The following is a 144,179-nucleotide window of genomic DNA, read 5'->3' on the forward strand; positions in this document are numbered from 1 at the left end:
GTGTGTGTTCTCCTCCCATGCTTGATGTGCTGGTGGAGCATGACATCCAGGCTTACGTGTCTGTAGTGGGGACCTCTCAATCAAGTGTCAGAATTCAGGGATATTTCAAGATTCAGTGGGCTTCCCCAGTGGTGCTCAGTGGTAAAGAATCTGCCTGCAGTACAGGAGCCACGGGAGATGTGGGTTCAATCCCTGGGTCAGGAGGATCTCCTGGAAGAGGGCATGGCATCCCACTCCAGTATTCTTGCCTGGAGAATCCTCATGGACAGAGGAGCCTGGTGGGCTATAGCCCATAGAGTTTCAAAGAGTCAGACACGACCAAATCGACTTAGCATGCACACATGCCCAAGATTCGGTATATTAATAGCTCAGAGAAAAGGTTAAACAAGAGATGTACTAAAATGGATAGATGCTGCTTCAACTCCTCTAATTCTTTTGGAAATTCACTTTACTAATTGAATTTCTTGGAACTGAATAGATCTCTTCTGGTAGCACATTAATGTTCAATATCATTGTGGATGTGTGATGACTTGAGGCACCTCCAGTAAATCGCTCTCAACAGCAAAGAGCTCAAGGATATGAGTTCTGGAGGCAGCTCCGCTTCTGACATCCCCTCTGGGCATTCATTTGATTGAAGCCGTTTTCTTTCCTCTGATGCCTAAAAACAGTTTACCAGGTCTCTCTATTTCCCCTTCTTCCCACTGGTAACCCCTCTCTGACCCTGTTTACGGCAAGGCAGCCCAGAGGGTCAGTTCAGGTGCAGAGCTATTCATTATGTTCCTGCGAGGAAATTCCAGGGTATGAACGAGGTGGTTGAGGTAAATTACAGGCAGAGTATCTCATTACTCAGTTTAACAACTGTTCTGAGCACAAAACATTGTTTCAGGTATTCTCTGTCATCATTCTCATTACTAGTCCCAAAGCCAATTTCTAGACTGTTTTTGTATTACCTAGTCCTGAGTTTTCTCTGAGACCCCGAGATTCCTGGGGACTTGGGACCTTTTGAATTCTGGGTCCCTAGTCTGCCCCTTCAGACTCTTAGTTCACTGGTGGGTAAGAGAGCTGTGAGTTTGGACTTCCCTACTGGCCCAGTGGCTAAGATTCTGCACTCCCAATGCCGGGGGTCTGGGTTCAATCCCTGGTCAGAGAACTAGATCCCACATGCAGCAACTAAGACTCAGCAGTCAAATAAATTTAAAAAACAGAGAGCAAGAACTGTGAGTTAACAGAATGGAAAGAACCCGCCTGCCAAGTAGGAGACGCAGGTTTGATCCCTGGGTCCAGAAGATCCAGAGAGGGAAATGGCAACCCCCTCCAGTATTCTTGTCTTGAGAATTCTATGGACAAAGGAGCCTGGCGGGCTACAGTCCATGGGGTCACCAAAGTGTCGAACACAACTTAGTGACTGAACAGCAACAACAAGAATTGGTTAGTTAGTCAAACTTTTGATGAAACATTCTCTAATTCAGTTTCTCTCTTTCCTGATATTAATCTGATCCCCTTTCACTTTCATCCTGATGAGTTGAATGAGCACTGGAATTGGAACCCAGAAGACTTGGGTGTGAGTCCTAGATTTGCTACTTACTAGTGGTTGTGCCTGGGAAATTTCTTTAATTCTCTGAGCCTCAGTTTTCTCATTGACAACATGGAGAGACTGTTGCCTTTCTTACTTTACAGGGTTGTTGTGAAGATCATAAAGGCCACAGACATGTTTAGCTTCATATTTCACCATAGGAGACTGTGATTCCATGAAAAAGACAACTCTAAATGTGATAGAGATTTGGCTAAGAAATGAAACGTGGCTGAAAGGCGTGTGAATTGACTATGGTCCATCATGCCTAAATCTGAGTGACTTAGAATTAGTAGGGTCAGAAAAACAGTATTTTTATAAAAGCACCACAGGATTTCCAGATCAAACACATTTTGCACAGCATGTGGGGCCTCTTTATACTAAAAAGTTACTCATTATTTAGCTGAAACTCAATTTAACCTGGGTTTCCCTGATAGCTCAGTTGGTAAAGAATCTGCCTGCAATGCAGGAGACCCCAGTTCAATTCCTGGGTCGGGAAGATTCGCTGGAGAAGGGCCTGGGACAAGGGATAGGCTACCCACTCCAGTATTCTTGGGCTTCCCTTGTGGCTCAGCTGGTAAAGAATCTGCCTGGGAATCTTGTATTTTACTTGCTCAAGCTGGTGATCCTACACAGGTATCCTCACGAGTGAGCTGCTTTTGAAACTTCTGACCTGGATCCTGAGTAGGGCCTGATTGAGAGCCATGGAAATGGGGTGACTGACTCTGCGGCAGGACTTCAGATGCCGCGGTGAGGAGATCATGATGTCTTCCTATGAGAATAGAAAGTCCTGCCTCACCACCCGCAGGTGTGACATTTTCTTCTTAGAATTGTATATACTGCAAATGTAAATATCCAAGGGAAAGATAGAGAAGTGTCAGGCAAGTATCCATTATTTACATTTGACTGTACTCAGACAACCTAGAAATAAGTTAAAAATTTTTTTTATTGGAGTGCAATTGCTTTATAATATTGTGTTAATTTCTGCTGTATGACACAGTGGATTAGCTATATGTATACACATATCCCCTCTTCCTTGGATTTCCTTCCCATTTAGGTCACCACAGAGTGCTGAGTAGAGTTCCCTGGGCTATATAGTAGGTTCTCATTAGTGATCTATTTTATACACAGTATCAATAGTGTATATGTGTCAGTCCCAATCTCCCCAACTATCCCATCCTCCTTTTCCCTCCTTGGTGTCTATACATTTGTTTTCTGTGTCTGTTTCTCTAGAAAATAAGTTTTTGAGAGTAAATAAAGAATATGAAGTCTTCCCTGGTGGTTCCGGCAGTCAAGAATCTGCCTGCAATGCAGGACATGCAGGTTTGATCCCCGGGTCAGGGAATGGCAACCCACAGCAGTATTCTTGCCTGGGAAATCCCATGGACAGAGGAGCCAGGTGGGCTACAGTCTGTGGAATCGCAAAGAGTCAGACAGGACTGAGCCACTAACACTTTGACACTTTGAAAGAATTATGAGGCCCTGAATCTCTGTAGAAAGGGGAGAATGGTGGCCTGACTTTTAATCCCAGAGCCAGGATATGGGAAAGACTAAAGACTCACATTGCTGCTCTCCAGGCTTGCCCTGGATCTGTTTGTGTGTCTGTCTGTTTTTCAGGCTGCCCCAAGCAGCCGGCAGGATGTTAGTTCCCTGACAGTGGGAGCTCAGAGTCTTAACCACTGGACTGCCAGGAGAGTCTCCTGCCCTGGATCTGACTTGTTCTCAGTTACAGTGAAGCCCAGGCTGGCAGGTGACCTTTTGACCTCTGTTCAGGTGGAAGAGAAGTGGCAGGAATGGGCTTGGAGGAGTCGTATCTTAAGCACTGTAGTACCAGTGGGAAGTAAATGACACCCCACTCCAGTATTCTTGCCTGGGAAATCCCACTGACAGAGGAACCTGGCAGGCTATAGTCCATGGAGTTGCAAAGAGTTGAACACAACTGAGCAACTGTGTAACAACAAAAATAACAAAAGAGTGGGAAGATTCTCACAGAAGACACAAAAACAGCCAGGGTTTTCTTGTTGCTCTAGTTCAGAGCTGTCCAACAAAGCTTTCTGCAATGACAGAAATGTTCTGCACTGCCCATTACCATAGCCACAAGCCACAGGTTGCTACCGATCACCAAAATGTCACTAGTGTCACTAAAGAACTGGATTTCAAACTTTATTTCATTACCATTAAAATAGTCACAGGTGGCTCAGTTCAGTTCAGTTCAGTCGCTCAGTCGTGTCCAACTCTTTGCGACCCCATGAATCGCAGCACACCAGGCCTCCCTGTCCATCACCAACTCCTGGAGTTCACTCAAACTCATGTCCATCGAGTCAGTGATGCCATCCAGCCATCTCATCCTCTGTCGTCCCCTTCTCTTCCTGCCCCCAATCCCTCCCAGCATCAGAGTCTTTTCCAATGAGTCAACTCTTTGCATGAGGTGGACCAAGTATTGGAGTTTCAGCTTCAGCATCAGTCCTTCCAATGAACACCCAGGACTGATCTCCTTTAGAATGGACTGGTTGGATCTCCTTGCAGTCCAAGGGACTCTCAAGAGTCTTCTCCAACACCACAATTCAAAAGCATCAGTTCTTCAGTGCTCAGCTTTCTTCACAGTCCAACTCTCACATCCATACATGACCACTGGAAAAACCATAGCCTTGACTTGATGGACCTTAGTGGCTACCATATTGGATATGTGGTTTATGGGCCAACATCAGTCTCCACCAGAGTCACTGGCTGGCTGGCAGCTTGTGGGTTGTTGTAGTCACACTTAGTTTGCACAGTTAGAAAAACTAACCTGATTTTAGTTGCTAACATTTAATAATTGGATTATTTCCAATGACAATTTGAATTTCTGGCTTCTTTGGAAAATGTCTGGCAACACTAAACCAACAGTCCTCCAAGGTACCCATTACCTTGACTTTATATGCAGTTGTTTTGCTTTTGATTTATTTTACACCCCGCCTGCTTTCCTCATTTATTTTATCTGCCTGGCTGCCATGGGCATTGATTTGGGGATCCCTGTTTAAGGAGCAACATTTTGGTTTCACCTTTATGAAACAAGTGAATTAAAGACTAACTTTGAGGTGCTTTTTATAAATATCAATTAGAAGCTGCCTCTCTCACACTGACTAAAAAAGGGGACCTATGTACAGGAAAGGAGCAGCAGCAAGCTCTGTCAGAGCAGGATAGAAAGCTGGGTGACTCATGTCCCATGTGGACAACTTCGGAACAGTCCTTTTGCCTCTCAGAAACTCAGTTTCTCCACCTATAAAATGAAGCCAATAATGGTAGCTACCTCTTGGTGTTGTTACGAGGTTGTTCTACAGTGAGGTATATAAAGAACTTTATAGCCATGCTCAATAATAAGCTTAAAATTTAGAAAGTAACATTTTCATTTGTCATAGTTTTTATATTTCAATAACATCAATTTTGAAAGAAACTGGTGAGAACTAAGTGCCTGGAAAAAACTTTCTTCATTAATAAAGGAAGAAATAAAGTGCTGCAACCACATAGAGGAAATTTTTAGAAAAGGTTGTTTTCGTATGTTTCCTGGGTTAAACTCACTGCCATAATCTAATATACCCCACAAAACGTAACTGCATTTTGAGCCTGTCAAGATGAAATTAGCTCATGAACATACTTTTCCTTGCTTAGTGGCATTGCTAATTTTGGGATTTGAAGGAAACCAAAAGTTGAAAAAGAAATAAAATTCAGATGGAATTCAACATCACCAAAAGCCCTTAAACAGGGGGCAATAAATATAAATGTGAGCACAACAAAGCAAATTACAAAGGAAGGAGTAAAAACATTCTTCCTGAAAGATACTATGTGAGGAAAGCAAAATTAAAGACTATGTATCAATGGAGGAGCAAAAAGCAGTGGCAACCACACACTGTTGCAGAAACCCAATGGTAAATAAGAAAAGGACTTTATGTTATAGACTTCTCATCACCAGGAGAAGGGATGGCAGGAAAACTTGTCAAGCTTGAAAAATGCCGAGAGTCTAAACTGGAGTGACTATAATCCTTCTAAGATATTTGGTAATGACAGAATGTTCAGGAAACAAATATTTGAGCATAAACTAAGTGCAGGGAAATGGGAGCAACCAGTCAGGGCTCCGCTCTCAAAGAATTATCATCAAGCTGAGAGAGGTAGGAGTGAAGAGAGGATAATATGTAAAAGATAGATGATGACTGGTGAATTCAGAGAGGCATTGCCTAATCTTCACTTTTTATTCATCCCATTTCTTTCATTTATAAATGGGGTTTGAAAGATGAATAGATAAATAAGAGTTGGTGGACAAGGGGAGAAAGTGATTCCAAGCATAGGAACCAGCATGTTCAAAGGCTCAGAGATGTAAAATAGTGAATAAAAGATGGAGAAAATTTTATCCTCCAGAGTATAGTGCACAGAGAAGATTGGTGGGATGGCTTATACTAGGAGCAGAAGTGTGTGTAAGGATTTTGGGATTTTGGAAAGGAGAGGGTAACATGAGGGGAAAGCTGAGCACGATGTTGAAATTGTATGGTATGTGATTTGTTTTCCTCTATGCTACCCCCACCCAACTGGGTAATTCTAATAGTCTCAAGAGATGCTTGATGTTTGGGAATTATTTGTGGGTACCAGTCTTGGGAAAGAGCTAAGATCATGAGACAAGGGGCAAGAGGACAGACATAAAAACCACCAAGACCACGGCTGATGTTACGTCATTTTTGTACAAATTTTACAAAGAAACCTCTTTGGGACTGGGTGGCGGCTTTGTGCCAAAAAGAGGCATTTGCAGCCGTACAGTAAAGGCACAGCTTTGAGGGCAAAGTACTCTCACCCCACTGGCTGCACACCCTTCTGCAGTGCACAGCCTGAGCAACCCGATGTGGCAAACCCTCAATGGCGAGAAAGTATGCGCGGAGGAGGGTCTGGGGCCATGAGAGGTCACGGAAGTGGCGTTTAGGCCAGCATCACTTATCCCTAAAGGACTCAGAGATTATATCTCATGTGCCTGTGTACAGTGTGTTCAGGGAACTCTGAGCAGATCAGTATTTTTGGAAACTATATTTCTAAGGGAGTGTGTTTGTTTCCTAGGGCTGCTGTGACATATTAGTACAGCCTGGATGGTTTAAAATAGCAAAAATGAATTCTGTCGCTGTTATGGAGGCCAGAAATCCAGAAGTCTGAAATCAAGGTTATCAGCAGGGTCGGTTACTCCTGTGGCTCTAGACGGGGTTTTCATCTTACATCTCTCTCCTGGCTCTGGTGGCCGTGGGCAATCCTTGGCTTCTAGACACCACTGAATCTCTGTCTCTGTCTTCACATCATCTCTTCCTCTTTTATGAGCACACTTATCACGGGATTTAGGGTGGCTCAGTGGTAAAGACGGAGAAGGCAATGGCACCCCACTCCAGTACTCTTGCCTGGAAAATCCCATGGGTGGAGGAGCCTGGTAGGCTGCAGCCCATGGGGTCGCTAAGAGTCGGACATGACTGAGCAACTTCAGTTTCACTTCTCACTTTCATGCATTGTAGAAGGAAATGGCAACCCACTCCAGTGTTCTTGCCTGGAGAGTCCCAGTGATGGTGGAGCCTAGTGGGCTGCCATCTACGGGGTCGCACAGAGTCGTACACAACTGAAGCGACTTAGCAGTGGTAAAGAATCTGCCTGCAATGCAGGAGAAGTGGGTTTCATCCCTGGGTTGGGAAGATCCCCTGGAGAAGGAAATAGCAACCCACTCTGGTATTCTCACCTGGAAAGTCCCATGGACAGAGGAGCCTGGTGGGCTACATTCCATGGGGTCGCAAAGAGTTGGACACGACTGAATGACTGAGCACAGCACAGCAGCACATATTACATTTGCAAAGACCTTATAGCAAGTTAGTCCACCATAAGTCCTGGGTGGACATATCTTTTGGGGGCCACCATTCAGAAGAGATAAGAAAGCCTTCTTCAGCGATCAGTGCAAAGAAATAGAGGAAAACAACAGAATGGGAAAGACTAGGGATCTCTTCAAGAAAATCAGAGATACCAAAGGAACATTTCATGCAAAGATGAGCTTGATAAAGGACAGAAATGGTATGGACCTAACAGAAGCAGAAGATATTAAGAAGAGGTGGCAAGAATACACAGAAGAACTGTACAAAAAAGATCTTCATGACCCAGATAATCATGATGGTGTGATTGCTGACCTAGAGCCAGACATCCTGGAATGTGAAGTCAAGTGGGCCTTGAAAAGCATCACTACGAACAAAGCTAGTGGAGGTGATGGAATTCCAATTGAGCTATTCCAAATCCTGAAAGATGATGCTGTGAAAGTGCTGCACTCAATATGCAAATTTGGAAAACTCAGCAGTGGCCACAGGACTGGAAAAGGTCAGTTTTCATTCCAATCCCAAAGGAAGGCAATGCCAAAGAATGCTCAAACTACCGCACAATTGCACTCATCTCACACGCTAGTAAAGTAATGCTCTAAATTCTCCAAGCCAGTCTTCAGCAATATGTGAACCGTGAACTTCCTGATGTTCAAGCTGGTTTTAGAAAAGGCAGAGGAACCAGAGATCAAGTTGCCAACATCCACTGGATCATGGAAAAAGCAAGAGAGTTCCAGAAAAACATCTATTTCTGCTTTATTGACTATGCCAAAGCCTTTGACTGTGTGGATCACAATCAACTGTGGAAAATTCTGAAAGAGATGGGAATACCAGACCACCTGATCTGCCTCTTGAGAAATTTGTATGCAGGTCAGGAAGCAACAGTTAGAACTGGACCTGGAACAACAGACTGGTTCCAAATAGGAAAAGGAGTTCGTCAAGGCTGTATATTGTCACCCTGCTTATTTAACTTATATGCAGAGTACATCATGAGAAACGCTGGGCTAGAAGAAGCACAAGCTGGAATCAAGATTGCCGGGAGAAATATTAATAACCTCAGATATGCAGATGACACCACCCTTAAGGCAGAAAGTGAAGAGGAACTCAAAAGCCTCTTGATGAAAGTGAAAGAGGAGAGTGGAAAAGTTGGTTTAAAGCTCAACATTCAGAAAACGAAGATCATGGCATCTGGTCCCACCACTTCATGGGAAATAGATGGGAAACAGTGGAAACAGTGTCAGACTTTATTTTTCTGGGCTCCAAAATCACTACAGATGGTGACTGCAGCCATGAAATTAAAAGACGCTTACTCCTTGGAAGGAAAGTTATGACCAACCTAGATAGCATATTCAAAAGCAGAGACATCACTTTGCCAACAAAGGTTCGTCTAGTCAAGGCTATGGTTTTTCCTGTGGTCATGTATGGATGTGAGAGTTGGACTGTGAAGAAGGCTGAGTGCCGAAGAATTGATGCTTTTGAACTGTGGTGTTGGAAAAGACTCTTGAGAGTCCCTTGGACTGCAAGGAGATACAACCAGTCCATTCTGAAGGAGATTGGCACTGGGATTTCTTTGGAGGGAATGATGCTAAAGCTGAAACTCCAGTACTTTGGCCACCTCATGCGAAGAGTTGACTCACTGCATAAGACTCCGATGCTGGGAGGGATTGGGGGCAGGAGGAGAAGGGGACGACAGAGGATGAGATGGCTGGATGGCATCACTGACTCAATGGACATGAGTCTGGGTGAACTCCGGGAGTTGGTGATGGACAGGGAGGCCTGGCGTGCTGCGATTCATGGGGTCGCAAAGAGTCAGACACCACTGAGCGACTGATCTGATCTGATTCAATCCACCACAAGAGGAGTCATGGTATCCATTGGGCCAGCAAGCAAGCAGGAACCTCCAGTCTGATACTGTGTGATCAACATATGGTATTGGCTTATGGTTCACTGATGCTGAACTATTTGTCACTTACTTGGTGTTTATTTCAGCCTAAGCACTCTTTCTTCATTTTATACTGTGTAGATTTGGTCTTATCCTGACAAGGCAATTGCTTTAATCAGAAAAGTTCAGTTTTGGACTTCCCTAGTGGCTCAGTGGTAAAGAATCCATTTGGCAATGAAGGAGAAATGGGTTTGATTCCTGATCCGGGAAGATCCCATATGCTGTGGAGCAACGAAGCCCGTGCGCCACAACTACTGAGCTTGTGCTCTGGAGCCCAGGAGCCACAACTGCTGAGCCTGTGAGCCACAACTGCTCACGCCTGAACACCATAGAGCCCATGCTCTACAACAAGTGAAGCCACCCCAACGAGAAGCCCTTACCCCACAACTAGAGTGTAGCCCCAGCTTGCTGCAACTAGAGAAAAGCCCATGCAGCAATGAAGACCCAGCACAGCCCAAAATAATTACTTTTTTAAGAAAAGCACGGTTTTCATTGGTGCATTTCTTATTGCTGAAAGATGAAAAGTCCCCGAGTTGTCACTTGGTAATCTTGGAGTTTGAGCCTTAAGTTTCCATTTGCCTAGAATTTGTTTCAAATTGTTCCTCTCCTAGAGATCTCATTTCGCCACTTGTAACTCTTTGTGGATTGATTTCCACTGAACTATTAAAACCTTGCCACAGTCGAGGAGTTCTCTTTGGCCTCTGTGTTGCAGAATAACGTACGGTATCTGATGCCTCTTGAATGAGAAAGGTTACAGAAGGATGTACCTTTATGGCTGCAGAATGTTCATAGTCACATACCCCAAGGCCCATGGGTTTTAAAATTAGAATAAAGAAAAGGAAAAGGCTCTTTTTCTTTCTCTTCTTAATTGGAGGAAAAGTGCTTTACAATGTTGTATTGGTTTCTGCCGTACAACAAGGCAAATCCGTCATAATTATACATATGTCACCTCCCTCTTGAGCCTCTCTCCCCTCGCTCCATCTCCATCTCCTGTAGGTCATTGCAGAGGGCCAGGCTGGCCTCCCTGTGCTATACACTAACTTCTCACCGGCTCCCTATTGTATGCATGGTAGTGTATATATGTCAGTGCTGCTTTCTTCATTCATCCCACTGTGTCAAGTCTGTTCTGTATATCTGCATCTCTATTAAGAAAAGGCTATTTTTTTCTGAAATGGGGTTAATTACAAAATAAAATAAATTGCTGTCTCATGGAATTAAAGAATATTGGAGGCAAATGATGCTTGTAGATTAATCTAGCTCACACATTTGACAGAGAAACTGATGCAAGAGAGATGGGCTTGCTGAACATTACACAGCTAGCAAGTGAAAGAGAACTCACTTGCTTTTACTGCTTACATTTGCAACAGTTGTGAAAATTAAATGCATGAGGTGGATGTCCTGATGAAACGAAAACTGGCTTGAAACGAGAATTTCTATTTCACAAGGAAACATCTAAAATAACCCACCTGGTCTCATGTTTCTTCAGTCACTTAATTCCAAAACCTGAGGATAGCCTCTCTCCCTCATTGTATCACCATTTTGCATCTTTCTATTTAAATGCGTCCGTTAAATTAATGAATGCTTTGCCTTTTTGACAACATTATTTTCTTCCCTTCTACCAGTATCTCCCACTATTATCTGTTGAACTCCTTTTTTGGTCCAAGCTTCCTTTAGCACTTTGTTTCTCCTAAATCTATCTAATCTTTCACTATGGAGAAAGTGGGAAAGTCAGAGACAAGGAATAGGGCAGAAACAAGGAGGAAAGCTGGAAAGGAATAAAGGGAGGGAGAGAGAAACTAGATTCTTCCTAACTTTCTACTTCCAAGCATATTAAAAAGCAGAGACATTACTTTGCCAACAAAAGTCCATCTAGTCAAAGCTGTGGTTTTTCCAGTAGTCATGTATGGATGTGAGAGTTGCACTGTGAAGAAGGCTAAGCACCAAAAAACTGATGCTTTAGAATTGTGGTGTTGGAGAAGACTCCTGAGAGTCCCTTGGACACCAAGGAGATCAAACCAGTCAATCCTAAAGGAAATCAATCCTGAATATTCACTGGAAGGACTGATGCTGAAACTGAAGCTCCAATATTTTGGCTACCTGATGTAAAGAGCTGACTCACTAGAAACGACCCTGATGCTGGTAAAGATTGAGGAAAGGAGAAGGGGGCAACAGAGGATGAGATGGTTGGATGGCATCATTGACTCAATAGACATGCATTTGAGCAAGCTCTGGGAGATGGTAAAGGATAGGGAAGCCTGGTGTGCTGCAATGCTTGGGGTTACAAAGAGGGGTTACTGAAAAACAATTTTCTGCTTCTGTTTTCAGATGTCAATATTCTTACAGTATTGTAAATTAAAAAAAAAATAGAAACTAAATATCCACTAACAAGATAGTTGTTAACCAAGTGGTTCACAAATTTTGGCCTGTATTAGAATCTCTTCTGAACACTCTTAAAAATGTGGATATTTGAGCCAAACACTAGACCTTCTGAATCTAAATATGTATAAGTTTGGACACTGGCAGCATGATAATCACCAAACCTCATAGGTGATCTAATGTAAATTGCAATTTATTAATTAGTACATTAAATTACTTCATGATACAGTCATACAAAGGAATATTATGCAGCCACCAAAAAGGACAGTGTAGGTCCATATGAATTGACACTGATAAATGTCTATAGTGAGTGAAAAGATCAGGTTAAAGAATAATAGATTTAAGATGATTTCATTTATTTTTCGGAGAAGGCAATGGCACCCCACTCCAGTACTCTTGCCTGGAAAATCCCATGGACAGAGGAGCCTGGTAGGCTGCAGTCCATGGGGTCGCTAGAGTCGGACACGACTGAGTGACTTCACTTTCACTTTTCACTTTCATGCATTGGAGAAGGAAATGGCAACCCACTCCAGTGTTCTTGCCTGGAGAATCCCAGGGACGGGGGAGCCTGGTGGGCTGCCCTCTATGGGGTCGCATAGAGTTGGACACAACTGAAGTGACTTTGCAGCAGCAGCATTTATTTTTGTAATATATATCATATGTATAATACATGCAATACATAGTATATTAGGTGATATTGTTGTGGCTCAGTGGTAAAGAATCTGCCTGCAATGCAGGAGGTGCGGGTTCAATTGGTGGGCTGGGAAGATCCCCTGGAGAAGGAAATGGCTACCCACTCCAGTATTCTTGCCTGGGAAATCCCGTGGACGGAGAGCCTGGCAGGCTACAGTCCAGGGGGTCACAAAAGAGTCAGTCACGACTTAGTGATTAAAACAACAACAAGAAGCATAATATAAAAAGAAAATACAGATGGATTCTATAGAGGTATTAATACAGTTTTGCTCTTGTTCAATATATCTCTGTTTTCACGTTTTTGTAATGAGTCTATTATGAACCATGTATAATTGGGGGGAAATATTAAAATCAGTAACTGCCTAGAAGCCGTTGTCCTTAAACGACAATGCCAGGGAAGCTTCTTCAGAGGATTAAGTTAGTTAATACCATTTAAATACTTTACTACTGTGAAAAATGTTTTATTCATCTCTTTCCTGACCTTACTCTTTACAAATGTTCTAAATTACAGATAGCGCGTGTTTAACTTATCCTGTAAATTAACCTTTTCAACTAGAACAGGGAAGAATACAAAATTTCCCTCCCACCTTATTCATTGTGGTGAAAGTGAAAACTCTTAATGACGTCAGTTGATCAGCTTCCGTGAGTGAAGAAGCAATAACATGATCATCTTTCAAGGCAGATACATTGGGTCACAGGCACTACTGAAATATTTTACCATGTACTAAGTCCATGGGGCTGCAAAGAGTCAGACAGGACTGAGCGACTGAACTGACCTGAACACTACAGAATCTTGGAATATAAGTGACTATTTAAAAATATTTTTTTTAATTGGAGGATAATTGTTTTACAAGGTTGGGTTGGTTTCTGCCAGGCGACTACTTTATTGACGAGGGAGAAACAGATTCTGTTTTCCTCTTGTTGTTGCTCACTCACCGGGTTGCGTCTAACTCTGCTGCTCCACGGACCCCTCAGGCTCCCCCGTGCATGGAATCTCCCAGGCAAGAATACTGCGGTGTGTTGCCATATCCTTCTCCAGGGGATCTTCATGACCCAGGGATGGAACCCATGTCTCCTGCCTTGCAGGTGGATTCTTTACCACTGAGCCACCAGGGAAGCTCCTCTGTTTCCCTAGGTGAGATTAAATGTCTAACAAATTTTTTAAAATAAATTGATTGTTTCTCATAGTTAGAGGTATAGTGAATCATTTTCGGTCCCTCCCTGAGTAAAAAGTTGTAGGATAAGTCTTCCTTCATGTTTTTATTTGCAAGGCACTGGGTTGGCCGAAATGTTCATTCAGTCCTAAGATGCTATGAGGACCCAAACGAGCTTTTTGGCCAACCCAATAAATAGTTTCCCAGACATTCTGTGGTCACTTTTACCAAGAGAGAAGTACAGACAAGTAGTGCTTATTTATCTTTTTTTGTGCTGTTTCCTCCTGCCTTTTACCCACCTCCCCTACACACACCTTGGCCACATGAGTGTCTGTTCAAGATGGATGTTCATAAATGAGTGATTCTTGTGATTTAGGCATGTCACGTGGTTAGCATTTCTCAAGAAGTCTGTAACTGTAAGTCACTTCAGTTGTGTCCGACTCTGTGCGACCCCATAGATGGCAGCCCACTTGGCTCCCCCATCCCTGGGATTCTCCAGGCAAGAACACCGGAGTGGGTTGCCATTTCCTTCTCCAGTGCATGAAAGTGAAAAGTGAAAGTGAAGTCACTCAGTCGTGTCCGACTCTTAGCGACCTCATGGACTGCAGCCTACCAGGCTCCTCCGTCCATGGGGTTTTCCAGGCAAGAGTACTGGAGTGGGGTGCCATTGCCTTCTCCACAAGAAGTCTGTAAGTGCCTCTTATTGAATTAGTACAGTTCTCAGAGTTAACTTTATGGTACTGCTATTTTTTCTGCTTTGATCTGTTTAAGCACTTTCAGCTCAGAGATATAAAGCCAAAATCAGACTTGAGTGTATCAGTATGGTTATTAATATTAATATTTTCTATAAAATATTAAAGTCAATTGTAGGAATATGCAAATATGGAGGTTTCTTAGAAATTATCTAAGATTCCTATAGTAAATGTTTTATGTATATGATACCTATAACAGTATAATAGATATAGTATGTATGTATATATACATATTAAACAGTTTTATATACCATATGTTTATATATTTATTCCCTCTGTGAATAGTGTTACATTTTTCTTTTATAGAGCATGAAACTTAATAAAATCTAATATTGATTGAGCATTTACTATGTTCTAGGTATATTATTTTATATAACCATCATAACTACCTGTCTAAATAACATTTTCAAGAAGCTAAAAACATGATTATCATTTCAAAATTGTATGAACACATGCTAAAATGTTTATTAACTCATTAGTGAGAGAATCAGCAGGATAAAAAAGCTGTTCAAGAAGTAGGTTTTTATAGGCATTTAAGAGGACATGCCTTAGTGACTAAATGTCAACAAGAGAGAAATGTTAATATAAGATTGATCAGTAGAGCAATTTAAAAAATTACTTTTGGGGCTATCTTTTCTACCCAACAGAAATTACTTGTGGTTCCACTGTAGCTACCTTCAAGTTAGCACTTATCTCCAAAGAGTCTAAGATCTTAATTCATGTACTCATACCAAAACTTCTGTACAAATGTCAAACAAAGGAAAGTTACACCAGATAATAAAATAATCCATGAATCGGCTGATTAAACAGTGTCCCCGTATGACACTGAAAACTCACGCTGGGACTTCCGTAGTGGTAAGGCAGGGGACGTGGGTTTGATCCCTGGTCTGGGAACTAAGATCCCACATGCTGAGGGACAACTAAACCCGTGTTCCTTTGTTGCCTTATAGTCAAGTTTTAGATCATATCTTTTAACACACCATGTCGTGTAAGTGGGGGCCTCCTTGGTGTGACCCAGTGGTGAAGAATCCACCTGCTAATGCAGAAGATGTGGGTTTGATCCCTGAGTCAGGAAGACCACCTGGAGAAGGAAATGGTAACCCACTCCAGTATTCTTCAAAGGAAATCCCATGGACAGAGGAGTCTGGCCAGCTACAGTCTGTGGGGTTGCAAAAGAGCTGGACATGACTTAGCAACTAAAACAACAAAAAAATTGTGTAAGTAATTTTATTATCCTCATTAATTTGGTAGAGATAAATCAGATTCAAATAAGCAAATTCACATATATTTTATAAGGTAATGAAATGATCTGAGTTAGAGCAGATCTATTCCACTCTACATTCCCATCTATAAATAGAAAATAGCTATTATTACCATTAATATCTATAAATAGAGAATAACCAAATCCATAGAGTTTCATATTTATTACCTAGCTTTTGTCTTATTTGAGTGATTTGGCATTGTTGTATCTGTGGTTTTTAAATGACAGACTATGCCAAATTCTTTTGATGGGTAAACAGAATTTTAATATAGAGTTTTATCTATAAAGATTTAACTTTGTATGCCTATTGTAAATTAATTACTAATCACATGACGCTTTCCTCTTTGTCAAAACCCAGAGACACTTAGCCCAGCTGATTATTGTATGTATTGTCAGCAAATGAGGTCAATATGGGTTGCTTGACTCTAATATAAAAAACTCTTCAATAACCATTGTCTGCATTCCTAAACCAATTGGTTAATTCACAAATATGTATAAGTGGTGAGGACAGAGCAAAAACCTACATATTATGTCCTCTAAAGATGCAATCCATCATCACTCTTAGAAAATTAAGTCCAAATACTTGATTTTATCAGATTTTATATATTTGGGACAAGTCATGTAAAAAACTTCAGTAAGGAAGGATGCAGGCCTTTTTGATATGAAAAAGCTCTTTTATTCCCCTTTATAAGTTATCTTGGTTTTTACTCATCCAGCTCTATTTTTTCTATGTATCTTAAAGTCCTCTAAGTTCTACGGATTATTAACTAATTGTAAAATTATTATTAATGTTTTGTATTTGATGTTCTGATTTATCATTTACTGCAAAACTTGTAGGGCTAGTTTTTCACATTCAGTTTTTGTCATTGTCATTAACATCATCATTTTTGTTGAAAATAAAGATAACAAAGAAGGATTAAAGTCCCAGGGCCTGAGTACATGATTTATTATGACAGAAAAGTTTTGGTAGTTCGTTATCTTGAGTCATGAAGCACTGACTCTCAGCCCCCAGAATAATATTTAAATCTCTTAACCCTACTGCTATGCAAAAAAAAAAAAAGTGTATTAGTCTCTCAGTTATGTCTGACTCTTTGTGACCCCATGGACTGTAGCCCAGCAGGCTCCTCTGTCCGTGGATTTCTCTGGGCAAGAACACTGGAGTGGGGTTGCCATTCCCTTCTCCAGGGGAATCTTCCCGACCCAGGGATCAAGCTCAGGTCTCCTGCATTGCAGATGGATTCTTTACAGTCTGAGCCACCAGGGAAGCCCAATATGCAAAAGAGCCAGTGCAAATTAGCTGCTCAGAGCTTTACATATTTCTCCATATGGATTCTTAGACATTTACGAAATATACCCGAGTCAGGTCTGTCCTTGAATACACTTATTTGGCTCTCACCTGATTCTATTTATATCACACAGCTTCCCCAGGTGTTCTCAGAGCTCCAGCTGTATAGGCTCCCTCTTAATACTGGTGTGATCTCTGACCTTAAATGTGATATTGATGAAGACTTTTTAGGGGCTTATGTTTTTCAAAGTCTCGTCCTGTATCTGGTTTAGGATGAAATTTGTTTTTACTGTCTGTCCATATGTAATTCTTTTTCACTCTTATCCTAAAGCAGCCAGAACAGCAAACAGAACTCCCGTTCCTTTAATCTCTCCCACCTACCTTATCCACACAGCATAAACACAGGGTTTTTCTGAAGGATTGGGGTAACACAAAATGGCATGTACAGATCCCGTTCTTTAATTCTGGTTCGTCCTGGTCTTCTTTCTCCTTGGGCTCAGCCACCCAGCATTTTCTGGGCCCCTGTATTTCTCTTCGAATTTTTCACTTCTCCCTATTGTCTACCTATTTTTGGATTCCCTTGCCCTCTCCAAATGATTCTTATTTTGTTATGAAAATAATCTTTCTTTTGTTTTTAATTCTTTGTCTTTCTTTTTTGCCTTCCTGATACCCTTTTCTTCAGCCAGGATAACCTACCAACAGTTTTATATATATACACACACACACACATATATATGTATACATATAGTTACCAGAAATTCAACAATAAATAAATATAAAATTATAAATGAGTTTATAAATAAAAATAATAAATAAAAATAGAATACATGAAAATGAAAATAAAAAGAATGCAGAGAAAGTATGGTTTTCTTTTTTTTTTAATTTTTTAATTGAAGGATAATTGCTTTATAGAATTTTGTGGTTTTCTGTCATATACCAATAAGAATTAGCCATCAGATCAGATCAGATTAGTTGCTCAGTTGTGTCCGACTCTTTTTGACCCCATGAATTGCAGGACACCAGGCCTCCCTGTCCATCACCAACTCCCGGAGTTCACTCAGACTCACGTTCATCGAGTCAGTGATGCCACCCAGCCATCTCACCTTCTGTCGTCCCCTTCTCTTCCTGCCCCCAATCCCTCCCAGCATCAGAGTCTTTTCCAATGAGTCAACTCTTCGCATGAGGTGGCCAAAGTATTGGAGTTTCAGCTTTAGCATCATTCCTTTCAAAGAAATCCCAGGGCTGATCTCCTTCAGAATGGACTGGTAGGATCTCCTTGCAGTCCAAGGGACTCTCAAGAGTCTTCTCCAACACCACAGTTCAAAAGCATCAATTCTTCAGTGCTCAGCCTTCTTCACAGTCCAACTCTCACATCCATACATGACCACAGGAAAAACCATAGCCTTGACCAGACGAACCTTTGTTGACAAAGTAATGTCTCTGCTTTTGAATACGCTATCTAGGTTGGTCATAACTTTCCTTCCAAGGAGTAAGCGTCTTTTAATTTCATGGCTGCAGTCACCATCTGTAGTGATTTTGGAGCCCAGAAAAATAAAGTCTGACACTGTTTCCACTGTTTCCCCATCTATTTCCCACGAAGTGGTGGGACCAGATGCCATGATCTTCGTTTTCTGAATGTTGAGCTTTAACCCAACTTTTTCACTCTCCTCTTTCACTTTCATCAAGAGGCTTTTGAGTTCCTCTTCACTTTCTGCCATAAGGGTGGTGTCATCTGCATACCTGAGGTTATTGAGATTTCTCCCGGCAATCTTGATTCCAGCTTGTGCTTCTTCCAGCCCAGCGTTTCTCATGATGTACTCTGCATAGAAGTTAAATAAGCAGGGTGACAATATACAGCCTTGACGAACTCCTTTTCCTATTTGGAACCAGTCTGTTGTTCCAGGTCCAGTTCCAACTGTTGCTTCCTGACCTGCATACAAATTTCTCAAGAGGCAGATCAGGTGGTCTGGTATTCCCATCTCTTTCAGAATTTTCCACAGTTGATTGTGATCCACACAGTCAAAGACTTTGGCATAGTCAATAAAGCAGAAATAGATGTTTTTCTGGAACTCTCTTGCTTTTTCCATGATCCAGCAGATGTTGGCAATTTGATCTCTGGTTCCTCTGCTTTTTCTAAAACCAGCTTGAACATCAGGAAGTTCACAGTTCACATATTGCTGAAGCCTGGCTTGGAGAATTTTGAGCATTACTTTACTAGCGTGTGAGATGAGTGCAATTGCCACGCCCAAGGCCAGTGGGGGCGACAAGAGGAGTTACCCGGAGCCGTGGCTGAGCGGGTGCAGGAGGGTCTAGAGGAGCTATCCCACGTTGAAGGTCAGGAAGGGCGGCGGTGAGGAGATACCCCTCGTCCAAGGTAAGGAGCAATGGCTGCGCTTTGCTGGAGCAGCTGTGAAGAAATACCCGACGCCCAAGGTAAGAGAAACCCAAGTAAGACGGTAGGTGTTGCACGAGGGCATCAGAGGGCAGACACACTGAAACCATACTCACAGAAAACTAGTCAGTCTAATCACACTAGGACCACAGCCTTGTCTAACTCAGTGAAACTAAGCCATGCCCGTGGGGCAACCCAAGATGGGCGGGTCATTGTGGAGAGATTTGACAGATTGTGGTCCACTGGAGAAGGGAATGGCAAACCACTTCAGTATTCTTGCCTTGAGAACCCCATGAACAGTATGCAAAGGCAAAATGATAGGATACTGAAAGAGAAACTCCCCAGGTCAGTAGGTGCCCAATATGCTACTGGAGATCAGTGGAGAAATAACTCCAGAAAGAATGAAGGGATGGAGCCAAAGCAAAAACAATACCCAGCTGTGGATGTGACTGGTGATAGAAGCAAGGTCCGATGCTGTAAAGAGCAATATTGCATAGGAAGCTGGAATGTCAGGTCCATGAATCAAGGCAAATTGGCAGTGGTCAAACAAGAGATGGCAAGAGTGAATGTCGACATTCTAGGAATCAGCGAACTCAAATGGACTGGAATGGGTGAATTTAACTCAGATGACCATTATATTTACCACTGCGGGCAGGAATCCCTCAGAAGAAATGAAGTGGCCATCATGGTCAACAAAAGAGTCTGAAATGCAGTACTTGGATGCAATCTCAAAAACGACAGAATGATCTCTGTTCGTTTCCAAGGCAAACCATTCAATATCAGAGTAATCCAAGTCTATGTCTCAACCAGTAACGCTGAAGAAGCTGAGTTGAACGGTTCTATGAAGACCTACAAGACCTTTTAGAACTAACACCAAAAAAGATGTCCTTTTCATTATAGGGAACTGAAATGCCAAAGTAGGAAGTCAAGAAACACCTGGAGTAACAGGCAAATTTGGCCTTGGAATACAGAATGAAGCAGGGCAAAGACTAATAGAGTTTTGCCAAGAATTAGCCATAGGTACACCCATAAATAAAAAATACATAAAAATGAAATTAAGAATGCAGAAAAAGTATGATTTTCTTTTATACTTCAACAGCTCCTATTCTTTTTTAAATTTTTATTTGTTTATTTTTATGTTTGGCTGAGCTGGCACTCCGTAGCTGTTTGTAGGATTTCTCTAGTTGTGGTGCCAGGACTTCTCATTGCAGTGGCTTCTCTTGCTGTGGAGTACAGTCTTTAGGGTGTACAGGCTCAGTCGCTGTGATGAGCAGGCCTTAGTTGCTCCTTGGCATGTGGGATCTTCCCAGACCAGGGATCAAACCTGTTCCCCTGTACTGGCAGGTGCCTTCTTAACCGCTCAACCACTAAGGAAGACCAAAGACTCTTATTTTTATATGATTCTCCTTCCCAAAGGCCCCTCATGCCAGATTTTTGGGTGCTTAAGTATGTGTATAACTCTACTTTCCAGAAAACAGAGCTCTGCGTATCTCCCATTTCCCCCTCCAGATCTACTCTGGACTTTTCGTTCACTCATTAGAGCTCTGTAATGGATTCATCCTCAGACTTCCTCACCTCTGGCTTCCGGCTGAAAGATCTAAGTGAGAGAGAGGAGAGAGAGACGGGGCCTTGGCCTGGCTTCCTAAGGTCCCCTGGTGGCTCTCTCCAACCACTCTCTCCTTCCAGTTCACGTAACTGGGCCTTTCCTTCCCCTCTTCAGGCCTATTTTGTGGTCATACTGTGCCTTGTAGTACTACCTCTAGGGGTTTCTAGAGAACCCCCCATCCAGAATGTATAAGCAGTTTCCTTTGAAAACTCCTTAGATATTCAGTTTGAGTGTTGCCTGCTAGAATCCTGAAGATGTAAATGGGAGCACCAAATGCATGAGTTTTAGGAGCTTTGATGTCAGGCTGTATTGACTCATATGAAATTGATCTTAGGCCTTTACAAGCGTAATTTTCAATTGCACTGATATAATTTGTCCACCCAATCCATTATTGTTGGCAGTTAGGTTATTTCCAGTCATCCTACGCTTATGACGTTGCTGCAAATATATATCCTTGTGTTCATTTCTTTGCACATATGTACAAGTAGGATTGGAGGATACTTTTCAAAATTAGTAATTGCTGTACCAAAAACTATATGCATTTAAGACATTAATATAATGCTGACATTTGCCCTGTAGAGGTTTGCACTAGTTTATATTGCCACTTGCTAATATGGTTGATTCTTTCTCAAACTAGTAATTGGAATATGGTATCTCATTGCCATTTTAATTTGCATTTTTTAAATTTTGAGTAAAAGACAACAACTTTCTGGTTATTTAAAACTTTTTTTTTCCCGTGAGAACTTCCTTTCCTTATATCGGTTATTGATATGTAAGTGATTTTTTAATACACTAATTAATACTTTATCACTTTTATGTATTTCAAATATTTATTTTCAGATTGTCCTTGAGTTTTAAAAATTCTTTATTTCATTTATTTCTCTTTGGCTGTGCCAGGTCTTCATTACTGTGAGCAAGGGCTGCTCTCTAGTTGCGGTGTGCAGGCTCCTCCTTGCAGTGGCTTCTCTTGTTGCAGAGCACAGGCTCTAGGGCTCGTGGGCTTCAGTAGCTGCGGCACATGAGCTCAGCAGTTGCAACTCCAGGGCTCCACAGCCCACAGGCTCAATGGTTGTGGTGCACAGGCTCAGTTGCTCCGAGGCATGTGGAATCATCCCAGATTGGGGATCAAACCTGTGTCTCCTGCACTGGCAGGCGAATTCTTTACCACTGAGCCACCAGGAAAGCCCTGTCCTTGATTTTTATCTTTGCTTAAGGGATATTTGAAATTTTGTTTAGTAACACTTCTTAATCATCTCTTTTAATGTCTCAGTTACAAAGACCTTGCTCATTCTATAACAAAGATTCACCTTTCTTTCTTCCAGTATTTTTACCATCTCACTTTTTATATTTTTGTGTTTAAAACTTTAAACTCTCTGGGTATAAAATTAGTGCAGGGTATTTTCTTTCCCTGGTGACTTCTGAAAATTATTGAAGAGGTCAGTGTCCCTATGGAGAAGCCTGGAATCATTCTTTGGACTCTTATTTCTTTCTCTATTTATATTCCAGATGTGTGTATGAACATTCTTTTTAATTAAAAAAAAATCTATTCTGTTCTCATTCACAGTATAATCTTTTATGATATGATCTTGCACACTTCTGTTTTTTTTCCCCCCTTCCTGTTTTTCTTGTGTTTTATACTGGCCCATTCTTGATCAATCCTCTTTTGTCTGGAGTTACTCCAAGTCTGTGGAAGGCATGGCAACCCATTCCAGTAGTCTTTCCTGGAGAATCCCATGGACAGAGGAGCCTGGTGGGTTACAGTCCATACGATTGCAGAGAGCAGGACACGACTGAGGGGACTTAGTAGGCACACACTCTCAGCCTAGTAGGGGTGAGGGTCAAGGAGTGCACCTGAGGAGGAGCTACATGACCAGGTGTTCCCTACAAAAACTTTCATGAGGCATTTTGCCCTGTGGCATGATTCTAACCCAGGTTAGGAGATGTTGCATTGCTTTTTCATGAATTTCTGTATAATCTAAGTTCCTAGTATGCTTACGTGTAGCTTAGCGTTTACCAATCTTCAGATTGCCTTTGACTTTGACTGTGTGGATCATAACAAACTGTGGAAAACTCTTCAAGATATGGGAATACCAGACCACCTGACCTGCCTCCTGAGAAATCTGTATGCAGGTCAAGAAGCAACAGTTAGAACTGGATATGGAACAACAGACTGGTTCCAAATTGGGAAAGGAGTACGTCAAGGTTGTATATTGTCACTCTACTTATTTAACTTATATGTGGACTATATCATGTGAAATGCTGGGCTGGATGAAACACAAGCTGAACTCAAGATTGCCAGGAGAAATATCAACAACCTCAGATATGCAGATAACACCACCCTTATGGCAGAAAGTGAAGAAGAGCTAAAGAGCCTCTGGATGAAAGTGAAAGAGGAGAGTGAGAAAGTTGGCTTAAAACTCAGCATTCAGAAAATGAAGATCATGGCATCCAGTCCCATCAATTAATGGCAAATAGATGGGGAAACAATGGAAACAGTGACAGACTTTATTTTTTGGGGCTCCAAAATCACTGCAGATGGTGACTGCAGCCTTGAAATTAAAAGACACTTGCTCCTTGGAAGAAAAGCTATGACCAACCTAGACAGCATATTAAAAAGCAGAGATATTACAGCCAACAAATGTCCATCTAGTCAAAGCTATGTTTTTTCCAGTAGTCATGTATGGATGTGAAAGTTGGGCTATAAAGAAAGCTGAGCGCCGAAGAATTGATGCTTTTGAACTGTGGTGTTGGAGAAGACTCTTGAGAGTCCCTTGGACTTCAAGATCATACAATTCAATCCTAAAGGAAATCAGAATATTCATTGGAAGGACTGATGCTGAAGCTGAAGCTCCAATAGTTTGGCCACCTGATGTGAAGAGCTGACCCACTGGAAAAGACCCTGATGCTAGGAAAGATTGAAGGCAGGAGGATAAGGGGATGACAGAGGATGAGATGGTTGGATGGCATGACGGACTTGATGGACATGAGTTTGAGTAGGCTCTGGGAGTTGGTGATGGACAGGAAAGCCTGGCGTGCTGTAGTCCATGGGGTTGCAAAGAGTCGGACACGACTGAGTGACTGAACTGAACTGAACTCTTCAGATTATAAAATATTGGCAGCTCAGGATGACAAGTCATCCAAGGTTTTGTCTCCACAGGCCACACCGACAGCCTGCTTCTTAGAGAAATGGTGTGGCTGTACTTTGCTGTTGAACACTTCCCCTGCCATGTTGTGAGAAGAGGTCAGAGAGACTGTGTCTGTGTCCTGGCACCAGCTTGCCTTCCACGGATGCAGTGTTGGTTTTGCCTCTCAGGGCTCCACGCCTCAGACAACTCTGAGCTCTGACACCTCTGTCTCAAACGTTCCGAGCAGGAAGCCTTTGCCAGCATTCTCTCTGATGGGGCATCGTCTTCCCAGACTTTCTTCCTATGGGCTTGTTCAGAGTTTTAGGTGTTTTTCCAGCATCAGTGAAGATTTTTCTTGTACTCCTTGTTATTTTTGGTTGATTTCAGGCTGGAGAGGTGGCAGACTGTTTTCATTTTATTGGTTTACACTGGAAACTTCTTTCTGCCAGCCTGGCCTTTAATAACAAACTTTCTTTCTGCTACATGTATAATATTTTTATTGCTTCAGCCCCTTTTCTCTGTGGCAGTGGAGAAGGGTTGACCAGAATTTTTTTCTCAAAGATAGGAAAAAAGTCAAGGCCATCTTATTTTAATGAAATTTAAATTTCATGGTATTGATATTCCCTCTCCACATACTGCATGGTTCTTGAGACTTGCCGTACACAATAAAGGCTCCTAGGGGATTTTAATGTTATTTTAAATAGGATTGAGTCAGGAATTCAATGAGAGTGTTTAAAATTAAGTGTCTTTATTAACGGCCATGAAATTCATATTGATAAAATTCTTCTACCATTTACAGTTTAAAGATATGTGAGGTGTGGGGATGCCTGGATGTGAAATGTGGAAAGGTACATTTCAGTTCTTTCATGTCATCCTATCAGTTTCACAGTTCTGCATATTATTGTGGTAATGTGGGATTTGGGGTTAAGCCAAAATAGGGAGTTTTTCTTTCCACTGAAACAAGTTATTCTAAAAAAAAACTTATATCAGGACCAGAACCTAAATCAACAATAACTCAGTAATAATGACCGGTTGTTGTGAATATCCATGTGAACAAAAACCCTGCAGATGATGACTTCCCTGGAAGTGCAATGGTTAAGACTTTGCCTTCCAATGCAGGGGGTGCAGGTTTGATCCCTGGTCAGGGAACTAAGATCCCACATGCCTCATGGCTAAAAAACCCAAAACATAAAACAGAAGTTATTTGGCAACAAATTCAATAAAGACTTTAAAAATGGGTCCACATCAAAAATATCTTAAAAAACAAAACAAAACGCTATGGATGCTTATTTGCCTAGGGAAGATCTTACAGTAAAGGACTCTGAACTCACGTAGGTACTTTCCTTGGTACTTTGTCTCTTTTAACCCACTGGAAAGTCTGGAGAGACTATGAGCAATCATTCTCTATCCTCTGGCCTCCTGAAAAGGTTGATGTGTTTAAAGATGTCCAGTCTTGCTGGGGATGTATCTGTGCTCTGGATAATGAGCAAAGGGGTATTATGTTTAGTGCAAGCAATAATGCTTCCACCTAGAAAGGCAAAGTGTTGTTTACAAGTGCTGACCTTCTCCATCTCAGACACCTGAGCTGATTAGCTGGGAAATGCTTCCTCTTCACCTTGTTGCTGCTAAGTTGCTTCAGTCGTGTCTGACTCTGTGCGACCCCATAGATGGCAGCCCACCAGGCTCCCCCGTCCCTGGGATTCTCCAGGCAAGAATACTGGAGTGGGTTGCCATTTCCTTTTCCAATGTATGAAAGTGAAAAGTGAAAGGGAAGTCGCTCAGTCGTGTCCAACTCTTAGTGACCCCATGGACTACAGCCTACCAGGCTCTGCTCTCCATGGGATTTTCCAGGCAAGAGTACTGGAGTGGGGTGCCATCGCCTTCTCCATCCTCTTCACCTTACAGCTTCCTGAAGGAGCAACTCCACTTATTTAAAGATAGATCAATCCTCTTTCTCACTCTCACAATAACCATATCATTCCTGTCTTGTCAGATGAATAATACAAGAAACATAATTGGTCGTGATTATGAATATTGTTGGGCTTCCCAGGTGGCGCTAGTGCTAAAGAACCCACCTACCAATGCAGCAGACAGAAGAGATGTGGGTTCAATCCCTGGGTCAGGAAAATCCCACGGAGGAGGGATGGCAACCCACTCCAGTATTCTTGCCTGGAGAATCCCATGGACAGAGGAGCCTGGTGGGCTGCAGTCCATGGGATTGCAAATAGTCGGACATGACTGAAGCAACTTAGCATGCTCGCATGCATGAACGCATGAATATTGTTACATTACATCTTGAGAGTTGTCTATTGATTTGGAGGCCTGCTTATTTCTGTGTGTCCTGTCTTAAAGCATCTATTTTGGGAGAAGTGACTGTAACGCTCTAACCTGGTCATTCTCTAACATTCATCGTCACATTTAAGGAGATCCATATCTTTATCATATTGAATTTCCCACCCTTTCCATTTTCAAGCCTTATATTTGATCTCCATTTGGGGGGAAGCAAATTAACTTTAAAAAAATCTGATTTCAACATGAATTAAACTTATTTTTATTTATTTGGCTGTGCCACTTCTTAGCTGTAGCATGAGGGATCTTTGACCTTCATTGCAGCACGTGGGCTCCAGTTCCCTGATCAGGGATCCCCTGCATTAGAAGTGCAAAGTCTCAGTCATGGGACCACCAGGGACGTCCCTAAACTGATTTTTAAATTGGCCCCTTATTTTAAGAGATTGGCCTTTTTAAATTGCTTTTCAAGTGCAGTTTCAAGATTGCAGACAAGTTGAGAGGGAGGTACAAAGATTTCTCCATGTACTCTCAGCTTCCACTTATTCATGTCTCCCCAACCTCCTCCATCATCAACATCCTCCACCAGAAGTGGTGCATTTGCTACAATCGATGAACCTCCAATGACACATCATTATCACCCAAAGTCCATCGTTTATATTAGGGTTTACTCTTGGTGTTGTACAGTCTATTGGTTTGAACAAATGTATAATAACATGTGGGCTTCCCAGATGGCCCTAGTGGTAAAGAACCCACTTGCCAATGTAGAGACATAAAGAGACGCAGGTTCAATCTCTGGATTGGGAAGATCCCCTGGAGGAGGGCTTGGCAACCCACTCTAGTATCTTGCCTGGAGAATCCCATGGACAGAGGAGCCTGGCATGCTACAGTCCTTAGGGTTGAAAAGAGTGGGACACGACTGAAGGAACTTAGCAGGCATGCATAATGACATATATTCATCATTACTGGAGAAGGAAATAGCAACCAAGTCCAGTATTCTTGCCTGGGAAATCCCATGGACAGAGGATTTGAGTGGGCTACAGTCCACGGGGTTCCAAAGAGTTGGACACGACTGAGCGAGCATGCACACACACACACTCATTCATCACTGCAGTATAATAGAGTATTTTTCACTGCCCTAAAAACCCTCTGTGCTCTGCCTATTCATTCATTCGCCTCTCTTCAACCCTGGCAAGCACTGGGCTTTTCACTGTCTTCAGAGTTTTGGAATCATACAGTATGTAGCCTTTTCAGATTGACCTCTTTCATCTAGTAATATGCACTTAAGTTTCTTCCGTGCCTTTTCATGGTTTGATAACTCACTTCCTTTTAGCCTAGAATAATATTCCATTGTCTGGATGGATCACAGCTTATGTATCCATTCACCTACTGAAGGACATCTTGGTTGCCTCTAAGTTTTGACAGTTATAAATAGAAAGCTGCTGTAAGTAGCTGTGTGCTGATTTTTGTGTTGACCTAAGTTTTCAGCTTCTTTGGGTAAATATCAAGGAGTGTGATTGCTGTGTCATATGATTAAAGTGTGTTTAGTTTTGCAAGAAACTGCCCAACTGCCTTCCAAAGAGGCTGGACCATTTTGCATTCTTGCCAACAGTGAATTTGAGTTCCAGTTGCTCCATATCTTCATCAGCATCTGGCATTGTCAGTGTTCTGGATTTTGGACATTCTTATAGGTTTGTAGAGTTATGACCAACCTAGATAGCATATTCAGAAGCAGAGACATTACTTTGCCAACAAAAGTCCGTCTAGTCAAGGCTATGGTTTTTCCTGTGGTCATGAACGGATGTGAGAGTTGAACTGTGAAGAAGGCTGAGTGCCGAAGAATTGATGCTTTTGAACTGTGGTGTTGGAGAAGACTCCTGAGCTTGGACTGCAAGGAGATCCTACCAGTCCATTCTGAAGGAGATCAGTCCTGGGATTACTTTGGAAGGAATGATGCTAAGGCTGAAACTCCAGTACTTTGGCCACCTCATGTGAAGTGTTGACTCATTGGAAAAGACCCTGATGCTGGGAGGGATTGGGGGCAGGAGGAGAAGGGGATGACAGAGGATGAGATGGCTGGATGGCATCACTGACTTGATGGACGTGAGTCTGAGTGAACTCCGGGAGTTGGTGATGGACAGGGAGGCCTGGCGTGCTGCGATTCATGGGGTCGAGAAGAGTCGGACATGACTGAGTGACTGAACTGAACTGACTGATAGGTTTGTAGTAGTATCTTGTTGCTTTTTGTTTTTCAATTTGCATTTCCTAATGATACCTGATGTAGAGCATCTTTGCATATCCTTATTTGCTATCTATAATCTTTGGAGAGATGTCCATTAAGGTCTTTGCCCTATTTTTAATTGAGTTGTTTGTTTTCTTAGCATTGAGCTCTATGAGTCCCTTGTATATTCTGTTTTGTTTTCTTGGCTGCACTGTGTCTTGCTGCAGCTCACGGGCTTAGTTGCCCTGAAGCATGTGGGATCTCAGTTCCCTAACTAGGGATCAAACCCGTGTCCTCTGCATTGGAAATTGGATTCTCAGTCAAGGGACCACCAGGTAAGCACCAAGTGTTCCTTGCGTATTTTGTATAATGGTCATTATACATCTGATAGATGTATTTTTGGCAAATATTTCCTCACAGACTGTGGCTTGTTTTCTCATCCTTTTGACATTGTCTTTTGCAGAGAAGATTTTTTTTTAAGTCTAGCTTATTATGTCTTTTATGGGTCATACTTTTGGTGTTGTATCTAAAAAGTCATCACCAAATTCAAGGGATTCTAGTTTTTCTCATATGTTTTCTTCTAGGAGTTTCATAGTTTTGCATATTACATTTAGGTCTCTGGTCCATTTTGAGTTAATTTTTGTGAAGAGTATAAGCTTAATTTTTTTTCATGTGGATGTCTAGTTATTCCAGTATCATTTGTTGGAAAGACTGTCTTTGCTTTATTTTATTGCTTTGCTCCTTTTCAAATTTCAGTTGATTAAATTTATGTGAGCCTACTTGTCTGTTCTTTGGCAATTTCAAACTAGCTTGATTATCACAGCTTTATAATAAGTTTTGAAGTAGGGGAGTATCAGTTCTCTAACTTTGTTCTTCTCCTTCCATATTGTGTTGGCAATTCTGGGTCTTTTGCCTTTTCATTTGAGAGTCAGTTTGTTGCTATCTACAAAATAACCTGCTGGGATTTTAATTGGTGTTACATTGAGTCTGTATGTCAATTTGGGAATAACTGATATCTTCACGATATTGAGTTTTCCAATCCATGAAGAAGAAATATCTCTCCATTTAGCTTTTATATTTCATTCATCAGTGTTTTGTAGTTTTCCTCATATAGACCTTGTACGTTGTTAAATTTTATACCTAAGTATTTAAATTTTTGAGATGCTAATGTAAATGGTATTATGTATTTAATTGCAAATCCCACTTGCTCATTGTTGGTATACAGGAAAGTGATTTTTAAAAAGAATTTATTTTTATTTTTGGTTGTGTGAGTCTTTGTTGCTGTGCATGGACTTTCTCTAGTTGTGGTGAGCAAGGGTTATTCTTCACTGTGGTGCATGGGCTTTTCACTGTGGTGGCTTCTCTTGTAGCAGAGCACAAGGGCACACGGGCTTCGTAGTTGTAGCACACAGGTTCAGTAGTTGTGGCTCATGGGTTTTAGTTGCTCCATGGCAAGTGGAATCTTCCTGGAGCAGGGATCTAACCTGTGTCCTTTTCTTTGGCAGGCAGATCTACCGCCAGGAAAGTCCAGTAATTGGCTTTTTTATATGAACCCTGTACCTCATAAACTTGTTATAATTGCTGATTAGTTTCAAATGTTTGTTTGCTTGCTTTTTGTAGATTCTTTTGGATTTTTTTTACATTGATCATGTCATCTGTAAAAGATGGTTATATTTCTTCCTTCCCAATCTGTATATCGTTTATATCATTTTTTTCCCACCTTGTTGCATTAGTTAGAACTTCCAGTATGATGCTGAAAATGCGTGGTGAGAAGGAACACCCTTGCCTTGCTTCTGATCTTAGTGGGAAGCTTTGAGTTTCTCAACATTAAATGTGATGCTAGATGTAGGGTTTTTTTTTTTTTTTTTTTTGTAGCTAACCTTTATCAAGTTGAGGAAGTTTTCCTCTATTCTTAGTTTACTGAGAGGTGTTTTTTTTTTTTAATTAATTTTTACCATTAGTGGGTGTTAGTGTTGGATTTTGTCAAATGTTTTTTCTGTATCTATTGATATAATCTGTAATTTTGATTTTTTAGCCCATTGATGTGATGGATTACATTAGTTATAAATATTGAACTAGTTTTGCATACCTGGGATAAATCTATCTTGGTCATAGCACATGATTCATTTTAGACATTGTTGGATTTGATTTGGTAATACTTTGTTGAGGATTTTTGCATCTATGGACATGAAAGATATTGGTCTGTAATTTTCTTGTCTTGTAATGTCTTTGGTTTTGGAGTTAGGATAATGCTGGGCACATTGTATGGATTAAGAAGTATTTCCTATGCTTCTACCTCTTGGACGAAAATGTACAAAATTGGTGCAATTTCTCCCTTGGAAGTTTGGCATAATTCACCAGTGAAGCTATCTGGGCCTCATACTTTTTGTTTTGGAAGGTTATTAATTATTGATTTAATTTCTTTAATAGATATAAGCTTATTCAGATGCTCTATTTCTTCTTGTGTGCGTTTTGGTAGCTAGTATCTTTCAAGAACTATATCACTCCACTCTCTTCTTGATTTCTGAGCAGAAATCAAAGATGATTCTTATCTTTGTTCATCTGTAGTTAAGGTACTTTTTCCCTCTGGCTCTTTTAAGATTTTTTTCCTTTGATTTTCTGCAGTTTGAAAATGATATCTCTAGGTTAGTTTCCTTAGGCATTTATCTTGCTTGGTGTTCTCTGAGCTTCCTGGATCTGTGGTTTGATATCTGGCATTAATTTGGGAGAAATTCTCAGACACTATTGTTTCAAATATTTCTTCTTCTTTTCCTGGTTTTCTCATTATGTGTATGTTGTCCCACAGTCCTTGGATATTCTGTTTCGTTTTTTTTTTTTTTTTTCCAGTCTTAGTTTTCTTCACTTTTCAGTTTGGGGGGAAGGGTTTCTATTGATATATTTTCAAGACTATAGATTCTTTCCTCAGCTGTGTCTATTGTAGTAAAAAGACCATGAAAGACTTTCTTCATTTTTCTCAAAGTATTGTCACTAGCATTTCTGCTTACTTCTTAGGATTTGCATTGCCTATTTGTTCGTGCATGTTGTCTACTTTATTCATTAGAGCCCTTAGCCTATTAATTATAGTTGTTTTAAATTCCCTGTCTGATAATTCCAATATCCCGCCATGTCTGATTCTGATGCTTGCTCTGTCTCTTCAAGTTACATTTTTTAACTTTTAATATGCCTAGTGTTTTTTTCTTGATAGTTGGACATGATGTATTACATAAAAGGAACTACTATAAACAGGTCTGTAGTAATGCAGTGGTGTGGGGGAAGGGAAAGTGTTCTGTAGCCCTATGGTTAGGTCTCAGTCTTTTAGGGAGTCTATGGGAAATAGATGGGGAAACAGTGGAAACAGTGTCAGACTTTATTTTTCTGGGCTCCAAAATCACTACAGATGGTGACTGCAGCCATGAAATTAAAAGACGCTTACTCCTTGGAAGGAAAGTTATGACCAACCTAGATAGCATATTCAAAAGCAGAGACATTACTTCACCAACAAAGGTTCGTCTAGTCAAGGCTATGGTTTTTCCTGTGGTCATGTATGGATGTGAGAGTTGAACTGTGAAGAAGGCCGAACACCGAAGAATTGATGCTTTTGAACTGTGGTGTTGGAGAAGACTCTTGAGAGTCCCTTGGACTGCAAGGAGATCCAACCAGTCCATTCTGAAGGAGATCAGCCCTGGGATTTCTTTGGAAGGAATGATTCTAAAGCTGAAACTCCAGTACTTTGGCCACCTCATGTGAAGTGTTGACTCATTGGAAAAGACTCTGATGCTGGGAGGGATTGGGGGCAGGAGGAGAAGGGGACGACAGAGGATGAGATGGCTGGATGGCATCACTGACTCGATGGACGTGAGTCTGAGTGAACTCCGGGAGTTGGTGATGGACAGGGAGGCCTGGGGTGCTGCGATTCATGGGGTCGCGAAGAGTTGGACACGACTGAGCGACTGATCTGATCTGATCTGATGCCTCTGGGCTGTGAACTTCACAAGTGTTTCTCAGCTTTTTTCCTCCCCTTTAGGTGGGACCAGATGACTGGAACTGATTGGAGTCGGACAGTTCCCTTTCCCAGGACAGTTAGGCTCTGATAATGCCTCAATCAGTCAGACTTCGGTTAGCTAGTTTCTCCTAGGGGCATGCCTTGTTAAGAACATAATGCCTTCCTGTAATCATGAGGAGATTTTTTGCTGATATTTATTATGGGAACATGTTTGAGCTCCTGGAGACAACAGTCACAAAAGTGTGGAGTCCTCCATGACTGGTCCCCTAGAGGTTTTAACCCTCAGGTTTGTTCATACTGAGCCTGTGTGTGTGTGTGTGTGTGTGTGTGTGTGTATGTGAGCTAGTCGCTCAGTCCTGTCTGACTCTTTGTGACCCTCTGGATTGTAGCCCACTGTCAGGCTCCTCTGTCCATGGAATTCTCCAGGCAAGAATCCTGGAGTTGGTAGCCGTTCCCTTCTCCAGAGGATCTTCCTGACCCAGGGATTGAACCCAGGTCTCCTGCACTGCAGGCAGATTTCTTTACCATCTGAGACACCAGGGAAGCCCACAGAGCTGCTAGCAATTTGCTATTAATAGTTACCATCAGGTTTTCCTACACCAGCACTGATTCCCTTGATGGTTTCTGCTTATCACTTTCTGCCTCTGGAAGTCCTAACTCCCTGTATTTGCTTGTTTCTCCAAACTTGGGGATAGTAGCTTGTCGTGTATCCTCATCTCTCTTAAGAATCCAAGAAAAGTTGTTTATTTTTTTTCAGTGCGTTCAGTGTTTTGCTCGTTGGTGGGACAGAATAGTGATTTCTAAGCTCTTTAAGTCTAGTCTCCATTTTTTTTCTTCATGTTAGTTTTATGCATTTCCTTTACAGTTTATTCATAAGTATTGTGTGTGTATGTGTGTTAGTTGCTCAGTCATGTTTGACTCTTTGCAACCTCATGGACTGTAGCCCGCCAGGCTCCTCTGTCCATGGATTTCTTCAGGCAAGAATACTGAAGTGGGTTGCCAGTTCCTTTTCCAGGCGATCTTCCTGCCCCAGGGATCAAACCCAGGTATCCTGCATTATAGGTGGATTCTTTACCACCTGAGCCACCAGGGAAGTCCATTTATAAATATTACTTACATGTATTTGCTGCTGTTCTTGAGTTCTTTTTGTTGTTGTGTATTTATTATATAATTTCAAAGGTTGATGTTTGTGCCAGGTAATTTGATTCAATTTTATCTATTTTGGTAATATAATCAGGTACTTTATAGCTTCCATTTGCTATTCATCTTTATATTTTTATTTATTTATTTGGCTGTGCCACATGCCTTGAGAAATCTTTGTTCCTCTACCAGGGATTGAGCCAGGGCCCTGGCAGTGAAAGCACTGAGTCCTAACCACTGGACCACCAGGGAATTAATTCCCTGTCTTTACATTTTAAAAGCATATGTTATACATAGGCTATATATATATACACAATGCATTTGGATATAGAATAATCCATCATATCATCCTGTTACTAAGGCTTTCTCTATGCTCTGAGTGCCGTCATATGTTAGCCCTATGAGGTACCAGCGGAATACACTGCTGCTAAACATAAACAGTGAGGGATGTCCTAGCTGTCTTGAGATGAATAATTCTATTGTATATGTTGTTTTCTCTGCTCTGTCCTCTCCAGGGATTTATTTTGAGTTCTGGTAAATAATTCTGACACGAATTGACTTCCAAATTTATGGGACCATAGTACTCTACGTACTAAAAAGGAAAAGGGTGAAGGACTAGGCATATGATGATTTAAGGAAATGCTTCAGGAAGCAGAGGATAAAGGTAATTAGGAGACTGGTAGAAATCTTTTGACATTTTGAAGGACATCCTAAACAAGCAAAGCTGAGATGACTGGGCAATTGCTTACATATAATGCTTAAAATACTTCTCCATAGGAACTACAGGACTCTGTATAATCAAGCCCAGTTAGAGCTCTAATATTTAGGGATGTATCCCCATGCTGAACTGTGTGTGTATATGTGTGTGTGTGTGTGTGTGTATGTGTGTGTGTGTGTGTGTATATGTGTGTGTGTGTGTGTGTGTGTATATATATATATATATATATATATATATATATATATGTGGCTGTTTATTTTTTCAACTGCATTTTTAAAAAAAATTTTTAACGTTTATTTTTAATTGGAGGATATTGTTTTACAATATTGTGTCAGTTTCTGCGGCACAACAATGGGAATCGGCCATAGTTATACATATGTATCCTCTCCCTCTTGAGCCTCCCTCTACCCCGCAATGTCAGCCCTCTAAGTCACCACAGAGCACCAAGCTGGGCTCTCTGTGCTACACTGTGGCTTTCCTCTAGCTCTCTGTTTTACACATGGTAAGGTATACATGTCAATGCTACTCTCCCCGTTTGTCCCGCCCTCTCCTTCCCCTGCCATGTCCAAAGTCTGTTCTCCAAGTCTGTATTGCTATTCTAGGCCTGCAAATCGGTTTATCAGTACCATTTTTCTAGATTCCATGTATATGCATTAATATATATTTGTTTTTCTCCTTCTGACTTACTTCTTGAGTGGCTCTTTGTTAATCTCTATTAGATCTAATATGTTTTCCAGTTAATGCTTTTTATGGTAATCATTAACCTATCAGATCAGATTAGTCGCTCAGTCATGTCCAACTCTTTTCGACCCCATGAACCGCAGCACGCCAGGCCTCCCTGTCCATCACCAACTCCCGGAGTTCACTCAGACTCATGTCCATCGAGTCAGTGATGCCATCCAGCCATCTCATCCTCTGTTGTCCCCTTCTCCTCCTGCCCCCAATCCCTCCCAGCATCAGAGTCTTTTCCAATGAGTCAACTCTTCACATGAGGTGGCCAAAGTATTGGAGTTTCGGCTTTAGCATCATTCCTTCCAAAGAAATCCTAAGGCTGATCTCCTTCAGAATGGACTGGTTGGATCTCCTTGCAGTCCAAGGGACTCTCAAGAGTCTTCTCCAACACCACAGTTCAAAAGCATCAATTCTTCAGTGCTCAGCCTTCTTCACAGTCCAACTCTCACATCCATACATGACCACAGGAAAAACCAAAGCCTTGACTAGACGAACCTTTGTTGGCAAAGTACTGTCTCTGCTTTTGAACATGCTATCTAGGTTGGTCATAACTTTCCTTCCAAGGAGTAAGCGTCTTTTAATTTCATGGCTGCAGTCACCATCTGCAGTGATTTTGGAGCCCAGAAAAATAAAGTCTGACATTGTTTCCACTGTTTCCCCATCTATTTCCCATGAAGTGGTGGGACTGGATGCCATGATCTTTGTTTTCTGAATGTTGAGCTTTAAGCCAACTTTTTCACTCTCCACTTTCACTTTCATCAAGAGGCTTTTGAGTTCCTCTTCACTTTCTGCCATAAGGGTGGTGTCATCTGCATATCTGAGGTTATTGATATTTCTCCCAGCAATCTTGATTCCAGCTTGTGTTTCTTCCAGTCCAGCGTTTCTCATGATGTACTCTGCATAGAAGTTAAATAAACAGGGTGACAATATACAGCCTTGACGAACTCCTTTTCCTATTTGGAACCAGTCTGTTGTTCCAGGTCCAGTTCTAACTGTTGCTTCCTGACCTGCATACAAATTTCTCAAGAGGCAGATCAGGTGGTCTGGTATTCCCATCTCTTTCAGAATTTTCCACAGTTGATTGTGATCCACACAGTCAAAGGCTTTGGCATAGTCAATAAAGCAGAAATAGATGTTTTTCTGGAACTCTCTTGCTTTTTCCATGATCCAGCGGATGTTGGCAATTTGATCTCTGGTTCCTCTGCCTTTTCTAAAACCAGCTTGAACATCAGGAAGTTCACGGTTCATGTATTGCTGAAGCCTGGCTTGGAGAATTTTGAGCATTACTTTACTACCATGTGAGATGAGTGCAATTGTGCGGTAGTTTGAGCATTCTTTGGCATTTTCTTTCTTTGGGATTGGAATGAAAACTGACCTTTTCCAGTCCTGTGGCCACTGCTAAGTTTTCCAAATTTGCTGGCATATTGAGTGCAGCACTTTCACAGCATCATCTTTCAGGATTTGGAATAGCTCAACTGGAATTCCATCACCTCCACTAGCTTTGTTCGTAGTGATGCTTTCTAAGGCCCACTTGACTTCACATTCCAGGATGTCTGGCTCTAGGTCAGTGATCACACCATCATGATTATCTGGGTCGTGAAGATCTTTTTTGTACAGTTCTTCTGTGTGTTCTTGCCATCTCTTCTTAATATCTTCTGCTTCTGTTAGGTCCATACCATTTCTGTCCTTTATCGAGCTCATCTTTGCATGAAATGTTCCTTTGGTATCTCTGATTTTCTTGAAGAGATCCCTAGTCTTTCCCATTCTGTTGTTTTCCTCTATTTCTTTGCATTGATCGCTGAAGAAGGCTTTCTTATCTCTTCTTGCTATTCTTTGGAACTCTGCATTCAGATGTGAATATCTTTCCTTTTAATTTTTATCACATTCTTTCTATTTTTAGCACTTGATTTTATTATCCAAGTGCACTGGATAATTCTTTCCAATCCAAATCTTTTTGTGACTCGAATGAGTATGATTCTACATTAATCATACTGATGCAATTTGCTTGCAATAGCTCTTTACAAACTAGAACATATCTTCATCCTTATTTTATGAAGAGTTTCAACATCAGAAATTGTTTCATTGTATCCAATGCTTTTCAAGCTTCAGGAGACATTGTACATCAATAAATTTCTGAAAAATTATTCAATCCCCTAGCCCTCAGGAAAAGTGCAAATTAAAACCAAAATGAGACACTCATCACATTCTACCTGAAATGCTAATGTTAATAGGGTTGAATATATTAAGTGTTGGTGAGGTGAGCAACCTGAACTCAAATGCTGCTGATAAGATTGTGAACTGGTGTAATCATCTTGGGAAATTGTCTGCCATTGTCTCTGAAATCTGATCATTCACATATCATAAAATCTAGAATTTTGACTACTAGGTATATAACCAAAATGAAATGCAATAGTATGTATATATGTTAATATATTTTTATTCATAATTGAGTCAAACTGAAAAGCCATGTCCTTTAACAATTAATAGCCTTCCCTGGTAGTTCAGATGTAAAGAATCTGCCTGCAATGCAGGAAACCCGGGTTTTACCCCTGGGTCAGGAAGATCCCCTGGAGAAGGAAATGGCAACCCACTCCAGTATTCTTGCCTGGAGAATTCCATGGACAGAGGAGCCTGGCAGGCTACAGTCCATGGGGTCACAAAGTGACTAACACACAGGTAGGTAAATAAATTGTGCTATATTTATACATTCACCTATTGAAAAAAGACACTGTGTTTTTTTCTCTAACCTGTCAGTAATTTGTTTAATGTTGCCAGGTTGTTGCATTTCGGAGGCATTCCTTATTGGTCATGGTAAGCTAGTATTATTCATACTTTTTAGGATGAATATATTTTGGTTTCTTTCTTCCTTTTAGTAAGCTCTGATGTATCTCAAGTTCTTCCTTTTTCACGTCTTGTTACAATAACTTACATCAAGCATGTGAATATGAACTCAGGGATTTCAGCGTGCTAGGACCTCAGTATTCCAAAATTCCCTTTCCAGACACAGAGACACAAATCCTCTATTGAATTTACCTGAGACCTATTTATCACTTCAACATTTACCCAGTTAAGCTCTGAAACCAGTATTTTTCCCAGAATGATTTAGTCACAGACAGAAAATCCTGTGAGGCATATGTTAAATGTGAAAATAAATGGATAGAAAGTGGTCTATCACTGTCCTTCATTAAAAGCTATTCTATGTCATAATTTCATTTTTTAAAAAGCTTTCGTCTGCCATAGCTATTAAGATTGTTGATATGATAGAACACCTTCATAGCATACATCTTTCACCTATTTATTTTATCCTCTACTTTTCTTGGTCATTCACCTATAAAGATGGCTCTTTTGACAAAAAACCTCTGGAAGAGACAAGGTGAACTAACTTGTACTCTTTGTTATGCTAAACTGAAAAGAATGTACATAACTGTGTAAAAGTTAAGACTGTGTTAATTCATTCATTCACTAATTATCTACTGCCTTGCTTTTGTACTGAGTCCTGGGAAATAACTATAAATCATCAAAATAGAATCGTGTTCAGGAAGTGACTTTTTAAAAAAATCAAGTGACTGAGGGTAGGCTCTTTTGACTCTAATGAGCACATTCTTTTAACTGCATCAAGCAATAGGCTTGTTTTTTCCTTCTTTATATTATGAAGTGAAGTGAAAGTCGCTCAGTCATGTCCGACTCTTTGCAACCCTGTGGACTATACAGGCCATGGAATTCTCCAGGCCAGAATACTGGCGTGGGCAGCTGTTCTCTTCTCCAGGGGATCTTCCCAACCCAGGGATCAAACCCAGATCTCCTGCGCTGCAGGCAGATTCTTTACCAGCTGAGCTACCAGGGAAGGCTTTATATTATGGATATGTATATTAACAAGAAAGGTCTGTCTCAGAGTTACCCAGGACTAACTGCTGTTCAGAATTCTAGGCTGTCCTAGGAATGTGTATATTTGTTCTGTCAGGTAGCCAAGTTTATGGGTCTTCTCTCTAGGGATGAGTTGCCCAGCTGGTGTACACAGCACCAGAGGTGCCTGTGTATCTGGGTTACACGTGTGCCAGGACTCTGATTTTCCTCAGCTTTCAGAGGAAGCCTCAAGCAGGTCCAGAGACAGCCTCTGTGTTTACCCTGGAAGAAGCCAGAATAGTGTCCTCTCCACGTAAGGCGCAGGGCACTGCCTGGTATGTGACTTGCCTACTTTTTCAATCTCCTATCTTTGCTTTTTGTTGTCTGTCATCTGTCTCTACCCTCCAAGTTTTCCAAACAGACTCTAATCCCATTGCCGTTGGTAGGCTTCTTTCTCAGGGGGCAAATCAGTGGCTGCTCAGATTCCCTTTAAGGCAAAACTAGCCATCTGTGGCAGAGAAGGCAATGGCACCCCACTCCAGTACTCTTGCCTGGAAAATCCCATGGGTGGAGGAGCCTGGTAGGCTTCAGTCCATGCGGTCGCTAAGAGTCGGATACGACTGAGCGACTTCACTTTCACTTTTCATGTTCATGCATTGGAGAAGGAAATGGCACCCCACTCCAGTGTTCTTGCCTGGAGCATCCCAGGGATGGGGGAGCCTGGTGGGCTGCCGTCTGTGGGGTCGCAGAGTGGGACACGACTGAAGCGACTTAGCAGCAGCAGTAGCAGCAGCCATCTGTGGACTAAGCCTAGCATGAAACTGAGAAGAAGAATGGATGGAGCCAACAGGATCAATTCGTTTTCTCATTCTGACTTAACAACTGACGACAGGCAAGCACTAAACGATTGGGCCTTAACTTTATGCACCATCTTGTTATGCTCAGACACTCAGTTGTGTCTGACTCTTTGAGAGCCCATGGGTTGTAGCGTCTCAGACTGCTCTGTCCATGGGATTCTCTTGCCAAGAATACTAGAGTGGGTTCCAATCCAATGAATATAGTTCCTGAAACAGATGTCTGAGACAAAATTGGTAGAGAAAGTTTGAAAAAAATGGATTGCATATATTCATATCTAGAAAAATTGAAAATATGCACCAAATCAAACATTTGCCCAGATAGGCAAAGAAATATGTGTGAAAATGCGAGCCAGTGTAGTTTGTGGAAAGGGCACTGAATGAAGCTGTTAACATTCTGGCTCTCTCCTCAGTTCTGTTACCACTGATCACCACGTGACCCAAGGCCAGATATTGTACCTCACTGAGCTTTAGTTTTCCCATGCCCAAATGACATACTAATAATACTTGCCATGCCCACCCCAAAGGGATGTTATGAAAATGAGAGGAGAGTGATTTGAATACTTGAAAATGCTACAGGGCATTCTTATGATGTGGAAAAATGATCTTGGATTCAGGATGAAAAGATTAAGGCAATGTAAGGTGAGTACGAAATTTGGATCAAATGCTGAATTAGGGATTGTTGCCACTATGGTGGTTTTCTTTTTCAAATTTAAGTACAATATAATGTAATAATAAAATTATATACACAACTTTTAAAATTTGGCTTTAAGGGGATTATGTTTGATCTCAAATGTAACATAAAGATAGGGACTAATATTTTTTTCTCAGCAGAACTCTGACTACATTTATAATGGAAATCAGTGGGAAAATGGGCTTTATTTAAGGGAACTTTCTGTAATAATATTTTGGAATATGTACTCCATTTTATAAATCAAGCCAATATCTAACTCATACAATCTACATTCCAATTATGTAAGTAAAAAAATTCAAGTGTCTAAGCACACTTTATCAACCTAACAATTTTCTTGAACTGAATCTTAGATGCTGAGACCAGGTACTTAAACATATAAAATTACTATACTTAATCAGTGATTGTAATATGGGGGTCTGAACCCTAAGCAATCAGAAGTGAGATTCTATGTGCTCTTTCATTCTTTTTCCCCCAATTCACAAGAAAAAAAAACTTACTGATTTTTACTTAACCCAAGGTTATGAGCAAGGCCAAAACACTTAATGGATATTATTTATCCTAGCACAAACCAAGTGAAATGTCACCCATCTCATTAAACAAGTACATTTTCCCTTTTTTCATGGTAATTACAACCTCAGTAACATATTTTTGATTAATATAAATAGAAAACCATTAGTTATAACTTAATTAAGTTGGTTCTCTCCTCAGCTCAGTATCTCAGCTGGTAAAGAATCTGCCTGCAACACAGGAGACCCTGGTTCAATTTCTGGGTCGGGAAGAGCCGCTGCAAAAAGGATAGGCTATCCACTCCAATATTCTTGGGCTTCCCTGGTGGCTCAGCTGGTAAAGAAGCCGCCTGCAATGCAGGAGACCTGGTTTCGATCCCTGGGTTGGGAAGATCTCCTGGAGAAGGGAACAGCTACCCACTCCAGTACTCTGGCCTGGAGAATTCCAAGGACTGTAGAGTCCATAGGGTTGCAAAGAGTCAGACACAACTGAGCGACTTTCATTTCACTTCAGCTCAAAACAGCTAACATGAAATTTACTGGGTCTTGCTACTATGTCTTACCACCTTAAGTTTAAGGTCTCTTTGGTATTATAAAATGAAACTGAGTAGCTCACTCTTCTGCTGTGGGCCTTATGGGGCTCCTGAGAAAGGATCTGGTGATAATCTGGGCTGAAAAGATTTGGTTCTGAGTATTTCATTGCTCTTTGCTTTATAAATAAGCTGAGACCTTGAGGCATACTTCAGACTATTAGAGACTGAGACTTCAAGGCTGACTCAGTAGGTGTTTTTAAACAGGAATAGACCAGCACAACTTGTTACTGTTGGGACAGAGTGATCTAAAGGAAAGACTAAAAAAAAATTTTTTAAACAAATATTCAAATAGTGCTTACTAGGTACCAGGTTCTCTCAAGCTTTTTAAAGCACTGACTCACTCAATTTAATCCTCACGACAATCCTAACAGGTACTATGGTTATTTTCTTTAGCTGATGAGAAAGTGGAAGCACAGGGAGTTTTAAGTAACCTTTGAGGTCACTTGACCAGAATGACTGAGATTCAACCCCAGGCTGCTTGGCAAGAGGCATGGTTACCTCTTTGTGTGGCTGGTGACCAAAGGTGCTAAAGAGCACACCGACTAAACTGGTTTTCTAGTACTTGCTCAAATCCAGGGAAGAGCTAATCAGTTCTAACAAGTACTGCGATGAACCTGGGAGAGATAGCAATGGCAGTCGTCTATGCCAGCCAAGCCCATGTGTACAGAGACTTCAGAGTTCTTAAAATAAGATTAATCATTAATTTCTAAGATGTTAATCTTCTCATTCAGTTTTATAGTAAACTTCCCTTTCAAAAACCCAATCTTCCCTGAGAATTATCCATGGCCAAACCAGCTGGTATTAGTGGTATTAAGCACTGTGAACAGTAGTTGACCTGGTGAAAATAAAGACAGATAAAAGTCAGCAGAGTGAGAGAGGCAAACAAGACAATTTTGCTTTCTCACTAATCATGGATTTCTTTCTCACTTGTATAGGTTATTTTTTTACAAGAGATTTTTATCTATTTTATATATTGCTCCATTTTGTATTTCAGATGTTACAAAATGTTACAAAACTGTTACAAACGTCATTTACTTTTACATTAAATATCAAATTAGCCAGAGAAGTTGAATAACTTGTAAGCACTCCAAAAAGCAAAATGAAGATGAATTTGCTGATTTATCCAGCCGGCCTTCTAAAGAGATGTAAGGAAAGCTCTTAGGTGCCAGAACTCATGTTTAGCTTTTTGCACAGTTATCAGGTTTAATCCCATAACCTGCAAGCTGGTATCACACCCACCATTTGAAGACTGAGAAGAGAGGCTTGGAGAGGGTAGTGGCTTAGCATAAGTTTTACAGTTAATAAAAGGCCTTGGCAGAATTATAAACTCAGGTGTTTCGGGCTCCACAGAGCATAGAGCTATATCAGAGTCGATGGAAGGCATGGGCCTCTTGCTAAGAAGGTACTAAATCTGCTGGCAATCAAGTGGTAATTCAATACCACTGCATCTAGAAATACTGAGCAAGTAATGGCAGCAGGGGGCATCCAGCCACCTCCTACGTGACTAGTCGCAAAAGAAACACCCACAAACACACTTTGGAAAAATCTGATATAGCTAAGGACGAGCTAGTAGGAAAAAAGTAGCTTTTGAACAAAGGGTAGACCACGACCTTGGAGGTGCAGTAAAGCAGTTTGCCCATTGAAGCTGGCTGGTGCTGCAGCATTTAAGGGCATATTGGTTGCACAGAAGTCTTTTCTGTGCCGCCTGTACGGATACAGCTAAAGCAGGGCTACCCAGGGCTCACCTTCAGAGCAGAAGGCAAGTTCTATTATGAGAGATATAAGTAGATCGTTATCACATCCCGACGAGAATATTTCTACAGTTAGTGCGGGATGGGAGGTTTCATTAATCCAGGATCAGAAAACACCTTGTTTCCGGAGAGTATATTTCGGGAGGAACGCACATCACTGAAGCCTCCGCGTTGAGATACAAGCACAGCATCGTTCATTATCGATCCCCAGGGTGGAACGTATCCGAGGCTCAACAGCGGTCCCTCAACCCCCGGGAGCGCGGCGAGCGCCGGGGACCCCGCGCGCGGGCGGGGGCCGCGGTGACGCAGGACGCGGTCTGGGCGCGGGTCCTCGCGCGGGGAGCGGGGGTGGCGGCGTGGGCCAATCAGGAGGCGCGGTGTTTCGGGCGAGGGGAGGGGAAGGGTGGGCGGGGGCCGCCAGGTTTCCTCGCGGCCGGCGCAGCGCCGCCTGCAGTTCCGAGCGAGCGCGCGGAGCCCCCGGGGGTCTCCGGACGCGTCGCGGGGCCCGATTTCCTCCGCGGCTCCCCCCGCCCCCTGGAGTTTGCCTCTTCAGCGACCCGGACGCGGCTCCGACGGCTCCGGCCCCCTCGTCTCTTTGGGCTCCTCGGCCCTGCCTGCAGCGCAAGTCGCCCCGCGGCTCTCCGACTGGTGTCCGCGGGCCGTGCGGGGGCGGCGCCGGCGGGGGCGCTTCACCCCGGGCCGGCGGCGGTAATGCTGCTGCGGTTGCCGCCCTTGCGGCCGGGCGGACAGCGGGCGGAGGCAGGAGCCGGAGTCGGAGCGCGCTCGTCGCTGGCCGGGACGCCGCCCTCGCCTGTGCTCGGCTCCCGCGGCCGCCGGGGGACGCCGGGGCCCCGCGCGGCATGAGGAGGAGGCTGTGCGCCGGCGAGCGCCCAGCTCCTCGGCCCCCAGGGCCCCTGCGGGCCCCCGCGCGTCGCGCGCGCCGGCTGCGGCCCCGGCGCCCACGCTAGCCCCGCGCAGGCACGAGACGCCGCGGCCCCGAGGAGGAGGAGGAGGCGGCGCAGGCCTGCCTGGCGCGGGCGGCCCGGACCCCGAGCGTGGGGGCTTCGCGACCTGGACCCCGGCGGGCGCAGGCAGCCGGAGCCGTGGGGGAGCAGCGCGTGCTGCAGTCGGCCGCCCTCTCCGCAGGGGCGCCGCGGCGCGCAGCCGGCGCCTCTCCCCACCTGCAGCCCCTCCTCCCGCCGCCACCGGGCGCGTAGAACGCCGCTCCTCGCCCTTCCACGGCCTCCTCGGGTCCTTTGGTCCCCGGACCCGGGCCCCGCGTCTGCTCCCTTCCCCCGCCCCGCATCCTCCCGGCCTCTCATTCATTCCGTCCACTCCTTCCTCTCTCCTCCTTCCCGCTTCCCCAGAGCCTCCCCGCGCGGCCCCGCTGCAGTCTCGGGGTGGTGGTGTTTTTTTAGCACATTCATGGAAGTTTAGGGCCTGGACGGTGCCCCCAAGTCCGGCCTGAGAGTGCAGCCCGAGCTGCCGGCCGGTAAGAGGAAGATGCCTGTGCTTAAGCGGATGATGCGGGTCTCCAATCGCTCGCTCCTCGCCTTCATCTTCTTCTTCTCCCTGTCCTCGTCTTGCCTCTACTTCATCTATGTGGCTCCGGGCATCGGTAAGCACCGAGGCACCCTCCCTTCCCACGGTAGCGGTAAAGGAAGTGTAGCATGTTACTTATGGGATTGGGAAGCTGTATGGTAGGACCGGGGCCCGGCAGAAAGCATTTTATTTCAAATGAGACGTGTCACATAACCCGCTTTGGGGCATGGTTTTGGCACGTGAGTTTTGTTAATGAACGTTTAACTAACTTAAAAGACTGCGTTAAATGGACAGAGCAAAATGAGGTATGATGGACCTCATTTTGATGGACCTGAGATACCCCTGGACGCTTTGTTGAGTATTCCTGACACTTTTATCCATTTAATATTGTTTTTAAGCTTAAAATTAGTGCTTAATTGTAATTTTATTCAAATACTCTCAGCTGTGTTAACTGGTTGTAAATACGATGGAGAAACCCACAGTAAGGAATGTGAGTTCAAGAATGTACTGGTGTAGTGTTCCAGGTCACTTTTTTAGAATGGGGTCAATGAACATTTGTGCCTCACTTCAGGAATTTTTAGGCGATGAGCTGTCTATTAAAAACAATGCTCCATTATTTCGTCTGCTTGGGTTGTTTTTCAAGCGTAGGTAGCTTCTGCTACCTGTCAGGATGAATTCTGAAATACAATATTAATTAAAAGAACGATTATGCAAAATAGCTTAAAATGTTAACTATTTAGTTTTTTGTTTGTTTGTTTCTGGTCCAAAACACACTTTTGTATAATCTGCTTGAATTACCTCTTTATTAAATATCCTAGTTTCTCAGCACCTTTGATTGAAAAGGTACCAATGTGGCATTCTCATAAGAAATAGACCATCACCAGACCTCATCAGGACTATTGAATTTCCTAAAAATCACTGTGACATTTCTTGATTAAAATTTCAGGTTCAAGTAAGATGTATAGGCTAAGAATGATACTTGAGAAGGCATAAATTGTTGAAACCTTGATAACCCAAGATAGAAGTTTGAGGTTAAAAGTTTGAAAAAAAAAAGTGAATATTTTAACATAGTATTTTCTTTTAATGCAGTTTTTTTTTTTTTTTTTTTGCTTTAGGCTAAATCAGACACCTCCTGAAGCCTGTAGCAGAAATGACAGTGGTAGCTCAGTGGATTCCAGAGTTGTTAGCCAAAATACTCAGCAGGCTTTTTCTTAAGATCCTCTGCCATTTTGGAAATCTTATCAATTAACTACTCATTCTACAGCAGTTTTTTTTTACTTGTAGCTCTTTAAAGATTGGACATCATTGGGGGATGTTATCTGATATTTCAGCTTTGAGAGATTTTGGAGAAAAAAGGTTTTTTTTGTACTAACAGTTTTGTTACTTTCTTGGTATTTTGAGTAACATTACAATTATGTTACTCAAAAAGCTAACCAAAGGAACGCAGAATTCCATTTTTCACTTCATAATCAGCCAGTTTTGGTTATTGTATTAATGTGTCGTGTATATATTCTTAAAGTTCTGTTGTTGTGAAGTACTTAGACGTTTTCCTTATTTGCGTACTGAGTGTTCACCGTAGAACAGCCGCTGGTAAGTCATGAAAATTTTGGCACTTGTCTTCTAGGCAACTAGATTGGAATTATTCTTGTGGGTCTTCTAATTTATTCTTAAAAAGATTGATTGAAACCAGTAAGAAGAATGAAAACCAAAACTTAATGTTAACGATTTGTTAAACTGACTCTGTTTCTCAAACTAGTATTACTTAGCAGCGGTAAAAAAAAAAAAAAAAAGCCCGCTTATCTTTTAATCATTGAGAAGCAGTTTTCCAAAATTCAAATTTTTGTTTGAAAGCTCGGATTTTGTCATTGGTAACACATACTATCAGTTTTTCTGACAGAGTGTCAAGCTCATTTTGCTTGCTCTTTGGGAAAATGTAGGTCAAATACAGAAATCTAAATCACCATAGTTTTGCAGTCATATCTTTAAAAAAAAAAACAGCAATGTCACATTAAATTTCTTTTTAGTTATTTTTGGCTGTGTTGGATCTTCGTTGCTCTTCTGGCTTTTCTCTAGTTGAGGCGATTGGAGGCTACTTTTCACTGTGGTACACGAGCTTCTCATTGCGGTGGCTTCTCTTGTTTTGGAACATGGGCTCTAGGGTGTGTGGGTTTTGGTAGTTGTGGTTCCTGGGCTCTAGAACACAGGCTCAATAGTTGTGACCCATGGGCTTAGTTGCTCCAAGACGTGGGATCTTATTGAACAAGGGATCAAACCCATGTCTCCTGCGTTGATAAGTGGATTCTTTACCACTGAGCCATCAGGTAGACTCTTCAGTTGTACCTTTGAGTAAAAATGATGTTCCACGAGAAAAATGTGGCTAGTTCAGCTCACAGTGCAATGATCTATTACACGGTTTGATTTTCAAGATAACCACGGTCCTTTGGTATGCTGCTGAAATGCCTTACGCGTGCTTCCCATTTCATCAGAGATTTCTTTTGTTTTTAATTAATTTTTATTAGAGTATAGTTGATTTACAATGTTGTGTTAGTTTCTGCTGTACAGCAAAGTGCATCAGTTACACATACACATATGTCCACTCTTTTTTAGAGTCTTTTCCCATACAGGTCATTACAGAGTATTGAGTCAAGTTCCCTGTGCTTCACAGTAGGTCCTTATTAGTTATCTAGTTGATATTGGGTTGGCCAAAACGGTCGTTGGGGCAAACCTGAAGGAACTTTTTGGCCAACCCAACAGACAGTCGTGTATATATGTCAATCCCCATCTCCCAATTTATCCCTCCCCCTTCCCTCTTGATAACCATAAGTTTGATTTCCCACTTCTGCATCACAGATATCTTATTAATGAGATATACCCCAAACTAAGTAGTTTCTTATAGCTAGTTTACATTAGATGTCCATAGACTCTTTTGGAAATAATTCCCATTGTAGCCTGGGTTAACATCTTGGAGCAGAATTTTCTTATGACTAAAATACATGTTGTATAAGAGAGCATTTTTTAATTGATCTGAAATGTTTCAAATCTCTTTTGTTAAAAAAATCTGTATGAGCTGTATCCACATCAACCTGTTTAGTAGCCATCAGTTGTATTTTCCTCAGTTTTCTGCCCAGAGACTCATTTTTCTTGTGTGCGTTCCCCCAGACAATCCTGTCATTTTACTGACTCTTGTTAGTCTCCATCCCCTGTGTTCCTCCCTCCCTCTCTAGTACCAGATATTAGTGCACGCGTGCTCATTTGCTCAGTTGTGTCCGACCCTTTGCGATTCTGTGGACTGTAGCCCACCAGGCTGTTCTGTCTATAGGATTTCCCAGGCAAGAGTACTGGAGTGGGTTGTCATTTCCTTCTCCAGGGGATCTTCCTGATCCAGGGATCAAACGAGTGTTGCTGCGTTGGCAGCAGATTCTTCACCACTGAGCCACCTGGGAAGCCCCTTCTTCCTTTGTGATTGCAAAATGATGAGCAAAGTTTCCCTCAAAGGTCTTGCCTTGGCTGAATTGAAACTGGAATTCCATTTAGCATGGAAATGTTTCCAATATAACAGAGCATTGTCATTTTCCTGCCATCAGAGGAGTAGGTGAAGTGACTTAGATTCATTCACCTAACATGAATAGAGCACCTTGGATGGGCTAGACTTTGAGGAAGACAGATGACTAAGACAGGCCACCTTCCCTCATGTGATGGGGTGAGTACCCTGCAAGGGCTGCAGCCAGTCCTCAGAAAGCACGCAATGGAGTGTGCAGGCTGGTGAAGGGTTTCCTGAGGAGGTGACAGATGGGATTTATCTGGACTGAGCAGAGGGATTCTAGTCAGAGGGAACAGCAGGAACAAAGGTAGGTTCCAGAAAGTAGGAATATTTCTGTCTGATACCACTTAAGGTGTGGGGTGGTGGATTGGCCAGATCTCCCCTGCTCAGTCTGGTGTTCTGGCTCTTTAGGTCCCTAAACTTCCTGGCTGAGAGTGACTGGCCTCGGTTTGCACAGGTTTATGAAAGCGGTTGAAAGAAAGAAGTTGATGTGCCTTGACTCAGTGGGGCAGTATTGTGGGGAAGATTGTTCAGCTGCCCTGGGAGTGGGGATTTCGCTGTCCATTTGACTCACCAGCCATCCTGACCTTTGCTTGACTTGCTGATAGGCTCTTTCATTCTTTAAGCAGAGGAAGAATCTGGTTGGATCACTTTGGTGTGAATTCCTGTGGGCCCTTCGAGGAATTTCTGGGCTCTGTGCCTCACTTGTGGGGTCTCAAGTGGGTGGATGCCTGGCTGGGACAGGTGGAGTTGTTGATGGGTGGGCCGGGCATGGAGGGTGTGTTGTGGGAGGATGTGGCTTAGTAGGGCCTTGCTCAGAGCCTCCCTGACATTTCTGGCTGGTTTCTGTCACTTTGCTCAGAGAGTAGCTTGTTTGTTGCCCTGTAGGTTTCTCATCACAGCCTTTCACCCTCCTGGGGGTGAGCCTGATTGTGTTTTTTTTTTTTAGCTGTTACACTTAGCTTGGTATTTCACAGTTCCTCTTATTTTCCTCACCAAGTTCTCTGGTCACTGTGACTCCTTTTGAGGATTCTTTTGGTTGGGCCACATGTTGGGCATTTCTTTTTTGTGGGCCTCTCTTACTGGTCAGGCTTCCCAGGCTAATGTTTTTGTCTTGTGAGTAGCAGGAGACATCAGACATTCTGAAACTGGGAATGCTGGAATCCTTTGTTTAGAGCAGTTCTTCTAGCTTGGAGTACAGTTTATACAGGACAGAAGTACCAGGCGGGAAGTTATTTCAGTGGCTAAGGTGATAGAAGACTTGAACCTAATCAAGGCAGACTTGAAAAATGTGGACAATGGAATTGAAGGAAAGGGAGATGCTTTAAGACAATGCTTGTATTGCGGCCTAGACACTTGTATTCTAGTGGGGTCAAGGGGCTGTAGAAAGGCAGGTGCTTTGAAGGGGTCATTTTGCTTTTAGAGAAATTGAGTTGGGATGCTTGTAGGATAGCGAGGAAGAACTTGTCAGCAGGTGGGCAGATGGGAAAAAGGGCTTAGAGCCCACGACAGAGGTCTAACAGGAGAGAGATGTCATCAGTGTATAGGTGAATGATATGTACGTTTTCCCCCTACACACCTGAGTTAATAAAACTAACTCATGCAAGTGACTCACTAAGTTAGTTACTCGTAAATATGGAACAATAGGTGTCAAATGGGAATATGATGGAGGCTCGAGTGTAGTTTGAGGGCTTCTCTCGTGGCTCAGCAGTAAAGAATCTGCCTGCAATGCAGGAGATGCAGGTCATCTGGAGGAGGAAGTGACAACCACTCCTGGAAACTTACATGGACAGAGGAGCCTGGCAGGCTGCAGTCCACAGGGTCTTGAAAGAGTCAGACACCACTGAGTGACTAAACAAGTGTAGTTTGAAGGATTTCCCGTGAGGCTTTGTTACCTTTTTCACTCCCTGGCCCCAAAAGGGGGTTGTGTGATTGACACTGTAAAAGTTCCAGTGGCCACCCAAGGAGAGCTTGTGGAGGCTGAAGACAAGGTAGCCAGGGATGAAATCCATCAGCTTAGGGTGAGTGAAGAAATAGAAACAGGAAAATGAAGGGAGAGAGGTACCATGAAAGTGAAGAGAGTTAGAGGCCTTTGCAAAAATGGATCCGTCAATAAGTAAAAATGATGATCAACAAGATAAGCATTGCAGAGGGCTATAATTCAGTAGGGTAAAGTCTGGAAGGAGAATCATGGATTTGGTAAGTAGGAACTCTGTGATGGCCGCTAAGGGACTTGTTTTTGTGCTGTTAGAGGGCACCAGTAAGACTGCCTGAGATTGGATAGTATTAATAAAGTCAGATGAAATGGCTGATTTCCAGGAAAGTGGGATCAAAGGGATCTTATAAGATGGGAAGACCTGAGCTTATATGGATGTTCAGGGAGTGAGGACATGCTTTAAAGATTTGAAGAAGGGAACAAATTATGACGTGATCTTGTTCAGTCACTCAGTTGTGTCTGACTCTTTGCGACCCTATGGACTGCAGCACACCAGACTTTCCTGTCTATCAGTATCTCCTGGAGTTTGCTCAAGATAATGTTCAGTAAGTCGGTGATACCATCCAGTCCTCTCATCCTCTGTCGTTGCCTTCTGCCTTCACTCTTTCCCAGCCTTAGAGTCTTTTTTCAGTGAGTTGGCTCTTTGCATCAGGTGGCTGAAGTATTGGAGCTTCAGCTTCAGCATCAGTCCTTGCAGTGAATATTCAGGGTTGATTGCCTTTAGAATTGACTGATTTTATCTTGCCGTCCAAGGGACTCTCAAGCATCTTCTCCAGGACCACAGTTTGAAAGCATCAATTTACTCTTCCATACATGTTTGTCTGGTTCTGCACTGAACAGGATCCACATGGTCCCTGTTTTCATAGAGCTGAAGCATGCATGCTAAGTTGCTTCAGTTGTGTCCGACTCTTTGCGACCCCATGGACTGTAGCCCGCCAGGCTCCTCTGTCCATGGGATTCTCCAGGCAAGAGTACTGGAGTTGGTTGCCATGCCTTTCTCCAGGGGATCTTCCCGATGCAAAAATTGAATCCAAGGCTCTTATGTCTTCTGCATTGGCAGGCAGTTCTTTCCCATTAGTGCCACCTGGAAAGCCCCTCATAGAGCTCATAGCCAGTGGGAAATTCACACAGTTGGCAGAATAACTATTCTAGGAGATCGTGCGAGTTTGCTGTGGAGGCACTGGCTGGGTGGATGGGTAGGGCACTAAACTAGTCTAGGCATCAGGGAGAACCTAAGGCCAGAAGCTTAGGTTATAGGTAATTAAAGGCTGATTCAGTTCAGTCGCTTAGTTGTGTCCGACTCTTTGCCACCCCATGAATTGCAGCACGCCAGGCCTCCCTGTCCACCAACTCCCAGAGTTCACCCAAACTCTTGTCCATCGAGTCAGTGATGCCATCCAGCCATCTCATCCTCTGTCGTCCCCTTCTCTTCCTGCCCCCAATCCCTCCCCCATCAGAGTCTTTTCCAATGAGTCAACTCTTTGCATGAGGTGGCCAAAGTACTGGAGTTTCAGCTTTAGCATCATTCCTTCCAAAGAAATCCCAGGGCTGATCTCCTTTAGAATGGACTGGTTGGATCTCCTTGCAGTCCAAGGGACTCTCAAGAGTCTTCTCCAACACCACAGTTCAAAAGCATCAATTCTTCGGCACTCAGCCTTCTTCATAGTCCAGCTTTCACATCCATACATGACCACTGGAAAAACCATAGCCTTGACTAGATGGACTTTGTTGGCAAAGTAATGTCTCTGCTTTTGAATATGCTATCTAGGTTGCTTATAACTTTCCTTCCAAGGAATAAAGAATCTTTTAATTTCATGGGTTAGGTAATTAAAGGCCTGGGGAAAAGTGCTTCAGGTAGGAATAGTATAGTTGAAGGTTAAGAAGTGGGAGAGAAGTGGAAGTTCTTTAAAAGTTATTTAAAGTGGAAGTTATTTAAAAAATAACCAAAAAGGTAGAGGCTAAGGCATAAAAATTTTAGGGGAGCATGGGTCAAAGCCAGAGACATAAATACAGACACCTGTAAGCTCGATTTGAGAACTTGGGCTTTAGCCTGAGAACAATGTCAAACCATTGAGTTTAGATTTTAAATAGAGTGACGTGATCAGCTTTGCATTTTATAGGAATACTTATGCTATGTTGGTGTGGATGGATTAAAACAGCAGTTCTGGAATGAGGGATACCAAGTAGAGGGAGTAGGGTCAAGTGTATAAGGGAATTAATTTTAGAGGTAGGAGAGTAGATAAAGATGCTCTTGATAGCAAAATTTGGATGCATATAGAGAGGGAGGCCGAGGACATTCATATCTGATAAGGTGGGTGTCTGAGCTGCTTAGAGGGGCTCTGTTCTTGTGAACAAATCTTAGTATAGAGTAACGTGTTTGCTCAACCAGCTTCAGAGATTTGTTTTCTGCCCTGGCACATACTGGAGGCTTAGTGAAGAGCTGTTGAGTGACTGAGTCTTTCCAATTAATCACTTCTCTTGGTGTGGCTGCTCTAGTTCCTTCTCTCCCCAGCCCACCCATCAGTATCATCCTGGTGTTGGATGTTAGACCCCTCGGGAGAATATGGAGGGGCTGGCAGGAGATGAGGAAGAGTGAAGATGCCAGGGTCCGTCAGTGTGTTGTCTGTTGTTTGGTCGCTGTGAGTCGTGTCTGACTCCTCCTTGACTCCGTGGAGGCTCATCTGTCCATGGGATTCTCCAGGAAAGAATACTGGAGTGAGTTTCCATTTCTTTCTCCAGGAGATCTTCCCAACTCAGGGACTGAACCCACGTCTCCTGAATTGGCAGGCGGATTCTTTATCACTGAGCCACCAGGGAATCACTTCCAAATTTAGGGGCTTAAAAAAACAAACGTGTTATCTCCTAGTTTCTGTGGCCAGGAATCTGGGTGTGATTTGGCTGGATGGCTCTGGTTCAGCCTACAGAGTGTAGGTCAGGGCTGTGGTTGGAGGCTCCACTGGGGAAGCATCCACTTCCAGGTTTAGCCGTGTGCACTCAGGCAGGATTCTGCCCCCTGAGGGTGGTTGCACTGAGAACCTCGGCTCTTTGCAGGTAGTTGGCTGGAGACCTCACTCAGTTCCTTGCCCCGGAGCCTCTCCACTGGGTATTTACAACCCCATCACTTTGGCCATATTGTCTTTGTCAGAAAAGAGTCATCTTAGGCCAGTGCACAGTCATCGGCTGGGGAGCCGCCTCAGAAATTGCTTACCTCCATCAGGTTGCCATTCTTTTATTATTTTATTTTTATTTTCTGGCCACCATTCTTGAGCCTATATGTTAACTCAGCTGTATTGTTGCAGCAGAAGTGAACCTCAATTCTATGACCTTGTGAGGAATCAGGTAGTTTTAAAGGGAAAATGAATTTATTGAAGTCTGACAGTGCTTCACACCATTCTCCATGTTAGTGTTTTATGAGTAAGTTTTCTTTTGTAATTGGCAGATAATTGCTTTACAATGTTGTGTTGGTTTCTGCCCTACAGCAGTGTGAGTCAGCCGTAAGTGTACATGCGTCCCCTCCCTCTTGAACCTCCCTCCCTCCTCCCGCCCCGTCCCACCCCTCCTGGTTGTCGCAGAGCACCAGGTTGAGCTCCCTGTCACACAGCAACTTTCCACTCCTGTCTGTTTTACGTGTGGTAATGTATTTGTTTCAGTGCTGCTCTTTCAGTTCATCCCACCTTTCCTTCCCCTGCTGTATCCATTTCTGAGAGATTGTTCTAGAACTTGGATTTCCTAGGTCCTGCTTGGGCATTCCTGGCCAGTGGAGAGCCCCGCAGACCTTGTGTATTTCCAGTTTTCTCCCTCTGGCCCGTTTCCCTCGCCCCTTGAGACCAAACTGAGTGCTGTCACGACTCTTGGGCTGCCCTTGGCCAGTTCCATCAGAGCAGCCTGCCCCCAGCCCCTTCTCCCTCCTCTCCTTTCTCCTTTTCCTTCTGAATCATTTTTTTCTTAATTCCCGAAAGACCCAGTGATTGAGTATATAAAAGATCTTTCTGTTTCTGCCTTTTCTCAGGATAATAACAGAATAATATATGGGTAATATTGTGATTAGTTGAAGAGTTGAAGATTGGGTCAGTTGAAGGTTAAAAGTAGGTTTGCTGAGAATACCTATAAGGCCATTAACATGCCACTGGGAAATCAAGAGTTTTACTCCAGTTATTATTAGGTATTTTTTCCTCATGTCTTAGACCCATCGGAGAATTTCAGGTAGCATTCCAATTTTATTTTTCTGTAGCGTGTATGTCCTACATTGGGCCGACTTGATTTGTTGTGTTTCATGGGCATACTTGTTTTTGGTTGTAGCAGAACTTAATGGTGTTTGGTTTAAGCCACAGCAAAAACCCTCCTCAGTTAAAAGTAAGCAAGAAAGGATGTTTATCTTTGTTTGTTGGTTTGAAAGTATGCTCTGGCTGTGGAAATCTTTGAAATTCATTTTCTATGCTCTGTCCCCTTCTTTCCTTGTTTTAGAGGCATTTTCCTTTCATGAATAAGTAAATTGAAATTATGAAATGTTTTATTTTTGGCTATGTGGCATGGCAAAATGTTGAGGAAAACATAACTTAGTGCTTTTAAATCTAAATTGTAATTAATTTTTTTTCCTCCAGAGGGTTAATAGATATGACTTTTTACTTACATTTTGGTTTTCATGATTAAATAGTCAAGTTAGTAAATGTCTTTGGCTCTCAGTGCAGTCTTTATGTTGTATATTCTTTAAGGATGAAACAGATTTTTCATTGTCTGAATGAATTGCGCATAAATTAGGAAGCTGTGTAAAAGAAGATGTATTTATACAAGTTAAACTGTGAAAGGAGACTTCTATTTTTTTACCTGTTATAAATGTTAGTAATGTTTAGAGAATTACTACAAGCAGTGGTTTTCAAACATGAAGGTGCTCAAGCCTTATTTAAGGCAACCCAGGTCTTATCATTAGAGAATCTAATTGGGATCCTGATTGATTTTTTAAAAAATTATTTATTTGGCTGCATTAGATCTTAGTTGTGTGCTGCTGCTGCTACTGCTAAGTCGCTTCAGTCGTGTCTGACTCTGTGTGACCCCATTGTTTCTTTATGAACCCACTGTGTGATTGAGCTATAGGTTGATCCTGAATTTGTTACTGTTTTTAATTATTAGATACATTGTAAGTCACTTAATAGGATCAATATAAATAGTACATCATGAGAAATGCTGGGCTAGAAGAAGCACAAGCTGGAATCAAGATTGCTGGGAGAAATATCAATAACCTCAAATCTGCAGATGACACCACCCTCATGGCAGAAAGTGAAGAAAAACTAAAGAGCCTCTTGATGAAAGTGAAAGAGGAGAGTGAAAAAGTTGGCTTAAAGCTCAACATTCAGAAAATGAAGATCATAGCATCTGGTCCCATCACTTCATGGCAAATAGATGGGGAAACAGTGAGAGACTTTATTTTTTGGGCTTCAAAATCACTGCAGATGGTGACTGCAGCCTTGAAATTAAAAGACACTTGCTCCTTGGAAGAAAAGTTATGACCAACCTAGACAGCATATTAAAAAGCAGAGACATTACTTTGCCAACAAAGGTCCGTCTAGTCAAGGCTATGGTTTTTCCTGTGGTCATGTATGGATGTGAGAGTTGGACTGTGAAGAAGGCTGAGCACTGAAGAATTGATGCTTTTGAACTGTGGTGTTGGAGAAGACTCTTGAGAGTCCCTTGGACTGCAAGGAGATCCAACCAGTCCATCCTAAAGGAAATCAGTCCTGAATTTTCATTGGAAGGACTAAAACTGAAACTCCAATACTTTGACCACCTGATGTGAAGAGCTGACTCATTTGAAAAGACCCTGATGCTGGGAAAGATTGAAGGTGGGAGAAGGGGACGACAGAGGATGAGATGGTTGGATTACATCACCGACTCCATGGACATCACCGAACTCCAGGAGTTGGTGATGGACAGGGAGGCCAGGGGTGCTGCAGTCCATGGGGTTGCAAAGAGTCGGACACGACTGAGCAACTGAACTGAACTGATGGCCCTACATGTTAGCCAGTGGAAATAATTTCAAAACAAAAGACTTATAAAAATCTCTTTATAACATGTTCATAGTTAAGCAGCTCTGTGAAGTTTGTCACTGTACATCACACCTTGATTGAAATATTATCTCTTTTTAAGTATTTGAGGCTTGCTAGTGTTAACAATTCTTTACTGAAATCATGTTTTATGTATTGCCTTCTTGGTAATTAAGTCAATGGCTCAGATATTATGACTTCTAATCATAGTGCAATGTCCAGCTTGACTTGGAGGAAGAGAACTCAGACTTCATTTTCATTTGTCTCAAGAGGACCAGTGGTAGAGAATTAAAAGATGCCTTGTTTTTTAATTTGAAAGTATGCTCTGGCTTTGGAAATCATTGAAATTGATTTTCCATGCTGTGTTCCCTTCTCTCCTGCTTGTTTTAGAGTCATTCTCCTTTCATGAATAAGTAAGTTGAGATTATGAACGGTATTTTAATTTTGAAAACACAGGGAAATTGTGGATAATTATAAAGCATATAGTTCACATAGGTCTCCCTTTTATGTCCTCTTCATTACAATAGCATTCTCAAGTTGGTAGTGGTTCATTTCATTCACTTTAAATGCATTCTGAAATCATTTATTTTCAGCAGATTTACAATGTTTCCTGGGTGTGTTTATTTATGGGTTCGTCCTTTAGTCTGTAATTTCATTAGGTAAGTTTCCTTACTGATTAGATTAAAAATGTAATTGCTTGCATTTTTCCTTTCCTGGTTCCCTCATTTCCGCCCGATTCTACTTTTCTCCCATGTGGTTTATGACTCTTGACTCTTTAGGCTTCAGTCACGCTTTAAAGAAGCCATATGTTTAAGTGAGTAACAATGAATTAACAAAGGACAGTGCTGAAAGCTGTCATGTGTTAGGTCATGTGTTCAAAGTCTAGTTTTTGAATTTTCAGCTAAGTTTAAACCAGGCTGAGCTGGTCATCTGGTTGTTGTAGAAGTAATTCCAATGTTTTAGGCAGTTTGCCCTTTCTTAGGATTTTGGTTTTTACAGAGGGGTCCCATGGCTCCTTAGTTGCTGATACTGCTTGGCAGTTGGTTATTCAACACATATTTATTGTAAATAAACACGTCTCCACCTTGAACATCTTTAATAAGACTGTTAGAAAAAGTCATCCTTAAATAACTCAAAGCTGTTAAACTGCAGAGTGGAAGTGGTAAAAAACACCTGTTGGAAAGAATTTTCTTGTTACTTTCTGGTGCGTACATCAGCAAAGCTTGAGTTGTTGGCTAAGATCTGAAATAGATCTGGGCTGTATGTGATCAGTGTATTCATGATTGCTTGATAAAATGGGATTCTGAGCACAGAATTCTTTCATTCTACTTATTAGTCTGTGATTTACTGGAAGGATGGGGAGGAGGATATTATAGGCTAGTAATTACTTGCTCTGCAGATTTTCTTGAGCCCATACTTGACTTTGAATTATTATCACCATGGTAGAAGAGTCTGTTTAAATAGTGCTTTGACATAAAGGGAATCATTTGTTTTGCAGCCTGGCAAAGCCTAGAAGTCTGTTATGTTTTGTTTTTAACTTAAGCAATGCTTTGATTCTAGGCAAAGAATGAACTCTTTTTCATATGTCATATGGCCTCATCCTGGAGTTTATGGCATTATTATTAGAAATAATATATTTAGCTCTTACAGACTCAGACGAGTAATTTCTGGGAACTTGTTGAACAAGGGGCTAGATGTGGAAGGAAGAAAACTTACAGGCATGTGAAATAGATGTTTGAAAGGTTATTGTGAGTTCTTAGAAGTTCATAGAATACATGATTCAAGTGTCTGTGGTTACTGTCAAGGGATGTATATATGTAGCTGGGCTCTAAAGGCTGAACGCCAGAGAACTGATGCTTTCAAATTGTGGTGCTGGAGAAGACTCTTGAGAGTCTCTTGGACAGCAAGGAGATCAAACCAATCAATCCTAAGGGAAATCAACCCTGAATATTCATTGGAAGAACTGATGAAGTTCCAATGCTTTGGTTACTTGATGTGAAGAGTCGACTCACCGGAAGAAACCCTGATACTGGGAAAGATTGAAGGCAAAAGGAGAAGAGGGTAGCAGAGGTTGAGACGCTTAGACAGCATCTTTGACTCAACAGACATGAATTTGAGCAAACGGGGAGATAGTGAAGGATGGGGAGTGTGGTGGGCTGCAGTCCATGGGGTCACCAAGAGTTGGACATGACTTAGCGACTGAACAACAACAAAAATATGAAGTGGTTTGCTTTTTTCCATGTTGTTTATTTCATTATGTTGTTCTGTAGATTATATGGGAAACCATTTTCTCTCCTGTGACTTTGAAGTATTGCTACTGATATCCTCCTTGCATTGGTTGCAGTCTGTTAACCCCCTCTGTTGTCACTTCCCTCATAACTTTTTGCATTGAAGAGTTTTCTTTTTCTTAGTCTCTCTCTCTCCTGTAGGACTTCCAATCATTGCTTCTACCAGATTGCTGCCTCAGAGTCACTTAGAGCAGTCCTTGAATCTTGAGTTTTTAAAATTCTACCTGTGTAACTTCTGTTGTTTTTTGATCTCTTTTTAAAAATATTTATCTGCCTGCGTCAGGTCTTGGTTGCAGCATGTGGGGTCTTTGCATCATGTGAGATCTTTCATTGCAGTGCACCGATTCTTTAATTGTGGTGACAGTGAAAGATAAGTCACTTAGTCATCTCCAACTCTTAGCGACCCCATGGACTGTAGCCCACCAGGCCCCTCCTTCCATGGCATTTTCCAGGCAAGAGTATTTGAGTGGGTTGCCATTTCCTTCTCCAGGGATCTTCCCGGCCCAGGGATCGAACCTGGGTCTCCTGCATTGCAGGCAGATGCTTTACCATCTGAGCCAGTTGTGGCTTGTAGTGCAATTCAGTAGCTGCTGCATGCGGGCTCAGTGGTTATGGTGCACGGGCTTAGTTACTCTGAGGCATGTGGGATCTTCCCAGACCAGGGATTGAACCCATGTCCCTGCATTGGAGGGTGAATTCTTAACCACTTGACCACCAGGGAAGTCAAGTTTTCTGGTCTTACAATGCGGAAAGTTGTGCCTGTATCCTGAGATGGTATATTTGTTTCCTAGGGCTGAGATACAAATTACTGCAGTCTGAGTGGCTTAAAGCAGGAATGCATTCCCTCAGGTTCGTTGGCCAGAAGTTCAAAATCAAGGAGTCGGCAGAGCTGTGCAGCCTCTGAAGGCTCTGAAAGACCCTCCGCTGTCTCTAGCTTTGGGTACCTGTTGGCAGACCTTGGCTTCCTAGGCTGCTTGCTGGCCACTCTAATCTGCCTTCGTCCTCACTTTCTCGTGCGTGTGTGTGTGTGTGTGTGTATAGAAGTCTCACTCTGCCTTTCTCTTGTGTGTGCACTTTCATTGGATTTAGGCCCAACCCAGATAATCCAGGATGATCTCCTCATCTCGAGATCCTTAACTTAATCACATCTACAAAGACTCCTTTTCCAAATAAGATAACCTTTGCAGGTTCTGGGAATTAGGATGTGCACACATCTTTTGGGGGGTCTCTGTTCAACCTGCTACAGAAGAATTAAATGAAGTGTAATACATAGCATTTAGCTCAGTGCCTGATGAATGGAGGTACTCAATTCATGTTAATTCATTTCCCTTCTCTTTAGAAACCCACGCCCTCCAACATTCCACACCCTGGGATGATTTCTGAGTTACTACTACTTCTTTTTTTAATGTTGAGAATGATGTAGTTAACTGGTCATAGGGAAGTACTTAAAAAAATTATTTATTTTAGTTGTTGCATGTGAACTCTCGGTTGTGGCATGTGGGAACTAGTTCCCTGACCAGGGATCAAACCCAGGTCCCCTGCATTGGAAACACAGAGTCTTAGCCACTGGCCCACCAGAGAAGTCCCCGTTAATGTTACTTCTCATCTGTCCTCTCCTCGCCTTTCTGTTTCTTCACACCGTTTTCCTACTGGGACCGTTACAACTTACTGTCCATTGCTGCCGGCGCCCTCAAGTTGGATGGCTTATCCCGAGTGTCCTCTGCAGCTGTGCCTCCCAGAGCCTCTGCTTGTGCCGTCCCATCGGTGGAGACGTTCTTCTCCCTCTTTCCTCTTACTCACTTAGAGCCTTCACCTTAAAGTCCTTCTTTCCTTGCTCTACTCAGGTCATGCTGAGGTCCCTCCTGCCCAAGGAAACGCCCCTTGACCTGCTCTCACTTCCCTGTTCTGACACTGGACTGCTTTCACTCTGTCCACTCAACTCTCTACTAATTTCTTTTTTTCCCCATTGTTTGGGTGAAACTGCTCTCTTGAAGGTTGACCAGGATCTAATAGCACTTTTGTTTATTTGTTTTAAAAAACATTTGTTTATTTGGCTGCATCGGGTCTTAGTTGTGGCATCTGGGATCCTCAATCTTTGTTGCAGCGTGTAGGAACTAGTTCCTTGACCAGGGATTGAACCCAGGCGCCCCTGCATTGGGAGAGCAGAATCTTAGTACTGGACCACCAGGGAAGTCCCTCTAATATTATTTTAAAGGGCTGACTGGGATGGTGATGAAGAGTTGGGTTGCTGGAGCTATCTGCTGGGGGTGAATCCGACTTCCACCACTTGCTAATAAATTACTGTATGACCTTGAGCAAATCACTTAACTCCATTTTCCTTATCTGTAAAATGGGAATATTACTACCTACCTTACAGGGTTGTCAATTAGTTTATATAAAGAACTTCTAGAAAATCCCATGGATGGAGGAGCCTGGTGGGCTGCAGTCCATGGGGTCGAGAAGAGTCAGACGTGACTGAGCGACTTCACTTTCACGCATTGGGGAAGGAAATGGCCACCCACTCCAGTGTTCTTGCCTGGAGAATCCTGGGGATGGGGGAGCCTGGTGGGCTGCCGTCTATGGGGTCGTACAGAGTTGGACACAACTGAAGTGACTTAGCAGCAGCAGCAGCAAAGCTACCCATTAGAGTAAGTGCTAGGTATTAGCTTTTCATTTTTAAGCTTTTTTCTTTTTTCCTTATTGTCTGTCTTCTTCTCCTCTGTATTGACATTTGTCATGGTTGACCATTCCCTTTTTCGTTTGTCCAGTGGCTTCTTCACCATGTTTCAGCTCAGATTCATTCATCTTGAGGTCTTTTAGTTTTATATCTTCTATTTGCGGTCTGAACTCCACCTTCTTATCTCCTTTCTAGATAATTTTTCCTGTGGTAATTCATCGCCATGGTTCCCACTTTTACTTTTGTATGAACGTTTCTCCCAATTGTATTTGTACCCCACTCTTCTTAGCTCTGCTGCTGCTTCTGCTAAGTCGCTTCAGTCGTGTCCGACTCTGTGTGACCCCATAGATGGCAGCCCACCAGGCTCCTCTGTCCCTGGGATTCTCCAGGCAAAAACACTGGAGTGGGTTGCCATTTCCTTCTCCAATGCATGAAAGTGAAAAGTGAAAGTGAAGTCGCTCAGTCATGTCTGACTCTTCGTGACCCCATGGACTGCAGTCTACCAGGCTCCTCCGTCCATGGGGTTTTCCAGGCAAGAGTACTGGAGTGGGGTGCCATTGCCTTCTCCGCTTCTTAGCTCTAGCACTGTGTGTGAGAATGTCTAACAACACAGTCTCCCTCTCAGAATCAGCTGTGCAGTTGACTTCTGGTTTGTTAAAGGACCTGGAGATTGTGGCAGTCAGGAACAAGGATGTTGAGATCAGAGGGATGTTGTATTTGAGTCCTTCAAAGCCTAGGAAGCCTTTGCCAGATTACTGCAGACTACAGAGCTCCGGGACTTGAATCTATTCTGTGCTTTGAAGGAGCGAAGCTGCATGTGGAAAAGGGTGTGGAGACACAACTTTATAGCAGATACATTCCCTAGTTTTCTCAAGTTGAGAATGAGGCATGTTCATAAATCTCTTTCCTCATAAACCCAGGGTAAGATGCCTACAAGCTATTGTAAACTGTTGATTTTTGAAGTTTTTTTCCCCTTAGGGTATAGCTTCCTCTCCAACCCCTGGAAGACAGACTAGGTAAATAAGTGAAATTTATGTCTCACAATGCAGAGGCAAATAGCAAATGAACTAAATTAGAGAACGTAACATCATTTTAATGAATCAGTACTGGTTTTTAGTGTTCTTTTGAGTTGTCTTGAGACCAAAGGGCAAGCATGGGAAAAAATTCCCTATTTTCTGAAATGTAGTTGCTTGTAAGATGGAATAGAAAAATCTCTTTTTAAAAAAAAAACTATTTTTTGCAGCATTTGGGCTTCTTTATTCCCCTACCAGGGTTTGAACCCATAGCCCCCTGGAGTGGAAGCACAGAGTCTTCACTACCTGACCACCAGGGTAGTCCCTGGAATAGAAATTTTAGACAAGTATTTCCTGGCTTGCCAATAAGACATTCTATTTTACAATAATGATTATTAGCAGGCATGTAGAATTACCTGAGTGTGGGTTACTATAGTTTTATGATGTTTGGTAGTCAGTCTGGATTATTCCATGCTGGTTTCTTATGCCTTGAAACACTTTGACACATGGCCTTCCTCCTGTTAACAATGCCTCTATTTAAATACAGCTTCATTCCTTAATGGGTTTTGATCTTTAGGGATTAAACCCATGAGGACCATTAACCTAAGGAATGTAACTCAATTAGCTGTGAATGATTGAAAATAAACTAATATGTTTTCCGTTTGGAGAGCTTGGTGTCTCACCTTTGTTTTTTCTCCATCTGTCTAATGCAGAGTAAATACATGATGTTGGTAAATCACCCTTGTCGCAGGTGCCATCAGTAATCTTTTTTTTTTTTTAACAGTTTGGTTACCTGATATTTTGAAAGTTTTTAGGAAAAGTTGACTTTGATTGTCCTTTTCTATGCTGGTTATTGTCCTTGTTTCTTAAATTTGACTTGGTTTCAGGATTCGGATTTGATTCCTGGGTGGGGAAGATCCCCTGGAGGAAGGCATGGCAACGCACTCCAGTATTCTTGCCTGGAGAATCCCATGGACAGAGGAGCCTGGCGGGCAATAGTCCATGGGGTTGCAAAGAGTTGGACATGACTGAGCGACTAAGCACACAAGATTCAAGCAGTTTTCTCTGTTAGAGTAGGTTTGTTAATTAAAAGAAAAAACTGTAGTTTGTGGAAATTCTGTTTCCAGGACACACATGTATTCTTACTTTGTGTATCCTTGTTTGGGGCAGTATTGTTTCTCCCAGTACTGGTCTTGGCCTAATTACTCTTGACTCAGTCCTCCTTCTCCAGGTCTCCCCTCCGCCAAGTTTGGTGCATAACAAATAGTATAGGCTATTTACACCACTGATAACAAATTTCATATATAATTTTAGGATTAAATGATCCAAGATAATTGTATAGTAGGTACTCATAATCCATTTCATTTTTTTTCTCTGTGTCGTTTCAGTTGAAATCTTGGTTTAGGTAGAATTGCTAATGTTACTTTGGCTTTTCTTGAACATTTTCCCACATTTTTGGTTGGCTGTTCTCTTTAGTTTCATTTTTCACTTTGTCTCATCTGTCTTTGAAAGTCCACTAAAAAAACAAAAATTAATAGAAACTTGTGGGGTTTATAAGCCTGGTTTAATAAACTCAAGCCTAAACAAGTTAGATCTAATTATAGGACTGATCTCCAGAGAGGGTGTGGTGCGTGTGTGCTAAGTTGCTCAGTTATGTCTGACTCTTGGCAACTCCGTGGACTGTGTCCATGGGATTCTCCAGGCAAGAATACTGGAGTGGGTTGCCATGCCCTTCTCCATGGGATCTTCCTGACGCAAGGATCGAACCCATGTCTTACATGTCCTGCATTGGCAGGCAGGTTCTGGACAGGCGCCTAAAAACGATTGAGCTGGAGCTTATGTGAAACCTGCATTCTCTCTTATGGATTAAAGGTGAAAAAAAAAGTGTGATTTTACTCCACTTCTCTATTTATTCTCTGCTCATTTGTACTTCGAGCAAGTTCAAATTTCAATAAAAGGAGAAAGGAGGTAGCAAACATTTTGCTCATCTCCCTGTGCCATCTCAAAGAAGCAGAACTGGGCCCAGAAAATGAGTTGGCAATTTTTATCTTTTCACTCAGCATTCATTTTTTGAGAGTGCCATTAGTGTGTTGAGAGACAGCTTATCTTAAAATTGAAAGAGTCATTAACCAAGCCTTGCAGTTTCTTGGTTTTGCTGTGAAAATGAGCCGCCTCCTGTTGTCTGAATGGAGCTTATGATTTTTAGCTTTATGCCTGGAGCATTTAGTGTAGAAGGGGCTTCCGAGAAACCTGGTGTGTACTGCCATTTTTAGGTGAGGGAACTGAGATCTGGTGTGCTGTCCAGAGTTACACCCAGCACTAGCAGAACCAGGACCAAGGAAGAAAGGGTCCTGCGACTTCCGTGCTTTTCTGAGGAGGCCTGGCATCTCAAAAGGCAATGACTCTTGTAATCTTTGTCCAATTACCAGTTTCTCCCAGAGGTTAAAGCACTTACCTTGGAGATTGAAATTAACAACTTGAAAATGCCACATTGATTTTTTTTTTAATTAAAATGAGACCACTAATGATGTACTTAAAATTTTTTTTTCTATTGAAGGACAATTGCTTTACAGCATTGTGGAGGTCTCTGCTATACATGAATGTGAATCAGTTGTGATTATGTATGTACCATCCCGCCCTTCTCGGTCGTCATCGAGCGCCAGGCTAGTTGTCTTTTCCACGTGGTGATGTGCACGTGTCAGTGCTGCTCTCTCCATTTGTCCCACCTCTTCTCCCGCTGTGTCCACAGTCCACTCTCTACATCTGTGTCTCCATTTCTTCTCTGTAAATAGGTTCATCTGTACTGTTTCTAGATTGCATGCTGATGTGCTAGTCGTGGCCAACTCTTTGCAACCCCATGGATTGTAGCCCGCCAGGTTCCTCTGTCCATGGAATTTTCCAGGCAGGAATACTGGAGTGGGTTTCCATTTCCTTCTCCATTAGATTCCATATGAATGCTTTAATAGATGATATTATAGATGATAATAGATGACTTGTTTTTGTGACTGCCTTCACTCTGTGTAACAGGTTCTAGGTTCATCCACCTCACTACAGCCGACTCACATGTGTTCCTTTTGATGGTTGAGTTCTATTCCACTGTGTATAGGTACCATATCTTCTTTAGCTGTACCTCTGTCATTGGACATCTAGGTTGCTTCCATGTTCTGGCTATTGTAAATAGCGCTGCCACGTTGATTTTGATTCTGTCTGCTTTTACAATCCTGGTAGGTAGGTTTTTGATGGAGAGTGTAAAATTTCAAGTAATCAAGAGAAATTGCCAAAAGAGATTGTGATTCTAGATCATCCTGCGTGTGCCCCCAACACTGAGAATTTGAAAGATCTGTATCCAGACTAGACATAGTGATTTGTGACATATGTTTATGATTCATGAGGGAATTCTTATCTCTGTGGAGTCCTTGGTTCGAGGGTATTAATATAAAATTAGAGAAAATGAATTTTAGGATTATGTGGTTGAATGTGGTAAAGAATGCCTTTCTGAAATTCCTGAGTATATTTTGTAGTAGAAAATCATATGTGGATAAAGGAATTATGATATTTTGGATTGTTCCATTTAGTCTCATTCTAGTTGACGGATGGATATTACTACTTTTAATTTTTCATTTTATTGTTTTTTAAAAGGAGTTTGTTTTTGTGAGTTTTCGATAATGGGAAATAGTAATTTTATATTTGTTTGCCCATTCGATGTACTAATTGAATCAGTTCGGGTCTATTGAGCAGTTCCTCAATTCTGAATATTATTTTTTTAATTTAAAAAAGCTAATTGAGTCATGTCATCTTTCTTTTTTTTTTCATCTTTTATAGCCAACACATATCTCTTTATGGTACAAGCTCGAGGAATAATGTTAAGAGAAAATGTGAAGACAATAGGACATATGATCAGGCTGTACACAAATAAAAACACCACGCTCAACGGCACAGGTAAGGCTGCTTCCGGTTTTAATTTTGCTTCACTTCTGCTTCTTAGCCTTGTCATCGTAAACTAGTAAACCTAATCTCTTCATCTTTGTCCTGCCTCCAAGTAACTTCCTGTTAATGAGGAAGGTCTCCAGAGTGCTCCAGGAGGCTCCTTCACTATCAGGACTGTCAAGTATTCTAGGACATCAGAGGTGTGATCGCCGAGGTGATGGGGTTTTGTATAAAGACACTTAGGTTAATTCTTGAAAGCATAAGCAAAATATGAAAGATAACTTGTATTTTTCAATTCACCTTCCATAGTAAAGACAAATTAATCACAAAGAGAGTCATTTATGCATCTTAGCCATGCTGCCATCTTTTTTCATGCCCATTTTAATTCCTAAGATGATTTGCCAACTTTGTGTAGAAAATACTTGTTTCAGTTACAGACGAGTGTTGATCATTGTGTGGCCTTTTTAGGAGCGAAAGGAAGAAATCATATAACATTGGAAATCAGTAGCTGCTCTTGCCTTTTTAAAATATAACTTAGAAGAAGGGTCTCCATCAGAATCACAGGAAGTTAAAGCCTAAGTAATAGGCGCAACTCATGATTTAATGATGGTAGAGCTAATGTGAGTAGGTTCAACTGTTGTGGAAGAATGCGTGTGCTCCTTGTAGCAGTGTTTTCCACATTGTCTCTGGAAGCTGTATTAGATGCGGCTGATTGTCAGTTGTTGCATCCACTGTATTCTTATTTTAAGCAGTTAAAATTCAAGATTCAATTTATGTCATCAGTTCTTCATTGTGTCACTATAAATCACACACACACACCTAACTTGCTAATAGGAAGTCCCTGTCCCTCCCAGTCATAGGTACATTTTCTTAAAATGTATGTTAAGGTGGGTAATAGATTTAGACCGGTCTCAGATCTCAAGCGGAGAAGGCAATGGCACCCCACTCCAGTACTCTTGCCTGGAAAATCCCATGGATGGAGGAGCCTGGTAGGCTGTAGTCCATGGGGTCGCTAAGAGTCGGACACGACTGAGCGACTTCACTTTCACTTTTTCACTTTCATGCATTGGAGAAGGAAATGGCAATCCACTCCAGTGTTCTTGCCTGGAGAATCCCAGGGGCAGGAGAGCCTGGTGGGTTGACGTCTATGGGGTCACACAGAGTCGAATACGACTGAAGTGACTTAGCAGCGGCAGATCTCAAGACTGTTGCATATTGATTCTTAATTTCAGTGTCACACATGCTTCTACAAAATCTATTCTAGTTATTTGCCTAATTTGTGTTATGATGCCACCAATCAATGTTTTTTAATCACTCTTAATTTTCTTCTTTTAACTTTAAAGAAATTTCCTTCAGAAGGATGGTCTCATCTGAGTTGGTATTTTAATAGCACAGCGAAAGTCTCATGAACTGGTCTTCTGCCTGAATTAGTCTTCTGAATTATAGGTCAATTTTAGAGAAGTTGAAACATTTTAAAAGCTTCACTGGGATTTGTCCTGGTTAAATAAGTTGGTTGTTAAAGTGTTCATTAGAAGTTCGTTCAACTGAACAGAAGTATTAAGCATCTTTAGGTTACTGTATTTGTGTAAGTGAGTGCTTATAAAATCTGTGTATAATCAGGTTCTTTTCCCAGGGTGTGAATAAGTTACATGTGTGAATATTGTGCTTCATTAGGAGAATTAGTTATTTCAGCAAGATGAACCCCACCTCCAACCCCAACTGCAATACGTCACAACTGAAAAGAAATTCCCTCCTCTCCTCACTGAATCAGAGTTTCAGTGAAGACCAAACAACCAATGTGTCCTTTGGTTAAAGTTTGCTTTTTATGAACCTTTGGAAGCCTTTCAGTTGGTTCCTTTACTGATGGTGCAGCTCTTCTCGGGAGACTGTCATTGTCAGTTAGGAATTGGGTTTGGTTGTAAAAGAAAGCTGACTGCAGTGGTTTAAACACGAGGCTTATGTTCTTGTGTAAATCAGATCTGGAGGTTGGATAACTTCCTTTTGTTGAGAAACTCTTCACACACTTTCCCCCTTCTGCTCTGTCATGTTTCACAGGCTAAGGCACTGGGGGTCTCCGGGCTTCATGTTTGCTCTTGGGTCATTAGAAGGAGCAGTGGAAGAAAGGGAAAAGAAACAGAGTTCCCCCTTGGTAAAGATCCTTCCCAGAAGTCCCACATGGTAATTCCACTCATGTCTCATTGTTCAGTTGCTTAGTCGTGTCTGACTCTGCGACCCCATGGACTGCAGCATGCCAGGCTTCCCTGTCCTTTACTATCTCCTGGAATTTTCTGATTCATGTCCACTGAGTCAGTGGTGCTATCTAACTGTCTCATCCTCTGCCTCCCTCTTCTCCTCTTGCCTTCAGTCTTTCCCAGCATTAGAGTCTTTCCCAATGAATTGGCTCTTTGCATCAGGTAGCCTAAGTATTGGAGCTTCAGCATCAGCTTCAGTCCTTTCAGTGAATATTCAGGGTTGATTTCCTTTAGGATTGACTTGTCTGATCTTGTTGCAGTCCAAGCAAGAAACTCTAAGGAGTCTTCTCCAACACCACAGTTCAAAAGCGTCGAGTCTTCAGTGCCCAGCCTTCTTTATGGTCCAACTCTCACATCTGTACATGACCACTGGAAAAACCATAGTTTTTACTGTATAGACCTTTGTCAGCAAAGAGACATACTTAATTGTGAGGGCGACTGGGGATGATAGTCTTTGAGCTGGGCTTCTGGTGCTCTGAATGAAATTGGGATTCTGTCCCTGGTGGCTCAGACAGTAAAGAATCTACCTGCAATACAGGAGATGCGCGTTGGGAAGATCCCTTGGAGAAGGGAATGGCAACCCAGTCTAGTATTTTTGCCTGGAAAATTCCATGGACAGAGGAGCCTGGCAGTCTACAGTCCATGGGATTACAAAGATTCAGACACGACTGAGTAACTAACACTTTCATTTTACCTACTAATAAAGGGAAAATGGAGTTTGAATAGGTAACTATGAAGCACTGCCGTGTTCATTTATATTGAGCAGCTAGTATAGTTAATACTCAGCTAGATATTGGAGATACAACATGAAGAAAAACATCCTTTCAAAACTGTGCTTTCCAACAGCATGGTCTTTCTCCCACATTGCCACATTACTTTTTCTAGGGGAAATAATCTTGAAACTTTAGATCTAGAAGGACCATTAGAGATCACTTGCTTCAACCCCATTATTATACATCTGAGACAACAGAGCCCAGATGAAGTGACCAACCCAAGGCTGCACAGCTTGTAACTGGTCAACCAGGGCGAGAGCTTGTCTTCCCGACTGCTGATATTCTCTGGTTTAAGGATCAAAGGATTCTGGATCTAGTACTTGTTCTTATACCAACTAACCTGTGAATATTTAAAAGATTCTGCAAGTTCTTTATGCCCAGCTTTTTCATTTACCTTGTTTCATAGAATTATAAGACTAAAATGAAAATCTGGCATGTAGCATTCACTGTAAAAGGCAGATATTATTGTAAGTCATGTCCAACTCTTTTGCGACCCTATGGACTATAGCCTGCTAGGTTCCTCTGTCCTTGGGATCCTGGGCAAGAATCATGGAGTGGGATGCCGTTTCCTTCTCCTGGGGATCTTCCTGACTCAGAGATTGAATCCAAATCTCCTGAATTGGCATGGGGATTCTTTACCACTGAGTCACCAGGAAAGCCCAAAAGGCAGATAGTACAATTCAAAAATAAAGCATTCCTACCTCCCCCACCTCCCACCCCCCAAAAAAAGAATAAAAGATCTTCATTTTATGGAAGATCTCTAGGCTTCTGGGAGAGATGGAACTGTAAATAGCTACTTATAATTCAGTGATTTATTTCTGTGCAGGTACAGATAAAATCTGCCCCAAAGGAGACAGTGGTCAGTAAGGTGTACAAAGGACTGATTGGGCTCCAGGGAAGAGTTGAGAAATATGTATTGACTCATTGAAAATTTATCACTTAGATTAGATCTTTAAAATTCTCATCACAAGAAAAAAATATGTAACCATGTGATGGATGTTAATTAATTAGCCTGGTAGTAATCATTTCACAAAATATCCAAGTATCAAATCCTTATGTGGTACACCTTAAACTAATACAGTGTTATATGCCAATAAAACTAGTTAGCAAAAAGCATAATATTTAACACGTAGTGGCAAATTGTGATATTTCTAAGTACTTTTGATTCCAAATAGGACTTTTTAACCATGTGCCTGACATTCTGAAGCATCAAGTGTAAAGAGATTTATATAAAATTTTTGTAAAGAAATCATGTACTTTTATAATCAAATGGTACCTTGCCTTGTAGCTCATGGAGTCAGTCAAATTAAGAAAACAAAATGTATTATTCAGTGAGCAGTTATCAGAACAGATGACAAAGGTCACGTGCTGTTAGAGCCAGTAGGCTTGTTAGAAATAAGCCGGCACACTTCCTCATTCGGCGGGTGCGTGGATGGAGGCCCTTGGACTTGGCCAGCCTGACCCGGCAAGCAGTAAACAGGCCAGAACGCTGACTGGGTTTCTGTTACCTGCTTTCAGCCGCAGGGGAAACAAAGCCCTAGAGAGGGCTCATTTGGCCTGTTCTCTTAAGATCCAGTGAGAGCCAAGGAGGGGCTTGTCTAACAGTTTTCATTCTGGGTTCCTTTTTTTTCCGGTGTAGCTCTGAAAGGGAGGAAGAAGGCAGGGGCCCAAGTCTCACTGTGTTTTCATCCGTTCATTAGATGAAATAATGTCTGCATTTTACAGCGGTTGTGGTAGATCGGCCTCTGGAGCATCTGTCATGCGTCATCTTTTAAAGCTCCTGGGTTTTGAGCTGGGGGTGTGCTACATGGGCCTCAGCACTTTGGTAGGAATAACAGTTTTGTGGGTTTATTACATCATAGTCTCCCAGAGTTTAAATCATTGTTGGCCACATTATCAGTTGTGAAGTATTCTTTTGTAGTGAGTATCTTCTGTTTTGTAGATGCTGTGTTAGATGCTAGAAATCAAAGGCAATTTGATTTCAATTAAAAGAGATTTATAGACATATGGCAAGGGGGTGCATAGTTCTTATATTCACAACACACTGGGATGACGTAACTACCACTGGATGCGTTACTGAAGGGTACAGACATTTTTATTAGCCTGACAATGAGTTGAGGTCTTGTGATCATTTATAAGGACGTTGCCAAGAGTCACATGTTTTAGCTAAAAAACTTTGTATTTAAAGGATAAAATATAATGATACTGCATGTCTCTGAGGGTTTTTTAAAATTGATTCTTTATAAACTGATAAAAGTGATCCATGGTTTCTTTCGTGACAAATTCAGTCATTTTAGCCTGAAAATAAACAGTGAAAACAATCCTCCAGCCCTCCCGTTGACACGAGACTCCCCAAAGGGAGCCGTGTTAACAGTCTGTTTTGCAGAGAGGTCTGGAGAGCTTTAAACCTTTGTGACTTGGATGTGGGTTTAAAATCAGAGTCTGTGGCTAAGAGAGGAGGCCCAGGCTTTAATGACAAGAATTAATAAATTATGTATAGTAAGAAAATGCTCTTATTTAAATTTATACGACATTAAGAAATTACTTTAGGACTGTGTGTTAATACTTGTCTTCTTCGGGATTATAAGAAAATGGGCCTTTGGACCACAGAAAGGCAGTGGACTCCCAGGGACAAGCTTATTTATCTTCTATTTTCAGCTCCTACAAATGCACAGTACAGAGTAGATGCGTGGCTGGCATAGTTTATAGTTTGAGTCCCCAGTAAAAGGAGAAGAGTTTGTTTGTTTGTTTGTTTTTACTAGAAATCTGATACATATATCTATAGTTTTTAAAGGATTTTGAGAAAAGAATCAGAACTTTATTGGACTTCCTGACACTTATTTTGAAGCTTCCCAGGTGATGCTAGTGGTAAAGAACCTGCCTGCCATTGCAGGAGGTGAGAGTTTGTTTCTTGTATGTTGGGAAGATCTCCTGGAGAAGGAAATGGCAACCCATTCTAAAATTGTTCCCTGGAGAATCCCATGGACAGAGGAGCCTGGCAGGCTACAATCCATGGGTCTTAGAAAGACAGACATGATTGAAGTGACTTGGCACTCACACTTATGTCATGCTTCAGTTCAGTTCACTCGCTCAGTCGTGTCCGACTCTTTGTGACCCCATGAATTGCAGCACACCAGGCCTCCCTGTCCATCACCAACTCCCAGAGTTCACCCAGACTCATGTCCATTGAGTCAGTGATGCCATCCAGCCATCTCATCCTCTGTCGTCCCCTTCTCCTCCTGCCCCCAATCCCTCCCAGCATCAGAGTCTTTTCCAATGAGTCAACTCTTCGCATGAGGTGGCCAAAGTACTGGAGTTTCAACTTTAGCATCAGTCCTTCCAAAGAACACTTAGGACTGATCTCCTTCAGAATGGACTGATTGGATCTCCTTGCAGTCCAAGGGACTCTCAAGAGTCTTCTCCAACACCACAGTTCAAAAGCATCAATTCTTTGGCGCTCAGCTTTCTTCACAGTCCAACTCTCACATCCATATGTGACCACTGGAAAAACCATAGCTTTGACTAGACAGACCTTTGTTGGCAAAGTAATGTCTCTGCTTTTGAATATGCTATCTAGGTTGGTCATAACTTCCCTTCCAAGGAGTAAGCGTCTTTTAATTTCATGGCTGCAGTCACCATCTGTAGTGATTTTGGAGCCCCCAAAAATAAAGTCTGACACTGTTTCTGCTGTTTCTCCATCTATTTCCCATGAAGTGATGGGACCAGATGCCATGATCTTCATTTTCTGAATGTTGAGCTTTAACCCAACTTTTTCACTCTCCTGTTTCACTTTCATCAAGAGGCTTTTGAGTTCCTCTTCACTTTCTGCCATAAGGGTGGTGTCATCTGCATATCTGAGGTTATTGATATTTCTCCCGGCAATCTTGATTCCAGCTTGTGCTTCTTCTAGCCCAACATTTCTCATGATGTACTCTGCATAGAAGTTAAATAAGCAGGGTAACAATATACAGCCTTGACGAACTCCTTTTCCTATTTGGAACCAGTCTGTTGTTCCATGTCCAGTTCTAACTGTTGCTTCCTGACCTGCATACAGGTTTCTCAAGAGGCAGGTCAGGTGGTCTGGTATTCCCATCTCTTTCAGAATTTTCCACAGTTGATTGTGATCCACACAGTCAAAGGCTTTGGCATAGTCAATAAAGCAGAAATAGATGTTTTTCTGGAACTCTCTTGCTTTTTCGATGATCCAGCGGATATTGGCAATTTGATCTCTGGTTCCTCTGCCTTTTTTAAAATCAGCTTGAACATCTGGAACTTCGTATCTTTAAATCTTTCAGGTATCTATGGATGAGACACAGATGTGGTCTCCTAGAGGGGTTTGTTTCTGTGGTTTTTGTCTGTCCCTGCATGTATTGGCATAAAAACTAGTAATGTCCACTGAACCCCTCTGCCCTCTGTCTTAGAGGGCTTTCCTTACCAAACGCTCTGCAGGCTTCCTTGGAGAAAGGCATGAGTGGGGGAGGACTTTGTTACTGAGGCTTTCTCACTTTCTGGTGGAATAGGTCTTAGCCACTGTACTGTCACTGGGCCCTATTTGTCACGTTGAGGTTTTCTGGTAATACACTTACCTTGAAACCTGACTGACAAGTTGCAAATTCATGAGGAATTGCCACTTATTTATAAGGGGCTCTGGTCTGCAGGGCCCCTTCCAGCAGGTAGGCCTGAAGGGTGTGTGTCTTTGCTCCAAAGTGTCTTCCTGGCTCCCAGGCTGCATCTCCATCTACTGTATTTTTTTTTTTAAAGAATGTCTTCAGTTTGCTTTGTTATTTATTTATTGGTCACACCTGTGGCTTGCAGGATCTTTGTTCCCTGACCAGGGATTGAACCTGGGCCCTTGGCAGTGAAAGCAAGAAATCTTAACCACTGGACCACCAGGGAATTCCCTTCATCTATTGTATTTTGATGATGCATGAATGTTTGTTAGGTCATGACATGGACCAGAGGTATTTAAGTTTCTTTGATTCTTCTCATGTGCTTCACATTCAATTTTCAGGAGTCTGCGGTGAGGTTTAACTTTTGCAGTTCAATAAGCCTGTGAAGAGGAGCTAAAAAGCCTCTTGATGAAAGTGAAAGTGGAGAGTGAAAAAGTTGGCTTAAAGCTCAACATTCAGAAAACGAAGATCATGGCATCCAGTCCCACCACTTCATGGGAAATAGATGGGGAAACAGTGGAAACAGTCAGACTTTATTTTTGGGGGCTCCAAAATCACTACAGATGGTGATTGCAGCCATGAAATTAAAAGATGCTTACTCCTTGGAAGGAAAGTTATGACCAACCTAGATAGCATATTCAAAAGCAGAGACATTACTTTGCCAACAAAGATTCGTCTAGTCAAGGCTATGGTTTTTCCTATGGTCATATATGGATGTGAGAGTTGGACTGTGAAGAAGGCTGAGCGCCGAAGAATTGATGCTTTTGAACTGTGGTGTTGGAGAAGACTCTTGAGAGTCCCTTGGACTGCAAGGAGATCCAACCAGTCCATTCTGAAGGAGATCAGCCCTGGGATTTCTTTGGAAGGAATGATGCTAAAGCTGAAACTCCAGTACTTTGGCCACCTCATGTGAAGAGTTGACTCATTGGAAAAGACTCTGATGCTGGGAGGGATTGGGGGCAGGAGGAGAAGGGGACGACAGAGGATGAGATGGCTGGATGGCATCACTGACTCGATGGACGTGAGTCTGAGTGAACTCCGGGAGTTGGTGATGGACAGGGAGGCCTGGTGTGCTGCGATTCATGGGGTCGCAAAGAGTCGGACATGACTGAGCGACTGATCTCATCTGATCTGAAGCCTGTGATTTTGACCCTCAGTCTTGTGCTTGCTGGTCGCTGGTAGGCAGACCGCCCTTTTAAGTCATACGTCCGTTTTCCCTTTTCCTAACTCTTCTTGCTGGCCACTTCTTATAGGAATGCGTTTTTCATTAGAGCAGATTACTGAGGTCTCAAGTAAAGTCTTCATCTTCTCCAAAGTGGCTGCTGGAACTTCATTTCCTGTGGGTACAAAGTTTGTGATCCAGAAGACAGACTGGTGTAATCAGCCGTTTCCATTTCTCGTCTCTTATTGACTGGGTGCTGGTCTCATTTTCTTACACCAGCTTCCTCTTGCATAGCAGGAAGCTATCAGGTCATGGTTCCCAGATTTGCTTCTCAGAATTTCTCAGAACTTTGTTCCAGAAAGGGACTGAGATGTGATCTCCTCGGTTCCAAGTTAAAAAATTCCTAAGGCTCTTGATTGTTCCAGGTTGAGGGGCTCATTTCTAAAGCAGTCACTCCTAGCTGAAGTTCCTGAATATGCATATGGACTTGGGGTTGTTCTGAGCACTTTGTACACTTATCTTTCTGAAATCTGACACGAGGCAGGTGCAGAAGAGAAACTTTTCTTCTCTTGCTTTGTGCCACCAAGCTAGTGCATGTTGGTGCAGGATTTGAACTCAGTACTTGATCTTGGCACTCTAAACCAGTACCTCTGTGTTCCATAATTTGCTGACTCTAAAAATAATAGACCTAATGTAATAATAGCTCCAGGGTGCTCCAGAAACTGCAGCCCACGCGTTGGGTATGACTAATTTAAGACTTTTAATTGGGCTGTATTGCAGAAGTCAGTTGAGTGGGTAAATCTCAGTTTCTTAAGTGTGAGGCAGTGAGAAAACATTACTCCTACCGTCTGCTCTCTCTGGCTGCAAATGCAGCGTGCTGTGGCCATGTGGGTGTCCAGAGCACCCTGGGCTGCCTGATAGTGGAGATGATCCCCCTGGAGCACTTTCTTTATATATATGTTAATACACATATATACAGTTGTATTTTATTTTTGGCTGTGCTGGGTCTTCACTGCCGCACGTGGGCTTTCTCTAGTTGTGGCAGGCAGGGGCTACTCTCTCTTGTGGTGCACAGGCTTCTCATTGTGGTGGCTTCTTTGGCCAGGGGGTTGAGAATCTCCCTGCCAGTGCAGGGGACACCGTTCGATCCCTGGTCGGGGAAGATCCCATATGCCACAGGGCAACTAAGCCCGTGCACCACACTGCTGAGCCCACGCTCTCGCACCCCTGGTACACTTTCACTCCCCTTTTGCATCTGCCTCAGCTCGGAGAGGGATGGGAGCAGGTGTTCTCTGCTGGTGGCAAATGAGTCTGCTGTGTGTGCACACGCGCGGATCCGGCCGCTCCGCTCCAGCCTCGTCCCAGTGTCCCCTGGGAAATCATGCTGAGAGGTCCCTTCTGGCAGCCGTGAAGGGTGAACGGGAGAGCAGTCCCGGCGGGTGTAGTTTGCTTTTCCCTAGTTCTTTCTAGATAATTGGCTTTTAAGTGCTGCTGTGGATCGCAGAGTGTAGTGTTTACACAGTGACAGCGACATATTTCATACTAGGAGCAAAGCAAAAGGCAATTTTTTGGTCGTAACTTTTTTTTTCTCTCTCTCTCTAAGATTATCCTGAAGGCAATAATTCAAGTGATTATCTTGTTCAAACAACAACATATCTTCCGGAAAACTTCACATATTCACCATACCTCCCCTGCCCAGAAAAACTGCCTTACATGCGTAAGTTTCATCTCGTTTTCACTTCAGCTATGTGCTTGTATTATAATAACATAATAAAATTCACATGGTTTGAGGACACCACCCTCAGGTCATTATCAGGGTGCTCATGTTCATATCGTGTAGCATGTTATTATATTTGACTTTTGAGGGGTGCAGAGCAATTTTTTGTAGGGGGGAGCAGGATTGAAAAACTGAAGAAAAGCTTTTCACTTGCCCAGAAATAACCTCTGTTGTGAGTTTCATGTATATTCTTAAAATTACTCTTAGGGTGATTTTAATATCTTTTATATGGATAGAAAATTAAAATATTTCAAAGGCTTTAAGAATTTATATAAGTGGTTTTAAAATTGCATTTTTTTCTGTAACTTGCTTTCTTAGTTATTTTTTGAGAACTGTCCATGTTGATACATAGAGATCTATTTATTGTCATTAACTATGGTGCAGTATAAAAAAGTGAACTGTGTAGGGATGTGCTCATTTGTGGCCGACCCCATGGACTGTAGCCCTTCAGATTCCTCTGTCTGTGGGATTTCCCAGGCAAGAACACTGGAGTGGGTTGCCATGTCCTTCTCAGTGGATCTTCCCGACCCCGGGATCAAACCTGCATCTCCTGTGTCTCCTGCCTTGCAGGTGGATTGTTTACCACCGAGCCATTGGGGAAGCCCACTGTATAGTATATTTTTGAATAAATGTATGATATTTCACTTACCTTTCTCTCTGCTGATGAAAATTTAGTTTGTTTCTAATATTTTGGTATCACAAAGCAGCACTGTAAGGACAGCATCAGGCATTTCCATGTGCCTAGAAGTATAATTGCTGGGCTGGCTGGCAAGGTTGCACTCCCCAGGAGGTATCCCCATTGATATCCCCAGGAGCAAAGCACGAATGCATTACTCTGATACTGATGGACTTTTAAGATTTTTGCCTTTCTTATGGATAAAACACTTTTTGCTATTATGATAAATTTAAAAGGGTATCTTGTCTAAGTGTTTACTTTCTTCAATACTAGCAGCCTTGGGTGACTTTTCCTGTGTTTGTGAGTAGTTTTGAGTTTTCTCTCCTGTGACTCAGTAACTGCTTTATTGGTTCCGTATTGGTTGGTTAGATTTTTGTGTGGATCCGTGAGAGTTCTTTATATATTCTAGCGGTGTCCTACTCTCTGCTATTTGTGTTGTAATTGGCTTGTCTTTTCATTTTGTTTATGGAGTCATTTATTTTAAAATTATGTTTCTAAGTGTATCAATCACATTAAGGCTTTCACTTTTTTTGGTCTCAAGAAAGCTTTCCTTGTTACCCAAAAGCCATACAAATACTCTCTTATTTACTTCTAATAATTTTGTTTTATATTTTTGTGTATAATATAAGGTCAAGATACTGTATTTTAAATATGTCTTTTTTTCAAAATTATGAAGATAATACATTATCATTAAAAAAAAAAAAGCTCTATAATCAGTCAGAAGCCATGGAGCTGTTATTTGCAGTTTTTCATTGTTTGTGTCTGCACCTCCCCCCGCCCCGATTTTAAGCATACTTCATACATATAAGTTAGTATCTTGATCTTTATATAGTTAAAATTTAAGTAAACATTATTTTGAATTGCTTATTTTTAATGTCCTAAGTAAGTGTGTTTTTTATGTCTTTCTATAACTTTTCTTTATTGAGGAAGTTAGCCTGGCGTATTTGTAGGATTTTTCAGTATATTTTTGATAGATATTATATAACTATAATTAAAAGTAAGAGTCACCTTTTATTGTCATCTCAGGCCACGGTTCTCACACTTTAGGGTGCATCAGAATCTCTGGACAGTCTTGTAAAGTGCACATTTCTGTGCCCAACCTTCAGAGTTTTGGTCAGTAGATGTGGAGTGGGGTCTGAGAAGTCTCATTTCTAACAAGCTGCCAGGTCACATTGATGTTGGTGATCCTTGGGCCACAGACCCACTGATCTGGAATCAATCTTGGCTGTGCTATAGCTTGGGGAGCTTTCGTAATTCTTGGGCCCAACCCCTAAGTTTCTGATTTTTATTAATTGGATGTGAGGCCTCAGTGTTTTTTTTTTTTAAATTATTTTTGGCTGTGCTGGGTTTTTGTTGCTGTGAGGGCTTTTCTCAAGTTGCGGTGAGCGGGGGCTACTGTAGCTGCAGAGCTTGGGCTTCTCGTTGCGGTGGGTTTCCGACTCTGTGCAACCCCATAGACCGCAGCCCACCAGACTCCCCTGTCCCTGGGATTCTTCAGGCAAGAATACTGGAGTGGGTTGCCATTTCCTTCTCCAGTGCATGAAAGAGAAAAGTGAAAGTGAAGTCGCTCAGTCGTGTCCGACTCTTAGTGACCCCATGGATTGCAGCCTACTAGGCTCCTCCATCCATGGGATTTTCCAGGCAAGAGAACTGGAGTAGGGTGCTGTTGCCTTCTCCAGTAATCTCCTTTACTGTCCCATAGTAGGGACTGAAGCTGTGGTTTTTGTGCCTGTATGTTTGTCAACTTTGTCATTGCAGTTTAGGCCTTCTAAAAATGAATGTTTCTGTCTGTGCAGTACTGAAACTACTGGGTGATGCTCTGTTGAAATATTGATTACAATAATTTCATTTTCATAATTTGCATATTCAGGGGTTGAGAGTTTTAGGAAGTCTTTCTGTTCTTGGTTTAGCTGCCACTTTCTTAATTAGTGCTTTGTGGGTGCTAATTGAAGTCTTGTTTCAGAGCATCTTCCGGCCAGGCCGTCCTGTCCCCCGTCCTCTCCCCGCCCTGTCCCCCAGCGCCATAACTCGTGAATGCTCCTGTCACGGGCTTGAAGGATGGTGTCACGGGCTTGAAGGATGGTGTCACGGCTGCCCTCCCTGCCTTTCGCAGAATGTCTTGGTTCTCCTGCTCGTTCCCTCTGCTTCCATCAGTCTTACATTCTTTTGAAGAAGAGGATCACATCAATTTGTCCAACCACCTTTTCACAGAAGGACTCCTCAGGGCTCTGCCGGCTTTGGGTCCAGCTCCAATCCCTTGTCCAGTTAGCTGTGGCCAGCATGATGGGGTGTTTAATAGAAATATGGTCACATGCAGAAACTCCTGAGGAGGGGGCCACGGGCACAGCCACCACAGTGAGGTTTCTGCCAAGAGGGCTGGTGTGAGCCACCGCGGAGACCCCCTCACTAGCTGTGTGACCGCTGCACAGTCGAGCCTGTTTGCTTGTCTGTAAAATCTGGAATCATATGTCAACTTCGTGAGGATAAAGAGAAGCACAGCACCTGAAGCTTGGTGGTTGTTAATTTGCTATTCCCTCTCCTTTTCCTCATTTCCTTGAATGATGGAGCCAGATTTTACAGTGATCAGGGGAGTAAGAAACCTAGGAGAAATGTATAGAGTGAAGGCATTTATTTTTACATATCTATGCATCCTTAAATTTTTTTTAAATTAGCAGATTTTTTTCCCATCAATGACAGAGAAAAGAAAATACCTAATTAGAAAAATCTTGTCATAATGTCACACAAAGTGATTGAATTCCATACCTCCCCAAATAATAGTAAAGGAGAAGTGAAGTGAAGTGAAGTTGCTCAGTCGTGTCCAACTCTTTGTGACCCCATAGACTGTAGCCTACTAGGCTCCTCTGTCCATGGGATTTTCCAGGCAATAGTACTGGAGTGGGGTGCCATTTCATTCTCCAGAGGATCTTCCTGATCCAGGGATCAAACCCGGGTCTCCTGCATTATAGGCAGACGCTTTACCGTCTGAGCCACCAGGGAAGCCTTGTTAAGGAGAGGCTGTGTCAAAAGATGATCTACTTAGATGAAAACCATTCATGTAAGAATGATACTGAATTTCCCTGTAATGACTGAAAATAAGGTTAGGGCTTAAAATTGGTGTTTGATTATCTGGCTGTAACGTTTTTGATTTTTCTGGCACTGATTACCATAAAGGTAAAGAGTGAACTTCTCCAGTTCACGTACAGTTGACTGCATGGGTTTCAGCATTTATTTCACATTCAGTCAATTACATTATGAAATCTATTTTAGATATTATTTATACAATGTGAATGAATCCTTCTTTATTGTTAGGGTTTATAGATTCTCTAGAGGGCAAATCCACTTTCAGCTTTATTAAATTTGCGGGAGACTCTCTGTACTCACCTGAAGAGGGAAATGGCCACACACTCCAGTGCTCTTGCTTGGAAAATCCCATGGACAGAGGGGAGCCTGGCGGGCTACAGTCCTTGCGGTCACAGAGTCAGACACGACTGAGCGCCTGAGCAAGGACTCCGTATTAATAATATTCACTTTATCTGGAGCTGAAAAATAATGCTTAGTATGGATGCTTTGATTTTTCTGTGTGAAGTTAGTGATGGAAGATGTCAGCTGTGCACTCTGCATTAAAATGAAGACAGACTTACCTGTGGATTTCCTGTCATTCAGTTCCTATTCAAAGACAGTGCCTCTATAGTGACCCCTTAATGCATTTCGTCCTAGTGTTTTTGGAATAGTTGCCTTTGTGGTTTAACGTTGATAGTTTCTATGGTTGCTAGCCTTAGGACCACAACAAAAGCCACAAGGACTTTTTGAGATGAGTTTAAATAGTTCAAATGAAAAATCAGCAGAGAGGGAAAAGATAAGCAAATAAACTTCAGACAAGCTCGAGTAATGCTTATGGTAACAAACCGTCATGCCTGTGTTTATCGAAGACAAAAGCCATGGGAGCCGTTGCAGAGTCATGAGCCGCCTGCAGCAGGGCCTCTATTGTTCGGGGGGGCTGGTGGGGAGAAGCATGGCTGAGTACGTGCCTGCCAGCTGAGCAGGCGACACACCCAGAGAAGGGGTTGTGACAAAAGGGAGACAGCAGTTGCTTCTGTAAGGAAAGAGAGACTTCAGAGAGAGGGGGCACGCTGAAAGTGGGTCTTGCAGGATGGTTTAGCAGATAGCTGAAGGGGCAGTTTGCAGGCACAGGAGGCTCTGTATCCTGAGAGTGGGGAGTGGTCGGCTATGACCGGGGTGGGTGTGTTGTGGGACGTGTAGGAGGTAAGGCCGCACAGCAAGGTGAAATAGTCATAGTGTCAGTCACTCAGTCGTGTCTGACTCTTCACGACACCATGGACTGTAGCCCGCCTGGCTCCTCTGTCCATGGAATTCTCCAGGCAAGAATACTGGAGTGGATAGCCATTCCCTTCCCCAGGGGATCTTCCCAACCCAGGGTCTTCTGCATTGCAGGCAGATTCTTTACCATCTAAGCCACTGTGTTAAGGACTCACCAGTCTGAGGGCTGCCTGGGTCCCATGAATCACTGGGCATCCATGAGGTGGGCGTTGGGGGAGCAGAGCCCTGAGTGTGTGTGCAGAGGGTTGACTTCCAGCCAGGGGTGCATCTCTAAAGGTGCATGGTTTTCCAAGAATCCAGGGACAGAAAAGGGTAAAACAAAGCGGGAAACACCACTTTGGGAAATGTAACCTTAACCTGCTTTCAGTAGATACATGGTGGGGCTAGGACAGGACTTCAGAAAGATGCTTCAGATGAGCAGTTGAGAATAAATAAGAGTGGGGAAAGTACCAGGGTCTGGAAGAGCCACATGGAGCTCCCTGCACAGCCTGGAGGAGCAGCTGCGGTACGTGCCGGGCAGTGGTGCTGAAGAGGAGATGCTTTTGGTCCGATGTGGTGACCAACTGAGGGATCAGGGTTGATTTCAAGGTTTTGGCTCAGTGGTGGTTAACTGAAAGGCGGATTGCAGGATAAACCTCACACTTGGGAGAACGGGGAAGTGAATGAGTTTGGTGTTGGGCTTGTTCTGTTGAAAGCTCAGGAGACTTTGTTTGGGGCCTGAATTTTTTCAGGGAGATCTGGGCTGGAGGTGGTAGCAAGTGAGCCTGGAAAAAGGCTGCATATGAGTGGGCCCTTGGAGAGCATCAGAGCCCGAGGGTCAGAAAAGAGGGGAAAGAAGCCAGGGACGGGGGGATCAGGGGATGTGTCCCGAAGGACAAGGAGAGGGCTCTGCCTTGTCCCATATCTCAGAGCAGTAAAGGGAGTGTCTGTGAGAAGCTGTTGAACTGGGCACATCTTACACTCACGGGACCACAGTCAGCATGATTTCAGTGGGGTGGTGACATGAGAAGCCAGGTATCCTGTCCTTAGAAGGCCAGATATCCTGACCCAGAAGCGTGTAAAAACGAGCTGGTTTAAAACAAAGAAGTTCAGGACTTCCCTGGCTGTCCAGTGGTTAGAACTCAGCGCTTCCATGCAGCGGGGTTCAAGTTCAACCCCTGGTCAGAGAACTAAGATCCTTACACGCCTCAGGTCACGACCAAAAAGAAGTTTTGTGGGAAAGGGAAGGAGACTGGGGAGAAGGAGTCTGTGGATGAGGTGGTGTCAGGGGAAGAACGATTTAGGAAGAGATGGACTTAAGTGAGTTTTAAGCGCTGCGGGGGAGGACGCTGTGGACACACTGAGATGTGAGTGAAGGGAGGAGAAGGGAGGTGTCCAGGGAGCCCGGATCCTGGAGAAAGTGACAGGCAGAATGTGCTCCTGTGGAAGAGCTGGTAGGGACTAGTAGGAACACCGCCTCCTCCAAGCAGGAGTGAGACCCATTTGGAGATGAGGGGGAGAAAAGTCCAGGGGGCTCAGCCCTGTTGCGTCTATGTTCCCAATAGAGTAGAGACCACGTGCATATGAGGGGGCGGCCACGAAGGACTGGGCAGCTTGAACTGTGAGAAGTAAATATTTAAAAAGTAGTTGTAGGGAATGCAAAGTGGAGTCAATAAATTGTGCATTAAAAGGTGCTGACTTACCTGTTAGCCAAGAGAGCCCTCCCCCCACAGGGGTGGTCAGAAGCTACAGATAATGTGACTGGTTTCTGTTGGAAGCTTATTCTGTTTAAGGCAATCAATTGGGTACTGTTACCTCAATGATGAGTTTAATCTGTGTGCTTACTTGATTTTCTAGGGGGAAGAATTTGAGTGGTGTTTTTCAGTGATGAATTTGAGCATGGGAAATTGTTGATCAGATGTGGCCGGTCAGGAAGGGAGGGGAAATAACAGTGTCGGTGAGTGTCTGGGTGTGTCTTAGTCTGTTTGGGCTGCTAAAGCAAAAATACCATAGACTGGGTGACTTAAACAGCAGGTGTTTATTTCTCGCAGTTTCGATGGTTGGACATCTGAGTTCAGGGTGTCAGCAGGTTTGATATCTGATGAGAGCCTGATTGCTGGTTCATCGATGGCTGTCTTCTTGCTTGTCGTCATGTGGTGGAAGGGGTGAGGGGTCTCTCTGGGGTCTCTTCTATAAGGGCACTAATCCCATTCACGAGGGCATCATCCTCATGATGTAATCACTCCCCAAAGGCCCCGCCTCCTAACACCGTCACATTTGGGGTTAGGATTTTGCCATGTGAATTTGGAGGCTAGGACCACAAATATTCAGCCCGTTTCTCCACGGGTGTGCTGTGATTGGGTGAAACTCATGGAGCTGTGTTGCTCCAGGTGTGGTCCAGAGATGGTCAATGTGTGCCAGAAGCAGTGAGGAGGAGGGTTAAAAATGCAGGCCTCTAAGCCAGCAGTCCCCAACCTTTTGGGCACCAGAGGCCGGTTTTGTGGAAGACAGTTTTTCCATGGAATGGTGGGGGGGTGGTTTCAGGATGATTCAAGTGCACTACATTTATTGTGCACTTATTTCCATTATTACATCAGCTCCACCTCAGATCATCAGGCGTTAGATCCCAGAGGTTGGGGACCCCTGCTCTAAGCCAAAGCTCAGAGCCATAAAGAAAGGTTTCTGGGTTGCCAACCACAGGATGTAACTTGATTTGGTTAAAGAGGAAAGGGAATCCATAAAGAGATATCAGGCAGCCCCAGAGAACCTGGGTGGCTGCAGAGTTTGGTTCAGAGGCTGAACGGCCAGAGCAAGGCCCAGACCACTCTGGGAAGCATCTCCCGCCACCACTTGGCTGGGATCGCAGCTCCTGCTACGCCTGCGTAGGTCTGGGGACCAGAAGTGCCGCTCCTGGGGCCCCCGACACCAGAAGCTTCTGCCGTCACTGTCACATCTGCTCCAGCGTCACCATCAGGTGCATCTCATCACTTGACTGCTGCTCTCTGCTGAGAGGTTGGGAGAGACGTTCTAGCTTCTTCCTCTGGGAGGCAGGACTCAACAGTGGGCAGTGGTGCAAGCCCTGAAATGTGTTGACGTGTAAAGCTGGCTGCCCACAAATGTGACCCACTTACTGACACAGGAACTGAGAATGGGCCCAAGACCTTCTTTCTCAACAGGCAGGCCTGGTGATCCTTAGCCACTCCACCAAAATTAGCTACTGCTTTTTTAGGAGACTGGGGAGACAGAAAAAATGGGGAGACAGCAGAGAGAACTTAGAGCCAGGACTGGCTGGCTGTCACCACTGACGCTGCCAGGCATTCTAGCTGACGGTGGGGCTCAGGGTGTGAATTCAGAGTTGGGTGTTGCCAGGAGGATGTCCAGGGAAGGAGGTGAATGTCGGTGAAAGTGGCTGCATTTTGGAAGGTAGTTTGGCTAAAAGCCAGAAACTTCAAAGGAGGTCAATTTATGAAAAAAGAAAGTAGTGATTTTTTATGAAGTGTAGGTATCAATCTGCAGTGTACTTTCTTATTTGCCTCACCCCAACCTTGTGGATCTCAGAGAGTAAGCAGTGAGCACGGTTTGAGAAGAATAGTGTTTCACTTAAAATGAAGAGTTGGGGTGATAGTCTAGAAGAGACATTGAAGAACAGTATATGGGAAACTTCTCAGCCAGTGTAGGAGATGTGGCTTTGATCCCTAGGTTGGGAAGATCCCCTGGAGGAAGAAATGGCTACCCACTCCAGTGTTCTTGTCTGGGAAAGCCCAAGGTTAGAGGAGCCTGGTAGGCTACCGTCCAGGGGGTCTCAGAGAGTCAGACACGACTGAGGGACTAACACTTTCACTCTGCGGTTCTCTGTGGTGATTATACCAGTTGACATTCCCACCAATAGTGTTGCAGGGTGGAACACTTTGTTGAGTGAAACCTGGAGGGGCACCCAGTATGTAAGGAGATGAGAGTAGCCTTGGTGGGTACCGTGAGAGGAGGAACTTGGGGTCCCACCACAGGCTCACCTGTGAGGTTCTTTCCACCAGGGGTAGTTTGGAAACTGTGTCACCACGCACTCACCTGCGCTGTGCCTCTTCCTGGCCACTCTCTATAACATGTCCCTTTTCCTTCACTTTCTGTGCACAGGAATAAGTTGTTTTTTTTTTTTTTTCTGATACCACGTGTTGAGTAGCTGGGGCTGGTGTATGAAGTTAATAATAGGTAGATTATGACCTGTTTGAATAAAGGGGCAGAAGCCCCTGACAAGTGGTTGGTGGGGAGCTCCCTCAGCATCTGAGCTTCTGCTCTGGGGAAGTGGGACCCACAGGATTGTTTTGATTCAAGGTGCCGTTTCAATACACTTCACACAGGAAGCAGTCACAAGGTTTATTACTCACGGATCCCAGAAACTGGCAGGGGCACAGAGAGCTGGTGGAAGGGCGGTCTGCCATCCCCGGAGGTTGAGAGCAGGTACCAGGGATCTGTTGCTGATAAGGTGGTTGGGGCAGAGGTCAATGAGTTTTCTTGTCCTTAGTTCTAAGTGGTTGTTATTAAAGGGGTCTCTGGAAAAGCAAAGTGGGAGTTTTTTGGCAGGAATCCCAAACTCAACCCCTTATCTGAACGTCCAGACTCAGGATGTGAGCAGGGTTATCATACCATGAAATGCCGAGGCAGCAGCTCAGGAAAACAAAGGTTGTTTTTCCCATCACAGTTGATCCCGTGATGCCTCAGCATTATTAATCTTCAGGGCAGATCACGGACACTGTGTGAATGGTGGAGATATTAAAGGCCATTGGCAAGGGTGTGGGTCACCCAGCACACAAAGCAGAAATGCCGTTGGCAGTATCAGTAGACAAAGGCCAGTTTGCAGTCCCGTCTGTAGCCACCCACTCCATTATTTGGAGTCCAGCCAAAAAAATAAAGCCCATGGATAACGTTAGGGTAGGTATTTGATTTTAAAAACTCAGGCGAGATTGTGGAATACTAGTACCTGCTGGGCCATCTTTTGAACGTTTGTCTAAGGTTTGTGTGGAATAACTGACATGCACACAGAGGGGGTGCCCCTTACACGCACACACCTTCTTCCCGGGCCAGTGAGTGCGCCATTTGTGCTGGAGAATCTCACTGCCGCCTGAAGGCTGGGCCCTGTGCGGTGTGCTCGGCCGAGGCAGCTCACAGGTTGGGGTTTGCTGTAATGACGTGTTGTTTTGTGCCCAGAGCGGTGGCACCTTGAGTCCCCTCAGTCCCACTGAGGGAGGTAGCTGACCTGCTCCCAGTATAATGGCGTGGATGTCTCAGGCTTTGACGTGAGGGGCAGAGAAAGAATTGGGAGGTTCTGTTCAGTGATGCGGGTGTTCCCAGGGAGACTGAAGGGCCCTGGTATGAAAACTGGGTGCAGGGAAGTGGAGGGAAGGAGGAGAATTCAGGGGTCCTCCCCAGATGGCTGCGCTGCGAGACCCAGGATGTCTGCGCCGTGAGACCCAAGATGGCGGGGATTATACTCCTTGGGACCAGGTCTGGGACCTAGGACTCCATGAGTGTGGTCAGAGCAGCCATACCTGTGCCAGGAAAGGGTCGGGGTAGATGGCCACCACCAGGAGGTTGTTAAGAAAGACGGTGTCAGTAGTGACATCTGTTGTCCTACTTGTTATGCCTCATAACAGGGTACCCTTCACTTCAGTTCCAGGGAAGCAATGCAGTTTGGCCTCCAGTGTCAATGAGAACATCCCACTGGATAATTAGAGAACAGGTGATCATCCCCCAGAGGCAGGGACAAGTTCAGGGACCTGCAGGGTCCCTAGGGCAGGGGTCTTGGTGGCTGTCACTCTCAGAGCTCAGCTGTGGGATCCTGGGTTCTGCTTCTGGGGGGTAGCGCGGCAAGACATGACAGCAGCGTCCTCCGGGATGGGACCACCGTCTCCTGAAGAGCACCTGGACACAGGCGTCTAACTTGTGTCCAGCTGTCCCGAGGTGAAGTCACCAGGGACCTGGATCTCTGGAGCTCCAGTACGGAGCCTGTCACTCATCTCATGAGGGAGGCCGAGCTGCTTACTTCTGTCTCTATAGGCTTGGAAGGGTCACTTTCTCCATAAACAGAGCCCAGAACGAGTTCCAAAGACTTCAAAGAGCCAATTGGTGACCTTCTCCCTCTCGCTTTGAATGAATTTTCCTAAAAAAGAAAACAAAAACAAACCCTTGCGTTTCTATCATGGGACAGCTAGGTGTCTCCGCTCCTCACTCACACTGGCCATCGCTGGACGTTTTGGTATATGCTGCATAGTAACAAGGAACGCCTGGGGCAGGGGTCACCTCTTCCCCAACTCCTGTGCTGCCACCTCCCATTCCAGGGGGTCCCAGTTGACCACCGAGGGGTCGGGACCCACCTCGACCAGTACAGCATTAACAGACACATTTGGGAAAGCTCCACGCAGCGAGTACGTAGCCTTCATAACTTGCTATGTGCATATGCCACCGGTAATGCCCAGACCATGAGGCTCTTATAAGCTTCCAGTAGTTTTTTTTTAGTATTTATTTATTTGACTGTGCCGGGTGTTAGTTGCAGCATGTGGGATCTAGTTCCCTGACCAGGGATTGAACCCGGATCCTCTATACAATGGGAGTATGGAGTCTTAGCCACCCAACTGCCAGGGAGGTCCCTCTAGTAGTTTTTTCACCTCCTCTGGGGGCTTGGGAGGAGCTGGTGCCCAGGGCTTGAGGCCCCTCTTTCAACAACGAATGATGCACTTGCCTCCTGGGTGCCATGAAGGCCCTGGCAGAGCTACCCCCCTCAGGGGTTAGAGCAGCTCTCCAAGCTCAGCATCCAGTCCAGACCCAACACGGGGGGCCCCGTAGCTGGCCCCAACATAGAGCTCCCCGCTCTGGCTCCAGGGAGCTCTCCTTGGCTCCTACAGCCTCAGAGCCCATGCCTCCACCCCTGCCCAGAGACAGAGAGGCAGAGCCCTACCATCCAGCGCCCAGACTTCCACAGGTGGTTGTAGCTGATCACCTCCACAGCCAACGCCAGGTGGGGTCTCATTCAGAGAATAAAGGGAAGCAGGTGCTTCAGCCTGGGGGCTGCTGCCCGGGCTCTGCTGGGGAAGCTGACCCGGCACAGCACCAGCAGTTCAGCACGGGTAGGGGGTTTCTCTGCCAGGCCTGGCATCAGCGACACACAGCAACTCAGAGCTCCGGAGCCGACCTCCAGCCAGCAGTGGTTCCTTCCGCAAGAGACTGAACAACCTGGAGGAGGAAGTTACAGAGCTGTTTGCAGCTCCTAGGTATCTAGGAGTATGGGGCCCCAACCGTACCCACCATCCGATCCTCCTTCTCAAGTGTATTGAGCAGCTGGAGCTGGTGTATTAATAACATGCAGATGATGACCTGCTGAATGAGGGGGCACCCGCTACCCATACTGGTTGGCAGGTGGCTCCCTTAGCATCCAAGCTCCCACTTGGGGAACGTAGAGCCCGGGGGTCATTTGATGGAAGGTGCAGTTTCAGTACACCACAAGAAGGAAGTAGAGTCTCAAGATTTACTCACAGATTCTAGGGGGGGCCAGGGCCCAGGGAGCTGGGGGGTGGGGGCGCCCTCCGCCCAGGTCACCAGCCAGCGGATGGGGAGTGGGACAACACACACCTATCACTTACAAGGTGATTGGGGTGGAGGCTTAACTCTGAGTGTTTATCTGAAAAGCTTCCCCAGGAAAAGCAGAGTAGGCGCTTGAGTGATGGGCATCCTGCACTCAAGTTCTTATCTAAATGTCCAGACTCCGGGTGTGAGCAGGGTTATCACACTGTGAAACGCACAGGCAGCGACTCGGAAAGAAATGGCTGTGTTTTCAGAGAAACAGAAGTTGGTTTTTCTCATCAACCCACCCCACCCCACCTCCACTAATCAGTGTTTATTTTTCCTTCTGTCTTTCTGATCACACTCTTGCTGTTCCCAGTGGTGGTGGTGTCTGTCCTGGAGCCTGTCCCCCACCCCTTCATCCCCACCCCCGAGTAGTGAGGTTGCTTTTACTCCTGGCATGACAACCTCATGCCACTGGGTCATGTTTGGCCTTCAGCCCGTAAGATATTAAGATTTCAGAGCAAAGAGCAATAAGCACATAGAAAAGATGCTGAGGGTCTCTGAAGAATGTGAATGGGGGGCTACTGGGGGGAAGAAGGTGAACTTCGGGTGCCTCAGACATCAGAGATTGCTAAGTGATGGGCACTGGAGCCCCCTCCCCCATTGAGGATAAAGATATAAGGCCCACCTCTTAATTTGCTGGCAGATGTGTGTTCAAAATGAAAATTAAACTACAAATGATGCTGGAGCAAACTGCTAACAATAATGATGATTGCAGCTGTTGAAGCTATAAAGCTGGGCAAAAGGCAAAAAAATTGGTTTAGCAGTGCATAAAGAATACCAACTTCGGTTCCTTATATGAATGCTTATTTAGTCTAATTACTATCATTTGGGGAATCATGCATACCAAGAAATGCATCAGATTTACTTGTGTGAATTTTATCTGATTACAGTTATAGATTCTGTTTCTGTCAGCTGAGTCATAAGAGTCTATGCTCATGTCGACTGATGGATCTTATGTTTGATCTGTCCTTTCTCTGAAAATTCATAGATTAGGTAAATCTGACCTTTCTAAGATTAGCTACTTTGCATATCTTGTCACAGGAAAGGGTGGGTAGTTGGTTATAAAAGACAGCACAGGTTAGAGGAACAGACACGAGAAGATTTCAGATTTTTTCCTGGCTTACTCTATGTAGCAAAGCCATTTGCATTTTGAAATACTTCTCTCTAGTATGCCTGCCAATACAGGAGATGCAAGAGATGCTGGTTCAGTCCCTGGGTGGGGAAGATCCCCTGGAGTAGGAAATAGCAATTCACTCCAGTATCTTGCCTGGAAAATCCCATGGACAGAGGAGCCTGGTGGACTGTAGTCCATGGGGTTGCATAGAATCAGACATGACTGAGAACGCACACAACAAAATGAAACAAGTAATGCCTAAGTGCTTAATGGTAGTGACTATGTTCCTGCCTAGTTAGGATGAGGAGGGAGATGGGAAGATGGGCGGCTGTGAAATCTTACAGAATAGAAAGTAGCAGGAGGAAAGGAAAGGGGGTCTCTTGAAGAGCGACCGAGTGTTTTTCAGTTGTTCCTCGGTATCTGAGGGGCATTGGATCAAGGGCCAAAGTATGAGGATGCTCAAGTCCTTCCCTTACTCTGTCGGCCCTCCACATTAGGTTCTGCATTCACAGATTTCAGCCAACCTCATGGATACAGAGGGCTGGCGGACTGCATGTGTGGAATCATGGCCACTGAGCTCAGATACCTTGAAATAGGAAGCCTCAATATTTGTTGGTTTGCGTTTTATGAGACAAGGAGGTGAAAGAACGTAGTCGTTAGTCCTTAGTTCTTGTTTGTTTTTTTAAGTTTATTTTTTGTAACTTTTTATCTTGTATTGGGGGTATAGCTGATTAACAGTGTTGTGATAATTTCAGGTGGACAGCAAAGGGACTCAACCATTCATGCATGGTTGCCAGGGGGGAGGATGGAGGGAAAGAACAGTTAGGGAGTTTGGGATGGACATGTGCACACTGCTGTATTTAAAATGGATAACCAACAAGGACCTACCATATAGCACAGGAAACTGTGTTCAGTATTATGTGCAGTTTGGATGGGAGGGAAATTTGGGGAAGAATAGATACATGTATACATCCGTAGTTCTTGGTTGGTATTGATTGAGTTAATGGAAATGGTTTCCCATGCAAGAGTCATTCCTTTTACCATGATATATGTTAGAAAAACTATTAGTAAAACAGCTCCAGGAATATCATTTATTTGTTATCTCGAAGAGAGAGTGCCTAGCAGACCAGGAACATCTTAGAAGTTTATAGTTTTCATTTTGCATGTCAAGGTAATGCATGGTAGGTGCTCAAAATAAATTTGTTGAATTGTGTTTGCAGATTCTCTCTTAAGGAATGTCAGTAATCTGGATGACAGTAGTTAACAGCTAAATTTCCTGCCTGTGTACCTTTGTGCCCAGCATCTAATGGGATATGACCACAGTGGGAAGCAGATCTTTTTTTACAAATAAGAAAACTGAGGCACAAAGAAGTTAGGTAATTTCCCTAAGACATAGAAGCTAGGATTCAGCTCCCAAACTAACTGCTTAATTAACTCTTATATACTGGGCGTTCATGTCTTCTATGTTGATTATGTTGAAATTAAAAATGGTTTTTAAATAGTTGAATAAATTGAAATGATAAGCTATACTGTCATGACTGCAAACACTTACTAAAGAATACTATAATATTCATCATATTCAATTCAATTCAATTCAGTCACTCAGTCGTGTCCGACTCTTTGCGACCCCATGAATCGCAGCACGCCAGGCCTCCCAGTCCATCACCAACTCCCGGAGTTCACTCAAACTCATGTCCATCAAGTCGGCAATGCCATCCAGCCATCTTGTCCTCTGTCATCCCCTTCTCCTCCTGCCCCCAATCCCTCCCAGCATCAGAGTCTTTTCCAATGAGTCAACTCTTCACAAGTAAAAAGCTTAAGTGCTTTGGTTTTCTTTGGCTGATTTGCCAAAGATAGTAGGGTAACCGTATGATTTATCATCCACAGTAACACTGAAAGGTGGTATTAACAATTAAATGGTGAAAACAGGACTAAAGGGTACTATGCCAGCAAGTACGCTATGCCAGCACACTGCTGATTGTTGTTTGTCTGACTTCATATTTAAGTGGTTCTTCACCTTTTTGACCTTCTAGGGGGATTCCTCAATGTCAATGTAAGTGAAGTCAGTTTTGATGAAATTCATCAGCTCTTCTCCAAGGATTTAGATATTGAGCCGGGAGGTCACTGGAGGCCTAAAGACTGTAAAGCCAGGTGGAAGGTGAGGTCCATTTTTTCATAAATTATGTGACTATTACTGTGCATTCGAGAAAAGTGTTTTCAATTCAGAATATGTAGTGAAATCCCTTTGGCTTGATAAATCAAGACAATTTTGTGTTTAGTGTTTAAGTATTGACAGTTCAAATGTGGGTTAGTTTGTGTTACCTGTGAAGATGAGCTACATTTGTGCTTATGCAAATACCAGGCTCCTGTGTTCAGTCTCTCAGAGATCCTGCTGATAAGTTCCTCACTTGAGATGGGCTTGGGAAACAAATGTTTGCTCTTTTCTGTTTGGAAGAGAGGCAATGATTTCTTTGCCTCCCACTGCTGCACCTGATGGTTACTGACACCTGCAGACATATCCCCACTGAGGCCTGGAGCCAGTGGTTTCCAGTTGGGTCTAGCATTGGGGTTCCTGAGTCCCAGGATTCTAAAGAGGCTGCTTGGCGGTCACTGCAGGACACACAAAACAACTTTGGGCCCTTTTCTGCCTCTATTTCAGAAAGCAGAGTGTAAGCTTTTCATCTTTTTGATATGTCAAAATCCTACTTTTAATGTTGTGTTTGAAAAACTGTGAGGGAGTCAGCCTGCCCCTGCTGCTTAAAAAAAAAAAAGAAAACCGTGGTTTAAGTCAGAATTGCTCTCAACACTGTGAAACTGGTTAATAAGTGCATGCCCATGTAATGTTGTTATGTTTGAATAGAACGTAGCATTTATGCAATTCAAGTGAAAACTGCATATGATTAAATCAGATGTATGATTAAATTGGATGTTATATCCTGAAGGGCTGTGATATAGCCTTAATCTGGGAACATTTTTCAGTTCTTCTTTTAAATATTAGTATTTTGTTAAAATATTTCTCCTTTGGTACCAAAAAACGATAATCACTCCTGGGAAGGAGAGTTGTATGCTGTTAGGCTTTTGATGAAAGCTGTCTGACTTAACTGGCCTTGAATCCTTTGTGTTTGGGGGTGTTGGGGATCTGTGTAATTCATGTTGGCTTCCCTAATGTAGATACCAGTCTCTTGTGTAAGGTAAGCACTAAACCCAGCTTTGCTGAGTTGAGTTTATGAGACAGATAAATGCCTTGTTATAAATTATTAAATAATTTTTTTTCCCTCAAAAAAGTTGTAAAACTGCTGAAATGGATTCCAGTACAAATGTTGGCAATACATTCTGTTTTACAGTTGCCTTATGCTGTTTTCCAGAGCAGATTCAGATAATAAATGAATTTCATGATTGATTTTATCATGTTTGTATATAAAATATGGCCCAATTTACATAATAACTACTTTTTAAAATGTCCTGGGCAAAATAAATTATTTTTCTTATTTGGGTGATGAGTATGCATGTTGAATGCTAATGGAAAAAGTGTCCTCAGTCACAGAGGCTGTGGGAAAGCGTGGAGGTTGGTCCTCAGATGTGTTAATACAGGTGTGCATTGTGTGGTATCATAGGATGACCTGGGGTCAGAAGAATTGAGTATTTTGTCCTATCTCTAGTGGTCTATATCAGATGTTGCATTTTAAAGTGTTTTAGGGTTTGTTTTTTTCTCATTTTCTGGGAGAGAGGTATGTATCACACATAGGTAGCTCCTACTTACAGATTTTAGTAAACTCCAGTGGATGGGTAGGTAACACTATTGAAAGTGGAGTTTCAGGAGCCAGCTAATTCAGGGTTCTAAAAATTAGCTTATTTTTGTTCAAGAACTATATGGTACTGTTGCTCTTATTAGAGTTATGTCTAGTCTCAGCTTCTGAGCTATGCAGCTCAAGGTATGGGAGGAAATTTGGAGATAGCTCAGAGATGACTTGTACTTGCCATTTTTAATCAAATAACCTTCCCCCCGACCCCACCCCCTGTTTACATTCTGATAATGTCCCAGTTTAATCTTGGAACTGAGGTGAGAGAGAAGACGCAACTAGATTTATGTGAAACATCTGCTGCCAAGTTGATTCTTAATACTTGAGGATCTTTTATTGTTTTTTTTTTTTAAAGAAAACAACTAAGTTGTCTTTAAGGAAAAAAAAAAAAACTCAGTTTGTTGATGGCCAGTTAATTGGAACTGAGATCTGCTAAAACTAGTGATTTCAGCACTTCCTAGGTATTCTGAACACCACAGGTCCCCACTGAAGGTTTAGCATAGGACAGATACCTTATGGAGGCAAGGTGGTTTCTAAAAGGGAGGTTGAAAGAGGGGGAAGGTAATGCTTTTCAGATCATTAAAGTGTTTACCTATGACGTTACCTGTGTTCTATTCAGGGTCCAGGTGGAGGCCCGAACCACTCGGGTCTAAAACCTGAAGGCTTTAAAGAACCAGGCAGCTGCTTGTTGGGCTTATCTGGTCGGAGGCCTAGAATTGTGTTTCTAGTCTGAGGTTCCTCAAAAATGGGTCTTGACCCTGCTCCAGAGCTCCCTGGGGTGTTTGGTAAAAATGAAGATTGTTGAGCTCCTTCCTCAGACATTCTGAGTGAAGGCTTGCCAGCTTCTGCTCTGTTCCGTCTCAGTTGGTCGCAGACAGCTAGTGCTCCCTTAAGGTAGGCAAATCGGAAGCCAAGTCATTTAGGGACCCTGTAGCGGGAGGTGTGCTTAAAGTCTGAAAGTAGAACAAAATCTTGGTGGGGACAATGTATGTAGTCAACATTTTTCTTGATGATCTCTTCATGGTGAGGGTAGGAGAAAATGAGCAGGGAAGAAAAATGGGTGCATAAATTCAGTAAGTTTAGCGGTTTTAAAGAGATGTGGAGAGATTCACGAAGATGACTTGTTTTTCTGAAGATGATAATCAGATGTTCTCCATCTCCAGTGGAGATGCATCAACAGGAAAGTGGCTCCAGCAGCAAATTAGGGCACATGTAAGGAAGAATCTCCTGAAACAAAGGCTATCAAACTTCGAAATACATTACCGCTGCATACCGAGAGCTTCTTTTTCTAGAAAGTGAGCTATAAACTATTGAGAGTCATTCCAAGCCACAGGAAGGGACATACCAAATGAATCTTTAGATGCTGTTTAGCTTTGTTTTAATAAAAATTTCAGGCATACTCAAAATCTTTAATATCTGCCTCATTAAAATACAGGCATGTATTTGTTATAAAAATGTCAGTTTAACTTTGAATTTGCCATGACAATGGGGCATTTATTCCTCTTATAAACTCTCAGTTTCCACATAAGATTAAGAAAGAAAAAAACTCAGTATTTTAAATGTTCTGTTGGAGAAATTACTGTGTTAGGGGCCATGACTACCTTTGTCTATTCTTACGTTCAATTGATTACTCAGCCTAATTGTACTTAATTAATACGAGCTGTCTTTAATTTGACTCTACATTTTTAAAATAGCTTCTTTCCTTAAATATAGGACTTCCCTGTATCTCAGATGGTGAAGAATTTGCCTGCAACACAGGAGACCCGGGTTTGATCCCTGGGTTTGAAAGGTCCTCTGGAGAAGGGAATGGCAACCCACTCCAGTATTCTTGTCTGGAGAATTCATCCTCCTGGACAGAGGAGCCTGGCAGGCTACGGTTCGTGGGGTCGCAGAGTCAGACACGACTGAGCGACTAACACCACTACTCCTTCCTTAAATATCTGTTCAGTTCAGTCGCTCAGTTGTGTCCGACTCTGCGACTTCATGGACTGCAGCCATATCTGTAATTTACCTTAACTGCTTTTATAGCCCATTTATATCATAGGCTGCCAACTTGTGGCCAAATTCAAAACCAAAAAGGGCAAGCTCAAGCCTAATTTGCTAGAAATCGGGTCTCCTGCATTACATGCAGATTCTTTACCATCTGAGCCACCAGGAAATCCCAAAGAAGTGACTGCACTGATACATATCAGATAAGGTCAGTGGTAGAGGTCGGTACTCAACCATCCACCTCCTTTTTCTCCTTTTACCTTTCATAACAGTTTCCTGTCCTGGGAGTAAACCTAGGGGCTCCTAAACTGCTCTGTGAGTTGTGCAGATTTGGGAATTCTGTAAATATGTTAGCAGTCGATCCTGAGGCCCATCAGCAAGTCCTGGGTCAGTAGGGAGCACCCAGTACGAGCAGTGACCATTGTGTGTGGAACTGAAGGGACCCCCTAGCTCTGGGTTCCAAGTTGCTCTGGCAGCCTCGTGGTCCTTAGGCTGATAAGCCAAGAGATTCCTTATGGAGCAAACCAAAGGAGAATGGGGCCCAACGTGCAGCTGGCAGATAGGCCAGAACCTTTTTAGTTCCTGCCACATACCAAGCCTGGCACAGTGTGGACATGAAAATGTTAGCTTCCAGCAGACATAGGTCTCTTTCTTTTTCCACTGTCTTTGTCATCATTAAGGAAAAATTAGTGGTGTAGTGTTTAGTTCAGATGTCTTCAATTTTCTGAAACCATCTTTTGTTCTCTTTTAAAATAAAACTATTTTAATAATCTGAAATTTTATCTCATGTATGATCCTGGTAATGTAAAATGCACAGGTAAACATTACTATTTTCTATGACTCTAATGTTATGTCATGATTCTGCAAGTAGGATTAGATCTTAAACCTATGTACTGTCAATTATTTGCATCTGTTCATTCATTAGTAAAATGTATTTGGTATAGTTGAAGTTTTAATAAATCCCCGATTTTCTCTTTAACCAGTTTATTAGGCTTTATTAAAAAACTCAGAATATAGAATGACACATAAGCATTGTTATTAGACATATTTTGACTCATACTCTTTGAAAATCTCATGATTTTGGAATTTATTATTTGTTTAGCATCCTTTTATTGAACTATAATTGATTTACAATATCTTGTGCCTTTTTATTAAATGAAAAATATTAATATAATTATCAAACTTCATTTATTTCCATGCTATGTCTGTTAATAATATCTCTAGGCCAGATAAGCCATATTAGATACTAGATATTCAAGTGGAATTTCTTCTAAATTCAGTTTCAAATCCATAAAGTTATTATTTATGATCTAATTAAAAACCTAGAATTAGTCTTGACACATCCCTCTCACTCACTGCTTATATATCCAATCCATGAACAAATCCTGGTACTTTGCCTCTTAAATGTTTCAAAAATCCATGTGCTGCTACCCTTCTTGTCCTTCTCAAGCTCCCATTACCTTTTGTCTTGACTTTGACTTATTTTCTAACCAGCTCCCTGAGTCTGTTTTTGGTTTTCTCCAGTCTGCTCTCTCCAGTAGTGTTTGCTGTCACCAAAGGTGGTCGTATCTCTGCTTTCAAATCTTCCCATGACTTCTGTGGTTTTCATGGGAGAAAGACCACTATCCTTAGATGGCCCGTCTATACCACCACAGGTTCACAGGAGCATAAATGGCGCACAAGCAGGGGCCATGTTTGTTTTTGTTCACTGTTGAATCTCTGGTGAGGAAATTCATAAGTAAGAGGATTTCAAGAGTCAGTTTTTAATCTTTTACCTCTAGGGCTTATTGCTGTATTTATTTATATATGTGACTATTTTGTTTTAAAGGTGGCAGTCCTCATTCCTTTCCGCAATCGCCACGAACATCTTCCAATTTTTTTCTTGCATCTGATCCCGATGCTCCAAAAACAGCGGCTGGAATTTGCCTTTTATGTCATTGAACAGGTGAGAATAATTTTAAAAATGGTAACTAGGTCTACTAGAACTTAATAAACTCTTAGATATTGTGTGATTAGAGATGCTTAGTACCTTGGTTTTATATTTGGATACGATTCCAATTTGGATTATGTATACCACATTTGGTTAATCCATTTATCAGTTGATATGCTTCTATCATTTTTAATAATCTAAAGTCTTACCTATTAAAGTGAAATATACACGTAACTGTTCTTCATACTATCAGCTCGTTTTTTTCTCTGTAAATGTTTTTGTCTGGGGATTCAAATGTTTACAGTTTCTTTTGGTCCTAAACCTTTTGGAAATATTCTCTGTACGTCTGTGTCTTTCTCCTTCTGTCATCACCTAGTTTTGTGCTTAAGGTGTCATCTTGGATTTCTTCCTTGTTCTTTCCCTCATCTCACTTCCCAAACACTAGAGTCCTTGCTGAATTTTATCACTGATTTCTATATACTGTTTCTAAAATGGTGCACTTTGTTCATGTTTTGAATACATTGTAATTTGGATACTTTTGGTTTTAACATTGTTGACCTGGCTTTATCCTGATTGTTCCTTCTTTTTACTAAATCTGACTAAAAGCATATTTCCTTATTTATCAGTAGACAGAAAGTGACCTAGTTTATATTAGATGCTTCTGATTTTTTGTTTTTGAAATATTAGTAAATATTCAAATTCTCTTCCTAAGATGGTTCCATTTAGTGTGTTTTCCCAGCTTCTTTATGGGTGATTCTCCATCTTTTTTTGTTTTATATTTTTCACTCTTAGCTTTTCTGCCTACATTTCCCACCCTGGAAATACTTTGTATTTAATATAACTTAAACTTGGTCTGTATGTAAGTCACCCTTTTAAGGTCTGTTTCCTCCTCATATGATGATGTATTAATATATTGTGCATATGTGCTTTTTAATGCAACTACCTATGGTACCAAAATTAACTTTTTTCACCTGATAGCAAATTAAAAATTTTAGCCACTTTCTTGGTAGATGTGGGACTTCCCAGGTGGTGCGATGGTAAAGAATCCGCCTACCAATGCAGAACACATAAGAGACACAGGTTCAGTCCTGGGCTCAGAAAGATCCCCTGGAGAAAGAAAGGGCAACCTACTCTAGTATTCTTGCCTGGAAGATCCCACGGACAGAGGAGCCTGGTGGGGTGTAGTCCACAGGGTCGCAAAGAGTTTGACACAACTGAGCACACAACTGAGCCAAGCTTCTAGGCCTGTTTTACCAACTTCTGGTTTCCTTTTTTGAATCAGTCTTCATAATGTGGACGATGAGTTACCTATACCTACCTGTGTCTTAAAGGCTTTTCGTCTGGGAGTCTGACACAATTGAATCACTTTGTGTATGTGATGAAAAAATCTGCAAAGCAGCTAAGATCCTTATTTTCTAAACCTCTTAAGTCTGAATCTCAGCCTTGATCAATATTAATTCAGGCTTGTATATATTGATAGTGTGGGGCTTTGAGCTAGTAACATCTTTACCATGTAGGAAATGTGAAGAATTATTTTCCTGCTGGACTGGTGCCTAGAAGAGCCAATCCTTTGGGGAGCAGCTCAGAGCCCCCAGTTATATATGAAGGATAGTACACATATTTCTGTCCCTTCCTTCTTTTGCTATTGAATCAGATGTACATTTTGAGTGATGGAGAATGGTCAACCAGGATGCAACATTTTTGTGTTGAACAAGGGTGTTGCCATTTTCTGAGCTTTGGGCACACAGAATACTAGTGAGGAGAAGTGGGGCTTCTGTTTTTGTTTCAGTTTGGTTTAGGGATTTGCTCAAGCATATGCGTGTGTGTGTGAGTGTGAGTGCTGTGCCACAATCTCATGTACCTCTGTGGAGGTTCCCCTTAGCTTTTTAGTGCCTTACTCTCAACCGTGATGGATAGCCAAGAGTTCCCACAAGAGGAGACAAAGCCAATCTAACAAAAAGGATTATAGAAAATGGACACAGTGGAAGGAAGAGAGAACATTTTTGAAAAAAAGAAATTAATAGAAATACAAATTCATAATCACTATCCACAGAGAGTAAAGGAAAGACAATGAGCCCATGAAATGAAAACAGGACTTCATTAAAAAAAAAGAGAGAGAGAATCAGAAAAAGTTAGAAAAAAAAATGGGATAAGTGAAACAAAGCTTTCAGTAGACAAACGTAAGAAGATAACTCTTAAACTAGAATCAGACAGGAGAAGTTAAGAAAGAAGGTACCAGTACAGCACAGAGGCGACCATCTCCAAGGTGGTCCCTGACTAGCCCTGCCTCCTCGTGTGGCCTCCTGCCCCAGTGACCGTGGGAAGCACACTGAGGAGTGACAGTGTGTGACTCTCGAAGCTGGGTCATAAAGGACATCGCTGCTTCTGCTGTGGTCTCTTGGATCTCTTGCGCTTGAGGAAGCCAACTGCCATGTCATGAAGATACTCAGGCAACCCCATGGAGAAAATTGACTTGCTAGCGTTACCTTAACTGGCCATGTGACTTAGCTATTTTGGAAGTGGATCTGCCAGCTGAAGTCCAGACATCACGGAGCAGTGATCAGGGATCTTTGTCAGAGTTTCCTATCACAGTGCTTTGAGCATCGTAAGTGCTGTGGTGTGATGAACCACCGGTTTTGCTGCGATTTGTTCCACATCAGTTGATGAGAATGTATTTCCTAATCAGAGTTCTGGAAAAATACAGCAAAAAAAAAATGGGGATGGGAGGGGTAAAACAATAAAGACATAATGTAAGAATATCCCAGAAGCAAAGACATGAGTCTTCAGATTAAAAGGGTCCACATGTACCCATGAATAAAATACAGATCTATAAAGCATATTACTTTAAAATTTGTTTAATACAACTTAGAAGATAACAGAAACATTCTATAGGAACAATTGCTCGTGATTATGTGTCAGAATCATATGAACCTTCTCAGCAGTGCTGATACCTAGATGATTGTGGAGCCACATGCCTTTAAAACTCTAGGGGAAAGTAATTTTTACCTAGAAGTTTTTTACCCAGTCAGTATATCAATCAAGTGTGCAAGTAGACTGATGGCATTTTCATTCATTCATTAGCTAAATACACACACACACACACGTATACATACATACATACATACATACATACATATATATGTGTGTGTGTGTGCTCAGTCACTTAGTCCTGTCTGACTCTCTGCAACCCAGTGGAATGTAGCCTGCCCATGGCTCCTCTGTCCATGGGAATTCCCAGGCAAGAACACCAGAGTGGGTTGCATTTTCTTCTCCAGGGTATCTTCCTAACCCAGGGATGGAATCTCCATCTCCTGCATTGGCAGGTGGATTCCTTACCACTGAGCCACCTGGGAAACCCTCTCTCTCTTTGTCTCTCTCTCTCTGTCTATATATATCTATATATATATGTGCTGCTAAGTTACTTCAGTCATGTCCGACTCCGTGTGACCCCATAGACAGCAGCCCTCAGGCTTCTCTGTCCATGGGATTCTCCAGGCAAGAATACTGGAGTGGGTTGTCCACACACACACACACACCATATATATATACATTGCTATATTTACATAGCATATATATATATTTAATTTTCCCCTGTGGATCCAGAAATAGGAAGTTGCTGAAGGAAGTTCCTCAACAAACTGACAGAGCCAAGTGAAGGACACAGCTGATGTAGGTGCAGGAGGAGGCCCAGGATGATGGCCACAGCTGCTCAGACCAGGCCAGACTGGAGCAAGATGTGAGGGTAGTTGGGAGCTAGAGCTGAGCTTGGAGGGTGGAGGAGGAAGTGATAGATGGTTTCATGTATGTGAATGATTGCATCAGTTATTAATAAACACGGCATGCCTATTGGGGCTTTTGTACAAAATAATAACAGTTATATATTAAGTTAAGAAAAGTGAAGATAGTAATTAATCCCAGTTTGAGGAAGAAAACAGAATCGTAATTTATTCTACACAAATATTTACATAGTTGTAGTAATGCAAACACAAATTTGTGACATGACTCTGTTGGGAGAGTGGAGGGAGGGGCAGTGAGTGTGGAGGTAAAAATCCTCAGTGACCATGATAAGAAATCAATAGTGTCTAAAAAGTGTATGAGGCAAGAGGATATCAGAACTTGCATTACCTTGAAATATAGAGGTGAGTCTAGAATAAACTTCTAGATGTATATAAATGTATTGCTTTTGAAAGATGAAGGGGGGGTTAGATACAGAACTTATTTTTATTATAAGCCATTAAGTATTAGGTCTACATTTAATAAAAACAATTTTTTAAAATCTTAAAGGAAAGTCATTTGTTCAAACCGAGGATGTACCAGTAATAACATTGTAATTTAACTGCCTTTTGTTTTTATCCTCTCCATCTTACTGGTGAGGAAAAGCTTTAAAAAATAAAGTGATTTCTGTTATCTCAAGTTAATGCAGGACTCAGGACTAAAACTTAGTACTTTTGCACTCTTGAGGGAGCACTCTGGTGATGACTGCATTGTGTATCTCATTTGCTTCCGTCATAATTCTTTTTTTGTTTTAAGTTTTGGAAATGATTGCTAACAAATATAGCTAAGGCATAGGTAATTTCGCTCTAATTTTCTTTAGCTGTAGAATGAAAGTTTTTATTGTCAATGTACCTTTATATAATTTCCCTCGTAAGTAAAGGGAAGTGGTTATAATATAGGAAGTTGGATTCTGTGTGGTAAGTTCCCACTTTGTTTGTCTCTTATAATGTTCTTGGTCTGTATCATAAACAAGAATAATAAAAATAGAAACTCTTGCCTGGGTACTATACAGTGGAAGTGACAAATTCAAGGGATTAGATCTGATAGAATGCCTGAAGAACTATGGACAGAGGATTGTGACATTGTAAAGGAGGCAGTGATCAAAACCGACTCAAGGAAAAAAAATGCAAAAAGGCAAAATGGTTTTCTGAGGTGGCCTTACAAATAGCTGAGAAAAGAAGAGAAGCAAAAGGCAAAGGAGAAAAGGAAAGATATATCCATCTGAATGCAGAGTTCCAAAGAATAGCAAGGAGAGATAAGAAGGCCTGCCTAAGTGATCAATGCAAAGAAATAGAGGAAAACAACAGAATGGGAAAGACTAGAGATCTCTTCAAGAAAATTACAGATACCAAGGGAACATTTCATGCAAACATGGGCTCAATAAAGGACAAAAACGGTGAGGACCTAACAGAAGTAGAAGATATTAAGAAGAGGGGGCAGGAATACCCAGAAGAATTGTACAAAAAAGATCTTCATGACCCAGATAACCACAATATGATCACTCATCTAGAGCCAGACATCCTGGAATGCAAAGTTAAGTGGGCCCTAGGAAGCATTACTACCAACAAAGCTAGTGGAGGTGATGGAATTTCAGTTGAGCTATTTCAGATCCTAGAAGATGATGCTGTGAAAGTGCTGTATTCAGTATGCCAGCAAATTTGGAAAACCCAACAATGGCCACAGGACTGGAAAAGGTCCTTTTTCATTCCAATCCCAAGGAAAGGCAATACCAAAGAATGCTCAAAGTACCACACAGTTGCATTTATCTCATATGCTAGCAAAGTAATGCTCAAAATTTTCCAAGCCAAGCTTCAACAGTACGTGAACCGTGAACTTCCAGATAGATGTTCAAGCTGGATTTAGAAAAGGCAGAGGAACCAGATCAAATTGCCAACATCCATTGGATCATCGAAGAAGCATGAAAGTTCCAGAACAACATCAACAACTTCTTTTTGACCACGCTAAAGCCTTTTACTGTGTGGATCATGACAAACTGTGGAAAATTCTTAAAGAGATGGGAATACCAGACCACCTTCACTGCCTCCTGAGAAATCTGTATGCAGATCAAGCAGCAACAATTAGAACTGAGCATTGAACAACAGACTGGCTCCAAATTGGGAAAGGAGTACGTCAAGGCTATATATTGTCATCCTGCTTATTTAACTTCTATTCAGAGTACATCATGTGAAATGTTGGGCTGGATGAAGCTCAAGCTGGAATGAAGATTGCCGGGAGAAATATCAATAACCTCAGATATGCAGATGACACCACCGTTATGGTAGAAAGTGAAGAGAAACTAAAGAGCCTCTTGATTAAAGTGAAAGAGGAGAGTGAAAAGGCTGGCTTAAAACTCAACATTCAAAAAACTAAGATCATGGTATCCAGCAAAAAACTAAGATCATGGTATCCAGTCCCATCACTTCATGGCAAATAGATGGGGAAACAATGGAGACAATGCCAGACTTTATTTTCTGGGGCTCCAAAATCACTGCAGATGGTAACTGCAGCCATAAAATTAAAAGATGCTTCTTGAAAGAAAAGCTGTGACCAACCTAGACAGCATATTAAAAAGCAGAAAGCAGAGACATTACTCTGCCCACAGAGGTCCATATAGTCAAAGCTGTGGTTTTTCTAATAGTCATGTATGGATGTGAGAGTTGGACCGTAAGGAGAGCTGAGCACTGAAGAATTGATGCCTTTGAACTGTGGTGTTGGAGAAGACTCTTGAGAGTCCCTTGGACTGCAAGGAGATTCAACCAGTCCATCCTAAAGGAAATGAGTCCTGAATATTCATATGAAGGACTGATGTTACAGCTGAAGCTCCAGTAAATACTTTGGCCACCTGATGTGAAGAACTGACTCATTAGAAAAGACCCTGATGCTGGGAAAGATTGAAGGTAGGAGGAGAAGGGGACGATGGAGGATGAGATGGTTGAATGGCATCACCCATTTGAAAGATAAGAGTTTGAGCAAGCTCTGGAAGTTGGTGATGGACAAGGAGGCCTGGCATGCTCCAGTTCATGGGGTTGCAAAGAGTTGGAAACGACTGAGCAACTTAACTGAAAGGAAAATGGTTTTAAGAAAGGTAGTTGGGTTTTGTATAGTAAGTTCCAGTTGTTTTTGTCTCTACAAATGCCTTTGTGTCTATTATAAGCAATACAGAGTTAGCCCCCCTCCCCCGGCCTTATTATGTAAGAGAAGGGTCCCTGCTTCTTGATTCACTTTGTTTCCCACTTCTTTTAGTCTTGACACCATATGGAAAGCTTCACTAAAAAATGCAACCTGTATTATTTTCAGTGGCTTTTTTTTTCCTGGTCATAAATAACTTGTATCCTGATGTATTTGAAGTAAAACAGAAACATGAATTATATCATTATATAAATGTGATGATCTCCCAGTGGACTTGATAATAACAGTGTTTTCTCGTGTGTTACCAAAGTATAAAATAAAGTAATAATTCAAACAGTATGTTTTATAATCCTAAAGCATTTATCTATTTGATGTGGATGTGTTTATTTTTGCTATTTGACCATGATTCAACAAGTTAGAAAGCTACAGAAAAAAGTCATGGCAGAGCCTGAGTACATTTCTGTTTTTCTCTCCATGTAGACTGGCACACAGCCTTTTAACCGAGCAATGCTCTTCAACGTGGGCTTCAAAGAGGCCATGAAAGACAGCGTCTGGGACTGTGTCATCTTCCACGATGTGGATCATCTACCTGAAAATGACCGAAACTATTATGGATGTGGAGAAATGCCACGTCACTTTGCAGCCAAGCTGGATAAATACATGTATATGTGAGTAATGGCAGTGTTCTAATACGGTACAACATATTCGTGCTCAGTCATGTCCAACTCTGTGCAATCCCATGGGCTGTAGCCCGCCAGGTTCTTCTGTCCATGAAATTCTCCAGGCAAGAATACTGGAATGTGTTGCCAGGCCCTCCTCCAGGAGATCTTCCCGATCCAGGGACTGAGCCTGCCATCTCCTGCCTTCACAGGCAGGTTCTTTACCATCTGAGCCACCTGGGAAGCCAGATGCAGTGCAACATTCCTGCAAAATTATATCATTAAAGTGGAAGCAGCGTTATGTGCCTGGATCTAAGGGGGCCCAGGAGCCTGGAGAATACCTGTCACTCCAGCCCACCTTCACAGGGAGCTGGTACATAGAGTCGCTTGTTATCCCGGTGCTTCCTCACACACAGGTTTCAGTGTGGGGTGGTAGGAAAGAAAGCCTGGTTTCTATGGTCAAGGAAGTGTGGATCCAGTTTCTGGCTTTTACATTTGGCAGTTAGAGGGCTTGGTTGTCCCAGGACATGCATTTCTGAACGCTGGTATCCTTGTTCAGGAAGCAGGAGAACCCACCCATGGGTTCTGCGAGTTCCCAGGCTCTGAGCTGCGCAGGCAGGAGCAGGGCACAGCCTGGCTCCCCTGTGTTCCCCTCCTCCAGGGATGTTCCAGTGCAGGGAAAGCCCTCTCTTCTGCAGCCCATTTTCTCTTCTTTTGAAGCTGTGTTTTCTTGACCTGCCTTTAATATTAAGAGACATTTTTTTTGTTCTGTGATGGGAGATATGTTGAAATGATACCATCATTGGAGCTGTGACAGTAAACTTAAATTGACATTAAGCAAGCAGGCCTGATCTGTGAAAGAGATCACAGATTTTATTGACTAACGGAAGTGGAGAGGAGAGAAAATAGCTTGGAGCAGGGAGATATCGGCTCCATCACTTTCACCTGCTGCCCGACCTGCAGAGCTCGAGAAGCAGGAAGTCTCTGTGATAAGGACCTGGCGAATCAGCTCAGAAATGAGAAGAGTGCTTTTTGTTTTTAAAACTGGTCATTGTCATTATTAGAAAATCTCCTTTTTACCGTGGTATCAGAAATCCAAGTCTGGCATTACCTTGGGAAGATCACCCTGGTTCAGGATCTGATTCTTTGCACTTCTAGAAACTCAATTTTGGTCAATCTGCTAGAGTCACATTAAATTCAGGGGAATTGATTTTTGCTAGGACTTTCCTGATAGCTCAGTTGGTAAAGAATCTGCCTGCAATGCAGGAGACCTCAGTTCAATTCCTGGGTCGGGAAGATCCGCTGGAGAAGGGATAGGCTACCCACTACAGTATTCTTGGGCTTCCTTTGTGACTCAGCTGGTAAAAAATCTGTTTTTTTTTTTTACTAAATTTTACTAAAGATTTTTATTTAATCTTATAAATTAAAATTTAATAAATTTTAATAAAGATTTTTGATAAAAGATAATGAGTGTCATAGAAATGAAGAATTCTCAATTTTTGTTTGAAAATATTGATTTCTAATGAATAAAGTCATCTTATCTACCTAGACTAATCCTAGGACTTCCCAGGTGGCGTTAATGGATGGTAACGATGACCCTATATGCAAGACAGCAAAAGAGAAACAAAGAACAGACTTTTGGACTCTGTGGGAGAAGCCGAGGGTGGGATGATTTGAGAGAATAGCATTGAAACATGTATATTACCATATGTGAAATAGATCACCAGTGCAAGTTCAGTTCATGAAACAGGGCACTCAAAGCTGGTGCACTGGGATGACCCTGAGGGACGGGACAGGGAGGGAGGGAGGTGGGAGGGGGTTCAGGGTGTGGGACTCATGTACACCCGTGGCTGATTCATGTCAGCGTATGGCAGAAACCACTACAGTAGTGTAATGTAATTAGCCTCCAATTAAAATAAATAATTAAAAAAAAAAAAAAAAACCACCAGCCAGTGCAGGAGACAGAAGATACGTGGCTTCAATCCCTGGATGGGGAAGATCCCCTGGAGGAGGGCATGGCAACCCACTCTAGTATTCTTGACTGGAGGATCCCATGGACAGAGGAGCCTGGTGGGCTGCAGTCCATAGGGTTTCACAGGGTCGGACACAACTGAAGCGACTTAGCATACAGACTAATCCCAGGGTTCATAGGGTATCTTGGAAGAGCATTGCAGGAATAGGCAGCTAGTTTTTTCAAAATTAAATGCTAGACTTGCTTTTACTAGTTTATATTTATCCTCATCTATCTAATAATGTATTTAATAAAGATCAATTAATTTAGGAAATTAGCTTGGTAACATCTAACATTGCATTAGCAGCTATTGATGTATTTGATCAAGTTTACTTTTGGTGTGAAAATAGACCATTTTTTGAACCCTAGGTTTTGAGTCTTACAAAGTAACAATACTAAATAGTGAATTTCAGTTACCACAAGTGTTTTATGTAACACAGTTAGGTGTACCTATTTCACTAGAATATGAAGATGCTTTGTTTCTTGGTGTGCTTTATATTTCCAAAAATATGATTTAATCAGCATGATTGTTTATATGGAAATAGAGGTATATTTTGCAAAGCACATAGAAGATCTAAAAGTCAACTTCATATGGCACACTGTCTTGATTTCATTTTTAGAATGCTGTTTTCTGCTTTCTTTTGTAGTCTTCCTTATAAAGAATTTTTTGGTGGTGTAAGTGGACTGACAGTGGAACAGTTCAGAAAGATCAATGGTTTTCCTAACGCCTTCTGGGGCTGGGGAGGGGAAGACGATGACCTTTGGAATAGGTATGTTGAGGTACAAATTACTTAAAATTGGAATTTCTAATAATTTTCTTTCTATCCCAGGAAAGGATTCTTTTGGAAAATCTTTGTGGTTCCTAAATCCTGTGTTGTGTTTTTCTGTTGTTTCATAAATTACTGACAGCACGTACACTCAAGCATTCTGTTGTATTTTAAATAGAACTCAAGTAATTATTTTTATATTTTATTTCTTAATGTATTTTCATTTCCGTACATTGTATCTTAGGGTTCACTATGCTGGATATAATGTAACAAGACCAGAGGGGGACCTGGGAAAATACAAGTCTATTCCTCATCACCATCGAGGTGAAGTCCAGTTCTTAGGACGGTAAGTTTAATATCTTTAGATAGCGAGGTTTCGAAGTTATTTAACATATGAAAGATCTTTTTAAAAATGCATCACACTCCCCACACACAAAAAAAATACTTTTGAAGGGAATTATCTGTTGATATCATTTTTCTTTATAAAAGTAAAGCATTCTTGTGCTGCTTTTTTTTAAATAGTTTTATTTATTTATTATTTTTGGCTGCGCTGAGTCTCCGGTGCTGTGTGGGCTTTTTCCTAGTCGTGGCGAGTGGGGCTGCTCTGCAGTTGCAGTGGCTTCTGTTGTGGAGCGCGGGCTCTGAGGCATGCTGGGTCAGCACGTGTGGCACATGGACTCAGTTGCTCTGCGATACATGGGATCTTCCCAGACCAGGGGTCAAACCCGTGTCTCCTGCATTGGCAGGTGGATTCTCCACCACTGAGCTACCAGGGAAGTCCTTGTGCTTGTTTTGAAAAGATACATACACATGTATGTATACTTACACACACACACACACACACACCTATATATTAAAGAGCCTGGTTAATTGTTTATATAAAAAGTTTTTCCTTAGCATAAAGCCTAATGCATTTTATTTCTTAAGGATATCTAAGTTGTACAAGTACAAAATAATTATTTTTCAGATAGCATTTTAAGACTAGTAAAAATGCTAATTTAGAATGTGGTGTAGAAGGATTTTTAATTATGTGTAAGAACCCAAAATTGTAAAGAGCTTTAAATGCTTTACTGATAAGAATGACCTTGAGCACATTCTCATGTTTTTCTTTTGAAACATGTTTCTGTTACTTTTAATTTTTTTCTTTAATGCTGTAGGTATAAATTACTCAGATACTCAAAAGAGCGCCAGTACATCGATGGGTTGAACAATTTAGTATACACGCCAAAAGTACTGGTTGATAGGTTGTATACAAATATATCTGTAAACCTCATGCCAGAGTTAGCTCCAATCGAAGACTATTAAAGGAAGTAGCTCTCGTGGCAAGACCGCAATGCTGGATCGGAAACTGGGAGTGCGCCCCCTAGCGGAGGTCAGTGAATGGATGCGTCACAGTGCTCTGGGTGGTGAGAAGAGCCTGCGTTCTCAGTGTTTATTTGTGGGATTGTACACAGTCAGCCTTCTTCCACCCACCCATCTTTTACCGAGACACACCCCCTGGCGAGCACTGCAGAGACCAGATGCAGTTAAGTCTGGCAGTTACAGGAGCTCCCTACGAAGAGAAAATTTTTATACTAAAATCTATAATTTAATTCAAGAGAATGCTTTATTTCCATTTAAACATATTTTGTACATATGTGGTGTAAATTAATGTGTTCAAATTGTTGAAAAATAAGATGTGTTGCAGTTTTGCATGTAACGGGTGATGCCTTTATGGGACTTTTATAAACCTTTTTTATTTGCATGGAATAAAACCCTGTAAATTTATGTCACTAAACAAAGGTTAACCTTGTGTGAAATGAAGGAACTGTCAATAATTGACAACCAACTAATAAATACACTGTTATACTAGTTTTGAGCTTTAGACCTTCAGCTTTTTGTGGAAGAAGTCACAGCTTCTGTAGGGTTTTTAAGGGTAAGAAGAGAGGACTTAAATAGCTTTTCTTCCTACCAGAATTACCTTTTTTTTTCCTTGCTTGCAATCTCATCAGGTTTTGCTAAATCACAACCATATTATTTATGCATATTGCATGAGTATTACTAAGAAAATCTTAAAAGTTGTGATGTGACGCGATATAAAGGAGCTCTTTGTTAACCGTCTCTCATGTACCTCTGGTGTAAGTGTCAGGGATTTTGTGCCTCAAAAAATGTTCCCAAGGTCGCGTGTGGTTGTACACTGTACTTTTTAAATTCACAGTGAATAGCACTTTTATTATTTCCAGTTCAGAAGAGCCAAAAAAAACTTTCATTTAAGAAAAAAGCAAAACAATTTTTTAAAAGATTGAGTTATGGAAAACCCAGTAGTACTTAAAACATACAAATGAATTATACTATTAGATAAAAAATTAAATGTTCTATTTTTATGAAGATAAATGCTTAGTAGATAAAAGCAGATTTTAAGTTTAATTATCAGACTCATAGAACTTCAAGTTTGGAAGGGACCCTTTTTAATGTTGGCTGGTTTCATTCAAACTGCGTGTATTTTTTTCACTTATAAGTTATTACATCTCTGGTGTTAAAATTTCCTCACTAAAACATAAATTAATAGAATTATATTAAGATACATTACCAATTATTTAAATGCATTGGCTTTATTAAGACACCTCTCTAAAAACAGGTCTCTCTACCTGACATCAATTACTTAATCTTGAATTTGGATGGCATTTTCATAACAAAACCAAACAGTATCCTTACTTTGAAAATTATCAATTATGATTGACCAAAGATTCTTTAAAATGTCTTAAGATATTTTCATAAATTTAAAACAAAAAATTATATATCTATGAAACAAACCTTCAATATCAAGGAACAAAATGGATTATTCACCTGACACAGATATAGTTATTTATCTCTTAGGTTGTAAGTTTAATTTTTAAATTGTCATTTTCTGTGGCAAATATTGATAACACAAATGACTGCAAACAAAACCATAAAATAATTGAAATTCTTACACTTTGAGAAAACTGATAGTTCTCTGTTAAACAAATTTTCTACATTTATTTCTTAGAAATATTTCCAAAATATTTGTTTTTCATTTTTTGATGAAAAGTCAAACCTTCTGGAAAGCAAGATATTTGTTCTTAAATTGTGTATCTATCTCTCAAAGCCCATGTAGTTTTTTAATTTGATGAAAGGAAAGAAAGTAGATTGAAAAAGTTAACATTTGTTGATCACTAACAAGATTGTAGGGGCATAGGAGCATAATTAACCCAATAATACTTAAATATTTTAGTCATGGGGGAAATTGGGGCTGTTTCTGAGTCTTATTAGGAGAACATATTTTTCTCTTTAATATGGAGCGGCCCACATTTTGGAATCTTCTCATTTTGATACACATTTTTATAGTTTCAAGAGAATTCCCTTCAACTAGATTTGCCTTATTTTCTTGGATTAAGTCTACTAGTAATTTTGTTTTAAGTGAGGGCCATGACTATTTTGCTTTTTTTAGTTTTGGATACAGTGTGGCATCCTGTGAAAACCATCTCATTAGTTTGCTTTTTATCCTTTGTTTTGCTTTTTAAGTGCAGACCTCAAATTGATTTTTGCATATAAGTAGTAACTTTTATGTTTGCATATATGTGATAGAGCTTTGCCAATTACCTGTATAAAAAGAACTCTGTCCCCTGGTGGTGGTGGTGGTTTAGGACCTAAGTTGTGTCCAACTGTTTGCAACCCCATGAACTGTAGCCCTTCAGGCTCCTCTGTCCATGGGATTTCCAGGCAGGAATACTGGAATAGGTTGCCATTTTCTTCCCCAGGGGATCTTCCCAACCCAGGGATTGAACCCTGGTCTCTTGCATCTCCTGCCTTGCAGACGGTGTCTTTACCAACCGAGCCACCAGTTACAGCCGCCAGCCTGTAACTCTGTCCCATAAAAATTAACAAATACATTACAAATGCAGACTGTCTTTATAGCTCAGTGGCTTTGTTAGCGTGCATGTGTTGATTACCTACTCGATTAGGTGCAGTGCCAGGTATGTCAAAGAAAACATTTCCGTTCTAAACAAATCAAGTCAAGCAGATTAAAACCTTTCTAAAATTATGAAAACGTCTTCTGTTAACTTATACATTGTATTTTTTAGTCTCAAAGGCAAGAAATGTATATAGATAGACATAATTCCGAGCTCCCTATAGCACTGCTGGGAAAGTTATACAGTGCCTTTCGACTAGAGAAAGTAGGAATGATTAATGGGCCTGTTTGTAGAAAAGAAAATGAAAAAGTGTACACATTTGCTGTAACATTATGTCTCAATTCTCATTCAGATTGTCATTTAAGTCTTTGCCAAAACTGGGGTTTAATGAATATTTTTTCAGTCTAAATATAAATTTCTGTTTGTAATTTGTGAAAAGGTGTTCCATAAAAATAAACCCTTATTTGCAATATTATGTAAATACAAAATTATGTGTTAAAACTTGCTTATTCTCCTTTCCTAGCCAAGGTATTGATATCCATTTTAAAACAAAATGGAAAAATACCAGTTCAATATTCTCCTTCATTTTGGAGGTTCTGTACAAGTCAAAGCAGATTGTGTGTCATTTGATTTGGCCTTTGTTTGTCTCGGTTATATTTCTTTGTGTACTTTTCAGACAAATACTGGTACTCTAGATGTATTATCTTGTATTTGCAAATATGCCAATGAGAGAACTGAAATGGTCATAGTGTTTATCAGAAAAAGGAAGTGTACTTAAGATTATTTTATTTATTAAGATCTAAAAGGCTTCTATATAAATGCACTGAAATAAATGCTAGTAATTTCTTGTACTCTCATTTTTTTTTTTTTTTTTGCTTCTCATGGAAATGTTTGTACTTTTTTATCATTGTCTTTTATGAAATATAATGTTCTAAAGACCTTGTGTGATGATGTGATTATTTTCTCAGGACCTGTTTTTGGGGTTGTCTGGGGTTTTGTTGTGTTTGTGTTCCTGATTTTCAGGTGGACTATTGCTGAATGCTGTGGTTGTACTAGAATTTACACTGTAAGCATGAGGTGATCACATCTACCTTTGCAGCAGGGTCACTTAAGTACATTTAGACACGATTTCATAGCTTGGACCTCAGAGGACACACAGTGATATTTAAATAGTGTTCATCAATACAATTAGTAATCTACTGTATCAATATGAATAGTTAAGAAGTCATTTTTGGCATAACTTTCTTCTCCCTGCACAACTTCAGTAAGCTGGTGTGTTGTAGGCAGAAATCTGAAGATCTTTAAGGCAGTCAAATCTCAGAAATACCTTGAGACTGGATTTGCATTTGGGACTAGATCATGAGATCATGACTTCTGTCAATTGGAATTATTTGTGTAATGAATTCTCAGTGTTATTAATTTTTATGCATAGTATGACTTACTGGGATATTGTCACTAAACATCACAAAGCCAGTCATTAAATCATAATCATTTAGGTATTCAAATCCTGCTAAGCCAGAAAATGGAGTTTGCTTAGTCTGCCCCAGGTTCCTACCTATAGTATTAGTGTGTCCTCTGATGATTTAATGGTTTTATTTTTTTGTTGTCTTTATTTTTTCCCCAATTTTATTGAGATACAATTGACATACAGCACTGTCTGAATAATGCTGTACAGCATAATGAAATAATGACCACGGTAAATTTAGTTGAACACCCATCATCTCATATAGATGCAAAAGAAAAGGAAAAAAAGAAAGGGTTTTCCTTGTATGGATTTAAGGTTGTGGAGATATTCTGGACCAAAGTTATTTTTTTAGAAAAGGTGCTGCTTAAGGTGCACTTGATTTAAGTGACTTCAGAAAAGATAGTCCTGTATCACCCACAAATTAATACAAGAAAAATATATGGGTTGAAAAGTAAAACTTGTGTCTTTCTCAACGCATTCCTAAGATACATTTTGGTGGACCTGAATTCCATAGCTAATTTAATCTTCCCAACTCCTACAGCTGAAGTCTGTGCTCTGGAAGATCTCCAAGAAGCATCAGACATTAACTACTTTCAAGGAGTTTACTGTCCTCTGTAAAACTGACAGAGTGGGACACTTGAAAACCTATGTGTCACTGAGTCACGTCTGACTCTTTGCAACCCCATGGACTGTAGCCCGCCAGGCTCCTCTGTCCGTGGGATTCTCCAGGCAAGAATACTGGAGTGGGTTGCTGTGCCCTTCTCCAGGGAATCTTCCTGTCAAGTGAGGTGCTCGATTGTGCCCTCTGCAGACATCAGTTGTATAGTTCACTCATGCAATATTAGAGAGCCAATGGAGTGTCTTGAAGGAGCAACTTTTTTCCAGGTGCAGAATATTTCTTAGCCAATGAATAACTAACACGGACGTACTGTAGAGCACAGGGAACTCTGCTCAATGTTATGTGGCAGCCTGGATAGGAAGGGGGTTTGGGGGAGAATGGATACATGTTATATATACGGCTGAGTCTCTACCTTGCACCTGAAACTCCCAGCCTTGTTAATTGGCTATACTAAAATATAAAATAAGTTTTTAAAAAAGTCAAAAATAGAGCATTTCTCTGCTGAAAACAGTACATGTTAGAAGGATAGTTGAAATAATTGCTTTTCTGCAACTGTGGACCTTCATTTGCAGTTACCTCTCAGCAGAACTTTGTTGAAAGGTGGTAGTTATAAGTGAAGACTCTGGAATCAGACTGAATGGAGTTTGAATTCACAGATTCACTGTTATTAGCTGTGTGTGCTCAGTTGCTGAGTTGTGTCTTGACTCTTGTAACCCCATGGACTGTAGCCTGCCAGGCACCTCTGTCCATGGGATTTCCCAGGCAAGAATACTGGAGGGGGTTGTCATTTCCTTCTCCAGGGGATCTTTCCAGCCCAGGGATCCAACTCATGTCTCCTGTGTGTCCTGCATTAGCAGGCAGACTCTTTACCACTGAGCCACCTGGGAAATTTTAGCAAAATTTTAAACCACTATGGCCCTCGATTTCTTGGTCTCTATGGAGGATGAGGGAACTACCCAAGGGTCATTCAAATGATTAAAGTAACTAATTCTTTTCTATACATCAGTGTCTCTTTTGCTGTCTCATATACAGGGTTATTGTTACCATCATATCAGTCGCCAGTCCAGGTTCGATGCACGATACTGGATGCTTGGGGCTGGTGCACTGGGATGACCCAGAGGGATGGTACAGGGAGGGAGGAGGGAGGAGGGTCCAGGATGAGGAACACGTGTATACCTGTGGCGGATTCATGTTGATATATGGCAAAACCAATACAATATTGTAAAGTTAAAAAATAAAAGTAAACGTGAAAGAAAATTAAAAGAAAAAAAGTAATTCTAATAGAGAACGTAACACGGTGCTGGACTCCGAGCACGAACTTGGCTTATATTAAGACGGTTTCCAGTTTCAGAGTGAAATTCTTTTCATACAAATTGTCTTGGATCATATTGTAAGAATGAGACCATGCTCCTTAATTCTGCTAGGAAATGAAGTCAGTGACTACCCTGTGCATGAGAATGTATGTAAACAATTAGTAGACTGACGAAAGTACACAATTATAACTTGGCGATAATAGTCATGAGGAGAAATGTATGGCAAGTGAGAATCAGGCTTTGTTGTTGATCTTAAGTAGATGACATGGCAAGCACCTGTTACAATACTGAACTCGTGGAAAGGATTCTGTAGTTTTCTCTCTTACAGCTGAAGGATTTCAGCCTCCACCTGGGCCTGAACTTCTCCTATTTCTCTCCTACCCTTTGGGTGTGGCTTCTTCACTTATTCTCTTCTCAGTTTCTTGGAAGAGCCTTCTTTTTCTGCCTTCCTTTCTGCCTCCCGTCTCTTTGCTCTGATCAGTAATTCACTTTCTAGGACACTTTCCAGCACTGCCCAGCAGAATATCCTGTGATGTGGAAGTGTTCTGTGATATTGCTGTATGACAGTCACTAGCCATGCATGGCGGTTCAGCACTTGAAACGTGGCAGGTATGAGTAAGGAACTGGATTTTTCATTTTGTTCAGTTGTAAATAAATAGCCACATACACCAGATGATCTCTTGTATTTGCAAAGCTGAGCACATGGTCCCCCAGGTGTGTGCAGAGACTCCCAGGTGTCTGTGTCAGTTCATCTCTGTGCTCCCAGCGTCTAGGTCCATGCTCAGTGAATGAGTGATTCTGTCAGGGGAGACTGTTTACCATCTAACAGAGCAGAACCCACGGCAGCGTTACCAGTGATTGCTTCATTAATGCACACCCGTCACCCTCTTACTGAACTGTGTTAAGTAGGATCGGTACCTTATTAGTAAAAGTCATTGTCAGAATGTGTTTTGTTCCACCTACAGATTTACCTGAATAGAGAAGCTCATCTTTTCATCCAATATATTTGTAAATTAAAAAAAAAAATTTACTAAGTTTTAAAAAATTAAAATGGATTAGTTTATAAAACCAAAAAAAACAGCAAAGAATTTACTGCCAAGATAATTTTTGCTAAATTAAAAAATCTAACAAGGAAAGTGACAGTCATCCCCACTGTAAAATAAATGTCTCAAGGCACAGATATGGTGATGAAAGAGTTTGAGGGCAGATGCTGAAAACACCTGCTTGATTTATCAAAGAGAAGGTGTTAATATATGTCTGGGACATTATTTCCAGTTTACTTAGTTCATTTCCAAGGATTTGCTTCATTTACACAGTCTTTCCTCCCCTTCTTCCCTTCCTTTACCTGCTCTTCTCTCTTCTTCCACCATCACCATCGTTGTTAGAATCAGGAAACATCATGGCGGATGGCGGCTGTTAGTTTCTCTGAAGTCTTAACGAAATCCCCCGAGTGCTTTTGTTCAGGCAGAACAGGGTTGCTATGGTAACCAGACCGCCCCTTTATTCCTGTATCCCTTGACCTTGTATAAATGTCATTTGGCATAGGGTAACTGCAGTCTTTCAGTCTGTGTAGCAGCTTCTGGCAGCCTAGTCTCTAGTCTCTCTGATCCCAATATTTTAGGCCATTTATTAAGCACCTGCTGTGTCCCAGGCACCGGGCTGTGCTGGTGGCGTGAGAGTGGATAAGACCAGGTTCCTTCCCCTGAGGGGACTACAGCCAAGTAGGGGAGATGCTTGCCAAGGGCTTCTCATAGTGGCCAACCCCTTATCCCTTTATTTTTTATATAATTGTATTTATTTTTGGCTGTGCTGGGTCTTTGTTGCTGTGCAGGCTTTTCCTCTAGTTGCAGCGAGTGGAGGCTACTCTCTCGTTGGCGGTGCATGGGCTTCTCATTGCGATGGCTTCTGTTTTTGCAGAGCATGGGTTCTAGGGTTCGTGGCCTTCAGTAGCTTCCGTGCAAGGGCTGTCGTCGTGGCTCCCAGGCTCTGGAGCACAGGCTCAATAGTTATGGGCACACAGGCTTAGTTGTTCTTCCCATGTGGCATCTTCCTTGGACCAGGGATTGAACCCGTGTCTCCTGCATTGGCAGGCGGATTCCTTACCACTGAGCCACCAGGGAAGCCCTGTGTATTTTATAACCTACCTGGAAACCCAGTAGAAAAGGGGGCAGAAGTCTTAGGCTACATACAGGAGGGGAGTCCCCAGAGTTCCCTCCACAGGCTCCTCACCACAGAGGGCATGGGGGTGGGTGCTGGTGGGGAACAGGTTTGGCCACCACTGCTCCCCAGTGGGGGTGGGGAGCGCCCTGGCTGTTCTTGGGGTGCTGTTCTGAAGAATAGACAGTATGGTTGAATGGTGCCTGCTGGTCTGCGCCCTTCTAGATTCTCAGGCTGAGGACAGCAAGCTTTTCCTGTGGGGCTTTTTATACATGGGTCAGTTATGTTGCTGACCTTTTTAGCACCCAGGCTGGGATATCTAATGAAGAGGCAAGTAAAGAACGCCCAGGATTCATGGCTGAGTTACTTGATTCTCTGGATCCCCGGGGAGTTGGTCTTCCTTACCGCACCTTTCAGAATCTTTCGATAGGCTTTCATTGTTGTTTGGTCATTGGTGGGAGAAGTGAATGGGATGTATTTACCTCAATTTGTCCAACTCACAAAAAAACGTCATGTAAAAAGGAAGATCAGAAACTCTTCTGTACTTGATGGTGTGGATGTCAGTTTGGTGGCTGTGACATTGCACTATAATTTTGCACCATTTGAGCGCAGGGAGGAGAGCTGGGTAACGGGTCCAGGGATCTCTCTGTATTATTTCTTAGAACTGCATGAGCGTCTACAATGACTTCAGAATTTAAAAATTATCATGTTTTTTGGTAGAAACCAACAAAATATTGTAAAGCAATTATCCTTCAATTCAAAAATAAACTTAATTAAAAAAAATTTTTTTAAGGCAACCCACTCCAGTATTCTTGCCTGGAGAATTCCACGGACAGAGGAGCCTGGCAGGCTACAGTCCATGGTGTCGCAAAAAGTCGAACACGACTGAGCGACTAACACTACCTATATGAAAGATAATCACCTCCACTCACAATAAGAGAGATGCAGATTCAGGTCACATCAAGGTATCAATTCTAACCTATCAGATTGGCAAAAATCCAGAAGTTTCACCAACACTGTTGGTGAGACTGTGGAGAATCAAGGACTCTCATACATAATATACAAAATTTCACAACCCCTGGAGGGGAATTTAGCCATAACCAGCAAAATAACGAAAGAATTTATTCTTTGTCCCAGAAATACTTCTTTAGGCATCTTTGCTAAAGACACACCTCTACAGATACGAAACAACATACATACAAGTTTATTCATGGAGGCATGAGAATAGCAAAGGTTTGGGAGCACCTGAATGTCTGCAGGGGGACAGCTGGATGAATGGCACCGGTCACCCACTCCGTGAGCTCCTCTCCAGCCATACGAGAGAGGAGGCACAAATTCTTCATTCTGATACGTACTGATTTCCAGACTAGTAGTGTCCTGTGGGAAAAAATAAAGCTCACACACTATCTAAAATGCTACTTTTTATGTATAAAAGAAGGGGAAATAAAAATATATGCATTCTTGTTTGTGTTGTTTTTTTCCTACAAAACCTAGCAGAAAAAAACAGAAACTAATAAAAATGGCCTGTGGGGAGAGAGAGGCAGGGGGTGGAGGGCACAGGACCGGCAGTGAGACTGAGCCTTTAATACATTTTTAAATAGTTAGGAACTGGAACTGTGTCAGTGTTTTTCATATAATCAAAAAAATCCAGTTTAAAAAGCAAACCCTAAAATAGATCTTCAACAGAAACAAATTTTAAAAATTATTAGAACAAAGCAGAACAAATGTTTAATGAGTTTGTCTTTCGGTAGCTGGTGATCAGCCTTAACAAGTAGAAAGATGATGATTCCTGTTCGATCACTGTTCTTGCTGCATTATATAAATGTCCCCAATGCATTTTGCAGGGTCTTATTTTCTTCCTATGTTTTACTGAGCGTTTTTCTTTTTTTGTACAATTTACTTTGCATTGTTAAGATCGTATAAAAACCTTTCTAGAAATGAATGCCTGACGCTATAGACTTTAACTTCAAAGTCCAATAATTTATTAAAGTTAAAAAAAAAAGAAAAGCTTAACAGCAAGCATTGCTTGTTCTTCTAAGTCTGCAGTCTGAGGAGTTTTGCTGCTTCTAGGTTACAAAAAAATATGGCATTGCTTTTATAGTCTGCTTTTGTAAGGGAAAACACTAGGTTTATTAGTATATGTTGGAGGAAATAGGAGTAATAAAAATTTTAGTAGCTGTTTATCTAAATACTTCTTTTATGAGTCATTTACTGTAAGTAAGTGTTAGTTGCTCAGTCGTGTCCAACTCTCTGCTATCCCGTGGACTGTAGCCCGCCCAGCTCCTCTGCCCATGAAATTCTCCAGACAAGAATACTGGAGAAGGTTACCATTTCCTTCTCTGGGACTCCTGTAGGGGAAATTAGAATTTAGTCATTTACTGGGAGTACAGCAAATACAATTTTTTATTCTAGGCCTAGTAGCTAAAGTATAATTCCCAATCCCATTGGGAGAACAAATGGAATCATGAAACCACAGAGCTTTAGATCAGGAAGGTAACTTTGAAATCAACTAGTTTATTTCTTTCGTTTCCATTTCTTTTATTACATATCAATTTAAAATATGTATAAATGGAATTTACTACCCTCCCCTGGACAGTTGTGACAGCCTTCAGGCATCCCCCCAGTCAGTCTACCCTAGACTCAAGACTGGGATCTCGAAAACCTGGGTCAAATCAGCTCATTTATTTACCTTCACTAACTTCCCCATTTCCCACAGGACTCTTGATGAAAGTGAAAGAGGAGAGTGAAAAAGTTGGTTTAAAGCTCAACATTCAGAAAACTAAGATCATGGCATCTGGTCCCATGTCTTCATAGCAAATAGATAGGGAAACAGTGGAAACAGTGTCAGATTCTTTTTTTGGGGCTCCAAAATCACTGCAGATGATGACTGCAGCCACGAAATTAAAAAGACGCTTACTCCTTGGAAGGAAAGTTATGACCAACCTAGATAGCATATTGAAAAGCAGAGACATTACTTCACCAACAAAGGTCTGTCTAGTCAAGCTATGGGCTTTCCAGTGGTCATATGTGGATGTGAGAGTTGGACTGTGAAGAAAGCTGAGCACCGAAGAATTGATGCTTTTGAACTGTGGTGTTGGGGAAGACTCTTGAGAGTCCCTTGGACTGCAAGGAGATCCAACCAGTCCATTCTAAAGGAGATCAGCCCTGGCTGTTCTTTGGAAGGACTGATGGTAAAGCTGAAGCTCCAGTCCTTTGGCCACCTCATGCGAAGAGTTGACTCATTGGAAAAGACTCTGATTCTGGGAGGGATTGGGGGCAGGAAGAGAAGGGGACGACAGAGGATGAGATGGCTGGATGGCATCACTGACTCGATGGATGTGAGTCTGGGTGAACTCTGGGAGTTGGTGATGGACAGGGAGGCCTGGCGTGCTGCAATTCATGGGGTCGCAAAGAGTCGGACACTATTGAGTGACTGAACTGAACTGAACTTCCCCGTTTCCCACAGGACTTCAACCTGGTAGCACAGCCCTTCATTCTTCTTGCTGCTTTGATCTACAATCTCCTGGCTTCTAACTAACTAAACCAAATTGCTTGCCTTTCTCTGCATATTTAATGTACTCTCAAATCTTTGGCCCTCTGCAATTCAGTCTCCTCTCCAGAAATGGCTTTTTCCTACTTATGTGCCTGCCTCCTACTTAGCTTGGGAGGACAAGCTTAGTTGTCCTTTCCTCTCTTGAGGCCTCCAGGATCCCAGGAATGAAAACAAGTTTTTCTGTTTTGTTACTGTAGCATTTTACTCTTTTGTGGCAGTGCTGACTTCCCTTCCTGGTTTCCTTTCCTGCCTTTTCTCCTCCCTCCCTCCCTCTCTCCGTCTTTCCCTTTCATGTCTGTCTCCATTGCTAAGAACAGACATGAATTCCTTGCAGGCAAACCCTCTGTCTTAACGCATCCTTACAGCTCCAGCCCCAGGTCTCAATCAGTGTGTGTTGGATAAATCAATACCTGTACGATGTCATAGACGGAATAATGGCCACTCGCATGCTAATTCCCAGAACCTGTGCCAGGAACTTCGCAGGTGCAATGCTTTATTTATTTGGCTGCACAGGTCTTAGTTGCAACACGCAGGATCGTCCACGCAGGATCGTCCATCTTCGTGTGACATGCAGGATCTTTAGTTACAGCATGTGGGATCTAGTTCCCCAACCAGGGATTGAACCTGGGCCCCCTGCATTGGGAGCTCGGTGTCTTAGCCACTGGACCACCAGCGAAGTCCCTTGCAGGTGTGTTTAAATTAGGCTCTTGAGAGGGATAAATTTTCTGGATTATTTGAGAGGTCCAATGTAATTGCAAGTGTCCTTATAAGGAGGGGTGATGAGTCAAGGAGGCAAGTGGCCTCCGGAAATTTAAAAAGGCCAGGAGAACTATTTTGTGAGGCCAAGTATCCAGAGGGAACACACCTCTGCCAACACCTTGATTTTGGACTTCTGGCCTCTAGAAGTGTAAGAGAATAAATTGGGGTTGTTTTAACCCACTGAATTTGTGGTGTTTGTTACATCATCAGGAGGAAACTGATGTACATGCCCTGTGAATTAATAAGTCACATACATTTTAGACTGTTAGACATACTTGAAAAACATGTCTAGTAAAGAGAATAAACAATACAGGGAAAATAAATACAGGAGAAATGTTTAGTAATCAAGTAAAAAGTGAAGCAATTGTGAGATATAATGATATATGTATTAAAGTGGCAAAAGACTTTAATAAGAACTTGTAAGTCTTCAGTGTCATAGAATTTATGACATAAATGTGTTCATATTCTAATAGTATTCCAAATAATAATACTTGTAGTTACAGTCCCTGATAACTTAATGTATATGGTGCATGTTTTGGGCTTTCCGGGTGGTGCCGGTGGTAAAGAACCTGCCTACCAATGCAGAAGATGTAAAGAGACTCGGGTTTGACCCCTGGGTCAGGTAGATGCCCTGAAAGAGGGCATGGCAACCCACTCCAGTATTCTTGCCTGGAGAATCCCATGAACAGAGGAACCTGGTGGGCTGTAGTCCATGGGGTCGCAAAGAGTGGGACACGATTGAATCGACTTAGCACACACGTCCATTGCTTTAAACCCCTTTATGTGTCTTACGACAATTGGTCTTAAATAACTCTCGAGGTGGTGCTATGATTATTCCCATTTTACAAATGAAACCAAGGCAAGTAAGTTTATGTAATCTGACCAAAATCAAAGAGCTTGTAATGGTGGAGACAAGACTCATTTCCAGGCAGCTTGATGTCCAAGGCATCAGCCTGAGTTCTAGAAATGTTAGGTCATTCACTTAATTCAACAGAAGCAAAAATCTATATGCTCCCTAAAAATGTTCATTACAGTACTAGCTACAAGTGCAAAAAGTTGAGACTAATTATATCACATTATGAGCAGGGTGTAATTAAACTGTAATATATAAGATACATTTTTCAGAAATTAAAAGTTATAATTGTAAAGATCACAGAAATATCAGAAATTGTTCATGGGAAATTAGAACATGAAAATTTACATTATGGTTTCAACTTTAAATATGTTTATCATTCTATTAATAACATTCTATGGTGCTACATTTTATGGTGGTTATTCTATTAATACCATTCTATGGTGGTATAACGGGTTTACTATAATTTTAGTTTATTGGACATTATTATAGTATCTTTGGGAAAACTGCCAATTTTATTCTTAACAAAGGATAAATTCTTTCAATTTAATAATATACATGTGAAAGCCAATTTTCAAACCCTTCCTGATTTTTTTGTACTTTTTTTTTTATCAAGAGAAGGTGAATATCAACTGAGATGTTTCAGTCACAAGTGACAAAATAACTAAATTAGTAAATCTGAAAGCTGAGTGCCAAAGAATTGATGCTTTTGAACTATGGTATTGGAGAAGACTCTTGAGAGTCCCTTGGACTGCAAGGAGATCCAACCAGTCCATTCTGAAGGAGATCAGCCCTGGGTGTTCTTTGGAAGGAATGATGCTAAAGCTGAAACCCCAGTACTTTGGCCACTTCATGCGAAGAGTTGACTCATTGGAAAAGATTCTGATACTGGGAGAGATTGGGACCAGGAGTAAAAGGGGACGACAGAGGATGAGATGGCTGGATGGCATCACTGACTCGATGGACATGAGTGAACTCTGGGAGTTGGTGATGGACAGGGAGGCCTGGTGTGCTGTGATTCATGGGGTCGCAAAGAGTCGGACACGACTGAGCGACTGAACTGAACTGAAAGCTGTTCTAAATTACCTTAAAAACTTTTTTAAGAGCATAAAACATTTTAAAAAGTCATGTTTTTGAATAAAGTTGATTTACAGAAACTGAATCAAATGCTCTTGAAAAATAAGGATATTATTGGTTAATGCCACTGAAAATTTGAGAAATATTCAATGCTTCAGCTGCTCTGCCTTGTCATCAAGACTGACTTGCCACCTTTTGGAACTGGCTCTCTCCTGAGGATCACTCACTCCGTGATCATAAGGTGGTTGCCAGTACCTCCCAGAGCTGTGTTCTTCCAGGAAACATCCCGTTTGATCTCATCAGGAAAGAGAAGCCCTGAGTTTCCTTCTGATGGGGCCGTTTTAGACCTCAAGTGCCCCTAAGCTAAACACCAGGGCAAAGATGGTGAGATTTCACTGGTTGACTTAGACGGAGAAGCTTCCATTCCCCTCCTCTGGGAGCTAAGAGCATTTTCATTGTTACTCAGTGGAAAAGAGATGGATGGAACGGATGCTGGCGATAGAGCTGTAATGTTCATTATAGAATTGAATTGATGCTTTCAAACTGTGGTGCTGGAGAAGACTCTTGAGAGTCCCTTGAACTGCAAGGAGATCAAACCAGTCAAAGGAAATCAACCCTGAATATTCATTGGAAGGACTTAATGTTGAAGCTGAAGCTCCAATACTTTGGCCACTTGATGGGAAGAGCCTACTTATTGGAAAAGACCCTGTTGCTGGGAAAGATTGAAGACAGGAGGAGAAGGGGATGACAGGATGAGATGGTTGGATGGCATCATCGACTCAATGGACATAAGTTTGAGCAAACTCCAGGAAACGGTGAAGGACAAGGAAGCCTGGCAGGCTGCAGTCCATGGGATCGCAAAGTCAGACATGACAGAGCGACTGAACAACAACAAATTCATTATAGAGCATTTGCAAAATTTGCTGGGTATTTGCCTCCACACAGAGGATGCCCAGACAAACAGGGTCTTGCCTCTGGCAAAGCCCCATCTTCCTTGCAGGGCTCAGACCCTCTGCAGTGCCCCCAGGCAGGCCCCCCATCCCATCCTGCTTCTCTTTGGGGAGACCTGGAATGGCAGAGGGTCTCTGCCTTTTCAAGACAATGAGGCAAAACCCACCCAGTGGGCTTTAGTTGTGGTTTTGATTGAAGGTCCTTTTTCTTTTGGTTCTGGGCCTAGGCAGTGGAACATTTTAAGAGTCTCATGCTCTATTGACTGAGCTAGCCAGGCACCCAATGGGACATTTTAAATCAACTGATTTTACAGCAGACATTCTCAGTGACTTACGTTCTTGAAGTCAATCCAAGGATGCGGAACTTGGCTCTGAATATTTGAGATTACTCCCAGGAGCTGATAGCCTTTTAGTGTTTCCCAACAAACCGGTCCATTTCATGGTGCCGTTTCTCACATGTCTATGTGAGAGGGGAACATGCCCTGGTAAAACCCAAGGGACTTGTAAAGGCTCAGAGGAGAACTATTTGCCTACCTGGAGCTAATTTTCTGTTCATTCCTTCAGCAAATAATTATTGAGCCCTGACTATGTACTAGGAACTGTCTTCCGTGTGCTTGGAAATACACTCCCGTGTATTCTCCAAATACACTTTCCTGAGGAAGGCAGTTGAGTCGTGTGCTTTCAGCTCAGTGCAAGTCTTCATCTGGGCAGCTGCCAGGACTTACACAACAATCCAGTGCCCTCTCCCAAGCCCACCACTGCATTCCCGCCTTAGACCCAGTCTCCCAACCTTCAGCCTCCCCAGGAGCGACATTAATGGCAGCAGCAGAAAGTGGGTGACTGCCGAGCCCCGGAAGCAGCTCCACATCTCAGGGCTTATTTAAGCAGCTACATATAACCCCGCTCTCCCTGATGACAACAGTGGTTCCGGAACAGACCTCAGCGTTTGCCTTGATTGCCAGAGATGAATTACCATCTGCCTCGGCTTTAAATTAACTGGGGCAGTTCTAACCCACAGAGAATGGAGCGTGAGGAAAATGGAATTGATTCTGAGCTCATTTCCATTTTGAAAGGCAGGAAGTAGTAGTCATGGGGCTAAGGGGGGTGGGGTGTTCTGTGAACCAAGACGTAAAAGAAAGGAATGGTTATAATACTGAGTGTTTGGGTGAGAAATAAAAGTTCTTAGAAGGGTCACCTTTGTGAACAAAATATGGGTTATAAAGCATAAGTATCCTAAATTTCCTTGTTCAGCAGGTGCTATCCAAATGTTTCAGGAGGTATTTTAATATTAGTTTTGTTTTCTGGCTGTATGTGTATACTCACTGCTGATTTCCAAGGTGTGAGATTGAAAACTGGCTTGATCACTTCAAGCTCGGTGTGACTAAAATTGAGCTCACCATTGCTGACTACAAATCTGCCCTTTGCCCCTATTTCCAAGCTCACTTACTGGCTGGTCCATTCAAGCCACTGGCCAGCACTGATGCCTAAGTTTTCATGTGTGCATGCATGCTCAGTCACTTCAGTCGTGTCCAACTCTTTACAGCCTCATTGACTGTAGCCCACCAGGCTCCTCTATCCAGGGGATTCTCCAGGCAAGAAACTAGAGTGGGTTGCCATGCTCTCCTCCAGGGGATCTTCCCATCCCAGGGATCAAACCTGCATTTCTTAGGTCTTCTGCATTGGCAGGTGGGTTCTTTACCACTAGCACCAAGACTTCATGGATTTCTCTTTCTTTCCCCCTTTCACAACAAAGCTATCTCAGCTATTTGCTGATATTTTGCGGATCAGCAGCTCTATAGACATTGAGGGAGAGGGTGGGGAGGCAGCTCCTGACCTCTGGGAACTGGCCTCAAAGTTATTACAAGCTGGTTGGGGCCATTGTTGCTCTGTTGGGTGTGACAATCTCACGGAACATCAGACAGTGTCGGTCTAAGACCATGATAAAGCCAGAAAAAAAATCACTGTGGAACTCACAAGATCTCAAACCTCCCTTCTCACTAAAAGGACTAACTATGTCTGCTTTTCCAAGTACAGCTTTGTGTCTGCACTGGTCTGTCTGCCCTACAGATAAACAGAGACCGTCATAGAATTGCCCCCACTTTCTGATGACATCCAATCTAGAGTGAAGTTCCACTTTCTTAGACTCCCCCAAGTCACCCGGCCAATGCATAAAATCCTTCTGTAGGATCTAATACTTTCGTAGTGAGAGTATTGTATGTTCTTTCTTGCTGAGATGAGTAGTAAGTCCAGCGGGTTCAACCACACAGATCTGTTCCTCTTGGTGGATTTGGGCTGGAGAGAATCGACACACTGTCTTCTCTCCATTTGTTGAATCGTGTTATCATCCTGCATGTGTGCTAAGTCGCTTCATTTGTGTCCAACTCTTCGAGACACTGTGGACTGTATAGCCTGCCAAACTCCTCTGTCCATGAGATTCTCCAGGCAAGAATACTGGAGTGGGCTGCCGTTTCCTTCTCTGTGGGAATCTTCTGACCCAAGGATTGAACACACGTCTGCTGCACTGGCAGGTGGATTCTTTACCACTGAGCCATCGGGGAAGCCTGCCTTGGACCATACCATAGCCCTTGTCAAGTCATGATGACACAGTTATCTTCTTAAAAGGCTGTGAGCTCTTCATTTGCAGGCACTCTATCTATCCTTAGGTTCACAGCATCTAAAGTAATGCTTGGCATACAGCAGTCTCTCAGTACCTGAAGTTTGGGTTAGTCTAGGTGAATTAGCAGTGGCATCCCACTCCAGTACTCTTGCCTGGAAAATCCCATGGATGGAGGAGCCTGGTAGGCTGCAGTCCATGGGGTTGCTAAGAGTCGGACATGACTGAGCGACTTCACTTTCACTTTTCACTTTCATGCATTGGAGAAGGAAATGGCAACCCACTCCAGTGTTCTTGCCTGGAAAATCCCAGGGACGGGGGAGACTGGTGGCCTGCTGTCTATGGGGTCGCACAGAGTCAGACACGACTGAAGTGACTTAGCAGCAGCAGCAGGTGAATTAGGGGTGCGAGGGTCCACTGATCACATCTCCTAGTCTGAGTCGGATTACAGGGCTTGAATCACTCTTAGTCTGTCCCAGTGGAGCTGGGCTACTCTTGAAATCAGTAAAGCACTTAAATGCACAGAATAAAGAAGAGGACTTTAGGATTTGCCTTTTGCTATTCACCGAAGGTGAGAGGCAAAGATAGCTTTCTCATTTTCAGAATGTGTGTTTTTAATAGCCGCTGACCAGAACGAGTATGTGCTTAGCTTGGAAAACAATGGAAATTTGGAGTTCCCCAGAGTGCCTCTAGAGATGTTTCTTTTAGTTCTTTGCATTTCTGTCAAATTTAGATTCTTTTTTTTTTTTTTTTTTTTTGAGAGAGAGGATGACAAGGGAATCAAAAAAAGCAAGGACAAATGAAATGGGAAGTGCTTTAATAGGCATGTTTTATTGTTTCTGCCTATTTTCTAACATAGCTTATAAAGTGAAAACACTGCTTTAATAAAAATGGAATACTCTCGGTTACACCAAATCCTGTCCTTCATCCTTCAGGTCCGCCGAGGCAGGCACCCTCACGCCTTGGGACTGCTGACCAGGGCGGTGGTAGAGTAGGAGTAGGGGCTGAGCAGGGCGGCGATGGTGTAGTGGCGGGGGCCAGAGTCGTTGGCTGTGAACACCACCTGCAGGGAACACAGACAGGATTGCTTTCCAGCACAGCCCCCAACCGGAAATCATTCAGAGACTTCGGGAAGTCCAGTGCCAAAGAAATTGTTTTTATTTTCTTGTTTTCTGAAACGGTGCAAAAGGCAAAATTCCAAATACACTGGCCAACTAAGCTGTCGGAACCTTGCACAGCCCTTTCAATAAGATTCTTCACTCCCCACCCCCACCCATATAATTAGATCTCTCTTTAGGGGGGCAAATTCACACTGATAATCAAGGTGGCTCTAACCTGACTGAGGGAAGTCACAGAACTCCTTATTGCTTGTGTCTCATGTTCTTGGTTTTGGAAAAAGGAAGAGGCTCTAACCTGACCGAGAGAAATCACAGAACTCCTTATTGCTTGTGTCTCATGTTCTTGGTTTTGGAAAAAGGAAGAGAGAATGTAGAAACTGCCGTTAGTGACCCAAAAGCCTAAGAATGATGGTTGCAAGCTCACCGCAGACTTAGAGACCCTAGAATTTTGAAGCCGGAAGATAGCATTCTTCCCATTTCACAGATGAGTGAACCAGACCTCCAACTTAGGGTGTTTGGCCCACGTTCATGAAGTGACAGAGCCAGGCTAGATGTTGAGCCACCTGTCTCCAAACCCGAGACATTTTTTTCCCCTACTATTCCTTTGCATCTCCTAACATGCAAAAGAATAAGTGTATTTTGTGTATATAACATGCAATGAAATACGGAGTCAAAGCATCGGAGGGTTCTATTTACAGTGCAAGCAGAGTATGGAAGATCATGTTGGAATTCTGCAATGCACACATGTTGGGGCTCTTCTAAGCTTTGGAACTGGGCAAATTGTCTATGAGAGCATGGTTCCCATTAGTTATATACTTCAGGCAAATTTCATAGAGCTGAGACTCCAAGTGCTGGGATAGTCTAGGTGCCCAGAGTGAGGCAAGTTGAGACAACTTGGTTCAGGAGGGAGATGGAGGGCAGCAAGCAGATATTTAGTTTTACTTATTTTATACAGAGGTCATGGATTGAACTTTGAATACACGGTATATGCTGCTGCTGCTGCTAAGTCGCTTCAGTCGTGTCAGACTCTGTGCGACCCCATAGACAGCAGCCCAGCAGGCTCCCCCGTCCCTGGGATTCTCCAGGCAAGAACACTGGAGTGAGTTGCCATTTCCTTCTCCAATGCATGAAAGTGAAAAGTGAAAGTGAAGTCTCTCAGTCGTGTCCAACTCTTAGCGACCCCATGGACTGCAGCCTACCAGGCTCCTCCATCCATGGGATTTTCCAGGCAAGAGTACTGGAGTGGGGTGCCATTGCCTTCTCCAACACCCTATATAAGCACCTTTTATTTTAAATATGGACAAAGGAAACCTTGATGACTTGGGGATGGGAGAAAAAAAGATCCAATTAAACTGTACTGAAAACAAAAATATCAGAGCAGGAGGAGGTGAGAATCACTTAAGAGTCTCTGTGCAAGAAGGAGAAATATAGTATGACATCCCTTAAATGTGGAATCTAAAAAGAAATGATACAAGTGAACTAAGGTACAAAACAGACCCACAGAATTAGAAAACTTGCGGGGAGGGATAGTTAGGGAGTTTGGGAAGGTCGTGTACACACTACTGTATTGAAAATGGGTAACCAACAAGGACCTACTGTGTAGCACATGGAACTCTATTCAATGTCACGTGCCAGCCTGGGTGGGAAAGGGGTTGAGGGAGAGTGGATACATGTATATGTGTGGCTGAGTCCCTTCGCTATTATCTGAAACTATCACAACATTGTTAATTGGCTGTACCCCAATACAAAATAGAAAGTTTAAAGTCTGAAACCAAAAAAAGAATCTCTCTGCAGGAGAAAGGGCATTCCTTAAGGGCCATGTTTCTGGGAGCAGGTTAGGAGAATTTCTGATCTCTTGTAATGACATTGGCTTCCAGACTCATTTAATTCTTCCTAAAAATTGTAAATGGCATGATCTGCATTCAGAAATCCATGAGGTCGAGAGGACTAATAGTTCCAACGGAAATGTCTTGCCTTGTTAAATCTAATATGGCTGCCTGGGTCGTTGGCCAAGGCAGAGGTGACTAGTGCTGAAGGATGGCAGTGTTTTGGAAGGTCCTCAGAAGAAGCTGACAGAAAAGGAACTTATAGTTGAACCCACCACGCACCCACCAGTCACCCAAGTGAGGCACTGGGACTTAGGTATGACTCCTCACGCTCTCTCTCCTTCCCTGTTATCCATTCAGGCTCCAAGTTGGGCTCATGGTCCTGCCTGCAATGTCTTACATCAGTCACTTTCCCTCCATCCCAAGGGCACGGATGTGTTTTCACTTCTGAATCTCTAGCTTCTAGCAGCCTTCTTAGCAATAGCAGGTTTTCATTTTTCAAATGTTTGTTTAATGAATACTGAAAGAGTGAAGAGCAGGCTGGGAAGCTAACATCTGATGGGCAGGAATAGCAGATCATGGGCAGGACAGTGCTGCGTCTTCTCAGATGGTCTCATCAGGCTGAGATCAGGGGGCATAAGGATTACAGGGGGTTGGTCTAGTGCTCCAGGGTGGGGCCTAGGACTCTAGGGGCAAAAGTCTTGTTCTGGGCAACATCTAAAGCCTGAAACCACCCAAGACAGGAGCTCCGCATCTTGTTGCCTGGCTGAGAAGTAGCCAGAGACATGCGTCTGGGTAGATAGGGCTTCCTTGGTGACCTGTGGGCCCCAGAAATCAAACAGGCCTAAGGTTTCCCTGGCAACACTGTCTACCAAAAGAAACGTTTTATGTCAATGAAAAGTCTCATCCATGACTAAGCCAGAGAGAATGGTTCCCTTTCATGCTGAGCTATTTTTGATGCAATTAGTTGATCTTTAACTCTGACCAGCATGTCTGGATTCTATTTCCATGGCAGCCATCTGTTTTACATGACTTGAGGAATTACAGACAAGGAAGACATAGGGATAACTTTGAGGTTCCCACTGCCTCATCAGCAGAGGAACAGAGTGTGAACCAGGGGCTACAATTGTGTCTTTATTATTATTATTAGCTTTTCTCACAGGAAGAAAGCTGAAGCACACTAAGGCTAAACCCAGCCTTGGCCCTGGTGGCAAATACTACTGTTTCTTCTGTTACTGGCCCCATGACCTTGACAAGTTACTTAACTTCCCTGTGCCTCACTTTCTTCACCCGTAAAATGGGGATAATAGGAATGACTGCAAGGCGTTGTTTACAAAGATCAAATAGGTTAAATATAGAAAATGGGAGTAGTCTATGCTTGATAAGTTTCATCTGTTGTGTGGCTATTATTATTTTGAATTTACTGTTTCTGTATGTACTGTCCGAATTCAATTATCCAAACCTCTGGAAGCCAGATGAGTTCTAGAATGAAAAAGTTGTCAGATTTTAGAGAAGTAAAATGATGCATCTAATTTTTGTTGTGGGACACCCTAAGTTGGGGTCTGGAGCATTGCCTAATAATCCAATCTATTAGTATTTTTTCAGCAGACAAATAATCACATTCAGGGGAAGGAAATGAAATCTCTCAGGAGCATTTCATAAGTTCAGGTCCTGTTACTGAATGAATTATCGTCAAACAGAGGAAAAGTTTGCTTTTCAGAGTTTTGTGGATTTCTGGAGAAATGGGAAAGCCGCTGTACTAGACTGACATTTTCTTTCTGACTTTTCTGTGGTGTGCAAAGTGCAAGCAGCGCATTTCCTGGGATTGCAAACAAACAGACAAAAAATAACAATGCTGGCCTCCGTACACTCACCTCTGCAAATTCATGGAACGGGGAGATGCCAAGTGACTTCCAGTAGGATTTGGTGTCTAATTCCACTTTGTATAGTCCCTCTACAAATTTGTCCTCTGTGGTGAGCCCATGGAGCTCTCCAGATTCACTGGTTTTCCTAAAAGGTGCAAAAGCCCAGGTTAAGTTAGGCATTGAGGGAATAAATGCCATGGCAAGGTGACACCACACACAGACACACAAACGTGCACACACACTCCTATATACAGTTTGTGTATGGGAGTGTGTGTATTAGTCACTTAGTCTTGTCTGAGTCTTTGTGACCCCATGAATTGTAGCCCACTAGGCTCCTCTGTTCATGGAATTCTCCAGGCCAGAATACTGGAGTGTGTAACCATTCCCTTCTCCAGGGGATCTTCCTGACCCAGGGATTGATCCTGAGTCTCCTGCATTGCAGGCAAATTCTTGACCATCTGAGCCACCAGGGAAGCCCAAGAATACTGCAGAAGGTAACCATTCCCTTCTCCAGGGGATCTTACCAACCCATGTGAAGATATATGTATATATTTTTTTCCTCAATTAGGTCAGGATAGGGAAAATTTTAGTGACTGTCTAAAATTAACTAACAGAAAACTTGTCAGGAATGTTTCCAAAAGCTCATTGTAGATTTTTTTTCTCTTATGAGGTTTCACTTCAAAAGAGACTTTGCAACTAACCGTTGGTGTCTGGGTGAAGTTTCATAACTACCCTGGAAGTGGCCGCGAGCAGCTCTGACTGTGGTTCCTTTGACCCCAGGGCCTCACTCCTCTCCCCTGTGGTGTGAGAGTGTCTTCCAGAGGTGGTATCATCTGTACACATGGTGGGGACTCCCAATGCAAGGAGAAACCTGTATCTGACTCTTTCATTGTTTATATAATTAAGCTCCTTGGCAGCTCTGTGCCATCAAAAAATACTAGGAATTCATTTTTCTTTTTAAACTAAGCAACTTCTATTTCCATGTAAGTGCCCACTTGATAGGCTTCCTTGATGGCTCAGTGGTGAAGAATCTACCTGCCAACGCAGGAGGCATGGGTCTACCCCTGGGTTGGAAAGATCCCCTAGAAAAGAAAATACTCACTCCAGTATTCTTTCCTTGGAAGTCCCATGGACAGAAGAGCCTGGTGGGCTACACAGTCCAGGGGGTGGCAAAGAGTCAGACCTGACTTAGCAACTAAAATGACAACCTGCTTGATGGCTGGTGTTAGAAATCGTTCTCAATTAGACAGCAAAAACTAGGACAGACTAAAACAGAATGGCTCTGTTCATTACTCTCCCACCTTTCTTATTTGCTAGAAAGAAAACATTGATTTTTCCATTTTTTGTCATCAGAAAAAAAAAATTCCCACAAACATCTGAATGCTTATGGCATCCATTTTATCTCATGCTTAAAATATTCTCTTAACTACTTTCCATGGTGTGCTTGGCATTTTATAGAAACATAAATGAATTAACAAATAGAAACTCAGTTGAAACCACACCAAAGGAAATGGTCTTTCCAGTGATGGATGAAGAGTCATCATGTGATTCTTGGGGTTCAACTAAAACCCACAGAAAATCTCTTCCTGAGAAACATAAACACTTAGAAGTATTGCTTGGTACTGAGGATTTCTTGGTTGTTCATTCTTCAGCCTGCCAATACAGAAGACATAAGAGACATGGGTTTGATCCCTGGGTTGGGAAGATCCCCTGGAGGAGGGCATGGCAACCCACTCCAGTATTCTTGCCTGGAGAATCCCATGGACTGAGCAGCCTGGTGGGCTATGGCCCACAGGGTCATGAAGAGTCAGACACTTAGCATGCAATGATGGATGAAGCGTCATTGTGTGATTCTTGGGATTCAGTTAGAACCCACAGACACTCTCTTGCTGGGAGACATAAACACTTAGTAGTGTTGCTTGCTACTGAGGGTTTCTTAATTGTTCATTCTTTTAGTTGGTTGGTTTAGATTTACTAATATGGATTTTCTTTGGAATGGTTACTAGTAGAGGTGGAGAAACTCTATGAAAGTTCTAAGGCAGCCAGTGAAGGGGAGAAATCATTTGGGCTCCTGGTCGGGGGGAATGCAAGGCTGGTCTGGGTCTGTGCTTGATGTCGTGTATCTTTCTCTTCTGTGTCCTTTCTTATGGAGCTTGACAACCCAGCCTCACAGAGCAGATGCTCCACTAGGCTTTGCTGGACAACAGCCCTGGACTCGGGATGATCCAGATAAACTACGGACAGCTGCCTAGTCCGTGCTATCCCTCAATTCCTTTTCTTTCATTAATATATTAACATAAATTCTACATCTTTCCTAATAGCACAAATCAAGGACTGTCAGCTTGAGTAATATGTGAAGGCATCTAGGAACCTAGAGCTCCTGAAATTTAATACACATTTTTGTAGGCGTGTAATATGTGCATTTTCTTGGCATGGAATTCACAGTTTTCATCACCCTTTTTGAGTGGTTTGTGACTTCAGAAGGTGGTGAACTGGAGTGGGGGAATGGGAAGCTGTTCATGGTTCTGGTCACTCCCAGCTGGGCCGGGCAAGAGGGCATCCTTCTCAGGGCCCTCATTCCCTCTGCCCACATTTTCAATCTACTTGCTGGTCTCCTTAGTGAATGATGTTATGAGGGACACTTTGGCTGAACCCACCTGCATTGGCCAGGGCACAATAATAACTTCTTGCCTGAGCCATCTCACAATAGGAGGTCCTGATAAGTAACCTGGAGTTGCTGCCAAAAACTAACCAGGGGAATTCAGGAGGGGTCAAAAGGAGGGAGGAGATGCCAGACCATGTGTCCTGCCAACCTCCCAGAAACCCTTGGGCTGGAATCCATCTTGGCTGAGAGGTGTGCTTGCCACCAGCTGGGACCCTGAGTCAGACCATCTATGGGCACAAGCGAAATGATTGGCCAGAGACAACCGAGAAAGCCAAGCCCACTTCCGTAAACCCTGAGACTGCGAGCCAGGAGTAAGAGTGGTCCTCCTGGGCTCTCTCCCCCTGCTGCTCTCCACTCGGGTGTCCCTTCCCAATGAAGTCTTTTGCTTTATCAGCACATGTGTCTCCTCTGACAATTCATTTCCAAGGGTTAGACAAGAGCCCACTCTCGGGCCCTAGACGGGGTCCCCCTTTAGGTAACAGTGTGATCCAGATAAACTATGGTCATCTGCCTAGTCCATGCTGTCCCTCAATTCCTTTCCTTCCATTAATATATTAACACAAATTCTTCATGTTTGCTAACATTGCAAGACAAGGACTCTCAGCTTGAGTGGTTATGTGAAGGCATACCAACCAGTGATGGGGGAATGAAAAGATATAACCAAGCCCCACGTCTGGGAGCCCCAGGCAGCTCACCCCGAGGCAAATGGCTCCCAGGTCTCGTCAGCAGCCTTCTTGAACACCTTCACACCCACGTTCGCAGCAGGACTGCCCCGGACAGCATCCAGGACCTTGACCATCAGAGGACACTTGGGTTCACCAGCGCCCTGGGTGGAGAGAAGACAAGTGACAAGTCAATAAAGTTGGTCAGAGCCACAGGCTGCATCCTTTGTGGTGTGAGACCAGGAACACGGCAGCAGGGACGCAAGAATCCCATTTTCAGCGACAGATGGGTTGACGGTTAATGAACTTCCCTTACTCAGTGTAACACAGACACAATTGTCTCCAAAGAAAGAATAGTTTCTGCCTCCGGACATGCTGTGCTCTACTGGGGTTGTGTATTATGAACTTGAAGGGAGATAATGGTCCCTCTGAAAAGAATGGTTTTGTTAAGCCTCCTCATCTGAGTGGAGTTACTGCAAAGATATAATATGCCACAGGACCAAATAGGAGCTTCCCTGGTAGCTCAACTGGTAAAGAAGCCACCTGCAGCACAGGAGACCTGGGTTCGATCCCTGAGTCGGGAAGATCCCCTGGAGGAGGGCATGGCAACCCACTCCGATATTCTTGCTAGGAGAATCCCATGGACAGAGGAGTCTGGTGGGCTATGGTCCATGGGGTCCCAAAGAGTCGGACACAACTGAGTGACTAAGTATAGCACAGGACCAAATAGCTTTTCCTGAGAACATTTTACTCAGCTGTTGCTTCAGCAGTTCCTTCTTGCTAGTTGCTGTAAAATAAAGCCAGATGATTTCATGATCCTTTTCACAGTTTTATTCTTCTAAGCCAAGCATCCCCAACTTCTGGGATCTAATGCCTGATGATCTGAGGTGGAGCTGATGTTATAATGATAGAAATAAAGTGCACGATAAATATAATACTCTTAAATCATCCCCCAACCATCCCCCAACCCCCACCTTCCAGTCTGTGGAAAAATTGTCTTCCGTGAAACCAGTTCCTGGTGCCAAAAAGGTTGGGGTCCACTGTCCTAGGGGATTTAAGAATTAGATATTGGACTAGAAGGTTGTGCACCAAGCCTTTGAAGAATTAATCGGTACATACTTTTTGATTAGCTAAAGGGAAATTAGCTTTATCAAAGGTCAAGCTTCTGAAAATTCAGTAGTCACAGCTTCCAGAATATCAGATCTTTATTTCTACCATTCATCTGAGGGAACTGAGGCACCACTGCAAAGTCATAGAGGAGGGCGCCCAGGATCTGAGCCCCAGTTTAGTAAGCTCTGCAGAACTTCATTCTTTTTGAAGTTTGGATCAATGACATTTAAAAATAGATGCCGGCTGCCCTGGCCCCAGTAACAAAAGTGGGTTGGCAAAGCAGGAAGAAGTCACTTATACTTCATCCATAGGAGACAGATGAAAGAACATCAGAGAGTCAGACACTCACCACAGAGCCAGCCTCAGACACAAACACCAGTCCAGCGAGACAAAGGAGGAACAGACGGAAGGAAGCCATCCTGCCAAGAACTGCTGGGTCCCTGAGCAGACTGCCCCCAGCTCCAGGCTTTTATACTCACTTCACCCCAGCCAAGCTGCTGATCCCTGCCAACCGGACTCCAAACCTGCTGATTCTGATTATTGACTTAGTCAACAAAGGGAGAATAAGTAACCCACACAAATATGAACCTTGCCTAGAGAGATTAGAGCATCAGAACATTAGCTCTATGAAATATTCCTTTAAAAAAAAAAAAAGCCTTTATGGACATATTCTTAACAGGTCATTTGACCAGCTAAATCACCAAGACAAAACCACCAAAACAAAACAAAAATACTCTTCTCTGTGCTCGGCTGGATGCAGTAACATTCTTGGAATGTTTTTTTATCCCATAACATTTCTATGCATGTTTTTCCACTTTCTGCACATTTTATCATTTGTTTTAAATGATCGATTCAAGTTGTGATTTATTTCACATGGAATGACATTTGGCTGTGCTCAGTTGTGTCTGACTCCTTGTGACCCCATGGACTGTAGCCCACCAGCCTCCTCTGTCCATGGAATTTTCCAGGCAAGAATACTGGAGTAGGTTGCCATTTCCTCCTCCAGGGGATCTTCCCCACCTAGGGATCGAACCCGTACCTCCTCTTTGGCAGGTGGATTCTTTACCACTGAGCCACCTGGGAAGCCCAATGACATTTGGCTGCACAGACTTAAGTACAGTGCACCAGAAAACATCATTACACTTGAGCTATGTCTATGAGTCGACAAGGGAAAAACCTTTGGCAGTGCTTACATTTTAAAAACCCATGTTTCAGCCCAACTGAAAGTCATTTGGAAGTTTGGCTTAGTCAGCAATTTCTCCACAATTGTTGTATTCTTTTGAGAAAAGATTCTCGACCCAAGGAATAATGACACATTTAAAACTGTCATCCATGAGCCTGAAATACAGAGAGCCAGAGATTTTTTTATGGCCTCTCCTGCACTGTATATGCAGAAACAAGTTTCCCCAGCTGACTTTTGTCAGAATCAAAATTTCTGGATGGCAATAGAAATGACCATGAGAGCTAGAAGCCATCGTGGACAACAGATTCTCTTTCTCTTGACCAACTTCCAAGTCCAGCATTTATATTCATTTGATGATTCATTGATCAAGTACCGGCTCTTGTGTGCATGTGTGTGCATCTATATGGATGTGGCTTTGTTCATGGATTAAAACAGGTTTTGTCCTGATAGAGACATATATGGAGAAGATGCAGAGAAGATGGACAACCATTTTGGACAACCACATGTCAAGGGCTAGTTCAGTTTCAAGCTTGAGAGCTGGGGGAGGATTCCCCTAGTTGACAGCTTGGAAGAAACTACACAAAAGATCATGAAGAACTTTTTAGAAAGTGGTAGAAGGGACAGGAAGGCATTCCAGGAATATGGAAATGTGCAGGGGAATTGGTTGACCTCAGGAAAACACCAACAAGCAAATCCAGTTTAGAGCATAGCTAGAAATGGAATCTCACAGGCTTAGAATCTGACTCTGAAGTAGCAAAGGAAAGAGTGTTGAATTTGAAGTTCGATGACCTGAGTCCTAAATCTCAGTCCAGTTCCCAGGATTACCTTCTTTGAATTATTGAATATCTCGGATACTAAGCTTACACATTTGTAAAACAGAAATACCTACTTATTTTTGGCCGCTTCTCACAGCTTGTGGAATCTTAGTTCCCTGATCAGGGACTGAACCCGGGTCTTGGCAGTGAAAGTGCTAAGCCCTAACCACTGGGCAGCCAGGGGATTCCCTGAAATACCCACTTTTCTACTTCAAAGAACTATTCTAGTAACTTTTTACATGAGATAATACAAAAGCTCCTAGTAAACTGTTAGCCTCATTCTGTTATAAAGTATAGTTTACAAAAAGAGTTCAACATCTCTGCTAAGGAGAAAATCCTTTCTCATATCTTTCATATATTGTCACCTAATATTCTCTGGACTATTTCTCAGTGCTCATAGCTTGGATGGGGAGTCTGTTTTTTGACTATGGATCTTAAACATTTGAATATGCTCTCATATCCCAAGTCAATCTTCCTTCAATGCATCTTAGTGCTGCTTCTGTTAAAGCCTAGAAATATCTCCTAGAAATGTCTAAATTAAAACCTAGACATTGTGAACTGGCAACCCTGGGCTGCCTGCAGCCCATTGACACATTATGTTTGGCCTGAGGAATGTGTCTTTAAAAAATTTTGAAACAGTTGTTAAAATTGAGACATTGCCTAAAAATGTGGATTTCTGGCTTCTCTTGGGAAATCAGAAAAGAATGTAGCATTAGGTCTGTTTGCACATGTGATGATAATCACCTGGCTTTCATTCTACAATGCCCAGGCCTCTCCTTCCACCCCAAGCCTAGGTAACATCTCTAGTGGCACTCTCACGCTTGAGCATTTTTCTCTCCTTACACATGTTCTGTTTCTCTCATCTATGTTTCCCGCCTGGCCTCTTGAAAATTTGAGTTTGAAACTGCTGGTCTTCTAACAGCCACTTGAGAGCTGAGTGACAGCTTGTTTTCAATTTGCCAAATAGTCCCACTTCTCTGAACAATTCCTTTTCAGACATACTTCCCAGAATCCTCACCACCCAGAACTTCCTCGTCTGATACATTCCAATTGGTGGCCAGGGCTTCTTTTCAAATGGGGCCCTCTGAACTGGAAACATGCTTCAGCTGGAATCAGGACACTGTGCAGGACTTTGAGACTGTAACCTTCTTTTGGTCAGTCCCATGGTTTTTCCAGTTAGTCATGTATGGATGTGAGAGTTGGACCATAAAGAAGGCTGAGCACCAAAGAATTGATGCTTTTGAGTTATGGTACTGAAGAAGACTCCTGAGACTCCCTTGGACTGCAAGGAGATCAAACCAGTCAACGCTAAAGAAAATCAACTCTGAATATTCATTGGAAGGGCTGAAGCTGAAGCTGAAGGTCCAGTACTTTGGCCACCTGATGCGAAGAGCCAACTCATTGGAAAAGACCCTGATGCTGGGAAAGATTGAAGGCAGGAGAAGTGGGTAACAGAGGATGAGATGGTTGGATGGCATCACTGACTCAATGGACATGAGTTTGAGCAAACTCCAGGAGATACTGAGGGACAAGGAAGCCTGGTGTGCTGCAGTCCATGGGGTCGCAAAGAGTCGGATAGGACTTCCACAACAACTACTATGAATGATGCCTCCTGAACGCATCCTTAACTGTGGCAGCTGTGACCACATCTCCCCATCCTAACACTACCCATTTGACTGCTTGGTCACAATGGTCTAAAATCACCATGTATCATCCATCATCTGTGCTTTTGTCGTTTATGAATCTTATTTGGTTTTTACCTTTATTGAGGTGTATTGGACAAATGAAGTTGTAAGACATTTAACGTGCATATTGTGGTGGTTTTGTACATGTATACATTGTGAAAGGATTCCCACCATCTAATTAATGAACATCCATCTCCTCATGTATTTATGTATTTTTTTCTTTTTAGTGAGAGCATTTATGTTCTACTCTCTTAGCAAATTTTAATTATATAATACAATGTTACCAACTTGGCCCTGTGTGCTCAGTACTCAGTCGTCTGACTTTGTGACCCCATGGACTGTACCCAGCCAAGCTCCTCTGTCTATGGAATTTTCCAGGCAAGAATACTGGAGCGGTTTGCCATTTCCTACTCCAGGGGATCTTCCCAGCCCCAGGGATTGCACCCAGGTCTGCTGCATCTCTTGAATTGGTGGGCAGATTCTTTACGGCTAGTGCCACCTGGGAAGCTCATTATAAACTTCAGTCACCATGTTTTACATTAGGTCTTCAGACTTTATTTATCTTATGGCTGGAAGCTTGTACCCTTTAACCAAACCCTTTCTATTTCTTCCACCCCTCCAGCTCCTGGCAGCCACTTTTCTACTCTCTGTTTCTAAGTTCAACTTTTTTATACTCTACACATGGGTGAGATCATACGTTTGTCTTTCTCTGTCTGGCTTATCTTCCTTAACATAATGCCCGCAAGGTTTATCCATGTTGTTATAAATGGCATTTTTTCCCTTCTTTTTCATGGCTGGATTATATTTCATTGTATGTATACATACCACACCGTATTTATCCATCCATTCATAGACAGATATTGAGTTGTTTCCATATCTTGGCTGTTGTGAATAATGCTGCAATGAACATGGGAGTATACTTATCTCTTCAAGATCCTTTTTCCGTGTCCTTTGGACATATACTGAGAAGTGCGGTTGCTGGACTTTATGCTAGTTCTATTTTTAATTTTTTGAGGAACCTCCATACTGTTTTCAATAGTTGCTGTACCAATTTACATTCCATCAGCAGCACACAAAGTGTGCTTTTGAATTATGGTACTGAATTATGGTGCTTTCCTTTTCTTTACATCCTGGCCAGCACTAATTATCTCCTGTCTTCCTTATGGGGCTTCTCGGGTGGCTCAGTGGTAAAGAATCCACCTGCCAAGGCAAGAGATGCAGGAGACATGGGTTTGATCCCTGGGAAGATCCCCTGGAGAAGGAAATGACAACACACTCCAGTATTCTCACCTGAAAATTCCATGGACAGAAGAGCCTGACAGGCTACAGTCCACGGGGTCTCAAAGAGTCAAACATCACTGAATGACTGAGCACGCACCCACATCTTCTTTATGATAGCCATTCTGTCAGGCATGAGGCAATATCTTGCTGTGGTTACCATTTATGAACTGTAACCTAAATATGGGGACCTATGTTCATGTCTGATCTATCTCCTCGTGTTAGTTCATCACCTGCTAATTGATTCCATCATTTGTTGTAGCAGCACACCCTCCAAGTCTCATGCTCTTGGCTGCTTTGGCTTGCTTGCCTTCTGAACCACCACTGACCTGGAAATCATTAATAAGTTTTGAGTTTGAACAACACAAGGAGATAGAGGGAAACTGAAACCACAGGGAGTATCTTGTATCTGATTGTGGAATCACCCATAAACTTGCAGAGATGGAGATGATTTTTAACATAAAAAGAGGGGAAAATTCTGGCAGAGACCTAAAGAGCAAATGTAAATAATGTGAATTAAAAGAAAGAGAGTCCCAGGAGAAGATGCTAACAGCGTTTTTGGTGAGAGAAGAGCAAGGCCGAGTAGGAAGGAGGAAATGAAGCGAGTGGAAGTGCATTCTTGCTCAAGTTTGTACAGAGCAAATGGCAATGCCAAATAAAAGAACTCCAGTGTTTCTTGCCTAAGAGGCAATTTGTGATGAAAGAGGGTTATAAGGATAAACACAAACTCCCAAAGATAAGAGGGCCTGCCTTTCCGTGCTTATTTGAGTTTGTGAAAGCTCTTTTAGAAAGATGGTTACATGGGATCCAACAGGAGAGAAGAATTAAGGTCAAGGGTCACCATGTTCCTGGAGTCCTAAGTGGTTGCTGTAGCAACTGGGCTTTCTAGAGCGAATATTAGCAGCCATAGGAGCCAGTGCCAGAAAACAAAGGTGCATTAGTGAAACATTTCCACCATAAATATATGTCCTGTCTTAGCCATGTACTGTTTTTCTTCACATTCTGAGCATGGGGCTGATGCCTAGATGTTTGTTGTTTAGTCACTAAATCATGCCCGACCCTTCGCGACCTCATGGACTGCAGCATACCCGGCTTCCCTGTCCTTCCCTATCTCCTGGAGTTTGCTCAAACTCATGTCCATTGAGTCAGTGATGCCATGCAACCATCTCATCTTCTGTCGCTTACTTCTCCTCTTGCCCCCAGCTTTCCCAGCATCGGGCCTTTTCCAATGAGTCAGCTCTGCACCTAGATGTTTAGTTGAGGTAGAAAAGACCAATTTGATGACCCTATTCCTCCTTTTACTACAGACATATGTGATAGTTAATGAACAAGTCGGGACTGCTCTCTGTTTACGATTCTTCTACCCTCTCCCTTCTAATGGACAAGCTTATTTATTAATTTTTTAAAAATCACAAATTCTTTCTTCATTTGTTTTCTGAGGGTGCCTGGCAACTGCATTTCAGTGATCTGTTGACCTGAAATGCCCACTAATATTCTTGTGAGTAAGCTGATTAGCTAGAGAGTTGGTTGGCCAGGTTTTTGGACTGGGTCTCACAGGGGAAGGGAGCTGGAAGGGAATGACATGAGGCCCTGGATCGCTGCAGGCTAAAGAATTCAATTCTGTCAGCTCCCCTTGAGGTGACTAAACCCTGAGGATTTCATTAATGGTAAGAAAATTATAAAAGACTCACTTTAAAACCATAATACCAATTTAATTAATAGTCAGATGGTTGCTGAGTAAACAAGGAATTAGAACAAAGGGACTTGACTAACTTTTTTAAGCCTAGAAAATTTCCTTACTTCAGGGCAGAGGACACTTTTCTTGTGCTTGGAATGCTTCTGTCTTGTCTACTCTGTCTTTCCTCTGGAAATTTCTGAATAAACACAGAAAAAGTCTTTTCCTTTGTCTT

The 144,179-nt window shown here is 42.5% G+C and overlaps 2 protein-coding genes across 6 annotated transcripts; one reads left to right on the top strand and one right to left on the bottom strand.

The window, feature by feature from the left end:
• Positions 1–44,548: 44,548 nt before the first annotated feature.
• On the top strand, positions 44,549–113,641 carry B4GALT6 (beta-1,4-galactosyltransferase 6). Of its 5 annotated transcripts, XM_010818685.4 has the most exons (10): positions 44,881–44,970; positions 46,010–46,484; positions 66,270–66,386; positions 76,835–76,948; positions 92,766–92,890; positions 98,350–98,466; positions 105,835–106,022; positions 108,672–108,794; positions 109,036–109,137; positions 109,949–113,641. In XM_010818685.4, the coding sequence occupies exons 3-10, from the start codon at positions 66,287–66,289 to the stop codon at positions 110,094–110,096; spliced, it is 1,017 nt and encodes a 338-aa protein (XP_010816987.1). In that variant the 5' UTR covers positions 44,881–44,970; positions 46,010–46,484; positions 66,270–66,286; the 3' UTR covers positions 110,097–113,641. The 5 variants fall into 5 exon arrangements, with proteins under 5 accessions (NP_001179525.1, XP_010816987.1, XP_059736806.1 ...); NM_001192596.1 differs by lacking the exon at positions 46,010–46,484 and having other exon boundaries at positions 44,549–44,970; positions 109,949–110,938; XM_059880822.1 differs by lacking the exons at positions 44,881–44,970; positions 46,010–46,484; positions 66,270–66,386 and adding exons at positions 75,074–75,247; positions 83,859–83,958.
• A 15,235-nt stretch (positions 113,642–128,876) lies between these two features.
• TTR (transthyretin) lies at positions 128,877–137,737 on the bottom strand. The gene is made up of 4 exons (NM_173967.3): positions 137,658–137,737; positions 136,232–136,362; positions 132,881–133,016; positions 128,877–129,125 (listed from the first exon to the last, which is right to left on the bottom strand). The coding sequence occupies exons 1-4, from the start codon at positions 137,724–137,726 to the stop codon at positions 129,018–129,020; spliced, it is 444 nt and encodes a 147-aa protein (NP_776392.1). The 5' UTR covers positions 137,727–137,737; the 3' UTR covers positions 128,877–129,017.
• Positions 137,738–144,179: the final 6,442 nt, after the last annotated feature.

The sequence above is a fragment of the Bos taurus genome, chromosome 24 (assembly GCF_002263795.3).
Source record: "Bos taurus isolate L1 Dominette 01449 registration number 42190680 breed Hereford chromosome 24, ARS-UCD2.0, whole genome shotgun sequence".
Lineage (NCBI taxonomy): Eukaryota > Metazoa > Chordata > Mammalia > Artiodactyla > Bovidae > Bos > Bos taurus.

Excerpts from the sequence above, each read along its gene's own strand:
- TTR (NM_173967.3), bottom strand. The coding sequence starts at position 137,726 with ATGGCTTCCTTCCGTCTGTTCCTCCTTTGTCTCGCTGGACTGGTGTTT. Across the intron at positions 136,363-137,657 it reads TGTCTGAGGCTGGCTCTGTG|GGCGCTGGTGAACCCAAGTG; the intron begins GTGAGTGTCTGA and ends CTCTCCACCCAG. Across the intron at positions 133,017-136,231 it reads TGGGAGCCATTTGCCTCGGG|GAAAACCAGTGAATCTGGAG; the intron begins GTGAGCTGCCTG and ends TGCACCTTTTAG.
- B4GALT6 (NM_001192596.1), top strand. The coding sequence starts at position 44,856 with ATGCCTGTGCTTAAGCGGATGATGCGGGTCTCCAATCGCTCGCTCCTC. Across the intron at positions 76,949-92,765 it reads AGAAAAACTGCCTTACATGC|GGGGATTCCTCAATGTCAAT; the intron begins GTAAGTTTCATC and ends TTGACCTTCTAG. Across the intron at positions 109,138-109,948 it reads GAAGTCCAGTTCTTAGGACG|GTATAAATTACTCAGATACT; the intron begins GTAAGTTTAATA and ends TTAATGCTGTAG.